Below are 143,036 nucleotides of genomic sequence, written 5' to 3'. Positions count from 1 at the left end.
AATAGTATTAGTGAGATTTCAACAGACCCCTTAAACTCTAACCAATCCAGCAAAACAATTGATTGAAAGATTGTATCGTTATGATATGAAAATCAAGCACAATTCCTTCCGTCAGGGGTTAGTATCATACCATGATAAAATATATGTGTAGAACCAAACCGTTGATTGCCAGCAACTGGTTTTAGAATAACTGTGCTTATTTCCGATGCAAAGACGATGAATCAAAATTAAAACCAAAATATGCTACATTTAATGACATGACAACAGTTTCTCTCAACTAACTCTCTTCTAAATAAATCTGTGTAAATGTTTGGTAAGCGTTTGAGGTGAACGCAGACATTTATATTAGACATTTTTATATGTATGAATGTGTACAGTTATGTGGCTTTTCTTAGACAATAAACAGAGAACCTGGCAACAGGTACCTATATCCATTGGTAATATTGCATAGCGATTTTAATCCTTTGATAATATCGTTTACATAATAACACAATTGATCAATGTGTGTTGTGGTGTTATAAACTCCAATCAGAAAACCAATACAGTCAAATTACATGAATTCAGCCATTTATCGATAACCGTATAGTCTTCAAAAATTAGGAAAACCAATAACGTGAAATCAACTATATAAAACTCCGACACGCTTAAACAATTAGCAAAAGAAATAATTTATATCAGAAACGTTTATATTTAGAAATATTTTGAAACTCAATTTATATTAGGCTGACGGAGTGATAAACACTCATCACACATTGAAACTCTATCAAAAGTTATAAGAATTTAGAATTTTGTGAGTTTATCTGAAAGTTAAACCCATTTCAATTTCCTTGATATTAATACTAGCAATATAAAGATGCAACAGAGTTATTTTCATAAAACATTATATATACTTCTAGGTACTCTTCCGGAACCGGGTGGACCATCACCTCTTATTCCTGGACTGAAACTTTGTCAGGCTGTTATCACTGCACGAGGTAATACTTATAATTCGTATCTATAACGGCAGAGTCAATTAACAAAAAAAACCAGGTATTATGTCTTGCTGCTTTTACCATGTTTGCAATAATCTTCAAAATTAGTTTAGCATCTTCTCAAACTGAACTAATGTCAAATTTTACAACAGTAATAGATATAAAAAAGAAAAAAGTGGTATGACTGCCAATGAGACAACTCTCCACAAGAAACCAACATGACACAGAAATTAACAGGGGACTGTACGGCCTTCAACAATGAGCAAAGTCCATATCACATAGTCAGCTATAAAAGGCCCCGAAATGACAATGTAAAACAAGTCAAACTAGAAAACTTACGGCATTTTTTATGTACAAAAAATGAACGAAAATCAAATAACACATTAACAGACGGCAACCACTATATTACATGCTCCTGACTTGGAATCACCTTTTGTTTCGATTCATAATATCTATTGATTTTTTTTTATCATATTTGAATCAAGTGATGTAAAAATTAATTGCAGCAGTCATTTTCATATCCATTTATAAAGCAACTTTAACTTTTATGGTAAACTGGAGGTAATATGACCATTTTCTTCGAACACTTCATTTTATGAGGGATTTTATTAGGGATTTATAAAAAGAGGTACGACAAGTCTTATATCACATTTGATCACAGTGACTATGGTTTAATATGATGTTTCATTTTCCGACAATCGATTATATTTGCAAGCCAGTTATTAGTAAGTACTCGAAGTTTCTGTAACCGTTAAGTGATAGCCTCCTTAGATTTGCTCCTCCGAGGAGACTGCCTTTAAACGGTTACAGGAACTTAGCGGGGTTTTTAAACAGTCGAGGTTATAAGAAATAAGACATAGAAAAATTATTGCCAAGCACCCAAAATTGTCCAAGATCTTTCCCAATCCCCTTGTCTAAGCTTTTCATGGACCAGTAGGTCTGGAAGACTTATTTGTGAGAGCTGACGTCTCCTCAAATAAAAGCTGTTCAACTCCGGGATGATGTAACAGATGATGTCTGACTTACCAACCGATACTGAATACTCAAACATCTACTTGCCACTCCGCTGGGTATGTGTACACTATATTTTGTAATGTTACTTGTAAGACACAGAATGTTGTTTACCTTCTTCAGTGTCGATGTGGCATGCAGTATGTTGGCGAGATAGAACAGCTATTACACAAACGCATGAATGGTCATCAAAGTGACTACGCCTGCAAGTCCTACCTCACCGTAAGTCGTCATTTGAGATCTCATTGGCACACACTTACAATCACAATCATAGACCACAAAGAGGATTGGTCAAGGTCCGAAAGACTTCCTCGGGAAAAGTTTTTGATAAGAATTCTAAGGACAGTTTCCCCAACGGACATAAATGAAAAAACATAGAATGAGTCTCTCATTTTCCTGACATTACTTGTTTCCAGTAACTCCGGCTACCTTACTTGACTCTTACAGTTTTAAGGAATTATTTTGGAGTTATTCTAAGTTTAAATACCAGGGTTTATTTCAATTGATAGGGATGTACACGTACGCATTCACGTTCAAATTTTTCACCTAAGCCAAAATTATTATTATTTTTCCTTGTTATTATATCAAACTGCTATCTATTTGGGTTGATAAATACGCAGCCTCTGTTAGACAAATTTTACCAGCTCAGATCGATATGTGCTGTTTATTGGGAATGCATTTTCACGCAGTTGTTGTAACAACGTAAATGACACAATTTACGAATTTTAGACTTGTGCCACTTCATGTCTCTAATTAATATTTTTATTTTAAGCATGTGTTTGAGTCAATTTAAAAAAAAATTAAAATTGTACTAGCGTCTCTATATACTGTGGATTCATTTATTTTCGTGGGTACCAATTTTTGTGGATTGCTGAAAACTTGCATATTCGGGGATATGTTAATTCGTTGTTTTGGCAAATTCTGCATACATTCCTTTAGAAAATCTGTATTTCGTTGAACATTTAAATTCGTTGTTTCTCTGTCCCCACGAAATCCACGAAAATTGGTATCCAACGAATATTAATGAATTCACAGTATGATGTTCGGGTGAAACTGTTTCACTTTTTTTCTTGTATATAGAATGAATACAATAGATACAAGAAAAGATGGTATACCGATGATTTACGACGTTTGAACACCGGTATACTACTGTTGCCTGGAATTACTTTTACTTGATTCAGACATTAAAAGTTTATTTTAAACAACACTATTAGGAATATTTGTAACGCGTTTGCCCTTAATTCGAGTACATTTATCACATGCACACGTTGTGATCATTGTAGGAAAGGTTTCAGTCATAGGAGGTAGAAGGAATGGATCTCAATTTCATCCAAGGATATTATTACTATCCGATGGTAACTTAACACCATCTGAATGTGTTATAGGAAATAAAAACCTGGAAGACCTTAATACTACAGAGGAAGTTAAGGAAACAGAGGTAATGATGTTTGTACCGAATATTTCATATTGAAGTAACTTAGATGCAAAATTAGTTAGGCGATGCCAAAATGTCATAAATATATCAGAAAGATAAAAATCAAAATCAAAAATCAAAAACTCAGGGAATCGTCTGAATATAAAGGATTTGAATGAATGCGTCGACAGTGTAAAAGAAAAACGAAAGATAACAAAACACAACATTGAAAACTAAAGAAAAGGCAACGCGGACCATACCAAAAACAATAAGCGTCTCCTTCTATGCATGCACCAACCGCTAGTTACTCAACACTCAGTTCTAATGTCACAATCTTAAAAAGTCGTTATAAATATAAATTTATTTCAGCTATTTTTGTGAAAGGCGCACATACATCTTCAAAGCGTTCGTATAGTGTGAACATCCGCAAGCATAATGTATTAGTTAAGATATGTTTGAACATGTTAAATCATACAATATGATCTGAGGTATGTTACTGCCTAGAAATGGGGAAATGACATTTGCGTTTAAACCTTCATGACTATAATAACTGATAAAACAAAATTAATTATATAAGTAAGATTGCAGAAGACCTTGTATGTCTTTTCTGTGGTCTTACTGTGAAATGTGTAACATTTGCAACATTTGCAGCGCTTATCCCCAATGCAATGTCAACTGCAAAAGCTTAAACGTGATTTACGTTCTTGAGTGTCCTAGATGTGGTCCCCAATATTTTGGGGAATCTTTGCAGCCATTTCACAAACGCATTAATGGCCACAGGAGTGACCTCACAAAAAAAAAGTATATTCCTGTCAGCCAACACTTCAGGTTACCAGATCACAATCTGAAAGATTTGATCACATGAAGATCCTTGTGATCGAACAGGATTGTACATGGCAAAAAATGCAAATAGAGAATCGGGAGAAGTTTTGGCCATTTGTTGAGCCGAAATATTTGCAAGTATTGTATAATTTACATCATTTGTTCAGTTTTTCCATCTTTGTGCGATGATATTCAACAGGTTTTAGTGTTTTGTTTTCCATCTATTTATCGGTATTGTTGCACAATCTTTCAGACTAGTTTACTTGTTGGTAGATTCTTGTAGACTCTCTCTCTCTCTCTCTCTCTCTCTCTCTCTCTACATATATATATATATTACTCGTCTAAACATCAACCCAACAATGTTAGATCTGTAAATTTGCTTTTGCAAATTTTTGGTTCTTCCCTCGCCGGGATTCGAACCCATGCTACTGTGATATCGTGACACCAAATCGCCTGCACTGCAGCCGTCCCGCTAGACCACACGACCACCTGGGCTCTCAAAAAAAGAGCTTTCGGTGGCCATATGTTACCTTTCCACGTCAGTTTTAATCTAGCGGCGTACTACAGTACATGATATATAAGGCATGAAGATGTATATTATATACATAAGTACGTCTGAGTCAGTGACAACCCTACAACAGATGTATCCATCGGATCGCCATCAATGATGGTGATACATGGCTGTGTACATAATGTATATACAACTCGTCTAAACATCAACCCAACAATGTTAGATCTGTAAATTTGCTTTCGCAAATTTTTGGTTCTTCCCTCGCCGGGATTCGAACCCATGCTACTGTGATATCGTGACACCAAATCGCCTGCACTGCAGCCGTCCCGCTAGACCACACGACCACCTGGGCTCTCAAAAAAGAGCTTTCGGTAGTCATATGTTACCTTTCCACGTCAGTTTTAATCTAGTATATACAACTCGTCTAAACATCAACCCAACAATGTTAGATCTGTAAATTTGCTTTCGCAAATTTTTGGTTCTTCCCTCGCCGGGATTCGAACCCATGCTACTGTGATATCGTGACACCAAATCGCCTGCACTGCAGCCGTCCCGCTAGACCACACGACCACCTGGGCTCTCAAAAAAGAGCTTTCGGTGGCCATATGTTACCTTTCCACGTCAGTTTTAATCTAGTATATACAACTCGTCTAAAAATCAACCCAACAATGTTAGATCTGTAAATTTGCTTTCGCAAATTTTTGGTTCTTCCCTCGCCGGGATTCGAACCCATGCTACTGTGATATCGTGACACCAAATCGCCTGCACTGCAGCCGTCCCGCTAGACCACACGACCACCTGGGCTCTCTAAAAAAGAGCTTTCGGTGGGCAGAGCCCAGGTGGTCGTGTGGTCTAGCGGGACGGCTGCAGTGCAGGCGATTTGGTGTCACGATATCACAGTAGCATGGGTTCGAATCCCGGCGAGGGAAGAACCAAAAATTTGCGAAAGCAAATTTACAGATCTAACATTGTTAGGTTGATGTTTAGACGAGTTGTATATACATTATGTACACAGCCATGTATCACCATCATTGATGGCGATCCGATGGATACATCTGTTGTAGAGTTGTCACTGACTCAGACGTACTTATGAATATAATTATTTTCTGTGACTGTATATTACATTAATTTGTAGGATCCTTTACTATAGATAATTTAGCTGATCTGTAACAATAACATCTTCATGCCTTATATATCATGTACTGTAGTACGCCGCTAGATTAAAACTGACGTGGAAAGGTAACATATGCCCACCGAAAGCTCTTTTTTAGAGAGCCCAGGTGGTCGTGTGGTCTAGCGGGACGGCTGCAGTGCAGGCGATTTGGTGTCACGATATCACAGTAGCATGGGTTCGAATCCCGGCGAGGGAAGAACCAAAAATTTGCGAAAGCAAATTTACAGATCTAACATTGTTAGGTTGATGTTTAGACGAGTTGTATATACATTATGTACACAGCCATGTATCACCATCATTGATGGCGATCCGATGGATACATCTGTTGTAGAGTTGTCACTGACTCAGACGTACTTATGAATATAATTATTTTCTGTGACTGTATATTACATTAATTTGTAGGATCCTTTACTATAGATAATTTAGCTGATCTGTAACAATAACATCTTCATGCCTTATATATCATGTACTGTAGTACGCCGCTAGATTAAAACTGACGTGGAAAGGTAACATATGCCCACCGAAAGCTCTTTTTTAGAGAGCCCAGGTGGTCGTGTGGTCTAGCGGGACGGCTGCAGTGCAGGCGATTTGGTGTCACGATATCACAGTAGCATGGGTTCGAATCCCGGCGAGGGAAGAACCAAAAATTTGCGAAAGCAAATTTACAGATCTAACATTGTTAGGTTGATGTTTAGACGAGTTGTATATACATTATGTACACAGCCATGTATCACCATCATTGATGGCGATCCGATGGATACATCTGTTGTAGAGTTGTCACTGACTCAGACGTACTTATGAATATAATTATTTTCTGTGACTGTATATTACATTAATTTGTAGGATCCTTTACTATAGATAATTTAGCTGATCTGTAACAATAACATCTTCATGCCTTATATATCATGTACTGTAGTACGCCGCTAGATTAAAACTGACGTGGAAAGGTAACATATGCCCACCGAAAGCTCTTTTTTAGAGAGCCCAGGTGGTCGTGTGGTCTAGCGGGACGGCTGCAGTGCAGGCGATTTGGTGTCACGATATCACAGTAGCATGGGTTCGAATCCCGGCGAGGGAAGAACCAAAAATTTGCGAAAGCAAATTTACAGATCTAACATTGTTAGGTTGATGTTTAGACGAGTTGTATATACATTATGTACACAGCCATGTATCACCATCATTGATGGCGATCCGATGGATACATCTGTTGTAGAGTTGTCACTGACTCAGACGTACTTATGAATATAATTATTTTCTGTGACTGTATATTACATTAATTTGTAGGATCCTTTACTATAGATAATTTAGCTGATCTGTAACAATAACATCTTCATGCCTTATATATCATGTACTGTAGTACGCCGCTAGATTAAAACTGACGTGGAAAGGTAACATATGCCCACCGAAAGCTCTTTTTTAGAGAGCCCAGGTGGTCGTGTGGTCTAGCGGGACGGCTGCAGTGCAGGCGATTTGGTGTCACGATATCACAGTAGCATGGGTTCGAATCCCGGCGAGGGAAGAACCAAAAATTTGCGAAAGCAAATTTACAGATCTAACATTGTTAGGTTGATGTTTAGACGAGTTGTATATACATTATGTACACAGCCATGTATCACCATCATTGATGGCGATCCGATGGATACATCTGTTGTAGAGTTGTCACTGACTCAGACGTACTTATGAATATAATTATTTTCTGTGACTGTATATTACATTAATTTGTAGGATCCTTTACTATAGATAATTTAGCTGATCTGTAACAATAACATCTTCATGCCTTATATATCATGTACTGTAGTACGCCGCTAGATTAAAACTGACGTGGAAAGGTAACATATGCCCACCGAAAGCTCTTTTTTAGAGAGCCCAGGTGGTCGTGTGGTCTAGCGGGACGGCTGCAGTGCAGGCGATTTGGTGTCACGATATCACAGTAGCATGGGTTCGAATCCCGGCGAGGGAAGAACCAAAAATTTACATTGTTAGGTTGATGTTTAGACGAGTTGTATATACATTATGTACACAGCCATGTATCACCATCATTGATGGCGATCCGATGGATACATCTGTTGTAGAGTTGTCACTGACTCAGACGTACTTATGAATATAATTATTTTCTGTGACTGTATATTACATTAATTTGTAGGATCCTTTACTATAGATAATTTAGCTGATCTGTAACAATAACATCTTCATGCCTTATATATCATGTACTGTAGTACGCCGCTAGATTAAAACTGACGTGGAAAGGTAACATATGCCCACCGAAAGCTCTTTTTTAGAGAGCCCAGGTGGTCGTGTGGTCTAGCGGGACGGCTGCAGTGCAGGCGATTTGGTGTCACGATATCACAGTAGCATGGGTTCGAATCCCGGCGAGGGAAGAACCAAAAATTTGCGAAAGTAAATTTACAGATCTAACATTGTTAGGTTTATGTTTAGACGAGTTGTATATACATTATGTACACAGCCATGTATCACCATCATTGATGGCGATCCGATGGATACATCTGTTGTAGAGTTGTCACTGACTCAGACGTACTTATGAATATAATTATTTTCTGTGACTGTATATTACATTAATTTGTAGGATCCTTTACTATAGATAATTTAGCTGATCTGTAACAATAACATCTTCATGCCTTATATATCATGTACTGTAGTACGCCGCTAGATTAAAACTGACGTGGAAAGGTAACATATGCCCACCGAAAGCTCTTTTTTAGAGAGCCCAGGTGGTCGTGTGGTCTAGCGGGACGGCTGCAGTGCAGGCGATTTGGTGTCACGATATCACAGTAGCATGGGTTCGAATCCCGGCGAGGGAAGAACCAAAAATTTGCGAAAGCAAATTTACAGATCTAACATTGTTAGGTTGATGTTTAGACGAGTTGTATATACATTATGTACACAGCCATGTATCACCATCATTGATGGCGATCCGATGGATACATCTGTTGTAGAGTTGTCACTGACTCAGACGTACTTATGAATATAATTATTTTCTGTGACTGTATATTACATTAATTTGTAGGATCCTTTACTATAGATAATTTAGCTGATCTGTAACAATAACATCTTCATGCCTTATATATCATGTACTGTAGTACGCCGCTAGATTAAAACTGACGTGGAAAGGTAACATATGCCCACCGAAAGCTCTTTTTTAGAGAGCCCAGGTGGTCGTGTGGTCTAGCGGGACGGCTGCAGTGCAGGCGATTTGGTGTCACGATATCACAGTAGCATGGGTTCGAATCCCGGCGAGGGAAGAACCAAAAATTTGCGAAAGCAAATTTACAGATCTAACATTGTTAGGTTGATGTTTAGACGAGTTGTATATACATTATGTACACAGCCATGTATCACCATCATTGATGGCGATCCGATGGATACATCTGTTGTAGAGTTGTCACTGACTCAGACGTACTTATGAATATAATTATTTTCTGTGACTGTATATTACATTAATTTGTAGGATCCTTTACTATAGATAATTTAGCTGATCTGTAACAATAACATCTTCATGCCTTATATATCATGTACTGTAGTACGCCGCTAGATTAAAACTGACGTGGAAAGGTAACATATGCCCACCGAAAGCTCTTTTTTAGAGAGCCCAGGTGGTCGTGTGGTCTAGCGGGACGGCTGCAGTGCAGGCGATTTGGTGTCACGATATCACAGTAGCATGGGTTCGAATCCCGGCGAGGGAAGAACCAAAAATTTGCGAAAGCAAATTTACAGATCTAACATTGTTGGGTTGATGTTTAGACGAGTTGTATATATATATATATATATTTATATAGGTGTGTGTGGGCTTTTGTCTCTGAGTTTTTTTCTCATTTTTTGTAATTCAATCATATTACTTTGACTTCGTCTATACATTTAGGGTTTTGTTTAATGTTAAAGTACATGTAAGATTAAATATCTCAATTTTGTGTATGTATCTTTACATTGTAGATGATTAGTGATCTCTATAATGTATGCAGAGAACTTCGACAGAAAAAGATACAGATAGTATGCATACCTGTAGGCTGTATAAACGAGGTATGAAATCAAATTATGTTGAAGACTATCTCACCAAATCAAATATAGACTCACGGACTTTAGAAACGCAACATGAGATTATTTTCTTTCTTAATTCGATTTTCAAATTTTAATTTGAATGCAAAACTTCATCTTTTTAATAAAGATTCAGTTTGAAAGTTGAATTATTTACTTCATGTTTATTGATCATTCATATGACATGCACTGATTACATGTTTGTATCCTTATTAATAGGTGTATCCACCGTCGAATGCAATAACTGTTTGTAACCAGCATTTAAATGATTGACAGAGAAATTCTAATTAATAATTTTAAATCAAATTTGTTCAAGCTGGTTATACATTTGTCAGGCTCTTTCCTATGTTTTCCCCCATTTATTTGTATTGTAGTCCTGTCATGAAATGTTGTCATTTCAATGTCACAATTAACATTGCCATTAAAGCAGAAGGTTTGGCATGCCACAAAACCAGGTTCAACCTACCATCTCTCTCTTTAAATGTCCTGTACTAAGTCAGGAAAACGCCCATTGTTATATTATAGGTCGTTTCTGTGTGTGTTACTTTTTAATGCTGTGTTTCTGTTGTGTCGTAGTTCTCTTATATTTGATACGTTTCCCTCAGTTTTAGATTGTAACCCTCATTTGGTTTTTTTTCTCTATCGATTAATGAATTTCGAACAGCTGTATAGTACTGTTGCCCTTATTCTTTGCAGTCTGCTATGACAGTAATTCGGTTTAAACTGTATACCTTTAAATGGTTTCCTCCATTGAAATTTGTGGAATTTGAATATATGGGAAAGTTTTGGGGCGTTAACATGCATATTCAAATCTGCAATATTTTTTGGGTTGATTTAGTTTTTTAATGTAGTCTCAACAATATGGACACTGAACACTTTTTTACTGATTTAAATGTTGGTCAGGATTAAAACAAGTATACAAAACACAAAAAGCATGCATGTGTTTGACATGTGCACGACGTTAATAACCCGGTTTGTTCTAATAGCTCATATATGTCAGATATTAAATGTGTTTCATTAGAAATAAATATGGTAAGCATGTACTCCATGAGGTGTTGATGAAGACACTGCACCTACCATTTTGATGCTTACTTTTTTAACACATATAAGGGCGTTTTTCAATAAAAACGTACTTTCTTGTCCTAGCCTCTTTAAAAAAAAATGTGTTTGATCTTTGCAAGTAATTATTTGTGCAGTCAGTACATCGAATTAGATTTAACATTTCAAAGCAAAGAAAAAGTTTATGTTTAAGAGAGATTGATAACATATTGATTCCTGAATGGTTCAAAACAACTAAAATGGCATGTCCCTAGACCGCCTGTTCATCATTCATACTCTAAAATATCGTAAAAAAATGTAGAAATAAATGTTATTTTTACTTAATATAAGTTCTTTAAAAATTCAAAAGTAGGTTTAGAGCCAACATATTTTAATTAACAGCTTTTAACATAGGATTTTTAATTTCAGAAGGTGTGTCCCTGACAAAATGTCCACTATGAAACAAAGTCATTAAAATTTGCTACTAAACAGTTTTATAAAATCAATGTGATTTTTGTTTGCAAGAGATATAAACATTAGGGTCTTTCAAAAGAAGTGATGCGTTTATAACGGCAATTAAATTGTGGTTTAGAAAAATTGAGCACATCAAATGGACCAGAGTGATACCGTATTTTTTTTAATGTCCACTACGAAACGGGTCAAATCTCCTTCAGTATCTGGTTTTAAAATTATGAAAAAAATATCAGTGTACAGATTAATTGTTTATTTTTTATTTTTCTAAGTTGTGTCATTTGTACTATTGTTTGTCTGTTTGTCTTTTTCATTTTTAGCCATGGGGTTGTCAGTTTGTTTTAGATTCACGAGTTTGACTGTCCCTTTGGTATCTTTCGTCCCTCTTTTACTACATGCTTTGATGAATATAATCAGTTACTATTGCAATAAAGGGATTGTTGGGGTAAAATAAAACATGTGAATACGTCCCCTACGAAACGGTCATCTACGTAACAAGTATTGGAGAAAAACGTTTCGAATTGGACACTACCACTACCATGCAGTCTTTTTTTACTCTTTTTTCAACTATATTCGTGCAAAACAAATAAAAAGGACTAGTTACATGTTATTTTTATTATGTTCTTATTAACATAGAATAGCGTTGATGTCGACTACGATTTTTATTTGTCCACAACGAAACGGTTTTGTCAACTACGAAACGCATCAAAATGTCCACTACGTAACACGAGTTGTACCTTCATATGTGAAGTACTGTCTAATCTTTATCGATAAAAAATGGTTCTCCAATTCAGAAAAAATGAGATTTTTCTAGTATATAAAGTAAACAAACTGGAATGTCTATAGGAAACATTTAAAATTGCCAAAAAATATGTGTGTTTAGAATCAGTTTTGTAGGGGACTTTTGAAACAGAAGCAAATTATGAAAATAATATCATTTTAAAGAGTATTAGAGATTGCACTTTTTGTTTAAAAACAGGTCTATAGTAAAGGTATTTAAATAACTCTTGAAATAAATTTTAGACTAGTTGATTTTACATTTTTGTTTTAGGTCTGAAAGTTACGCTTTTATTGCAAAACGCCCATAAATGATTTTCTGTAAACAATTGCCATAGTCGTCCAAGTAACAGGCTAAGGGTCCCAGTTTACAAAATAAAACATCTATCCAGGGGTAATAGAAGGCTAAAAATGTAGTTATGTTTTTAACCTTTGATTTACAATCAGTTCCAAAAATATATCCACATGGTGTTAGAAGCATCTAACACTGCACATTAACTTCAACAGAGTAAGTAATTAATTAACGACTTCAATTTTGTTTTATCGATGATGGATGCCTTCTATTTAAAGGACAAGTTTTAGATTATTATTCAAGTTATGTTTTCAGATATCAATTTATACTGCACTATATAAAAAAGAAGATGTGGTATTATTGCCAATGAGACAACTATCCACTAGTTTTATTTGAGCAGTCAAAATGCGTTGACTGTATATTTCTATGTCATATACAGTCACTGACCCGATATCACTTTTTATCATATACTTAGACTAAATAACATATGATTTTTACTGTATGATAATAGCATTAAATTTACGTAAATTCCATATTTTTCGAATTGGTGCTAAGCGGGCTGATATGAAAAGTTTTTAACATGCTTCGATTGTTATCACATGCCTTTCCATAACGTTATCGCATTGCATTGCGGTGATACTCGGCATATTCCGGAAAATACACCTCAATGCTACGTTTTCAGTGAAAAACATTACAGAGTAAACAATTATTTTGATACTGAAAAGTACATTGTGTAAAATAATAATAAAAAGAAATTTAAATAAATACATTTTTTAAAAGTTTCAAACATTAATTTAGAAAGTTACTTTGAAAAAGTTGACTTTCCAAACAGTATTTATTATGTAAATTGTTGATTTTTTTTTTTGTCGATTTGTCCATTTTAAAATGTTTTTCTTCTTTGTTGAGGCATATGGTAGAAATATTTCATATCGAATTACTAAATTTTTGGTCCGACGTCCGTGAACTTTTTACTATTTAAACATCTATTTGGGAAGCACGTAAAAGGATCATTGTATGAATCTATTATTTTTCTCCATTGTTGAAGCATATGATATAAAGATCATAACATGTCATTTTTCATATTGCATGTATCATCAGACCTCAGTCATTATCAGCCCTCGAGCTATGCGGCTCTTGGGCTGATATTAAACCTAGGGCTGAAAATACATGCGATATGAAAAATGCCATGTAATAATTTGATATTCTCATGAATATTTAGATAGAAGTTGCCGAACTATGTTTTATTATTCATACGACCTCTTCAACCTGTTCGTGTTTCCAATGCAACTCAACCTTGTTTCTTTTGCAATTATTGGAAATACATATTTCATTTGTTAATATTTTTTGTTTGCAACCTATAAATCATTGTTTTATGCTTATGGTTGATATTTTAGTCCATACTCAAATGATTTCGTTCACCATCGAGTGTGGGATTCAACAGGTGAATGTTCATTGCATTGTGTTGTATATTTCTCCGCGAGCATGATATGAGGCCTTTTTTTTAAGGAGATTTCCCTCAAAATTTTAAAAATCAAAATAAATAACCTTACCGCATTAAACAACAGTTAAATTTTTTTTTTAGATTGCAGTATAAAGACAATAATAGTGCATTGACTTGACATATCAACGATATAAGGAGTTGGCCCGAAACGGGGAAATAGTTCGGCAGAGCCTCGCATTTCTCCGTTTCTTAGCCTAATCCTTATATAGTTGATATGTCAAGTCAATGCACTATAATGTTATAGATAATGCTTATTTTAAGGTTTTTCTTGTCGTAGAACACACCGAGGGGTGTCAGGATTGATCAAATGAAAGACCGACCGGAGGGAGGTCTTTCTTTGAACAATCCTGACTCCCCGAGGTGTGTTCTACGACAAAATAAACTTTAGAATATGCATTATCTGACTTATATAACGTAAAAAAAATATCAATTTTATAGAGATTTGTAAAATTAAGTATCCTATTTTACCGGCAACACTAAAGTGGGATATTCCTTTCTAATGCGTTCAGGTTTTTATACGCCCTGCGGCTCATTGTGAAATAAAACTCACTAAATAATTTAGATATAAAAAAAATATTATCCATACACAATAAAATATTACTTTAACTGCATTTAGTAAGATACAAATGTATTGTTACCATCCGATAATGGTGTATGACAAATACAAGACACATTGTAAGTAATTTTTTGTACCACTCAGCTGATGGAAAGGGGAGGGGTATGTTTTTTTCTATTTGTTATGTTATTTTTATTGTGGAAAAGTGGTTATTTTTTAACAATTTTACATGAATCGAAGGAAAAATTAAGAAATATTGTCTTTTGAAAAGCAATACATTTTTATTAAAAGATAGTCAGGATATAATTATATACCCTCCGCACCCGACCCTTTCGTGCGTTACGTTAATGTTATTCAATAGCATATAAGATTATCGTATTAGTTGATCATTTGATAGAGTTAAAGGTATACATAAATTTTAAAAAGTAAAGAACATGCATGAAATATTTGCCACTGGACGTTAAGCAAACAACCAAAAATCAATCATTTTATTCAGTTTGACTCAATAAGATTTTCAAAATCTTACACACCAATATGTTTAATCTTGATTTATTTTATGAAAGTCTACATTAAAAATCATCTGACATAGATGATAATGTTTCTTTATTGTAGCGATAAATTAACAAAACTTAATGTTATTTGTTTCTAAAATTAAAATGCGGGACTACAATGACGGTTTCCTTTACACCTATCATCGATTGAACTTTAAAGATAAATTTCCAAATCGGCAACAAAAAACTATTAGACGAATAAAGATTTGAGGTAAATCATAAATTGCATGTTTATCAAGGAAAATAATGACCTCACACAGGTCATTATTTTATGCCTTGGATCATATATCATTGAAACATGGTATCGTCTGGGTTGATTCTGAAAAAGAATGACCCATCGTTCTGAAAGAAAATAACTCCATATAGGTATATAATGTCGGGAGAGATCCGTTTGCGCCAAAATGCGTCCTTTTGCGCCACAACTTTTTTCTCCAATGCTACGGTTGCGCCACCTGTTTTAAAATTACATGGTATCTTTTGTGCCAAAAATAAAACATACGATTGCGCCAATTAGAAGAAAAATGACTTTCCTCCTCCTTTATTCGGACTTTGAACCGGCATTTCACAAGGCAAATATTTTTTATTCCTGAAACACACTTTCTTCTTGCTGCTATTTCATGGGTATTTCCCAATTTAATGTATCTAGTACCTTGTAACTTTACTTTATTGTTCAGTTCATAATTATTCCATTTCTGGTACGTCTTGCGGTAGACAGTTTCAGTTTATACGGATAGTGGGAACAAAGAACTGTGTCATCAATATATGTGGCTAAAACATAATCACCAAAGCTTCTATTTTCTTCTCTTTTGGCATATCTTGTAATAAATATTCACCAAAGCAATACGTTGTCTTCTCTCTCTGCATGTACATGGACTTTCTAATAAAACTGTGAATGGAAATTGGGAATGTGTCAAAGAGACAACAACCCGACCATAGAAAAAAAAACAACAGCAGAAGGTCACCAACAGGTCTTCAATGTAGCGAGAAATTCCCGCACCCAGAGGCGTCCTTCAGCTGGCCCCTAAACAAATATATACTAGTTCAGTGATAATAAATGCCATACTAATTTCCAAATTGTACACAAGAAACTAAAATTAAAATAATATAAGACTAACAAAGGCCAGAGGCATCTGACTTGGGACAGGCGCAAAAATGTGGCGGGGTTAAACATGTTTGTGAGATCTCAACCCTCCCCCTATACCTCTAGCCAATGTAGAAAAGTAAACGCATAACCATACGCACATTAAAATTCAGTTCAAGAGAAGTCCTAGTCTGATGTCAGAAGATGTAACCAAAGAAATAAAAAAAATGACAATAATACATAAATAACAACAGACTACTAGCAGTTAACTGACATGCCAGCTCCAGACTTCAATTAAACTGACTGAAAGATTATGATTTCATCATATGTACATCAGACACAATCCTTCCCGTTAGGGGTTTAGTATCATACCATCATAACATATATGAGAAGAACATAACCCGTGTCATGCCAACAACTGTTTTTTTTAATAAATGTGTTTAGTTCCGAGGCAAAGACCCTATAAATGAATCAATATTTACGCCAAAATATCCAATTTTTAATGACTTGACAACAGTATCGTAACTATATCCCTTCTTAATAAGTTAATTCAAAGGTTTTGTTAGTTTCTGAGGTGAATACTGACACCTTTGTGCTTTATAAAGAATATTTCCATAAAAAAAATGGATGTGAAATACCTGAACGTATGAGAAGTCTGCATGTTGAGCTATATTTACGAATGATGTCCTTATACCGATGATAAAATTTAGTAAATATTTTGACTAGTTTGTGAAATCGAAAACACTGGTGTAATAATTTTTCAGTAATACAAAACTTTCTCTAGTTAAAATCTAAAACATTGTTACATACACGAGCGAATCGTACAAGTTGAGATATATAAACACCGTAAGATGGTGACAAGGGAACGTCACCTTCTACAAATGGATAATTAACGATAGGAAATGAAAAATCATCTCTTTTATCATAAATTTTAGTATTCAGCTTTCCGTCAGTGATATAGATATCGAGATCGAGGAAAGGGCAGTGGTCATTGTTAGTATTAGCTTTATTTAAAGTAAGTTCAACAGGATATCTAAAAGTATTATTAAATGTGTTTATTGTCTATATCTTGAGGAGCTTCAGGCGTTTCGTTCTATTATATTGAATTATCATTTTCCATAGATAGATATAGGAAGATGTGGTGTGAGTCCATTTAGAATATATGAAAATTTTGTTTAGAAAATTATCCTATTGGAGTTCTCTTAGGCTGTCCTATAATTTTACATAACATCATGTCCGTTTCAACAATACGGTTATGTATTCCTTTGTTTGATATGATAAGTATTTCTTGGAGCTTGTTTAAAATTAACTGTAATGTACTACAACAAAGAAATAGGTGTTGCAAATGTTGTGTTTCCATTTGATATTTCCATTTTTTTTAATCTTTCTTCAATATATGAAATATTGTGCATGCATCTCCATTGAAATTCTTTTACTTTATTTTCAATTTTCAAATGTTTTAATACCGATCACAGGTAAATTTTGTTTCCAAATATTTCCTCCGATTTTATTTTATATTTTTTAGATACATCTCTATTTATTAACATACGAATATATTCAAGTTTTAGGTTTGATGGTTATATTATTTGGTTGTTTAAGTTCATAATGTCAAGATCATTTGACTACCCTACTGTTTTGTGATCAATTTGATTTATCAAATTTTAACCGTTTTCTGTTAGAAGCACCTAGATGTAAACCTGCTGTTTTGTCATAATTTAGAACTAGAACCCGAAGCTTTTTCGTATAAAGAAAACATATAAAAAAGTTAAATCACAAAGATGCTGAACTCCAAGGAAAATTCAAAACGAAAAGTCCGTGATCAAATGGCAAAATCAAATGATAAAACAGATCAAACGAATGGACAAGTGTCATATTCCAGATTAGGTACAGGCATTTTCAAATGTAGAAAATGGTGTATTGAACCATGTTTTATAGCGCTACATCTTTCACTTGTACGACAGTCGCATCATTTGCCATTATTTTGACATTGATGCGTGAGCAAAATATCCCAAATAAGGGTACATAAACGACACGGACCCCACCAAAAACTAGGAGTGATTTCAAAAACATTTTCTTTCGATTTTTCGTATTCTATTTAATAAGCGATGCTAACTAGATGATTAGATGAAATGCCTACCCTAACGTATATGTGATAATTTATTAATTTATTCTGATTGATTGATTGATTGTTGGTTGCTTAACGTCCAGTGGCAAATATTTCATGCATATTCAGGACGAGAACAAGTTCACAATAAATACTATAGGAAGGTATTGAAATAATAGATCCCATCTGGGATGATGGTCGGGGAAATTTGGACTGCCACTGGAAAATGAGGGTATATTGGATAGGGACAGAAATTTTGCCTTGCAACAGGCCACCTACTGACCCCTCGAAAGAGTTGTTGCAAGGGTTCTTAACGTGCAGAGAGCGTGGCACTCTCCTTACACGAGGCATCGGATTTAACGTCCCCAATCTGACCGGACGTGACTGCGAACTTGATACATCCCGTACAGTCAAACGGACGCCCCACTTCGGCAAGCGTTTTACTGACGGTCGGAAGAAGACCAAGTGACAATTTTTCTATTCCCCAGTCACTCTTGGGGGTTGAATTTATTCTGTTTCTCAATTAACAAAATGAGTTGTTTTATATGATTTTTCAGTCTATATAATTGTTTTGTTTTTCCTAGATTAACGGCTTGCGATTGCTCTTTTGTATCAGCAATGTGTTCATATCAACTCTTGTCTTTTGGTTTTTAACAGACGACTTAAAATCCAAATGGCGGTGCAATTATATCTCTTTTAATTTTATAAACCGTTGATAATGTTTGTTAAATCTCTCTATTAATTATTTTTTTAGACTAGATTAACATTTATTGCTGAAACAACCAATGGAAAAGTACTGAATATTGACAAAATGACCACCTTGGGTAATGAACGTATGAAAATGGTAAGAACTATATCATCAAGGATATGTCATATGATGATAGATACATAAAGCCTGTAAAACTTTCATAAATCAAAACAAAAACTTATTAAAGGAGTGCTTTATAAATAAACTTTTAAATATAAAAAGCGTTACTGTACATAATATATTTTGTTTTAAATTTAAATTTATTTTTTTAATTGATCGCGTTTGAAGCGCTTTTACAGGATTGATTTGTATTTAATCAAATTTTATAAACGTTCACACCATATCATCTATAATATCTTGTAAGGGTCCAATGTAAACGTGTAAGTATGTTTAAAATGGCTAATAAACAGCAAAAGCAAAAAGAAAGAACACATTTTCAAAGGAATTCACTAAGTCTTGTCGATAAAATCTGAAATTTTCTATTGGAATCATACAGATTAATGTACAAATTTTAACAAATGAATTTGCGAATTTGTTGCAGCAAATTGTATGTTCTTTCCTCGTGATTTGAGCTCATATTATTGGGATATTCAGACAACAACGCATACACTGTGCCCAGCGCTCTTTACCACCCAGCCACATAGAATGAACTTACATTAATCATTGTTGATTATTAATATGTATTCAGGTACTTGCAAAGGAATTGCAAAGTGGGTCTATGTCTGAAGACTATTTGAAGTCAAAGTTATTATCATTCAACAGCATATCAGCGGATGATTATGTAAGTATTTAGTTGATAAAATCTGATGACAAAATACAACAAATTCGTAAAGCTGTTCGACTAAACACTTGAATACGGTTTTATCAGCAATTTTTTCTATAGCATAAAGTAAAATCACAAAAAGACTGAACTCCGAGGAAAATTCAAAACGGAAAATCCCTAATCAATGGCAAAATCTAAATCTCAAACCTATCAAAGAAATGAATGACAACTGTCATATTCCTGACTTGGTACAGCAATTTTCTTATGTAGAGAATGGTGGATTGAACCTGGTTTCATAGCTAGCTAAACCTCTCACTTGTTTGACAGTTTTTGATCAACTTCCATTGTTTTATATAAGATGGCCTTCAGAAATATTGTTATGGTGTATATTCAACCAGTGAATTTAATCTTATGTAGATTTTAAACCAATATACCCTATAAGTTTATCACAATCTTGCAATTTCGCGACTACTTGATCCGGTAGAGCATAGTTTGTTTTACAAAAATGTGAATGGTAGATCGAAATCCATAGTTTGAAAGTCATGAAAAATCTTACTCTTTGGCAAAACACACTGATTCCAAATACAAATAAGATAACATTTTCAAAATGCTGGAATTTTATACTCGAAAACCTATTGCATGAGCGTGTATGATTGATATTTCAACATACAGTCAATAAATATTAATTGTGCAGTTTTATGTACTCATGTGAAGCAGAATGTATACAAAACCTATCCAAAGACGAAAAGAAAAAGCGTCTTCAAAGTTCTTTACATCTCTATTATCATACATATTAGTGTTGTTCTGTCACTCAATAACCAGCATTTCAGTACGGGCTTGTCTTTCATATATCCATTTAAGCTAGAGAGTTAGGATGCTATATCGATATTTTCCTCGATGTCAACGCTATGTGCGTTTTCAAACTCGAATGCCTGACAAATGTGGTTTCCACTTTCTCATTGTTAACTTCCTATTTCTCAGCAGTAGCACATCATCTTACCCATCTTATGGAGTTTACATGTCTTTTATGTGCTCCATACACAAAAACTGTTCTAAAAGAGAGGCAAATACCAAACAGATATTCAAAATCAAAAGTGGAAAATAAACTGAAAACTCCATATAGCCATAAAAATAAGTAGACCACATGGGTAACTGATAAATGAGTATTACGAACCGAATCAAGACGCGCGTTTCGTCAGATGTGACACTGAGTCCATAAAAGTAAATATGCTAAATAAAGTACGAAGTTTAAGAGAATTGAAACCCCAAAATTTCGAAAATGTAATTTTTCTCCAACGTTTAAAACTTAATTGATGAACCAAGTATAATGTAAAATGTTTTTCAAATATCTCAGGATGACATCAAAGACATGTCAGAAAATCCTGAAAAGTATGGAATAATAAATGAAGAAGGCAGGGATGAAACAGACGAAGATACTGTAGTACGCCTAGATAGGACTGAGTTCTTGACATTTTTATTAGCAGCATTTGGTCTTGTCGATACAGATGATGAAGATGAGAGCTCTCTGTAGAATATAACAGTCTCAAACTATCAATATTCATCATTCTGGTTGCTGGAATAAATATGCATGACTATGCGAAATGGACCAGTAAATGTATTGAAACAGATTTCATTTCAATCGTAATGTTCGTATTAAGTATGAACATAATATATCTTTACATCATATGGAGATAAGTACTATAACATGTATATTACTACATACATGTGAGTTGATGATATGATAATCATATGTTACTCGTCTCAGTGATGGCTTTTAATTGTATTCCAATATAAAAATCCTTGCTAGTATTCTAAATTCACAGTCCCAACAATTATAAAAGAGAAAATCTTTACCTTCATTCCATGCATACAGAAACAACTGCAATCTATCAAATTAAATTTGCGAATTTAGTCTCAGGTTAACAATTTGACGCTGTAGTAAGATCTATGAATATTGTCTTTGTTTATAAATAAAATTAAAACAGAACTAAATGTGTGTTGCTATACAAACATGAACATATATTGGTTTTACATCCTATCGATATTTATATGCTATTAATGAACATTGCAACGCTTTATTCACAATGTGAATTGACGTATTTACACTAATTCCATAGGATACGAAATGATGTTTTTTTTTTCCTCTGAGTGAAACTTGGTTTATTCTGAAGTTGGAAATTTCCTTGAACTAAATATCAGTTATCTGTCACAGTTTATACAAGAGTTACATGTGAGTTAGGCGCTCTCATACAAATAACCCCGCCTCTTATTTAGTAATTGTTAGTGGACAGCGTTGTACAGTGTGGTTCCATCGAGATTCTGCTTAACCATCTGAAGCACCTGAGATCACACCGGTTTCTGTTGCTAGGTATTTTGTTATCTATGTTCTGTTTTTGTACTGTTCGTTGTCTTTTCAACGATTTCGTTTTATCCATGGCATGTCAGTATGTTTTCGCCTAATTTTTTTGAAAGTTTCCTTTGTTATCTCTCGTCTCTCTTTTTCAATTCATTTGCTTCAGAGAAATGGGGTTAGCACCATTAAGACAGCAACACAGTGACTCAAGCAGATATAAACAAGAAAAAATGTTTAGACGCTTATTGCTGCTAACTTACTTTTCAAAGCAGATTTATATCTATTTGGTGTTTACCAGTTATTCAACATTTCTTTGTTAATTTCAAATGATTTTATCGTATAGAATGGCTTATATAGTGAAACATCGAAAACAAAACTCATTTTGTGATAGCCATGTTTGTGATTATGACAAGAACGGTAAACATTTGTGCGAGAGGGAGGATGAAGATAATGCAACAATGCATTTCTGGAATGATATGAGGTAAGCAATTTTGAATTTTCTTTTATTCATGTCGAGGAAATTATTTTTTAAATATTTACCGGCAACCCCTAATTGATACGATATGCCCGTGCTTGCATTTCCTTTCATGATTTCCTTGACAGAGAGTTGATGCTCACACAGAAGCTATTAAACAAAGGGTTCAAAATGGTGTAGTTAAAAGCATCCCTTCGTAAACTTTACGGACGCCATCACGAGTTGGTATAAACATTTCGCAGGTGATATCGGATATGTTCCTTATGTCGTAATTATGTTCAAGACCATATGAGTATTTTGACCGTATACTCGTACAATTGGACCATATGAGTATACACGTATGGTCCAGTACGAGCTGACCATACATGTTATAGGATCATATGGGTTAAATTTAAACAAACATTTATTACAATCTTTATTTTAGTTTTACAAATTGTAATTATTACAATTAGATGGATAAAATAAACAAAAGAACAATAGAAATTAAATATTTGTTTAGTAGTGTATTTGAATCTTATTTTGGTACTCTCGCCCAAGGTGACACTTGCCATCACAAGTAATGTGATATTTTTTTTACATTTACATGGTTGCAGTTCATGTACCTTTGCATTTGAATTTTCTTATAAAGTTGCTATTTAAAAATTCTAAAACAATAGTCCTCCCACGTTACAATGTATGTTTACTTTCGATATCTTCAATTTCAGTAAATGTATACTTCCATGGTATTACCAAGGAGGTTATATTAGAAGGAGAGGGGACGAAAGACGATAATTACACATAAAATGCTACCGACTTTTCTGTAAGTGGGTGTTAATTAGTTGAGATCGACTCTGTCACAGAGGGAGATTTTGTCCTTATTACATACCCGAGTAAGAACGGAAACACCCGAGGTGTCATACACTGACCGGATATACAATTATTGAAATGGAGGTATATAATATGCAAGGTTCCTGATACAGTCACCGTAACTATCACCGTGGTCTGTGCGCATGCGCAAGAAACGCCTACTGAATTTCCTACTTTCATTTTTGAAAAATCTTCTATTTGGAGATAGATTTGTACGCATCTATTTACATTTTATCTGCGAAAGAAAATACACTTGCTCAGTTGCTGAGTGGCTCTCTTTCTCGTCATTAAGAGCACACATAACTTATAATACGTAAAAAAAAAACTATGTGAAAGGTATGAAAAATAATGCATTGTAACAATGAAAACATACATCATCTTTAAATGCAAAATAACATTTCAAAGGAAAGGAGGCTACACCCCCCCCCCCTTTTTCCTTTTCCAACTACAAAATGTGATCTGGTTCAAAAGAGCCGGACAATTAATACTTTTCATGTGTATGTGTCAGGTCAGTGTTCAAATGATTTCTTGGGGAGTCCAGAAAGTTTTAAAAAGATTGTTATGGATCGTGCATGTATGAGGGGGATAGGACCTTTATCGGGACACCAGGATTGGGTGTTTTTAGCTTCAGGATTTTGGGATTGACTATTTAGGTATCCAGGAATTCTATTTTTGAATTTCATGATGTAGGGATTTAAATTTATTTAAATAAGGGATCTCGGGATTTCATGTTTTTAAGCCCAGGATTTTGGGATCATGACCCCTCCTACCCCCCGTCATGTACATGTATGAGGGTGATACTTGTAATCCCCTGGGAATCTTGGTACCCCTGTCTTCACTATTAACCGTTAAAAAAAATTGCCAAATGACAATAGACAATATAGACAATAGACAATATTTTTATTATGACATTTATAACAGTAATTTTTGATCCTTGACGATAAAAAAGTACACATTCCTTTAGGCCATATTAAAATCAATTGTTTTTGACACAGTCAAGAGTGGATAAATATAGTATTGCACAAGATTTGGAGGTGAAATATATTTCTCTGTCTTTTCATGTTGTCACAATGGGAATTTCAGATGAAAGCATGAAAATTTTACGTCATAATCAAATATTGACCAATGAACAACTACAATGTAAGATCAAACTAACCACACCTAGATTAAATGAAAATAATCAACAGGTCGGGAATGCGATATATCGAGTTAAAAAATATTTATAATAAAAACAATATTTATAATAAAAAAATATTTATATTTTTTATCACCAATGTAAACATACATGATATATATTACCATTGTATATATCTATCACCATTGCAAACATCTATCACCACTGTATATATCTATCATCCTACTGTTTTTATATCTCTCACCAATCTATATATCTATCACCTCACTTTATTTATCACTACACTATATCACCAATATATTAAAATCTCCACACTAAATATATCTATCACCACACTATATATTTATCACCACTCTATAAATCTATCAATCCACTGTATATATTTATCACCATTCTGCATTAATCACCACTTTATACAACACTGTATATATCTATCACCATGCTATCTATTTATCACCATTCTGTATCAATCGCCACTTTGTACAACACTCCCGTATATCGTCGCTGTTATGCAAAAACCTCGTATCTCAATTTTTTGCGGAAATCTTTTTATCGATTATTAAGAATTAAATATGTATGTTCCACTGAATGCGAAAATATCTGATCTTCTAACCAATCATTAACCCGAATTCTGACAAGTGACGAAAAAAGTGTAGTCAGATTGGTGAGACATTTTGTTGTGCGAAAATATCATATCTCAAAAGAAAAAAAAAAGATGGCACTAGCAGCTGAGATTATAACAGGTACAGTTTTGTCAATTTTTTGTCTAATATATTATGTATAGCTTAGAAATAATGAAAAGCTTTGAAAATACAATATAGGTGCAGAAATTTTTGCTCGCCTTGGTAATTGATTGGTTAGAAGATACGATATTTTTGCATACATTGGAACATAAATATTTAATTCTAAATAATCGATAAAAAAAAATCAGTTTTTATTGCCTGGTGTAAAATTATGAAAACCTTAGATACGAGGTTTTTGCATAACAGCGACGATATATCTATCACCACACTATATGTTTATCACCACTCTATAAATCTATTAACACACTGTATATATCCAAAACCACTGTATATATTTATCACCATTCTGTATTTATCACCACTTTGTACAATACTGTATATATATCTAACACCAAAGGTGTTTAATTCAGATCTTTCTATATATATTTTCCATTATTTATCACAATATATATCTATCACCATCTACAATATCTATCACTTTATCACTTTATCTCTCTATCACCATACTTTATATATGTACCACTTCAGATATAGATATCCACTAACTCTATATCTATGTCTTTACTATACATCTATCACCTCACTTAATCTATCACTACACTTTTGTATCATCAACATATTTATCCATCACCACTTTTATATTAATATCACCACACTGAATATATATACATGTATTACCACTTTTTAAATCTATTACTGCTTTATAATTCAATCAACACACTGTATATAACTAAAAGCATTATATATAACTATCACTGTTCTGTATAAATACCAATTTGTACAATACTGTATATATTATCACCAAAAGATGTTTATATTTGTATCTCTCTGAATACCTTTTACACCATACTATAGTCATTAACTGCCTCCCTTTATATGTCTATGGCCTCACTGTTTATATTTATCGCCTCACTAGATTTCTTTTAGGTAGCTTCACATTTCTATCCCCACACTTCATATATCCATCACCTAACATTATACACCAATCAATGAATCACCTCACATTTTTCTCTTTCACCACACTATATATATATACATCACCACTCTTTATAAAGCTGTCACCACACTTTATATCTAACACCTCACCTTATTTATCTATCACATCACAGTTTTACCTGTCATCTCTCTTTATATTTATATTAACATATTGAATATATCTATCACCTCTCTTTATATATATATATATATATCGCCACACTAATAATCTATTACTTCTCTATACTTCTATCAATACATTTTTTATATTTATCACCATTCTGTATAAAATCATGACTTTATACAATGTTATACATATTTACCATAAAAGATGTTTATATTTTTATTTAATACCACTCTATGTATATATCTATGACCTCACTGTATATATAGACTATCAACTCTCTAATTATATATCACCATATTAATAAATATATATCACCTCAATAGAAATCTATATCACCTTACTATATATCATCTCTGTACTAAATTTATCTATCACCACACTATTTATCTATCATTACACTTTTTATTCTATCACCAAACTGAATACATCTACATTGTTCAAATCTATCACCACATGTTACATTTCTATCACCACACTTTCTTTATCCATCACCACACTCCCAATAGCTATCATTACTATATGTATTTCTATCACCACATACTGTATATCTATTTTTACACTATTCACACTATGCAATTATCACCACAATCTAAAAAAAAAATTTGTCTTTCCTTGTACTATATAGATCTATTACATATTTTTTTTTATATATTAAAGATTCGTATATCCATATGTTAAAAAGTTAAAAAAACAGCTTTAATATATGTTAACAAGTAAGAATGGGCTTTATATAACAGTTTGTTGATATGGTAGAATGTCTTTTGATTTACTGAATTTGTAATGTTATTTTTTATATGATTTTTTTCAGATTGCTATTCTACAATGGACCTTGATAAATTCTGATGGAAAGGAAGTAATACAACGGTACACATCAAGAAGAAAACTGCTTCTCATTTTGATTATTCATTTTAATCATGCACAACTTGCCAGAATATTCATCATATTTGGAAGAAGAAGAAGCTATGTCATGAAAAAACTGCTTCAAATACAGTTGGTGTATCTAGAGAAAAGAAATGGATTGATTCAGGGTTTTTTTTATTAGCTACCAACTATCCTGATTATATTGGATATCCCCACACTATATATATCAACAACCACACTGTATATATATAACAACACTAATAGTACATATAACTACACTTAACATGTATATCATTCAACACACAATTGATACTTGTCACCCCTATATATCCATCACCACTTTGTTAATATGTCTACCACTACACTGGTTAAACCAATCACCACACTGTTTATATTTGTCACCACACAGTATATATGTATACCTCCACTTTGCTTATATATCATAAGTTATATATAATCGCTATTCTGTATATTCTTCACCGCACTATATTCAAAAATTACAATATATATTCGTCTAAACATCAACCCCACAATGTTATATCTGAAAATTTGCTATATATATATATGTCCTCACTTATCACCACTCTATATCTATGTATTACCACTTTATCATATTTATATTTATAAATTACCACACTATATATCTTTCACCACCTCATCTTGATATATATAATTAAACCCTTAAAAGTAAACAAAACAGTAATGAAGTAATTATTTATAAATATTTTGGTTAACCTTCATCAGTATGATCATAATGTAAAATGAATCACATCAATCTTCTTTCATTAGATTATAACAATTTTGAAATTTATACAATAAAACAGTTAATACCGTATAACTAAGTTGTAAAACTTGTACAATACTAAAATTTAACTTAGGTTATATAGCTTCTTAATTTTTTTAAATTTTAAAACGGTAGAGAAATTCCAACAAATTCTGCTTTTCCATTGATATATGTTTGTATAAGCTTGTAAACCTATAATGACTTCATGTAGGAATTATTATTTATATTTTGATTTTTCTTACAGAGATACAAAACACGATTTTAAAAGGACAAAGATGTAATGGGTGAAAATGGAAGAAAAGAAAAAGGTATATTTAATTTCAAATAAAATAACAAGTATAATTTAATGATTTATAACAAAGAAGCACTCAGCAATTCTGTTTATAGTGATGGTGAAGGGTTTGTTAGAAAATAATTATTAGGAAAACTGCTACAGCATATCACACAATATTTATATCAATGACTTTTCTACATTCTTGTAATCATGCACATGTATTATGTAAATAAAAATAGGAATATGGTATAATAAATGTTGGTCAAACATCCTTATTGAATACATGTATATATCCTTTAGTAACAAATTTATATAGTGATTATTTTAACACATGAAATTTCATTTTTATCATACCACACACTGCATATCTATTGCTACAGTCTCTATATCTATTACCATACTCTCAATATCTATCACTTTAGTCTGTTACTTTATTCAGCCTTTTAAACTTTTTTGGATTCGAGCGTCACTGATGAGTCTTTTGTAGATGAAACATGTGTCTGGCATATATACAAAATTTAGTCCTGGTATCTATGATGAATGTATTTGTATATTACCACATTATAAACACCTATCACCTTACTATCAGCTCATGGTATATATCAATCACCACACTCTATAATTATCATCATACTGTCTTTATCTACCCCTACAGTCTCTATGTGTATCACTACATTATATATACCTATCACCTCACATATCAACCACCACTCCCTATATCTATACCTATACTCTCTATAGCTATCCCAACAGTCTCTTTGTATGTCACCACATAATATACACCTATCACCTAAGTTTAAATACCTATCACCTCAATTAATGTATCAATCATGACACTCTCTATATATATACTTATCTATACCTATACTCTCTATATCTATCCCAAAAGTCTCTATGTATATCTCCTTATTGCCTCATCTATCAACTTACTTAAGATACCTTTAACCTCACATTATACATCAATCACCACACTCTATAATAATCACCATACTCTCTATATATATCCCCACAGTATCTATATATACCACCACATTATATACACCTATTACTTACTTTAAATACCCATCATCTTGCCTTATGTATCAATCACCTCACACAATATATTTATAATCTCACTGTTTATATGTAAACCTCTATTGATATATCTTTGACGTGACTATATATGTAACTCAACAAATAATACATCTAACACATTTCTTTATATATCTGTAACCTTACTTGATACATTTATAACCTTACTTGATACATTTATCACCTTGCTTGATACATTTATCACCTCACTTTATATATTTAGCACTTCACTATAGCTATATATATTAATGTCCTAACGCTCTCTCTCTCTTTATATATATATATATCTCACCTCATTTTATATATCTATCCAATAACTTTATGTATTTATCACCTAACTTTATGCATTTATCACTTTATACATCTGTCACCACACTGTATATCTGTCAACACACTTTGTATTTCTATCAAAACACTTTATATATCTATCACCACACTTTACATATCTATCACCACACCTTATATATCTATCATCACACTTTATATATCTATCACCTCACTATAGCTATATACATCTATCATCTAACTGATCATATGTCACCACAATTTATGTATCTATCACTTCATGTTATGTATCTATCACCATACTATATACATCTATATGTCTGATCATATGTCACCACAATTTATGTATCTATCACTTCATGTTATGTATCTATCACCATACTATATACATCTATCATCACCTTTTATAAATCTATCACCACACTTTATATATCTATAACCACAATTTATATATCTATCACCTATCTTTATATATCTATCACCTAACTTTATACATCTTTCATTTAACTGATCATATATCACCACACTTTATGAATCTATCACCTCACTATACATCTATCACCTAACTGATCATGTGTCACCACACTTTATGTATCTATAACCACACTTTATACATCTATCACCCAAATAATCATAATTCACAACACTTTATGTATCTATCACAACACTTTGTATATCTATCACCTCACTATATACTTCTATCACCTTACTAATCATATGTCACCACATTTTATGTATCTATTACCACACTTTATATATCTATCACCACACTTTATTTATCTATCACCACACTTTATATATATATCACCTAACTCATCATATGTATCCAAACTTTATGTATCTATTACCACACTTTATATATCTATCATTTATCTGATCATATGTCACCACACTTTATGTATCTATCACCACACTTTATATATCTATCACCTAACTAATCATATGTCACCACACTTTATGTATCTATCACCACACTTTATATATCTATCACCACACTTTATATATCTATAACCACACTTTATATATCTATCACCTCAATATATAAATTTATCATCTAACTGACCATATGGGACAATACCCCTAATGCGCCTTGAAATGAGGAACACAAAAGTCACGTGTAAACAAAAAATCTCTGTGTAGTGATATTTGACACATTTCTATGATAAACAAATAACTGAGCTGAACCATTAGTGTTAATTTAGAAAATAAGGGAACACAGAATAAATGTGTAAAAACCATGGAGCTATGAAATGTGTTCAAAGTATTAAAATTTCAAAGAACTTATTGTGTTAAAACTGGGATTTTTTACCATGAGGAGCGACATCACAAAAGGATACTCGGGGTTTGCTAAATTACGGAAAAATGAATCACACTTCGTACCCCGAAAATTTAACCACATATGTAAAAATGTCTCAGCTTCGAAACAAGCCATCATACATATACAAGTTTACGATATGGGCTGGGCAACAGAAGAAAACGTTACCATTACGGCCTATGGAATAACAATTGCGCATATTGCCTCATATGTCACCACACTTTATGTATCTATCACCACACTTTATGTATCTATCACCACACTTAATATATCTATCACCACACTTTACATATCCATCACCACAATTTATATATCTATCACCACACTTTTATATTTCTATAACCTAACTTTATACATCTTTCACAAAACTGATCATATATCACCACACTTTATGTATCTATAACCACACTTTATACATCTATCACCCTACTATTCATATGTCACAACACTTTATGTATCTATCACCACACTTTGTATATATGTCACCTCACTATATACTTCTATCACCTAACTAATCATATGTTACCACACTTTATGTATCTATCACCTAACTCATCATATGTCACAACACTTTATGTATCTATTACCACACTTTGTATATCTATCACCTCCCTTTATACTTCTATCACCTAACTGATCATATGTCACCACACTTTATGTATCTATTACCACACTTTATACATCTATTACCTAACTATTCATATGTCACCACACTTTATGTTTCTATCACCTCACTTTATATATCTATCACCACACTTTATACATCTTAACCCTACTATTCATATGTCACAACACTTTTTGTATCTACTCCCTTACTTTATATATCTATCACCACACTTTATATATCTATCACCACACTTTATACATCTATCACCTCACTATATACATCTATTACCCTACTATTCATATGTCACAACACTTTATGTATCTATCACCACACTTTATATATTTATCAACTCATTATATACATCTATCATCTAACTGATCATATGTCACCACAATTTATGTATCTATCACTTCATGTTATGTATCTATCACCACACTATATACATCTATCATTACCTTTTATAAATCTATCACCTATCTTTATATATCTATAACCACAATTTATATATCTATCACCTATCTTTATATATCTATCACCTAACTTTATACATCTTTCATTTAACTGATCATATATCACCACACTTTATGTATCTATCACCTCACTATACATCTATCACATAAGTGATCATGTGTCACCACACTTTATGTATCTATAACCACACTTTATACATCTATCACCCAAATAATCATAATTCACAACACTTTATGTATCTATCACCACACTTTGTATATCTATCACCTCACTATATACTTCTATCACCTTACTAATCATATGTCACCACACTTTATGTATCTATTACCACACTTTATATATCTATCACCACACTTTATTTATCTATCACCTAACTCATCATATGTATCCAAACTTTATGTATCTATTACCTCACTTTATATATCTATCACCTATCTGATCATATGCCACCACACTTTATGTATCTATCACCACACTTTATATATCTATCACCTAACTAATCATATGTCACCACACTTTATGTATCTATCACCACACTTTATATATCTATCACCACACTTTATATATCTATCACCAAACTTTATATATCTATCACCTCAATATATACATTTATCATCTAACTCATCATATGTCACCACACTTTATGTATCTATCACCCCACTTTATGTATCTATCACCACACTTAATATATCTATCAACACACTTTACATATCTATCACCACAATTTATATATCTATCACCACACTTTTATATTTCTATCACCTAACTTCATACATCTTTCACAAAACTGATCATATATCACCACACTTTATGTATCTATTACCACACTTTATACATCTATTACCACACTTTATATATCTATCACCACACTTTATATATCTATCAACTCATTATATACATCTATTACCTAACTGGTCATATGTCACCACACTTTATGTTTCTATCACCACACTTTATGTATCTATCACCACACTTTATATATCTAACACGTATCTGATCATATGTCACAACACTATGTATATCATAACAGTTTCCATGTATATCTCCGCATTATACAGAAGCTACCCCTTTACTTTATATATCTATCATCACACTTTATATATCTATCAACACACTTTATATATCTTTCACCTCACTATACATCTATCACCTAACTGGTCATAACTATAATTTAAAACCAACCTTTATATATATATATTACCTCACTTTATATATCAATGTCCTCATTTTATTGATGTATCACCTCATTGCTAATATCTTATTGGCCTGACTGTCAATATTTTTCTTCTTTCTCACTTTATATATGTATTCCATCCTCATATGAATCTGTCACCTCTCTGAAAATATCTTGATGACATCATTGTAAATGTTCTTTCCACCAGACACTTATCTATGACCAAACTATTTATATCTATTACCTCACTATTTATCTATAACCAAACTATTTATTTCTCTATTCTTACTATATATCTATTACCTCACTTGTAACATTTATCATCTCACTTTATGTATTTATCACTTCACTATAAGCTATGACCTCACTATATACATGTACATATATATCAATCACATCACTTTATTCATCTATCACCTCACTTTAAACATGTATCACCTCACTTTAAACATGTATCACTGCACTTTATGTATCTATCACCTCACTCTATATATCTATCACCTCAATTTGTATATCTATCTCCTCATTTTATGTAAGTTAGACATCATTTCATATATCTATCACCTTATTTAATATATCTATCACCACACTGTACATATATTACTAAATTTTATATCTCTATCACCTAACTTTATACATATATCACCACACTGTGTATCTGTCACCACAATTTTTATATCTCTCACCTTAATTTATATATCTATCTCCTCATTTTATATATGTATGACCTCCCTGAAAATATCTTTTTGACCTCACTGTTGATTTTTTTTCATCACATATTATATATATTTTTTTATATATGTATCCCCTGCACATATGTATTTATTAACTCACTACACTGTTTAAATCAATCACAACACCATTGATATATGTCACCACACAGTATGTATATATATATCATCCTTTTGTTTATATATCATCACACTGTATATATCATACTACTGTTCTGTGTACACATAACCCAACTATAACTAAGTCCACACTTATCACCAATCTATATCTATTTATCACCATCTTATCATATTCATAGTAACACAAAGATTACATCTATCATCATTCTTTTTCTGTTTTTCACTAGACGATATACTATTGTTGTATCTTCTATAAGTGAGAGAAATGGACTGGTCATTGTATAATTGTTCCCATATTTTGACTATTTTATTGATTGTGACTGTTTATTTAACGCATCATGTAAATGTAACGGAATTTGATGAGACTGTTATTAAAGTGAGAGGGTTAGCGCTATAGAACCAGGTTTAATCCACCATTTTCTACATTTGAAAATGCCTGTACCAAGTCAGGAATATGACAGTTCTTGTCCATTCGTTTTTGATGCGTTTTGTTTTTTGATTTTGCCATGTGATTATGGACTTTCCAAATTGATTTTCCTCTGAGTTCAGTATTTTTGTGATTTTACTTTTTACAGTGGAAGATTATATGCAGATATGCAATGTCCACTGAGATATGTTTGTATAAGATTGTACACTTATCATGTAGCAATTATAAAATTGATTATTTATATTTGTGTTCTTCTGACAGAAATACCAAACAAGATTTTCCAGGGATTTACAGGTCATTGGTGAAAATTGAAGAAAAGATAAATGAAATAACAAAAATAGTTAAATGATTTACAACCAAGCAGCACTCAGCAATAGTGATGATGGTAATGTATTTTTTTTATAAAAAATGATACTCAATAACAGATAAATAGTATGGTGGTTGATAATTTACTCCATTGCTGCAGTCGCTGTATTCATCACCACACTCTCCATATCTATCTCAACAGTCTCAATAGCTATCCCCATACCATGATTATCTATCACTACAATCTTCATAACTATGCCAACAGTCATCATGTATATCATAACAGTTTCCATGTATATCTCCCCATTATACAGAAGCTACCCCCTTACTTTATTTATCAATCACCTCACTTTATATATCAATCACCACACTCTCTATATCTATCCTCATACTATCCTCATACTCTCTATATACACCCCAAATGTCTTTCTGTATATCTCCACTTAATAAACACCTATCACCTTATTTTATTTATCAATCACCTCATTTTATAAATCAATCACCTCACTTTATAAATCATCAATCACCACACACACTCTCTATATCTATCCCCCACTCTCTATATTTGCCCCAAAAGTCTGTATATTTCCACAAAATAAACACCTATCACCTTACTTTATTTATCAATCACCTCACTTTATATATCAATCACCACACTCTTTAATCTATCCCCATAATCTCTATATCTACCCCTTAAGTCTGTCTGTATATCTCCACAAATTAACCACCTATCACCTCACCTTATTTATCAATCACCTCACTTTTATATCAATCACCTCACTTTATATATCAATCACCACACTCTTTATAATTATCCCCATACTCTCTATATCCACCCCGAATGTCTTTTTGTATATCTCCACTTAATAAAAGCCTATCACCTTACTTTATTTATCAATCACCTCATTTTATAAATCAATCACCTCGCTTTATAAATCAATCACCACACACACTCTCTATATATATCCCCCACTCTCTATATTTGCCCCAAAAGTCTGTATATTTCCACAAAATTAACCTATCACCTTACTTTATTTATCAATCACCTCACTTAATATATCAATCACCACACTCTTTAATCTATCCCCATAATCTCTATATCTACCCCTTAAGTCTGTCTGTATATCTCCACAAATTAACCACCTATCACCTCACCTTATTTATCAATCACCTCACTTTTATATCAATCACCTCACTTTATATATCAATCACCACACTCTTTATAATTATCCCCATACTCTCTATATCCACCTCGAATGTCTTTTTGTATATCTCCACTTAATAAAAGCCTATCACCTTACTTTATTTATCAATCACCTCATTTTATAAATCAATCACCTCACTTTATAAATCAATCACCACACACACTCTCTATATATATCCCCCACTCTCTATATTTGCCCCAAAAGTCTGTATATTTCCACAAAATAAACACCTATCACCTTACTTTATTTATCAATCACCTCACTTAATATATCAATCACCACACTCTTTAATCTATCCCCATAATCTCTATATCTACCCCTTAAGTCTGTCTGTATATCTCCACAAATTAACCACCTATCACCTCACCTTATTTATCAATCACCTCACTTTTATATCAATCACCTCACTTTATATATCAATCATCACACTCTTTATAATTATACCCATACTCTCTATACCCTGAATGTCTTTTTGTATATCTCCACTTAATAAAAGCCTCATGACCTCATTTTATAAATCAATCACCACACACACACTCTCTATATCTGCCCTAAAAGTCTCTTTGTATATTTTCTCAAAATAAACACCTATCACCTTACTTAATTTATCAATCACCTCACTTTATATCTCAATCACCACACTCTCTATAATTATCCCATCATCTCTGTGTCTATCACCACATTCTCTATGTCACTCACCACACACTCTTTATCTATGCCCATACTCTAGATATCTTTTCCCCACAGTCTCTAAGTGTATGACCACATTATAAACACCTATCACCTTACCTTATTTATCCATCACCTCACTTTATATATCAATCACCACACAATATCTATATCTATCCTTATACTCTCCATTTCTATCCCAACAGTCTCTGTGTTTATGACCACATTATAAAGACATATCACCTTACTTTACATACTTTCACCTACCATAAATTATCAATGACCACACACTCTCTATATCTACCCCAAAAGTCTCTATGTATATCTCCACATATTAAACACCTATCACCTTACTTTATTATTTAATCACCATACTTTATATATCAATCACCACACCCTCTCTATATATATCCCCATACTCTCGATATCTACCTCAAACTTCTCTATGTATATCTGCACATAATAAACACATATCACCTTACTTTATTTATCAATCACCTCACTTCATATATCAATCACCACACACTCTCTATATCTATCCCCATACTCTCAACATCTCTCCCCACAGTCTCCATGTTTATGACCACATCATAAACACATATCACCTTACTTTTTTTTACCAATCACCTCACTTTATATATCAATCACCACACACATTCTATATATATGCCCATGCTATCCATATCTATCAACACAGTACCTTTATTTATGTCCACATTATAAACACATATCACCTTACTTTACATACTTTCACCTCACATGAATTATCAATGACCACACACTCTCTATATCTATCCCAATTAACCCTATATCTACCCCAAAATTCTCTATGTACATCTCCACACAATATACCCTATCACCTTACTAAAAATACCAATCACCTCTCCTTGCAAATCAATCACCTCATTTTATATGTTTCACCTCACTCAAAATATCTATCACCTTACTCTTTAGATTTTCACCTCAATTGATATATTATGTCTATCACACCACTGGGTATATCTCTCAAAGCCCTGTTTATACCAATTTGAAAGTGGATTAGCATGAAACAATCCTGGTTGAAATGAAATAATTTAAAAGAAATGTTTTTAAAGAATAACTGCTTCAACATATTATGCAATATTATATGTAAATGTCATGTTAGGTGTCTTTTCAATAAAAGCAGCAAATATGGTATACTAACTGTCTGTCAATGATTCTAACATTCATGATGAGTAAACCTAATAAATATATTGTTTCGGTGTTATTGCACATTGTCGACATAATACATCTGCTGGCACACACATAATGTATATACCACCACATATTATGTATCTACTGCCACACATAATATATAATTATGACCACATATAATATATCTATTGCCACACATAATCAATAACCACACTGTATAAATCTGTCCTCACAGTCTGTATATCTATCACCACACTATGTTTGTCTATCACCACACTATTGTCTCTCACCACTCTATGTTTATCTATCACCACACTATGTTTGTCTATCACAACACTTTTTCTTTTAATCATCACAGTTGTAAATCAAAGGAAAGTAATTACCCAAGAAAAAAATGATTTGAACTTTTCATTTAAATGATTGGTCTCACACGTGAATTGAATTTCTGCATTATAAGTTTTACATTTTGATACAATCTTGGGATTCTGCCATTGCAATGGTGAAACATCCTATTTGTCTTTAGATATAAAGTAAATAACAACTGTTTGAAGCTTTTAAATTTTGTATTGTTTTGGAATAATCATTTGGTCAACTGAACCATATTGTTATTTTTTAGGTTAAACAAGATTTAGTGCCTACCACACAGTTAAGAAAGCATGAGATACGAGAATGTCTATAGGACAGAGGAGACTATATTTACTGCACTTAGATTTGTGTTTTAGTTATATTCAATTAGTATTAAAGAGCTACGTACAATAAATCATGTTATATTATGTTCTTAGATACTTTTTGTCATTTTTCCTTCTCATGCTTGGGGTTCTTTGCCAACATGGGATACTCCTAGTAAAGTGAAAAATGCATATCTTTTTTTTCAACCTTTTTTCTAACATGTGTATCTGTAACAACTAGAAATTTCAGAAGCAGTTTTAATATGCCTTTATACTTGATTACCTTTAAACTGAATGTAGCTCCTAGTTAAGTTAGTGTTTAGAATTCATTTTATAGGGGAGTCATAATCAGTGCCAAACAATTATTATTGATGGAGTTATTCCCCTTGGATATATAAATCATATGAAAAATTGCATGGAAAGCTTTTTCAAATCTACATCATTCATAGGATTGCTACGAAATTCATATTGAAGGTTTATCTTAGCAATAATTGGGGTTAGTTTGAAATTCATTTCAATTAATCCACTATTTCTCCATAAGTAATGTCCCTTGGAAATGTAAATTATATAGGAAATTGCCTTACACATGTTTTATATCAAATGCACTTTTGGCAATTACAGAATGATTTTACACCAGACTAAACTGGATTGATTTTAACCTACTCACTTTCTGAATGTGTTGACCCCAAGTTTTCTACACTAATGACATGGCTGGTTTTCTCCTTTGAACTAAATTATACAATATGGTATGTGTTTTGCCATTTTTGAAAGTCTCCATTGGATAGTTATCTTCTTGATAATCATACCACATTTCAAGTGTTTAATTTTTAAGCATGTGTGAAACAATTTTAAGTTGAAAGATTACTTCTAGATTTTCTTCATGTATTAGAATAACACATGATATGGGTATTCTTCCATGACACAAAATAAGAACATGCACAGCAAAAAGAATATGCTTCATTTGTATGAAGTAAAATAACAAAATTACAGAGCTCCTAGGAAAAGCAGAAACGGAAAGTTCCTGATCAAATGGCAAAATCAAATGATAAAATACATCAAATGAATAAACAGCAACTGTTATATTCCTGACTTTGTACCTGCATTCTTAAATGCAAAAAATGGTGGATTTAACCTGGCTTTATAGCGCTTGTATGACTGTCACATCAAATTCCATTTATGTATAACGATGTTTGAAAAAAAACACAGACATATTTGGTATACCACCTGTCTTTTTACTGAAAGGGTACAGACATTTTCTGATGTAGAAACTGGTGGCTTTAACCTGGTTTTATAGCTAGCTTAACCTCTCAGGTGTATAAAATTCCATTATATTGACAACAATGTGTAAACAAACTTACATAAAAGGTGGGTCGTTAATCCACTTAAACCTATATGTATTGCATGTGTTCTTAATGAATTGTCTAATTGTTAGGTACGTTAGTGTGTTTTGTCTGTGGTTCTCCTCACAGTCTGAATGTATTGTCTGTGGTTCTTAAAAGTAATCTGAATGTAAATAGTCTGTGGTTCTAAAAACAGTCTTTGTATTTCGGTGGTTGTAAGATACATCTACAGTTTATTTTTATTGTCTGTGATTCCCATGTACAGTCTGTATATGTTTTGTTTATGGTTATGAGATGGTAAGAGGTATAGGCAGTTGGTATTGTTCTGGAGTCTGGGAATCAGCTTGTATCAGCCGTGATTCTGAGTATTTTGTTTGTTTGTATGTACTGAAACTATTAAAGAGTTGACACAGTTGATTAGCTGAAACTTGTTTGTTACTCAAAAGACGTTATCTCATGATTTTGATAATAGTTGGCAATTTTTTATAAGGTGAAATATCAAATCCCGAAAGACATAAGCCGAAAGAATTGATCTCTTCATATTAGCATTGAGAGAATCAAGTCTTAATTATTCAAAGCAAAAAATATCATGAAGGTACCGGTAGATATTTTTAACGTTTTGTAGTGAATGGAATCTACACGGTCGTTACTATCTTTTGATAATACACTTTTGTTCACAACAACACACGAACAAATCTAAGAACAATGTGGAAAATTTAAAAAAAAAACTACAGTCATGCGTTTTAACTTTATTTGCCAAACATTAATATACAGTTTTCATGGAGAAAATATATAGCTAACATGATATCACCATGGGTCTTTATAAGTATATGTGCCATATTCATCATTTTCCTGACCGAAGAGGACATGCTATTAGTTGCTGATAACAACTGGCTATTTTAAAAAACCTTTAACCTATGAAATAGAAACGAAGTACGCAAATCAAGAAGTCACAACTATCAATCGATTTGAAGGGAACATCCAGGAGATGCAGTTATTTAAAACCTCCAAGAAGTTGAGCTTTAGAGAGGCGATCGATATAAAAGGGACTTACAAACTGAGAAGTCGAAAATAAAGTAACAACATCAGGGATAAAAAAAGAAAAAGACCAAATCACAAACACAAACATCAGCATAAAAAGCACATAAAGACTTAGCAACACAAACCACACAAAAAATCTTCACTAAACATATCTTTTTCCGTGGGTGGTTTAGAATGATTGAAGAAATACTGATATTTGTTAATACTACATACAAGATACAAGATTTGAAGAAGTTTTCGATATATTTTTCTGTTGGTTTGCATTCAGTTATTCAGTAATAATAGAAATGGACGTAGCATTAACACATTTGTTTGACTAAAAACTACTTTAGCGTCTGTCCGATGTTCAGAATTATAACATATTTTACAATGGAATGAAGAAAATATTTTAATTTCTTAAATGTTTCGATGAATGATGATACTTTATAAACTATAACCCGTTGATCTTAAAGTTTGATGTGAAAACACCAGTTAAAATATGATTTACACCTATAATGTTGGACTTTTCAATACCATGTTGAAAAAGTGTTAAGTGCTTTATGGACACTTGATATAACTGTCGCATAATTGATTAAAAGTTACTCCTCAACTTGGACCAAGTTTGTCTGCTATATAAAAAATAAGGAAAACAGTCTGAAACAGCGAATAAAATTGAAGCAACGTCGGTTATTTTTAAGACAATGCCTTTGTTCATTTTTATCAATGCGACTGAGAGAACAGCCTTTCGTGAAATTGTATATTAACTACTAAAAATTTAACCTTATATTTATAAAATAATTAAGATATTTTATAAACAGTGAATACAGGTTCATTTAGAGATTGTTGTATATGTGTTCCCAGTCCTATGACGCATGTTTCGTGTAAAGTGCCCATTCAGTGTATAATATTTAATTGTTATATAGTTTATTGCTGTTGTGTGTTTTAAGAGACTTGCAATTATAAGTGGTCTTTTATCAAAAGATATGTCCTCCTGCATGCATTTTAAATTGTTAATGTTTATAAATCATTTTTATAAAAGAAAATGTGGTTTGAGTAAGATAACTAGAAAAAATTACATCCAAGTTTAACCAGATTAAGTGCATACAGATTTTTTTTCAAGTAATGCCAAAACAAATTTGCCTTAAAGAAAACTACAATTATATTTTGAGCTTGCGTGCCAGTTAATTTCTGGCTTTCCATGGGAATATTACTGTATCTCCAAGTGTAAAGTATACGCTATAACAAATCTGATAAAAAATGGGATGCTAAAAGATTATATGGTTAAGATCATGAGAAAGTTTAATTGATTGTAATATATGGTTTTAGAAAATTAGGTGTAAAATATCATATAATATGGTTAAGATTATAAGAAGGTATAAATCATTGTAATAAAGGATTTTTAGAGTTTGTGGATAAAAATTGGCAAGAATTTGTATAAACCGCAAAATCCTTTTCACTATAAAAATCCTTAACAATATGTATCTGTCAAATAAACCTATTGCAAAATACGTTCATGCTTCGGCAAAGAAACCCACATACAGTTCTGACCCAAAATTCTACTAGCATATAGATTGCACTACAACATTAGAGAGTAAACATTATGCCAAGATTATTACATTTCGGTTAGGAGTTTTGGAGCAGATGGTGATCATTACAATGAGTAAAATAATGAGCAGATATGATGAATCGCATGTACCACAAAAGTAAATACAAAAACAACTTGAAGATAAAGACACAGATAAAGAACTAACGATTTACGTTTTGTGGTGGTGCAAACATAAACGATACGATAGTTTGTGCAGATTCACAAATTCTAACCATAATCTTGCAATTTTTATTATATCAAATGTACACAAAGGATTGTAGGTGTTGTTTCTCGAATTCAAGCACATACTGCCTACTGTATAAATGTACATTGATAGATTTCAATTATACCTAAGTAGCTATATAGCTCCTGAAGTTGGTAAACTCCACAATGTGTACCTTTACAATAAAGGTTGTGGTTATCCTTGTGAAATTGTTTAACATATAATCCCTTATTTTAATGATTTTGTATTATCATTGTGGCATATATCAAACTCATTCGTTTAGTGTATATATTCACGTTTGTGGTAATATGTCCTTTGATTAAGTTAACCCATTTTAATTCATATTTTATAGTGAGGTTTTATATGTTGTGATGTCACACTATCGTTCATTTAAAGGTTAAGCTTGGTACCTTGGTATCAAAACATTTAATTCCACTGCATTTGTTTTTTCGCCTGTCCTAATGAGGTACCTGATGTTCAGTGGTTGTTGTTTGTTGACGTGGTTCATAAGTGTTTCACGTTTTTTCCCATTTAAATAAGATCGTTTGTGGTCCTGTTTAAATGGTTCACACTAATGATTTTGGGTCCCTATATAGCTTGCTGTTCGGTGTGAGCCAAAACTCTGTGTTGAAGACAGAACTTTGATTTATAAAATGTTATAATTGGTTACTTTTACCACTTGTTAATTAGATGGAGAGTTGTCTCATATCACATCTTCTTATATCTATTTATGAAGGATTGTAGATGTTCCTTCTCAAATATCACCACTTACATCCTCCTAATTATAAACAAGAGTGCACACACTGATATATCTCGTCTTCGTTACTAATCATTGGTATTATGTTGATAGTCCTAAGTAAAAAGCTTTATTACAACTGTCACATAAACTTAACATTAATCAAGATAGCTAAACAAAGACCAATGAACCATGAAAATGAGGTCAAGGTCAGATGAACCATGCCAGGCAGACATGTACAGCTAACAATGCTTCCTTATAACAATTATAGTTGACCTATTACTTATAGTTTAAGAAAAATAAAACAAAACACAAAAACTTAACATTGTGCAATGAACCGTCATATTGAGGTCATGGTCTAATAAAACCTGCGGGATTGACGTATAGATCATAATATATTTCCATACACCAAATAAAGTTGACCTTTGGCATATAATATTAGATAAAAAGACCAAAGCTTATAAACTTAACTTTGACCACTGAACCATGAAAATGAGATCAAGGTCAGATGACTTCTGCCCGCTATACCTGTACACCTTACAATCATTCCATACAACAAATATAGTAGACCTATTGCATAAAGTATGAGAAATTAGTTATCAAAACAGACCAAAACACAAAACTTAACTATAACCGCTGAACCATAAAAATGAGTTCAAGGTCAGATGACATCTGCCAGTTGGACATGTACACCTTACAGTCCTTCCATACACCAAATATACTAGCCCTATTGCTTATTATATCTGAGATATGGACTTGACCACCTAACTTAACCTTGTTCACTGATCCATGAAATGAGGTCGAGGTCAAGTGAAAACTGCCTGACAGGCATGAGGACCTTGCAAGGTAAGCACATACCAAATACAGTTATCCTATTATTTATAATAAGAGAGAATTCAACATTACAAAAAATTGGAACTTTTTATTCAAGTGGTCACTGAACCATAAAAATGAGATCAAGGACATTGGACATGTGACTGACGGAAACTTCCTAACATGAGGCATCTATATACAAAGTATGAAGCATCCAGGTCTATCACCTTCTAAAATATAAACCTTTTAAGAAGTTAGCTAACACCGCCGCCGCAGCCGCCGCCGGATCACTATCCCTATGTCGAGCTTTCTGCAACAAAAGTTGCAGGCTCGACAAAAAAGAAGATATGGTATGATTGCCAATGAGACAACTCTCCACAAGAAACCAAATTGACACAGAAATTAACAACTAATGGTCACAGTACGGACTTCAACTATGAGCACAAACCACAGCTTTATAATTTTCCTGGAAATATTTCATATTTCTGTCATTTCTTATATGTCATGCAGTCGGTAAAATACAAAATGTGTATGAAGGATTGTAGATTTTCCCTCTTAAATATCAACACTTGCAGCCTACTGTATAAATGTTCTTGGAAAAAATTCATCCTTACTAATAAACCTATATATCCCTTACAGTTAGTAAATATCAAATGTGTATGAAGCATTGTAGATGTCATCGTAGTTCGACACTTGCAGCTACTGAATAAATTTTCATGGAGAATATCATCCATAATAGTGTACCTATATATATATCTCTCCTGCATTTAGAAAAATACCATAGAACTGTGTATGATGCATTGTTGATGTTCCCGCTCAAATATCAATAATACACCCTACTATGTAAGTGTCTTTTGGATATTTCACCCTGACTAAAGTACCTATGTCTTACAGTCGGTAATATATATAATGTTCATAATAGATTGTAGATGTTCCCTCCGGAATAATCTGAAAAATTTCGGAAACCAATAACTCTATTTCATGAGTTTAATATACAACCATTTCAAGATATTCCAAGTCTCCCTATCATAAGACTGTTTACAATTTCTTATTATCATCCTAGACACAATATTTAGTTCTTGTCAATAAAGTGATGAAGAATTTCATTATATATATAGAAAGCAATCATATAGCAATTGTTGCTGGAAAATAATCACATTGATATTAAGTAAAAGTAATAATAAAATTTTAGAACTTTTTATTTCATGAAAATCAAACCTACATAACATAGAACGAAGGTTTTAGAAAATTAAACATATTGTACAATTCTAAATATTCCAATATATAAATGCATAAACAACGTAAATATATTCTTAACTACACAATACAACTGCTTTGATTTGTATTCAAACAACCAGGAATCTGTTTACTTTCACCTTTCACCTTTCAGATAACATTTTATACATGTAAATAAATTCTGTGTTTGTTACTTTAATGATAACCATTTTCCAGTAGTATAAAGTTCATGCATTTTAAATCATTGTAGGTCTTCAATATATAAGAACACAGTTCAGTTGTCCTCCACATTGCAGATATTTTATCCAAGGACAAATTACAATATCAGTTAATTATAACAAAAACACAAATCTAAGTGCAGTAAAATAGTCTCCCCTATTCTGTAAAGACATTCTTGTTCTTATTCTTTCTTAAGTGTGTGGCCAGCACTAAATCTTGATTAACCTACAAAACAATATATGGTTCAGTTGAATAAATAATTAGTCTAATACAATACAAAATTTAAATGTCTCAAACAGTTGACATTTATTTTCCATCTGAGAGTAAATAGGAGTGTTTCATCAATGCAAAGACAGCAAATAATCCCCAGATTGTATCAAATTGTAAAATTTGTAATGCAGAAATACAATTCATTTGTGAGATCAATCATTTAAATGAAAAGTTCAAATATTTTTTTTCATTAGAAATGCATTTCAAAGAACCATGATTTACCTTTTTTATGAAATGTCAATATAGGGAGAAAACAAGGCTTAATCATAACTATTTCTTTTTATCTAGTATTGGTAATAAGAATGTGTTGGTGAATATGAAAACTGTGATGATTAAAATATAAAGTGTTGTGATAGACAAACATACTAAAGTAATAGACAAACATAGTGTGGTGATAGACAAATAAATAAAAATGAAGATTACCTTTTCCTTTTCTTCTATTTTCTATCTCTCAAATATTTAGTTTCCTTTTTCTGAAAAAAAATAACAATGATAGGTGTCACATTGAGTAATTTTTAGTTTAAAATCTAAAAACACATAAACAGATTTCTGTACAGAAAAGTGGATTATTATTATGCTCATATCCACTTTGAAATTGGTATAAATAGGGTGCTTTGAGAGATATACCCAGTGGTATGATAGACAAATTGAGGTGAAAATATAAACAGTGAGGTGATAGATATTTTGAGTGAGGTGATACATATAAAATGAAATGATTGATTTACAAAGTGAGGTGATTGGTATTTTAACTAAAGGCACAGGTGTATATAGTGTAGTGTGGTGATAGACAAACATAGTGTGGTGATAGAAAAACATAGTGTGGTAATTTATGAACATAGTGTGGTGATAGACAAACATAGTGTGGTGATAGATATATACAGTGTGATGATAGACAAACACAGTGTTGTGATAGACAAACATAGTGTCGTGATAGATATACAGTGTGGTGATAGACAATAGTGAGGTAATAGACAAACAAAGTGTGTCGATTGACAAACATAGTGTGGTGATAGACAAACATAGTGTGGTGATAGATAAACACAGTGTGGTGATAGACATTAGTAAGGTGATAGACAAACATAGTGTGGTGATTGACAAACATAGTGTGGTGATAGACAAACATACTGTAATGATAAATTAACATAGTGTGGTGATAGACAAACATAGTGTGGTGATAGACAAACAAAGTGTGGTGCTATATATACATAGTGTGGTGATAGACAAACATGTTATATACAAACATAGTGTGGTGATAGACAAACACAGTATGGTGATAGACAAACAAAGTGTGGTGATAGACAAACAAAGTGTGGTGATAGACAAACATAGTGTGATGATAGACAATAGTGTGGTGATAGGCAATAGTGAGATGATAGACAAACATAGTGTGGTGATATATAAACACAGTGAGTTGATAGACAAACAGTGTGGTGATCAACAAAATAGTGTGGTGGTTGATTATGTGTGGTGGTAGCTATATTATATGTGGCCATAATTATATCATGTGATGTAGTAGATACATAATATGTGGTGGTATATACATTATGTGTGTTCCAGCAGATGTATTATGTAGACAATGCTACAAGTACAATAACACTGAAGCAATATATTTATAAGGTTTACTCATCTTGAATGTTAGAATCATTGACCCACAGTTAGTATACCATATTTGCGTCTTTTATTGAAAAGTTACCTGACATGATATTAACATAAAATATTGCATGACATTTTGAGCAGTTAATCTTTAAAAAAACATTTTTTTCAATTATTTAATTTCAACCAGGATTGTTTGAATGCTAATTAACTCTTTACATTCATATGTATAATACTATCAATATCAATGAAGATTACCTTTTCCTTTTCTTCTATTTTCTATCTCTCAAATATCTAGTTTCCCTTTTCTGAAAAAAAAATAACAATGATAGGTGTCACATTGAGTAATTTTTAGTTTAAAATCTAAAAACACATAAACAGATATCTGTACAGAAAAGTGGATTATTATTATGCTCATATCCACTTTGAAATTGGTATAAATAGGGCTTTGAGAGATATAACCAGTGGTGTGATAGACATAATATACAAATTGAGGTGAAAATTTAAACAGTGAGGTGATAGATATTTTGAGTGAGGTGATACATATAAAATGAAATGATTGATTTACAAAGTGAGGTGTTTGGTATTTTAACTAAATGCACAGGTGTATATAGTGTAGTGATATACATAGAGATTGTGGGGGATAGATATAGAGAATGTGGTGATTGATATATAAAGTGAGGTGATTGATAAATAAAGTAAGGTGATAGGTTTTTATTATGAACAGATACACATAGAATTTCGGGTACATATAGAATATAGGGATAAACAAAAAAAGTGAGGTGTTTGATAAATAAAGAAAAGTGATAGCTGTTTATAATGTTGTGATATACATAGAAATTGTGGGGGTATATACAAAGATCATGGAGATAGAAATAGAGAATATGGTGATTGATATATAAAGTGAGGTGATTGATAAATAAAGTAAGGTGATAGGTGTTTATTATGTGCAGATAAACATAGACTTTGGGGGTGGATATAAAATATGGGGATAAACAAAGAGGGTGTGGTGATTGATGTATAACATGTTTAAAGTGAGGTGATTGATAAATAAAGTAAAGTGATAGGTAATTATTATGTGCAGATAAACATAGACTTTTAGGGTGGATATAGAATATGGGGATAAACAAAGAGAGTGTGGTGATTGATGTATAACATGTATAAACTGAGGAGATTGATAAATAAAGTAAAGTGATAGGTGTTTATAATGTTGTGATATACATAGAGATTGTGGGGATAGATACAATGATTATGGGGATAATTATAGAGAGTGTGGTGATATATATATTAAGTGAGGTGATTGATAAATAAAGTAAGGTGATAGGTGTTTAATATGTGGAAATATACAGAGAGACATTTGTGGTGGATATAGAGAGTATGTGGATAGATATAGAGAGTGTGTGGTGATTGATATATAAAGTGAGGTGATTGATAAATAAATTAAAGTGAAAGGTATTTAATATGTGGAGATATACATAGAGACTGTTGGTGTAGATATAGAGAGTGGGTGATAGATGCAGAGAGCATGGGGATAGATATAGAGAATGTGGTGATTGATATATAAAGTGAGGTAATAGGTATACAAAATAAGGTGATCAGTGTTTATTATTTGAAAGTATGCATAACTCTGTGGGGATAGAGAGTATGAGGATAGATATAGAGATTGTGTGGTGATTGATATATGTAGTGAGGTGATTGATAAATAAATTAAGGTGATATGTATGTTTATTAAGGTGGTAGATTAAATATCATGTGGCAATAAACATAGAAACTGTGGGAAAGATGTAGAAAGTCTGATGATAATCAAAGAGAGAATGTGATTGATTTATAAAGTAAGATGATTGATTAATAAAGTAATGGAGTAGGTTTTATATAGTGAGGACATATACATAGAGACTGAGGAGAAAGATATAGAGATTGTGGGGATTGATATCAAAAGCATGGGGATAGATATAGAGAGTGTTGGGATAGATATCGAAAGTATGTGGATAGATATATAGAGTTTGTGGTGATTGATATATAAAGTGAGGTGATGGATAAATAAAGTAAGATGATAGGTGTTTATTATGTGGGGATATACATAGAGACTGTTATGATATATATAGATATATATATGAATATGTGGTGTGAGTGCCAATGAGACAACTCTCCATCCAAATAACAATTTAAAAAATTAAACCATTATAGGTCAATGTAGGGCCTTCAACACGGAGACTTGACTCACACTGAACAACAAGCTGTAAAGGGCTCCAAATTACAAGTGTAAAACCATTCAAACAGGAAAACCAACAGTCTAATCTATATAAAAAAAAAGAAACGAGAAACATGTATAAATTACATAAACAAACGACAACTACTGTACATCAGATTCCTGACTTAGGACAGGTGAAAAATTTTGCAGGGGGATTAAAAGTTTTAATGGTACCAAACCTTCTCCCTTTTTCTGAAACAATAGCATGACATCACAACATAGGAAAACGCACAATAAAATATCAATTGGCAGGCTTAACTCAATTAAAAAAAATAGAGGCTATTATGATATAAATACAGACAATTATGATATACATAATGACGACTGTTGGCTTTGGAATGGAGAGTGTAGTGATAGATAATCATAGTATTGGGATAGCTATTGAGAGTGTTGGGATAGATATGGAGAGTGTGGTGATGAATACAGTGACTGTAGCAATAGTGGAATATATCAACCAGCACACTATATATATCTTTTATTGAGTATCATTTTCTAAAAAAAACTTTACCATCACTATTGCTGAGTGAGAATAGTATTAAGATATATACTGGCTGGTGACAAGTATTGATGGTGTTGTAATTGATTTAAACAGTGCAGTGAGGTAATAGATACATATATAAAATGTGGTGAAAAAGTATAAACAGTGAAGTCAATGAGATATTTTCAGCGAGGCCATACATATATAAAATGAGGTGATAGATATATAAAGTGAGATGAAAGATATGCATAGTGTGGTGACAATGCACAGTGGGTGATATTTGTATAAAGTGAGGTGAAAGATATACAAAATTATGTGATAGATATACAAAATGTGATGATAGATACATTAATTAGGTGACATATGAACAGTGTGGTGATAGATGTATATAATTTGGTGATAGATACATAAAGTGTTTTGACATATGAATAATGTGATAGATATATAAAGTGTGGTGATAAAGTGTGGTGATAGATATATAAAGTGTGGTGATAGATATATCAAGTGTGGTGATAGATATATTAAGTATGGTGATAGATATTTAGAGTGTGGTGATAGTTATATAAAGTGTTGTGACATATGAACAGTGTGATGATACATGTATATAGGGTGGTAATAGATATACAAAGTGTGGTGATAGATATATAGTGTTGTGATATATGAACAGTGTGGTGATAGATGTATATAGTGAGGTGATAAATATATTAAGTGTGATGATAGATATATTAAGTGTGATGATAGATATAAAAATCATGGTAATGGATATATAAAATGAGGTGATAAATATACAAAGTGTGGTGAAAGATATACAAGGTGTTGTGATAGATATACATTGTGGTGACAGATGTTTAAAGTTATGTGGAAAATATGTAAAGTTAGGTGATAGATATATAAAGTGAGGTGATAGATATATATATGTATATACAGTGAGGACATCAATATATATAGCTATAGTGAAGTGCTTAATATATATTAATTGAGATGATAAATGTATCAAGTAAGATGATAGATATATGAAGAAAGGTGGAAGATGTATCAATTGTGGTGTTAAATATTTACTCAGGTCATTGATATATCAATTAAGGTTTAGATATAAACAGTATGATGATAATTATAGAGTGAAGTGATTGATATATACCGTGAGCTGGTAGTTAGGTGATAGGTGTTTATAATGTGGTAATACACAAAGGGACGTAGTGATAGATATTGAGAGTATGGTAAAAGATAAAGAGACTGTATATAAAATGTGATGATAGATACATAAAGTTGGTTGACATATGAACAGTGTGGTGATAGATGTATATAATTTAGTGATAGATACATGAAGTGTTTTGACATATGAATAGTGTGGTGATAGATATGCAGTGTGGTGATAAATATGAAAAGTGTGGTGATAGATAAATGAAGTGTGGTGATAGATATATTAAGTGTGGTGATAGATATTTAGAGTGTGGTGATAGATATATAAAGTGTTGTGACATATGAACAGTGTGGTGATAGATGTATATTGGGTGGTGATAGATAAACAAAGTGTGGTGATAGATATATATAGTGAGGTGATAAATATATAAAGTGTGATGATAGATATAAAAAGTGTGTTGATGGATATATAAAGTGAGGTGTGATAGAAAGTGTGGTGAAAGATACATAAAGTGTTATGACATATGAATAGTGTGGTGATATATGTATATAATTTGGTGATAGATACATAAAGTGTTTTGACATATGAATAGTGTGGTGATAGATATATAAAGTGGGGTGATAGATATAAAGTGTGGTGATAGATATATTAAGTGTAGTGATAGATATTTAGAGTGTGGTGATAGTTATATAAAGTGTTGTTACATATGAACAGTGGGGTGATAGATGTATATTGGGTGGTGATAGATAAACAAAGTGTGGTGATAGATATATAGTGTTGTAACATAAGAACAGTGTGGTGGTAGATGTATATAGGGTGGTGATAGATATACAAAGTGTGGTGATAGATACATAAAGTGTTTTGACATATGAATAGTGTGGTGATAGATATATAAAGTGAGGTGATAGATATATAAAGTGTTTTGACATATGAATAGTGTGGTGATAGATATATATAGTGAGGTGATAAATATATAAAGTGTTTTGACATATGAATAGTGTGGTGATAGATATATAAAGTGGGGTGATAGATATAAAGTGTGGTGATAGATATATTAAGTGTAGTGATAGATATTTAGAGTGTGGTGATAGTTATATAAAGTGTTGTTACATATGAACAGTGGGGTGATAGATGTATATTGGGTGGTGATAGATAAACAAAGTGTGGTGATAGATATATAGTGTTGTAACATAAGAACAGTGTGGTGGTAGATGTATATAGGGTGGTGATAGATATACAAAGTGTGGTGATAGATACATAAAGTGTTTTGACATATGAATAGTGTGGTGATAGATATATAAAGTGAGGTGATAGATATATAAAGTGTTTTGACATATGAATAGTGTGGTGATAGATATATATAGTGAGGTGATAAATATATAAAGTGTTTTGACATATGAATAGTGTGGTGATAGATATATAAAGTGGGGTGATAGATATAAAGTGTGGTGATAGATATATTAAGTGTAGTGATAGATATTTAGAGTGTGGTGATAGTTATATAAAGTGTTGTTACATATGAACAGTGGGGTGATAGATGTATATTGGGTGGTGATAGATAAACAAAGTGTGGTGATAGATATATAGTGTTGTAACATAAGAACAGTGTGGTGGTAGATGTATATAGGGTGGTGATAGATATACAAAGTGTGGTGATAGATACATAAAGTGTTTTGACATATGAATAGTGTGGTGATAGATATATAAAGTGAGGTGATAGATATATAAAGTGTTTTGACATATGAATAGTGTGGTGATAGATATATATAGTGAGGTGATAAATATATAAAGTGTTTTGACATATGAATAGTGTGGTGATAGATATATAAAGTGGGGTGATAGATATAAAGTGTGGTGATAGATATATTAAGTGTAGTGATAGATATTTAGAGTGTGGTGATAGTTATATAAAGTGTTGTTACATATGAACAGTGGGGTGATAGATGTTATTGGGTGGTGATAGATAAACAAAGTGTGGTGATAGATATATAGTGTTGTAACATAAGAACAGTGTGGTGGTAGATGTATATAGGGTGGTGATAGATATACAAAGTGTGGTGATAGATACATAAAGTGTTTTGACATATGAATAGTGTGGTGATAGATATATAAAGTGAGGTGATAGATATATAAAGTGTTTTGACATATGAATAGTGTGGTGATAGATATATATAGTGAGGTGATAAATATATAAAGTGTTTTGACATATGAATAGTGTGGTGATAGATATATAAAGTGGGGTGATAGATATAAAGTGTGGTGATAGATATATTAAGTGTAGTGATAGATATTTAGAGTGTGGTGATAGTTATATAAAGTGTTGTTACATATGAACAGTGGGGTGATAGATGTATATTGGGTGGTGATAGATAAACAAAGTGTGGTGATAAATATATAGTGTTGTTACATAAGAACAGTGTGGTGGTAGATGTATATAGGGTGGTGATAGATATACAAAGTGTGGTGATATATGTATTTAGTGAGGTGATAAATATATTAAGTTTAATGATAGATATATTAAGTGTGATGATAGATATAAAAATTGTGTTGATGGATATATTAAGTGTGGTGATAGATATATAAAGTGTGGTGATTGATATATAAAGTGTGGTGAAAGATATGTTAAGTGTAATGATACATATTTAGAGTGTGGTGATAGTTATATAAAGTTTTGTTACATATGAACAGTGTGGTGATAGATGTATATTGGGTGGTGATAGATTAACAAAGTGTGGTGATAGATATATAGTGTTTTGACATAAGAACAGTGTGGTGATAGATGTATATAGGGTGGTGATAGGTATACAAAGTGTGGTGATAGATACATAAAGTGTTTTGACATATGAATAGTGTGGTGATAGATATATAAAGTGGAGTGATAGATATATAAAGTGTGGTGATAGATATATTAAGTGTAGTGATAGATATTCAGAGTGTGGTGATAGTTATATAAAGTGTTGTTTCATATGAACAGTGTGGTGATAGATGTATATTGGGAAGTGATAGATAAACAAATTGTGGTGATAGACATATAGTGTTGGAACATAAGAACAGTGTGGTGGTAAATGTATATAGGGTGGTGATAGATATACAAAGTGTGGTGATAGATACATAAAGTGTTTTGACATATGAATAGTGTGGTGATAGATATATAAAGTGAGGTGATAGATATATAAAGTGTTTTGACATATGAATAGTGTGGTGATAGATATATATAGTGAGGTGATAAATATATTAAGTGTGATGATAGATATAAAAAGTGTGTTGATGGATATATAAAGTGAGGTGTGATAGATATACAAAGTGTGGTGAAAGATACATAAAGTGTTATGACATATGAATAGTGTGGTGATATATGTATATAATTTGGTGATAGATACATAAAGTGTTTTGACATATGAATAGTGTGGTGAAAGATATATAAAGTGGGGTGATAGATATATAAAGTGTGGTGATAGACATATTAAGTGTAGTGATAGATATTTAGAGTGTGGTGATAGTTATATAAAGTGTTGTTACATATGAACAGTGGGGTGATAGATGTATATTGGGTGGTGATAGATAAACAAAGTGTGGTGATAGATATATAGTGTTGAAACATAAGAACAGTGTGGTGATAGATGTATATAGGGTGGTGATAGATATACAAAGTGTGGTGATAGATACATAAAGTGTTTTGACATATGAATAGTGTGGTGATAGATATATTAAGTGGGGTGATAGATATATAAAGTGTGGTGATAGATATATTAAGTGGGGTGACAGATATATAAAGTGTGGTGATAGATATATTAAGTGTAGTGATAGATATTTAGAGTGTGGTGATAGTTATATAAAGTGTTGTTACAAATGGACAGTGGGGTGATAGATGTATATTGGGTGGTGATAGATAAACAAAGTGTGGTGATAGACATATAGTGTTGGAACATAAGAACAGTGTGGTGGTAGATGTATATAGGGTGATGATAGATACACAAAGTGTTTTGACATATGAATAGTGTGGTGATATATATATAAAGTGAGGTGATAGATATATAAAGTGTTTTGACATATGAATAGTGTGGTGATAGATATATAAAGTGAAGTGATAGATATATAAAGTGTTTTGACATATGAATAGTGTGGTGATAGATATATAAAGTGTGGTGATAGATATATTAAGTGTAGTGATAGATATTTAGAGTGTGGTGATAGTTATATAAAGTGTTGTTACATATGAACAGTATGGTGATAGATGTATATTGGGTGGTGATAGATAAACAAAGTGTGGTGATAGATATATAGTGTTGTAACATAAGAAAAGTGTGGTGGTAGATGTATATAGGGTGGTGATAGATATACAAAGTGTGGTGATAGATGTATTTAGTGAGGTGATAAATATATTAAGTTTAATGATAGATATATTAAGTGTGATGATAGATATAAAAATTGTGTTGATGGATATATAAAATGAGGTGACAGATACATAAAATGTTATGACATATGAACAGTGTGGTGATAGATGTATTTAATTTGGTGATAGATACATAAAGTGTTTTGACATATGATTAGTGTGGTGATAGATATATAAAGTGTGGTGATAGATATATAAAGTGTGGTGAAAGATATGTTTAGTGTAGTGATGGATATTTAAAGTGTGGTGATAGTTATATAAAGTGTTGTTACATATGAACAGTGTGGTGGTAGATGTATATTGGGTGGTGATAGATTAACAAAGTGTGGTGATAGATATATAGTGTTTTGACATAAGAACAGTGTGGTGATAGATGTATATAGGGTGGTGATAGGTATACAAAGTGTGGTGATAGATACATAAAGTGTTTTGACATATGAATAGTGTGGTGATAGATATATAAAGTGAGGTGATAGATATATAAAGTGGGGTGATAGATATATAAAGTGTGGTGATAGATATATAGTGTTGTGACATATGAACAGTGTGGTGATAGATGTATATAGTGAGGTGATAAATATATTAAGTGTGATGATAGATATATTAAGTGTGATGATAGATATGAAAATCGTGGTGATGGATATATAAAATGAGGTGATAAATATACAAAGTGTGGTGATAGATATACAAGGTGTGGTGATAGATATACATTGTGGTGACAGATGTTTAAAGTTAAGGGGAAAATATGTAAAGTTAGGTGATAGATATATAAAGTGAGGTGATAGATATATAAAGTGAGGTGATAGATATATAAATAAAGTGATGTGATTGATATACATATGTATATATAGTGAGGATATCAATATCAATATATATAGCTATAGTGAAGTGCTAAATATATAAAGTGAGGTGATAAATGTATCAAGTAAGATAATAGATATATGAAGAAAGGTGAAAGATGTATCAATTGGGGTGTTAAATATTTACTCAGGTCATTGAGATATCAATTAAGTTTTAGATATAAACAGTATGATGATAATTATAGAGTTCAGTGATTGATATATACCATGAGATAGGTGTTTATAATGTGGTAATACACAAAGGGATGTTGTGATAGATATTGAGAGTATGGTAATAGATAAAGAGACTGTAGCAATAGATATGCAGTGTGTGGTATGATAAAAATGAAATTTCATGTGTTAAAATAGTCACTATAAAATGTGTTACTAAAGGATATATACATGTATTCAATAAGGTTGTTTGACCAACATTCATTATACCATATTCCTATTTTCATGTACATAGAACATTTGCATGATTACAAGAAAGTAGAAAAGTCATATATATAGAGAGAGGTGCTAGATATATTCAGTATGGTGATACAAATATAAAGAGAGATGATAGGTAAAACTGTGATGTGATAGATAAATAAAGTGCGGTGCTAGATATAAAGTGTGGTGACAGCTTTATAAAGAGTGGTGATGCATATATATAGTATGGTGAAAGACAACAGTGAGGTGATAGATATATAAAGTGGGGTGATTGGTGTATAATGTTAGGTGATAGATATATGAATTGTGGGAAGAGATATGTGAAGCTACCTAAAAGATATCTAGCAAGGCGATGAATATAAGCAGTGAAGCCATAAACATATAAAGGGAGGCAGTTGAGGTCTATAGTATGGAAAGAAATTCAGAGAGATACAAATATAAACATCTTTTGGTGGTTAATTTATACAGTATTGTACAAATTGATATTTATACAGAACAGTGATAGTTATATACAGTGGTTTTAGTTATATATAGTGTGTTGATTGAATTATAAAGCAGTTATTGATTTATAAAGTGGTGATATATATATATTCAGTGTGGTGATATTAATATAAAGTGGTGATATAGGTGATATAAAGTGTAGTGATAGATTACGTGATGTGATAGATGTATAGTAAGGACATAGATATATAGTTAGTGGATAGTTAGTGGATATATATATATATATATATACAACTCGTCTAAACATCAACCAAACAATGTTAGATCTGTAAATTTGCTTTCGCAAATTATATAAACAAGTCTAAATTGAAAACTACGTTCAAACCTATGATTGTGATGGATAAAAACCACAATTTTTATACGTGTGCATGTAAACATATATATATATATATATATCTGAAGTGGTATATATATTAAGTATGGTGATAGACAGATAAAGTATGGTGATAGAGAGATAAAGTTAGGTGATAGATATTGTAGATGGTGATAGATATATATTGTGCTCAATAATGAAAAATATATACAGAAAGATCTAAATTAAACACTGTTGGTGTTAGGTATATATACAGTGTCGTACAAAGTGGCCATAAATATATACTGTGGTTTTAGATATATACAGTGTGTTGATAGATTTATAGAGTGGTGATAAATATATAGCATGGTGATAGATGTATACAGTGTTGTACAAAGTGGTGATTAATACAGAATGGTGATAAATATATAGCATTGTGATATATATATTGTGTTTTACAAAGTGGTGATTAATACAGAATGATGATTAATACTGAATGGTGATAAATATATACAGTGTGTTGATAGATGAATAGAGTGGTGATTACTGTTATAATTGTCATTTGGCAAATTTTTTTTACGGTTATTCATGAAGACAGAGGTACCAAGATTTCCCGGGATTACAAGTATCGCCCTCATACATGACCGGGGGTAGGAGGAGTCCTGATCCCAAAATCTTGGGCTTAAAAACATGAAATCCTGAATTCCCGAATTTAAATCCTGACATCCCGACATCCCGAAATTCAAAAAAAGAATTCCTGGATCCCTAAATAGTCAATTCCGAAAAACACCTGATCTTGGAGTCCCGATAAAGTGGTTCTCATTGATGTCTAAGTGTGACATGGGATTGCCAATTCATTTGTAAGCATGCCACGTGAAAGTCAAATTATTGTGTCATGAAAACGGGAAGTGAGGTCTTGCGGGACCAGGGAAATGACAAAAAAATGAGAATTGCTTACGTATATAGTGTAAGCAGGATACGAGAATCTGATAAAACAGTAAGCGGGATCCGGGATCGGAACACCCCAATGAGACCCCTGATAAAGGTCCTATCCCCTCATACATGCACTATCCATAACAATCTTTTTAAAACTTTCTGGACTCCCCAAGAAAACATTTCGGCCACCTCCTATGAACACTGACCTGACACATACACATGAAAAGTATTAATTGTCCGGCTCTTTTGAACCAGATCACATTTTGTAGTTGGAAAAGGAAAAAGGGGGGGGGGGGGGGGGGGTGAAGCCTCTTTTCCTTTAAAATGTTATTTTGCATTTAAAGATGATGTATGTTTTCATTGTTACAATGCATTATTTTTCATACCTTTCACATAATTTTTTTTACGTTTTAGAAGTTATGTGTGCTCTTCAGGACGAGAAAGAGAGCCACTTCAGCAACTGAGCAAGTGTATTTTCTTTCGCAGATAAAATGTAAATAGATGCGTACAAATCTATCTCCAAATAGAAGATTTTTCAAAAATGAAAGTAGGAAATTCGGTGGGCGTTTCTTGCGCATGCGCACAAACCACGGTGATAGTTACGGTGATTGTATCAGGAACCGTGTATATTATATACCTCTGAAATGTTAATCAGATTTTTTTGTGATATTTTTTTATTAAGTAATTAAAAATTAAAATTTTATGTTAAAAGTAAACTTATAACCAATAGAAATAAAACGAATATCCGTCCCATTGCCGTCAATCTTTATATCAACAGTCATAACGTTGTTCTCGATAAATTTCTCTATGTTTCACTTGCAAATATTCCTTCCGGTCTTTACCGGTCGCTGTAACTAAAGTACATTGCATATTCGTATATTTTCTATGATTATTACCTGCCAATTCTCATAAGCAGAAATTGACAGGTGAAGCGAAAATCTTTGATTAAAGCAATGTAGTGTCGAATAAAAATTGCTCACTAACTTTCCTTTAAACCCTCACAACTTTGCCATTTCTTTATCTTTTTTCACCGTAGACAGACGATTGATTTTGAAATTGCTCGTCCGATCTTTTTACATATCATAAACACCTATACACTGCATTTTACTGAAAATACACCTGAACTTTAATGACCAGTCACTGATAACAATCACATGACATATGTGATTTATCTAATAGCCCACTCGCGGTAACAGCCCGGTACATCAGAGGGCCATGTCAAGTGGGTGATAAACATGTCGGTTTCTTTATAATTTTATCATTTTTCTCTGATCGAACTGCTATCCTGGGGATGCTAATTTTGTATCAAGCAGAGTGTTCACTCTCCTTCTAATATAACCTCCTTGGTATTACTGATCGACATGCTAAATAAAATATTGAATTGAATTGTGTGTTTAGCATGAATTTTTTTAATAGTTTATATTTCAATTACAATTGAACTTTTTATATTTCTTTGAGATTTAAGTTATGTCAATCTGTTATATGCATTTTTATCTTATAAACTTAACAACCTTCTTAATATTAGTCAAACAGTATATGTACGGTCCAACCGTACAAGTATTTTGAAAAAGTAGGCATACGGTCCAAATACTTGTACTGTCTGCAACAATAACAACACTATCCTTTTACTATGAATGTGAACTACCAAATTAGACTAAAAACCGGGTTTGTAATAACATGAGCAACACGAAGGGTGTCACATATGTGGAGCAGGATCTGTTTACCCTTCTGAGCCAAATGAGATCACCCCCAATTTTGATGGGGTTAGTATTGCTTAGTCTTAAGTTTTCTAAGTTTTCTCTTGTTTACTATTATTTGTCTGTGATGTTCGTTTTCAATCTTCTTGTATCCTGTTTTTATTAAGTTCAATCTGAACTGTAACAATATAGGTTGTAAATGATCAGTATTATTTGTTCTTCTATGTATCTATCAAGTTCGCCCTTGATAAAACTTCAAACATGTGTCGACTTCGACAGTTTTTACAATGTAGATAAAGGAAAGCATTTGTTGGTTTAAAGTGTGTTTTCACATCCATGTTGTTTTCATTAGAAAACATTGTTCCTTTGAAATATCATTCTTTAGATGAAAATTCTAGTGTGTATTTTAGGAATGGATGATAAAAATATGCTAACCCTAATACATCCTTTATTTTCTTCATGTTGCCATGATATATAACATCATTACGATACCTACTTTGTATAAAAGTAACACCTAACATCCATGCAATAAGAGTCTTTAATTGTATGTACTCAAATATCCTTCAGTCTTCAATTGTATGTACTCTAAAAGATTGTAAAATGTCTTTTACTTAAAATAGGTGAGGATTTCACATTTTCAAAAACTAAACTGATTTCCAACAGTTGCCAAACTTTGACAATGAGTTCAAGGATAATGGACATATAACAGGAAACTTCCTAAAATAAAGCATCTGTAAATAAGGTATAGACAAACCAAGTCTTTTACTATTTCAATTATGAAGCTTTATACAAACATAAAATGTGTCTAAGAAGCATCTCTTTGTCTTTAATTCTGCAAAGGAGAAGGTTCACAAAGGGTTAAAATTGGTCTAAATTTTTTATGTTTTTTAAATTGGGCCAAAATACAAAAATATATGTTTTTGGCACCTTCCTTTAAAATTTACAAAGCTATGACCGCTTAAATTATTATTTGTATTTTAAGATCAGTTTTGAGAATTTTTTTCCATCATCTTACTAGTTTTTGGAATAATTAACATCGGCTGCCATCCACAATCCAGCAAGTTTTTATATTGATGAATTCTATACCAAAATTGGAATCTTTTGGTTACAATACATTTTGGATCATAAGTGGAGGCCAAGTTTTTTTAAGGCTTAAGCTTTTAGGTCTAAAAATTGCACGAAATAATCATATTTTGACAAAATGTCCAAAATAGTCATACTCTGGAGAATATTTTGTACTTTTATGAAAAGAATTGTTTTTTTAAACATTAAGGCTTTTGAAATTGACCCATTTACAACTAAATTGTGACCTTTTTGGTGTTTAATGATGAAGTTGATATTTCAGGCCATTTGGTGCCATAAGTGAACCTGGTCCTTTCATCAGAGATGAGTTAAAAAGAGCTTGTAGACAATTCAAAAATGGTTAAATAATTTAATTATAACATATAAATTTCAATATTTATTAACTGGTAAATTTCAATATCACAGATCATTATCATATAGAAAGGACGGAATTGGTATACTACAAAACATTTATAAATTTATTAATAAATATAAATAAAACAAATAAATAAATGCTTTCAGTCTAAAACAAAGCTGTTTGAAAGTGTGAAATAAAACAAAAGAATATAAATATATCACAATAATCATTATCAAATACTTTTTGACAAAAGCTATAATTCTTCTTTTTTAATAGTGAAATTTCACTGAAACCAAACTGAAGGATCTAATCATATCATCATCTCAACAAAAAGATGGAGTGATCAGCTACTTAATGTAATGTCATTGTATCACAACCAAATGTACACATTTTCTCTAGTGTTTTGTTATCATACAATTTATAAGCATTAACACTGTCATTAGGGAAAGTTTGTTATATTTTTCACAATATTTAATTGCTGATTGTTCTGAGATTAGGTGGTGTTTGTGGTAATGGTGGCTGAGCAGGTGGCAGTATGTGGCCACCTTTTCTTGACAACAACATAATCTCTTCCTTCAATGCATCAATCTCCTGTGCTTGTAACTGTACTAGCTGTATCAGTCTCTGTTTCTCATGGACGTCTGCTTTACGAATACCAGAATATTCTTCACCCTGCAATTATAGAAGCATAAAAATTAGATATTTAAAAGTTAACATTTTCAAATGAATATACAAGTCTTTTTCCACCTTTGCTAACAGTCCTAGGCATTTATAAAAATTTCCCTTTTCTTTTAAGATTTGATTGAAAAACATTTGTTAGGGGACAGATAAATATTGAATATTGGAATTAAACTGGCATTTTTTTTACACATTACTATTAGATTATTGAGGATTAATGTAAACATAATTGAGAGGAGTTTTAATATCAAATAGATATAAGAAGAAGTGGTATGAGTACCAATGAGACAAATCTCCATCCAAGTCATAATTTGTAAAAAGTAAACCATTATAGTTCAAAGTACTGCCTTAATTACAGAGCCTTGGCTCACAACAAACAGCAAGCTATAAGGGCCCTAAAAATGAAAAGTGTAGACATTCAAAAAGGAAAACCAACGGCCTAATCTATTTAAAAAAACAAGCAAAGGTGAAACACTTAAGAAATATTAACAAAACAAGTAAACATACACTGAATAAATAAATTTGATCTATGTCACGATGAAAATTCAAATATATATGTCTATAATCATTATTGAATACTTTCATTGTATAAATACAATATGTAAAACAATGTCAAAATGACAAGTTTAACCTGGGACAAAATATAACCTCAAATTTATATAAAAATAACAAGTCCACAGATAATTTTAAATATAATCATTTTGTTGTTGTTGTTGTTCAAAAAACAAGAACAGTAGTAAAAATTTTGTTAATCTGAACTTTTTTCAAAGGTGGTACATATAAAAAAAATGTGAGACGAAATATAACACAAAAATAAGCAAACATCAAATAGCAAAAATGCATAACAAATTGTGTAAACAGGTCAAAACAGGAAAGTATGATTTCAGAGTACTTACTGACAGCTAGTTAAAAGTAAGAAACAATTAATAATAAAAAAAAATCATGCATCAGAGACTAAAATCAATCAAAACACATCCCATGTACTTAGTCTTTTAATGCCAGAAAAAAAGACTTGACTCGTGTAATGCCAATATAAAAGTATCAACAGGAAGTAGAATAGATAGTCAGGATTTAACTTTATAATAAATATGCATATAGATAAAGCAATCTCTAGAAAAAATATGGATGAGTATTAATACTTCCAAAAAAAATCTTTCCACAAGATTACATACATCAACTTCTTTTTAGATCTATAATTTTGCTTTACTTTAAATTTTCAAAAAAATAATCTAATTCTTTCTTTTATAATACAGTTTATCTCTTCAAGAAAACCAAACATCAATCCTACATGCCAAACTATCTTCATAAATCCCCCTTATAAATTTATCTTTCTTTACAATTTTAAAACTGAAGAATTATTTCAATCTCCTTCCTTTCAAAAAAAAGGTCTGTGTAATTGTTTACACAGACCAGACAATGTTGTATGGATTTTGCACATTGTTGATGGTCATATAGAGACATGTAGTTGTTAACTTATCATGTTGTCACTGGTGGTGAGTTGTCTCATTGACAATCATACAACATCTAATCATTGTTATATTTTATCATTGTGGTTATAACTACCTATCTAAGATTCAAGAACCTACCTAGCAAGATAGAGTTAATAATTACTCATTTATTTAGAACATATTAATAATAAGTATCAAACCAATCAATTTCATTAGAATAAATACAAATTCCTCCACATAAATGATTATTTTCATTATTTTTTATAGTAACATACATACCAGGTTTTTCTGTCTAGAATCCAATGATTTCTCGAACTGCTTCTGTTCATTCATAAGAAGATTAAGCTGATCCAATCTGTTTGTATTATCTCGTATCAATAATGTTATTTTATTCTTTTTATCTTTTATTTTCTCCTGAAAGATATAATCAGCAATCAAATGCATGTACTTTTACAAGACCTCGTTATCATCAATTTCAATTATAGACACAGTGTTATTCATAATGGAGTAAATAGTATGTACAGTGATGGAAATAAAACTTCCATTTCGATTCCCTTCCAAATATGTTGATAAATTACAAAACTTTGATTTTTTTTTACATTATCAGATGTATGAATTGGCAGCCACATCCACTTAGAATGGTGAAGTAAAGTATCACACCTTCTATTATAGCACTTCATATTAAAGAACAAATTCAACTAGAGAAGAGGTCCGTTAAGGTTCTTGTTGACCTGTTACAATGCAAATATTCTTCCCCAATCTAATATACCCTGATTTTCAAATGTCAGTCAAATTTTTGACTCAACTCTAATCCAAAAAAACGCACTTATTTTTTGTATTTTTTAAAGTGTTCTTTTTTTCCTGGTCATCCGTTTCTTTTTCCAATCCACAACATTAAAACTCTCAATACTTTCGTTGTCTTTGAACATAAGTATTTTCTTTCAATTCATCAACAACCCTCACCCTAATCCTCAACGTCCCTTTACGATAAACATAAGATACTTACATCCCATTCCGTCACTTCTTCAGAACATTGTATTTCTGTCATTCTCAGCTTCTCCTTTAGCTCCTCTATTGCTCTATTGACTGTGATTGTCTCTAATTTCTCAATATCTACATGTTGACCAAATTTAGCAATCATCATTTCATTTGTCTGTTCTTCCATCTCTCTTATCTTGGCATCAAATACTTTTCTGTCTTTGATTAAAGTCACATGGGTTTTTCTTGCTTCTCTGTTAAAATATAAATTATATTAAATATTTGAAATTTTGTTCTCTTTAACATTTTTATTTTTCAGTACACTTTTGCATTAAACCATCAATAAGAAACAAACCCATTTTAAACACAGGACAGTATTGATGAGGAAAACAAATTTTGAAACTAAGTGTTTGTACAACATGAATAAATGGGTCGGCAGCTATCAAAATCCAAGGCTAATAACTCTTAAAAGTAGGCCATCTTAATTAAAATGTGACCTTGATTAGATTAATGGAAGGACATACTGACAAACTTAATAAAGGATAATGATTACACTATAAACCACTGTCCCTGAATGGTATGAGCATAGACAACATTAATAACAAATAGACAACAAAGTCAACTCAAGATTATCTTGCATGAGCTCCTAAAATAGTCTGATTCAAGTTTCCTTCGGAAAGACACTTTAACAGGTGTTAAATTTGATAGTAATTTTTTTTTAATTTGTTACATCAGATTATATTGATGTGATAACTAAAAGCAAGAATTGGGTTAAAATCTTAAAGACATATTGGGTTCTTGTCAACTCAGGGGCCTCGGTGGCCTCGTTCTCTTAGAAGTCGAACTATGGCACATAGTAGGTGCTTTCAAATCCAATCTTTATTGACTAGGATTTTCAGTTTTCTTTCCAAAGGTTGGTGGTTCTCTTCTGGGAATCCAACTTCCTACAACAATAAAAATTTACTGCCACACAATAGTACAATAGTGCCGTTTAAACACCAATCAATCGATATCCTCAAATCATATCCACAACAACTTACTTCATTTGTTTTTTCTGTAACTGTTTTTCATGTTCTAATTCTTTAATTCTGTGTTGTAACCTGTTGACACCATTGGATTCAAACACCAATGTCTGTGACAAGTCCTGTGGTAATACTGCATTTATCATATACTGTATCTGATGAAGTTTGAGAGTCACAACTACATCTAACTCATTCAACTTTTGCTGTTTCTCTAACTGAAATAAACAAACATTAATATTATAAGCAACAATGCATAAAATCAAATGGACGAACTATTCTGAGCCATGTCTTGAATTGAAAGTTTCCTGTCAGAGATCTAGAAATGCTATATTCATACTTCCTATGGTTTTGTCATGACTTAACTACAAAGTAAGTCAGAACTTGACAGTTAATCAAAAATTGATTCATTAATAACCATTTAAAGATTTCCTATTAAAAGAAGGAATGTACAAAGATCTTTAGATCTATACTGAAATTAAATAGTATATGTGTTTCCCTAAATATACTTTATAAATTTAGTTTAAAGCACATTATCACTTATATCTTAAATGAATGGATCTTTAATAATTGCTGAACAGCGAGAAATAAAGCAAGTATGAAAGCTACAAACCTGGAAGGCCTCTAGATCATTCTGAGCTGTCTTCAATGCATTTATGATGACCTTTAACTTTTTATTCATACTTTCTAATTCTTTCTTTAAAGTTTCATTATTTTTCTTCTCCTCTACTAAAGCTTCCTCAATGTCCAGCCTCTTCTCTCTCATGGCACATGTATTGTCATATAATGTCTGTAAATAGAAAGTAGGGAACCGTTTTAAACAAAGAATCTGGTTGACATATCTTTATTCAAATAAATAAGTGCATCTATTTTTCACTGAACTAGTACACATTTTTGTCAGGATTTTCATTGGTGGGCTAGGGCTGTATTTTGCCCTTTTCTTAAGATGATGTCTCAGACATATTCTCCATTTCCATTTATAATTTCAAAGTGATATGCATGCGTTGTCAGTTTATTTTGGACTCTATGAGTTTGGTTATCCATTTGGTATCTTTCGCCATTCTTACACTGAGCAGTCAAACATTATAATAAAGTACAATTAATCTTATAAACTCAATCAAATCTTCATTCTCATATTACCAATGGCAATTCCAACTTTGTGATCAACATGTCTTATACACAGCAATTCTCGAAATAATCTACTTACAAAATCGTGTAAAATAGGGTAGTTTTATTTGAAGACCAATATCTAGACAACTTACTTGATCACAGCCTGGAGGACAAATGTCAAGGTCATAACCTCCAGCATCATCATCAGATTCATCTTCATCTTCATCCCACTCAGAATCATCATCTGAATCATCATCACTCTCCTCACTTTCATCTACAAAAGAAAAATCATACAATATAAGTCTTCTTAAATATTATAAAATTTTAAAAACATCCTTGTTTCAAAATTTCTTTTGAATCTAAAATTGGCATACCTCAAAGTTCAATCATTTATTTATAAGCATGATCTCAACTATAAACAGAAAACACTCCTTTTGATATGAAATCTTAATTTCATATAAAAAGTTAGAACAATTATTTATTTTAAAATCAGAATGTAATTTGCTTCGATTCAACCTATGTTGAATTTTGTTTCTATTTACCCTTTAAATTTTTCAAAAATTGTACATTGCCACCATAAATCGGTGTTTGCCCCCGAAAAAAAATCTATAATAGTATCAGTATATAAAACCTTAGAGCCATTAATTAGTATGCACAAAATATTTGTCCCATAAGATTGAGCAATTGTCAATCAATCAGCAAACCTAAAAAGTTTAAATTATCAAATATTTTTTGTTTAGAAAATAACAAGAATGTTTACAAAGTACACAGATGACACACTCACACTATCATTTTCTGTGTTCAGTGGACCCTAAAATTGGAGTCAAAACTCTAATTTGGTATTCATCATAATAGGGAACATGTGAATTTCAATCTGAAGTGGGACAGACTGAGGAACAACAGACTAATGAACAAACGCACAGACCACAAAACATAATGCCGACAATTTGGGTATAAAAATCTTTTAAAAACTCATAACCTACCATCCTCTGACACTTTTTTCTTTGCCCTTTTAATCTTTTTCTTATAAACTTTTGTAAGATATTCTGCCCACTGGTTTTTATCCCCTAGTAACACTGAGAACTGTGCTTGTAGTGCTCTGTCTTTCTCTCCCATCTTCTCTATCTCCTTCTTTTTCATTTCTATCTTATTTGTTATTTCTACAATCTGTAAAATAAGTTCATTTTTTATAACTGCACTTTATATGTAACTTATTTTTTAAAGGATTCCAGACAATTAAAAATATACATCGCATGATTTGATATTTTTCTGTTGAGGAGGCAGACGATTTTTATATTTAAAAAGTTAGGTTTTGTAGCTTCTTCAAGCCTTGTGGTAAAAAAACTTTCGAGTTGTTTTTTTTGTACTCATATTCGAAAATCATCCAATCAAAATGTTTGATTTTATGCTTTGAGCATGATTTTTGTGCTATTTTAAAAAGGTATGAAAATCAATCGTGGCTTAAATGGGTTCTTTTCATCTATTTTCGTCTATCCTGTGACATTTAATTAGAACTAATATTGTTTGATTAGTGTTCATCATAGCAAATGAGCAAAAATGGTTGAATTTACAAAAGCACTGAGCATAGTTTTATGACTTCAACCCCAGATGTATAATGTTTTATTCTTTTTAAGATATCAAATCTTAAAACAATGAGGAAACTTTTTAAAGATTAAAATCAAGCTCCACAGCTATGCGGTGACCTATAGTTGTTGACTTCTATGTCATTTAGTCTCTGGTAGGAAATTGTCATTATTAACAATCATACCACATCTTTTTATCTTTATATGCAAATATCAAAATACCATTGCCAAAAAAGGATACCAATTTTTTCTGATTTTCCTACTAATCCACAGTTTTGATGAGTCTAAATTTCAACAGGGTCCAACAAACAATAAAGTATAGCATTAATATTCTGTAGTTCCATAAAAATATTTTAAAAGAGCAAACCTACCTTATTCTGCATATCAATTTTCTCTTGAGCTTTATTTGTGACTTTTTCTGCCAATACATCCTCTCTCTTCTCAAACTCTTTCAGTAATACTAACTCCTCAAACAAAGTTACCTGTCTGTAAAACATTAAAATGTGTCATTGAATATCAACAGATTAAATATGTCGCACAAGCATTAGTTTTCGAAACATTTATTTTTACCCAGCCAAAATTATGCTTTTCCTTCTGAAAAAATTAAAGATTGAGTTTTAAATGTAAAAATCTACTTAAATTTTTGTTATTTTATTCCATATTACTCCCTTACACATGAAGCATAGATAAGTCACTTGAGCAGAAAGTCTTAGCTCTCCAATGCAGCTGAATTTACCCTAAGATTAAGCAGCAGTTCACAGTACTCCATCCAATGTTCTTGATAATATACTGTAAACTACTAATGTATATTGGTCATGGTTTTGCACATCTTTTTATTTACTGTGGATTCATTATTATTCTTTTGATACCAATATTTGTGGATTTCATTTGTATAGGTGAACCATGAAATTAAATGACAAATTTTCTATGAACTTCTATGCAGACTTCGGCAAAACCCAGAATTAGATATCCACTAATATGCTATGCAAGTTTTACTAAATTCACAAAAATTGATACCCTCGAAAATAAACGAATCCACAGTTCTTGTGATTTTTTTTGTCCAGTTTGTATCTTTTTAATGTGCAAAGTTCACATCATTTGATATGAAACGCTAAACTCATGACTAGTACAAAACAATTTCTTAAGCATCACAGGAAACACATACCGTAGATCAGCATTTTTCATCACTATATCCAATTTAAATTTTTCATGTCTGAGAATTCTGAGTTCAGCATCAAAGTTTTGCACTAATTCATTAATTCTGTTTAATAATCTGTCTTGTTCATATAACATTTTAATGTCCTCAGCTTGTTTAAGTTCGATTTCCAAGGGAGTTAACTCAACATCTTCTAATACTTCACTAGATGCTGAATCTGTTTTCACTTTGGATTCACTCATACGTCTTGCTGGAGTTGGTGAGACAGCCTAAACATAGAACAGACAGATAAATATATATTTTATATTGATGTGACTGGTAGGTATGGAAATATATCCTCAATAGAAATATGCACAAGCCAATACATGGACTATCAAGCAAAATATCTGTATACTGTATAGTGTAAACACAAATCTTAAGTTTGTCTCCCATTTAAGGATATAAAACAATTTCCATTAATTTTCTTGTTTTACAATATCTAATATTTGACAATGCAGACAAACTGATTGTTTTGCAAAAACCACACAATTTAAAATTGAAACAACAATGAGATTCTTAGTTTATTATTTTGTTTTACGTTTTAACAAAAAATCTTCCTGTAAAATAATTTCTACATCATCTAGACATTTAAAACCTTTCCAAAATTATGATCAATCTACCATCATAGATATCTAGTGTTCTAAAAATACAACAAGTACCCTTGCTTCATACCTTAGTTTCACCACCAAACCCTCCAAAGCCACCAAAACCTCCAGTTGATGATCCTTTTGATGCTTTCTGTTGTTGTTCATACTCTTTCTTGAACTTAACCAATGTGTCCCTTGTATATTCTAATTTCCTGCAAAAAAAAAAAATTGATAAAAAGAGTATCAAAATGTATGAAATGCATCCAACCTTTTATTGAAGTGTACAACATTTACTTCTTGTAGTAAACTTGAAATACCTGAATTTGCCTCCCTTTTCATTTTTTAAAAGAAAGGTTAAATGTCAAGATCTTTAGACTATTGCTGATATATACATTTGGTTGTGATTTTAACCGTAATGAGATTTTTATTCTTTTATAGACAGAGAGGGAACTAAAAGGGGGCCCCATACAGAAACCAGGCCTGAATATACCTCCTCACAATTTTTTGGAAGGCTGTATTTTACAAAGAAAGGATGAAAGTAAGTTTATACTCAAACATTGAGATGACCAAGCTATATTTTATTCTTTAAAGGGATTTTTGTGGTCAACTTTCCAATAAAAGCATGATAAAGAGAAAAGACAAGACACTCATTATTCAAGTAGGCTTGAGAGCATTTATTTGTAGTGCATTTCTTTAGTGAGGGGGGGGGGGGATCAGACCTGTATCAGGTCTCTGGGATCGTTTTTTTTTTAAGCCCCTGATTTCAGGATCAGAACCCCTCCATCTTTAGTCCAATAAATGGAAATTATTCTAATCTCTATGTTTTCTGAATAGGATTTAAAAAAAAAGGGTATTTTACTTTTAGGATAAAATATATCAATATTATAGAAAAGTTAATTCGCTTTTAAAAACTTAAAATTTTAACAATACTATGTTCAGGGGTTTGACTTAGGGTAACTGCTTCAGCAGTATTTATTATAAACTTTTAGAACTAGAACCAATCACTGGTTTATCTAATAGTCATGACAATTTCTTTTCCCATTTTAGAGTGTAATTGCTATCAGATGCATAAAACATGAAAAAATATGAAAAATATTTCCTGGTAACACACTGTCCTCAATAGGGTCTATATTCCTAGACAACAAATATCAATGAACCATAACTGTGCTCAGGAATCATCATTTTTTTGAGATGTTAAATATAGAAAACATATAAACCATGCAAAAATTTCAACCATCTGAAGACTTAAACTTTCATCTGTTGATAAGAAAATTAACTGAAATAATCAAAGCAAACTTCAGTTTTATAGACTTCAATAACTTTTTTTTTTATATTTATTGAAGATATGGATTTAAATCGCTGTATTGAATGACTTACTTTTCAGGCATTTCACATAACTGCATCTCTGGTACTGGTGGGATGGTTTTACGATTTGTCTCCTCTAACTTTTGATGTACATCTTTTAAGTTACATACAACATCTTTAATCTCTTCAATAATTTGTATCTTTTTGTCTCTTATTGATAGTAGTTTGAGATTGAAGTTATATTTATACTCATGAATCTGTAAAACAGAATGTAAGTTAATGAAATCCACATGTATGAAAAATATTTTTTTTTATTAAATACATTAATCCAACTAATTTTCATGCGCAAGATATTTTTAGTGAGACAAAATATTTTAGGCTTTTATATCTTCAACTAAATAAATTCACTGTATTTTCCCAGAGCAAAAACACAAACTGCTGGATTTTCAACCAGAAAGAAGTATGAAGTTCCAAGGACTTAACTGATATAGATATTTTAAGATCAGCTAAGTGCTTGAGCTAGTATGACCAAATATCGGAAAGAATATCCTATTATGTTAACCTATCAGCAAAATGAAACATAATTCAGTGGTTGTCGTTTGTTTATGTGTTACATATTGCTTTTCGTTAAATAAGGCCGTTTGTTTTCTCGTTTGAATTGTTTTACATTGTCTTATTGGAGTCTTTTATAGCTAACTATGCGGTATTGGCTTTGCTCATTGTTGAAGACCGTACGGTGACCTATAGCTGTTTTAAATATCTGTGTCATTTTGGTCATTTGTGGATAGTTGTCTCATTGGCAATCATACCACATCTTCTTTTTTATATGAATATAACATTAATTGTCATTTGAACAATTACACTTGACAGTTATATAAATCTTAAAGTATAGAAAATTGTTACTTACCAGGTCTTTCAACACAAGTAATCTTCCTCTAGCTTTTTCTACATTCATCCTCAGATGATCTGGTACAATATAATCCTTGGCTGTCTTCAGATTGAAGTATCCCATGTTATCTTTAGCTTCTTTAATAGAAGCCACATCATTGGGATCTTCAAAATCATCTTCTGGTTTGGTACTGTATAAATCATCCCACTGTAAATACAAGTTTGTCATCAAGGTAAACAATGAAAAAGACACATGTGGAAAAATAAAAGCCCATATCAAAATAATGTCGAAATCAAAATGACAACTCCTATTATTAACTTCCTACTTCTGCCATTTACCTTTGACAAAGACAAGATTTTAATTGACTCATCAGGCTAACATGTTAAAAAGTTTATCTGTAAGAAGATAATTTACAAAACTTATCTAAAGTCTTATTTTCTACAATACCCTTAAAGTTTTCTAAGACAATTTTCAATTTATAAATTATTATAAAAATATTTCATCAAATTTGTTAAATCTGACAATTGAAAACTGTAACCATGGTAACTGTTCCTTGTCATTATCACAAAAAAAAAAATTTTGCATACAGAATTTTTTGTTATACAATACATATAACCTAAAAGTAAACACATTATACCTGAGCCCTTCTGTGTGCTCTCTTTTTCTTCTTTTCCTCCACTTTGCCCAGAGCTTTTGTAATCCGTTCCCCCATACTACCTTTCAATGTTGTAGTAGTGGCTATTTTGGCTGTTGCATCATCTTGCTTCCCTCCTGCATCAGTCCCCATCTCAGTCAATCTTGTCTGACCTTCAAAAAATATATGGAATATTATAATATCAACTCAAACTATTTTTTGGTGGTTTTTTTTTAGACATCTGTAAGATAGCTATATATAGTGATGATATTGACTTCATGAATTACATACTTGAAGATCAAATTTAAAAACATGCATTTAGTATTGTGAATATTTTGCAACAGAAAATAATACAAGAGTAATTCAAGTGCACTTATTCTTGAGACGGGTTGCAGCCCTCTTTGAAAGATAAATTTTTAAAACAGTTTAAAAATTGAACAGACAGATATATACTATACACTGACAAAAGTACAGATATAATGAAATATAAGAACCTGTGGAGTAAGACTGTCATATAATCATCTTCAAGTGTCTAAGGTTTCACATTCTAACACGTTTGCAGATGTTAGAAATCAAATGTCTTAGATAAATCTAAATACCTGTCATTAATTCCCTCGTAGGGTCTCTTGTCAGGTCGTCTCTAGTCATGTTAGTTTTCCTCCTCTCAAAATCAGCCTTCATATGGTAGAAATCATCAGATAATTTGGCTGCTCTAAAACTGGCAACCTCGTGACTGGTTTCAAAAGCTTTGACAACTATTCTCTCACATTCTACTACATCTTTGTATCTAAGAAAGAAGGAAATATTGTTTTTGTTATAAATGTAGTTAGTATAATTTCTTAAATAGTCATTTGAAAAGATATTTTTTGAAACATTTAATACAAAATAACAACAATTTTGAAGGAAAGAGTAACTACAATATTTTTTAAAACATATATGCATCTCATTATTACTTTATTAAAATATAACTAGAGGCTCTAAAGAGCCTGTGTCGCTCACCTTGGTCTATGTGCATATTAAACAAAGGACACAAATGGATTCATGACAAAATTGTATTTTGGTGATGGTGATGTGTTTGAAGTTCTTACTTTACTGAACATTCTTGCTTCTTACAATTATATCTATAATGAACCTTGCCCATTAGTAACAGAGAAAAATATTTGGTAAAAATTTACATAAAATTACCGAATTAATGAAAATTGTTAAAAATTGACTATAAAGGGCAATAACTCCTTAAGGGGTCAATTGACCATTTAGGTCATGTTGACTTATTTGTAGATCTTACTTTGCTGAACATTATTGCTGTTTACAGTTTATCTCTATCTATAATAGTATTCAAGATAATAACCAAAAACAGCAAAATTTCTTTAAAAATTACCAATTGGAGGGCAGCAAGCCAACAACCGATTGTCCAATTCATCTGAAAATTTCAGGGCAGATAGATATTGACCTAAAAAACATTTTTATCCCATGTCAAAGTTCCTCAAAATGCTTTGGTTTTTGAGTTATAAGCCAAAAACTGCATTTTACCCCTATGTTCTATTTTTAGCCGTGGCGGCCATCTTGGTTGGTTGACCGGGTCACGCCACACATTTTTTAAACTAAATACCCCAAAGATGATTGTGGCCAAGTTTGGATTAATTTGGCTCAGTAGTTTCAGAGGAGAAGATTTTTGTAAAAGATTACTTAGATTTATGAAAAATGGAAAAAAATCGACTATAAAGGGCAATAACTCCTAAAGGGGTCAACTGACCATTTAGGTCATGTTGACTTATTTGTAAATCTAACTTTGCTGAACATTATTACTGTTTACAGTTTATCTCTATCTATAATAATATTCAAGATAATAACCAAAAACAGCAAAATTTCCTCAAAATTACCAATTCAGGGGCAGCAACCCAACAACAGGTTAAACGATTCATCTGAAAATTTCAGGGCAGATAGATCTTGACCTGATAAACATTTATACCCCATGTCAGATTTCCTCTAAATGCTTTGGTTTTTGAGTTATAAGCCAAAAACTGCATTTTACCCCTATGTTCTATTTTTAGCCGTGGCGGCCATCTTGGTTGGATGACCGGGTCACGCCACACATTTTTTAAACTAGATACCCCAATGATGATTGTGGCCAAGTTTGGTTTGATTTGGCCCAGTAGTTTCAGAGGAGAAGATTTTTGTAAAAGCTAACGCCGGACGACGGACGACGGACGCCGGACGCCGGACGCCGGACGCTGGACGCCAAGTGATGAGAAAAGCTCACTTGGCCCTTTGGGCCAGGTGAGCTAAAAATGACTTACAAAAAAGAAACATAATTTTTGAATTTAACATTTCAAACACAAACCTAAAGTAACAATAACCAACATATTTTAAGATTGACGATTATTGGTTTCTTAATGTCTAGTGGCAAATATTTCATGCATATTTTAAGTTTTCAGTATCAACTTTTAGCTTATAACTATATTACGTTCAGAACAAAATTAGTATCAAACTAAACATTAATATAATATTGTAATCATTGTTATTGAGCCTACCTTTTCCTAAGTTTTTCTAGGGCTATTCTTTGTTTTTCAGATTCCCAAGCTAGTTCTTTTCTCACAATTTCTATTCTTTCATCTCTCTGTTTTTGCAATTCTTCCTTAATTTCTCTGTCCATTTCAAATTCCTGAAAAAAATAATGGCTCTTTAAAACTTAGAGTCTGTTTCTAATTAAGTTTATTAAATATTAAACTAGAGTACTTGAGTAATTGACTGTTAGATATATATATATAAATGTTGCCTAAAGAGAACCTATAGGTAAAAGTTTTTCCACAGCCGTTTGAGTGTAAAATGTAGGTTATGTTTACCCCATGTCTCCCAAAACTGCGATTTTGAAATATCATTAAATGTAATGGAATAAACTCAACAGATTCACGTTATCAAAGTCAATAACAATATTGTCATATTCAGTACGCACTGTAAGACATGCTATTAAAGTGACAAAATACAATACAGATTTCAATACATTAAGGATTAATATACAGATCCCTACCTCCTTTTTAAGTTGTATGTTCATTGGTAAACCTTCGTTTTTCTCTAACAGTCCCTTGAACTGTCTCCTGAACTTAGAAATTTGTCTTCTAACTTCCCTTTTCTTTTCCTCTGCTAGCTTCATCATTTTGTCATACTCAGCTTTCTGTTTGGCATCTTCAATACTGAAAATTCATAAAAATTTCAAATCAGTTTTTTTATATTCAGTATTGAATATATATGTCTTATACTGAGATGGACTCATTGATGAAGGAATTTGTATGATGACCTATAGTCGTTAATTTCTGTGTCATTTGGTTTCATGTGAAGAGTTCTCATTGGCAATCATACCACATCATCTTTTTTTATATAATTTAAAAGAAAGAAAATATAATGAACACAATTTATGTAGATCAATTGAAATAATTATTTGTGAAACAGAAATATTGTAAAGTCTACCTGTAAGCTGAAGGATCATCAATATCATCACCAACTTTGTCGTCATCCTTCTTCTGTAAAATGAGAGAAAAAAAGTTTTTATCTGTTTCTCTTGTCATATTCATTTTTTTTTTAAATAAGAACAGATTGCCAGTTTGTTTGGTTTTTTTTGTTGAAAACTCAAGGATATTTCAGATTGTATCAGTAATCAGAAAATATCAATATAAATGTCTATTTTAGACATAATAGACTTTTCAATAATCAAAAACAATGTCCATAAAAATTGCTTTCAAAATCAGACTCTACATATTTTTCTAAATAAATAAATGATGCTGACCATGTGTTTAATTCTAACTGGATGATAAGCTACTAAATATCTATCAACTTAGTCTTTGATTTTGAAATAACCTTAATTTTACTGAAATTATTTTACTAAAGACAATGAATTATTATTTTAAAAAGACATTAAAAAGGCAAAGGAATAAGACAATATGTGTTTGTCTCTATAAAACCATTGAATGTCATTTAGTAGTTTGCTTGTATTTTAGATCTATAGTTTTAAGAATTTCAACCCATTAAATCGATAAGAAATTAAAATTTTGTTAAATATTGAAATCTTAGTTTATAGAAACCAGAAAAAATGAAAATTGATACCCAGCTTATTTCTAAAAAGTCCAATTAAATGAAGAATAGTTGTTAAGGAACTAACCTTTGCTGATGGTAGTTTAGCTTTTGCTTCTGCTATTTTCTTGTCCAGATTTTCTTGTGTCATCACGTCAAACATAAAGAAGTTTCCATCAGCACCTACTGATATCAAACTCAATGAATCGTAACCTAGTTTAAGACCAGTCAGATGTCCATAGTTATTGTCATGGATATTGAGTTGCCAAAAGAAGTTGAGTGTTGATATATCAAATGCTATGTCTACACTGTGGATTCTAATAGCTCCATCCTCCATACCAAATAATACTTGTTTACCATTATTACTGAAAAATTAAAGGCAACACATCAATCAAATACTGTAGGGTCTTGTAGTCCTAAAGCTGAGATTTTTTTTTGTTTCACCTCAACTCACCTATCCTCTTCATGACAGTATGCATTTAAGGTCCTATTTTTAGTTTACTTGCTTTTAATCAACTAAATGCATGAAAATTTTACAGTATGAAACAAATTGCACTTTAAATATGAAAAAACAATAAAAATTCTAAAGTTTTCTATTTGTTTTCCAATTGATACATCTGTTCCCAACCTATTGTAAGAAATAAAACTGCTTTATCATTGTTTACTTCAACTGTGTGATCTCTAAAATTTAAGTTCAACCTATGAAAATATTTACCTAAATGTAATATTATGTATAGGAACATCATCTGATTCTAAAACTGGGACATATCTGATAGGCTCATCACGAACTTCTTCTGGTAACCCAGCCTTCTCTGCCTCATTCATAAATTTACACTCATACAAGTAACCAGCATCAAACTCTCCCTAAAATTAATATTGGTGTTTTTTAAAAAAAATAGTTCCAAAGAATACCTGGTTGGTGTTTTATTTACAGTTTACATTGAGATATGTAGATTTTAGTGTATATATGTTTTGAGTGGGATAAATTCAACTTTAACTTTATGTTCCGAGTTGTAATTTTCTAGAAATTATTAACCAGAATTGAACCACTGATCTAAGTTTGAAGCTTGAAATTGAAGTTTCTAAAGTATTTATATAAAATCTGGTAAATAAGTTTGCCTTTTATCTCTCTTTCTCATACTAGCTGATTGTTAATGTATTTATTCAGATTTGAACATCAGGTGTTGTATAAGATAAATTTTTCCTGTTAGATTTAATTGAAAAAAAATAAGTATCTCATCTTTAAATTCTAGTATGTAAGAATCCTACTAAATAATGTAAAAACTAATTATCTGACTGAAAAATATACTAAGAATGACATACATCTAGTAGAGGAGCAAACATAAAAACATGCACAATCATCTCAGACAATGATGAAGTTAACTCACCATAGATAGCCAGAATTTGCCTTCCTCACTATAATATCCAGTTAATATAGGACTTGCTTGTTCTGGGATATAGGGGTGCCATTCAGGCTCTTTTTCTTTCTTTCCTTCTAAAATACAGGAAAACAAATTTAGTTCTAAGATCACTATCACATACATACATCATCATCCACCCTCCAATGTAGAAATCATTTATATTCTGGTATGAAATGTTGCTACATGATAAACAAAAGAATTATCAAAACATTCAATTCCTAATAAATGGAAATTACTATTTACTGCATGCATGTCAAAAAATTTATGATGTTTTGTAAAGCTCTGCTTTATATGAGTTGGCTTTTAGCACTTCAAGAAAAAAATACATAACAAGGCTAATAAAGTTATATCGTATATGTTTAACCCCACTAAATTTGTGTGCCTGTCCTAAGTCGGCCTTTTTAAGTCTTCCAAATTTACTTTTTTTAAATTTTGGTCCATTTATATGTTTCAGAGTTAAGTATGACTCCTTTTTCAGTGAACAAGTACACATTTGAGTTTAGAGACCAGCTGAAGCATGCCTTGGGGTACAGGATTTTCTCACAGTGTTGAAGACCCATTGGCGGTCTTGGTCTGTTTTCTGCTCTTTAGTTCAGTTGTTGTCTCTTTGATGCATTCCCCATTTCTATTCTCAATTTTATATCATTAGTATTTTTAGTACCTGGTTCATCTCCTTGCTCAGATTCTGTTTCTAATCCTCTCTCAATCCTTCTTCTTCTATCGTCTTCTTCTTTTTTCTTTCGTGCAGCTTCTTCTATTCTCCTTTTTTCTAAGTCTTCTTCATGCTGTAGACAAGCAGTTAATTTTAAATAAAAACATAAATATCTAATTTTTGTTTACATATAATTATTTAATGTAATTACTGAAAGATAATGACCAATTTGTTTTCAGATACATTTTTTAGGGTGTAGGAGGTGAAAGGTGCCCAATGCACCCCCATCCTAACCTTTACATAAACAAGCATTTTTACAATATATATTTATTGTAATTAGAAATTTTCGACTAATAAATGCTGACTGATATTTTGTATTAATTTTATTCCATATATAATACTTTTTTACTGCAACATTTCTTAAAAGTAACTTGTGGTGCAGTCTATACAGGATGGACAGAAATATTGTGCATATAATCTATAAAATGTGTTGCTATTGATAATCTATACATATCATTATGTAGGTCTATCATTTTTTCTCCTAATGACAAATTTATACTCACTCTAACTTTAGATTTAACACTTTTAAACTGGTACTGTTTCATGGGTAAGCCTGTTATGTGATATGTATGAGAAGTGTCAAACTTAGCTCCCTCTGGTGAGTCAATCTCTACCACATATCCTTCTTCACAAAATACCAATAATGTTGACCTTTTCTGAAAATAAAAGAGGAAAACTAGTAATTTTTTGCTGTAGATATTTTTTAGTTGCAATAGATTCATTCATTATAAAAAATTATATCAAGCATATTAAATGAAAGTTTACATCTTACTAAATAATTTTGAAGGTGAATAATTTTCAATAATGGTAAAAATACAGACCTTCAATAATTCAATGTTCACATAAAATTTAAAAGACATTAGTGCAAAGAATTGACTAGATTTTTCTATGCTTTACATTTTGTTGCAGTATTTTTCAATATTGCACAGCAGAATGATTGATGTTTTGTTTAAGCTTGTAAAATGCTGCTTTAGAATGAAATGAAAAAATTGAGAACATACAAATTTAAATAAATGTATAACTGGAAAACTTACGAATCTACCAGGTGACCATTGCACCTTCCTTACGGGTGCTGGTACTTGTACAAATCCTATTGGTTCATATGATAAACCATTGATATTCATAAAGAATACTGTACCATCCTCACCCTGAAAAATACAATTAACATTACTAATCCTCTAAGAGTGCATACTATACTCCATGATATGATCAAGATATTTTTAAATGTAACTGATATGTTTAATATTTATTTCTTGTTATTAATTTTGTTAAATTGCATCCATAGTCCTAATGTAAACTCTTATAAGGTGATCTTTCTTTTGGGATAAATCGGTTTAAAAAATAAATAAAAATATGAATATGGGGTACAGGTTGCTATTGATACAACATATTTACAAAGTCTTACACCTCAAATATGCCCAGCATGATCTGCATGACTAGTTGCTATAGATACAAAAGATTTATTTTATGTCTTACCCCAGTGGCTAGAATTTCTCCAGCATGATCAGTTGCTATAGATACAAAAGATTTATTTTATGTCTTACCCCAGTGGCTAGAATTTCTCCAGCATGATCACTTGCTATAGATACAAAAGATTTATTTAATGTCTTACCCCAGTGGCTAAAATTTCTCCAGCATGATCAGTTGCTATAGATACAACAGATTTGCTGTGAGGTTTGAAAGCCTGTATAATGTCAAGTTCAACAGAGTTTTTATGTCGTTTGCTATGTACAGAATCTTCATCCAACTGTTTGATGGCCAGAACTCTGACTACTCCATCCTGGAATCCAGCAATCACTGTAGCACATTTAGTATCCACCTGAAATGATTAAATGTTTTACCTTGTTTTATTTATCTTAGAAGTATTTAAATATAAAAGACACATTCATGATTCATTGAGTTATAATAACCCCCACCTCACTCAGGTATGAGACAACAAACTTTAGCTTTTAAATGTGAATGACATATATGTAAAATGTAGGAATATAGTATTCAAAACTATTCCTTTTTTTATACATTAAACTTGAATTGGTTAAAAAAAAAAGGAAAAAAAAACCTGTGACATAAACAGTCATTTTACATTACTGTTCACTCAACAAGAAGCATAATTCACTTTACACTATACAAATACACAAACAAATTATTTGTATACCTTCATTTTCTTATAAACTACTTCTATCTATACTTACAAGCTTAGGTGCCCATAACAATGCTGAACCTTTAGAGGCATACTTCTTCTCACAAATCTGTTTTCTTTGCACATAATCAAACAATCTCACAGTTTCTGAAAAATTAAAAAAAATCTTTTCTTTGTCTTTCATTCTCTGATAATTTGATTAAAAAAAACCACTGTAATATGTACAATTAACTTTGCCTACATTTGCAGTGATTTTGCTAGCGCTCGTCACTTTTGTATTTTATGAAAAGGTTTTCGAAATGACGAAAATATTTCATATCAATTTCTTCACTTAAATTTGGAAAGTGTAAAAATATTTACACATCAAATTACTTGAATTCTACCTGTCTTTATGTTTCTGACAAGTTCATGACCCTCAGGTAATTAACGTTTACCAAAGGTGTTAAGAGTTGTGATGACAAGTGATCCGCCTATCGCAAATCAGATGGGTCACTAATCCCTTAATTATTATTATAAAACCTCATAAATGATCATAATAATCTGTTTAAATTAAATCAGTCAGTCAGCATTTCATTTTTATCATTTCTCACAATTCTGTCGTATTTTCGTCATTTGAACAAAATTGATAATCTTCCCGGACATTTCAACTTTATTTTAATTTTAATATTTCCCTTACGATCATAATTTGCAGTTTGCTTGTCGCAGTTTCGACATTTTAACGTATTTTCGTCATACTTTATATAAATATTCATCAATAACTTTCGACAACTTCGATTAAAAAGAATGAACTTTATTCAAAACGTAAATATTTCCACTTGCAAACAGGTGCTTCCTGTTCTATATATTGCGCATGCGTAAAAGTTCGTAGATGAATCCGGTTTTATTCTGAAATTATTATTCAATTGGCACTTCCCGTTTTCATTTCATTTCGTTTAAAAACCGAAAGTAAACGTGATCTAGTCTACAGTCATTAGAATCGTCACATGTATAGATGCAGATCCTTCTATCCAATATTAAAGAAATTGATTCCAAATAGATATTTAAACGTATTTTCAAGGATATAAATGATTGTGAAGTGAAAAAGTCGTTACAAGTTCATATGTGCAGTGGTTTAAAAAATAGAGGCACCCAACTTTTGTTGATCAGGGGTGTGCCCTGAAAATAACTGAAGTGAAGCTGTAAACCATATTTCCAGATCCCTGTTCTTATCTTCATATCTTAGCATCACATCAGTCAATTCATTCAATGTTGCCAATAACTACCTAAAGTCTCAAAAGATCCTAGACTAGTCCTTGAAGGACTTGGACATACATGTATAGCTAGTTTGATAAACATCCTAGACCCCTTGCTATTATAAAACTAGAGGCTCTAAAAAGCCTGTGTCGCTCACCTTGGTCTATGTGAATATTAAACATTGGACACAGATGGATTCATGACAAAGTTGTGTTTTGGTGATGGTGATGTGTTTGTAGATCTTACTTTACTAAAAATTCTTGCTGCCTACAATTATCTCTATCTATAACAGTAGTTTCTGTGGAAAATGTAAGTGAAAAACTACAAATTTTATGAAAATTGTTAAAAATTGACTATGAAGGGCAATAACTCCTTAGGGGGTCAATTGACTATATTGGTCATGTTGACTTATTTTTAGTTCTTACTTTGCTGTAAATTATTACTGTTTACAGTTTATCTCTATCTATAATAATATTCAAGATAATAACAAAAAACAGCAAAATTTCCTCAAAATTACCAATTCAGGGGCAGCAACCTAACAACTGATGATTCAATTCATCTGAAAATTCCAGGGCTGATAGATCTTCACCTGATTAACAATTTTACTTCCTGTCAGATTTGCTCTTAATGCTTTGGTTTTTGAGTTATAAGCCAAAAACTGCATTTTATCCCCATGTTCTATGTTTAGCCATGGCGGCCATCTTGGTTGGTTGGCAGAGATACCGGATACAATATTTAAACTAGATACCCCTAAGATGGTTATGGCCAAATTTGGTTAAATTTGGCCCAGTAGTTTCAGAGGAGAAGATTTTTCTAAAAGATTACTAAGATTTACAAAAAAAGGTTAAAAATTGACTATAAAGGGCAATAACTCCTAAAGTGGTCAACTGACCATTTTGGTCATATTAACTTATTTGTAGATCTTACTTTGCTGAACATTATTGCTGTTTACAGTTTATCTCTATCTATATAAATATTCAAGATAATAACCAAAAACAGCAAAATTTCCTTAAAATTTCCAATTCAGGGGCAGCAACCTAAACGGAATGTCGGATTAACGTGAAAATTTCAGGGCTGATAGATCTTAACCTGATAAACAATTTTACCCCTGTCAGATTTGCTCTAAATGCTTTGGTTTTTGAGTTATAAGCCAAAAACTGCATTTTACCCCTATGTTCTATTTTTAGCCATGGCGGCCATCTTGGTTGGTAAGCCGGGTCACCAGACACAATTTTTAAACTAGATACCCCAATGATGATTGTGGCCAAGTTTGGTTAAATTTGGCCCAGTAGTTTCAGAGGAGAAGATTTTTGTAAAAGTTAACGCCGGATGCAGGACGACGGACGACGGACGCCAAGTGATGAGAAAAGCTCACTTGGCCCTTAAAATAAGGCTGATTTTTATCACGCGCAAAAAGTGACTTAAGCCCTCAAAATCCTAGCTGAAACCCTGTACATTTGTTTAAGTCTACAAAATTTGAAATACTCTTAAAAGTCGTCTGCAATCCATATTAAGAAATAAATCAGTAACTCATAAATAAAAAATCTGTATGTTTCTAATTTAAATACTTTCTATCGCTTCAATTCAAGAAGCATAGTTAAGTGCATCACCAAAACACTGAACCATGCTTTACACAAAAATGTGTTGAATGCATTCCTTATACAAAATTTCTACATACACTTGACAGAACCAAAAGAAAAGGCACAGGTCTTTTATTGCTGATCTTAATCTAAATCAGGGAGATCTTCAACAAGAAGTACAAGAAAGCATCTCTCTCTATTTTAAATGGCTCCAGGCAGGAGTTTGAAAAGAATTCTTCACTAGTTCTTACGGATGAGAATAAATACAATGAATGATTGTCAAACTTACGATCAACTCCAGTAGAGGCAACCAAGTGACTCTCAGGTGATATGTCACAGCCTAAAATAGCACCAGCATGATAAGTGAACATTTTCTCTGGAGCAGAAGATGTGTGGGAGAACGATAAATCTAACTTCCAGATTCCACCACTAGCATCCTGAAAAACATTTAATTGACAAAAAATAATAATAAATTTATATATATTCCATCCCTTATAGAAGTACATATTTTCCCAAAATATAAACATTACTTAGAAAGCCTTTGATCCAAATCATGATGGTCATGTTTTGAAATTGTTTCATGAAAGTTCTCTATTAAATTAGACTTTTTTTGTCAGGTTGGCTTTAATTTGTCAAAAATTCTAATGTCTACAAAGATTTTTTACATTCTACATGTATACTAACCTGTGCATACCAAACTGTGATCTCATTTTCTGCATCTGTACATTTTAATATTGACTTGAGATTTACATCATGTCCTACTTTCAGTTCATTCATTGGCTCCATTTCAAAAGTTGCTGAGTCATCAGTAGCGTCAGCTGTGTCAATACTCTCAAAATCCCATACCTGAAAAATGTATAAATGCATTACTAATTGACTCTCTTGATAAAATACACTTTTCAAAGTCACGGTTGAATTTTACAACAAATAATCAAAAATAACAACAAAAAAAAGACTTTTGTGATTAAATTTTTTTTTGGATTTTAACATAACACCTTATAGTTAAACAAAACACAGTTAAGTTTTAATGAAAACTGCATGTAGGGAATATTCCTCTATCTAAAAATTCTGACAGTTATTCAGTGATTAAGGATAATAATTGTTTACAGCATAAATAAGATTGTAATTACCCTTATGCATCCATCATTGCCAACAGTAATTAACTCCCCTTCATCCAGTAAGATCTGTTCTATAGGACCTTGGTGACATGGCTTCTTTCCTTTCCTAGTGATCTCTACCTTAATCAGACCACCTTCCCACAGTAACATGTTACCCCATTCTGCACCAGACAAAACCTTCCCATCAGGCAGTTCAACATAACCTTCAATGTCAGTTATCTCTGTCCTACCAAACTTTCCTAACTGTCCTTGTAGTTTGAGACCAGTAAAGGTGTCAGCCATCTTCCAGAACCTGTAAAAAGTTTACCATTATAAATTTTTTTTGTCTTAATTAAGCATTTCAAATTGAATCAGTTTTTACTATGGAGACTAGAATATTTATATTTATATGTATTAAATTTATAATTACTGTAGATTCAAACAGATTAGTGCATGATTTTTATCAAGGTGAATAATGTGACTGGACAAATATTTCAATAATAAATATTCAGATTCTAATATCTGATACACATATCTGTATTCAATATTTTATGAAATTGCAATAATTAATCTCAGTTTTGGTTGATGACGTCAAAATCACAATATCTTCTGAATTTACAGTATTAACAAAGGTATTGTTCATTCTTGCCTTTTGTTTACTTATTTTATGTTTTTTTTTTAAATGCAATACATGTATGTATAATAAGGCTGGTAACTTGTGGTCTGTCCGTGTTAAGTGCTTTGTTTTACTGGATTTAAGTCTGACAGAGCAAAAACAGAACATTACCTAATGTGAGATGTTCCAGCAGTGGTCAGCTGACCCTCCAAGTCTGCAGAGAATGTTACTCTGAAGACATCCTGAGAGAAAGCTTTATATCTAAGTACTGTCTGTTCTTTTTTCCATTCCCATAATGTTAACATAAAATCTGGATCTCCACCTTGTGATGCTAACAGGTTACCATCAGGGCTGAAAATATAAATATAATTCAAATCATTGACAAGAATGAGTAAAGTACTCCTTTTTCAGGTCCAACTTATATAAAACTTTGATAAGGGAAGAGAGATTAAAATAAAAACACACAATATATACAGTTTTCAGAATTGTATGAAAAGCCTGACATGTACTTCCTTACATATTTTTACTATTTATTTGTTCAAAGAGGTTAACATACCAGCCTGAACATGGTAAGAGCTTTATGCTGGTCAGTTTTATTGGTCCAGAAAACCAGACATAATACAGAAAGGTGATCAATCTTATATGGAAAATCAAGGAATAAAGCATCCCTAAAAATACAACTTACTCTTAAGTAACAAAAATATTGGTATCCATGATAATAAATAAATTCACTATATATTATTTTAGTACATCCAAATGGCAAAATTTAGATTTTTACCTAAAATTGAGAGAGGCATATGATTTTTCTGTTCCGCCTCTCAGTATTCTGTATAATTTCAGTGAAGGGTACTCAAAAATGTTTATGTTTGGTGTGTGTCCCTTCTCTCCAACAGCAAAGTATTTCTGACTTGGATGAACCTAAAATAGATATATAGAATTTGTTTAACCAATATTATTATAAATAAGTTCTATGAATGACAACATATAAAATTGTTATTAGATACTGTACATCCAATAATGATTGCTTATATCATTGAAATTTTAGTTGATAGGAAAAGAATGCTAAATTATTTATTGTGATTTGAGGAAAATCCACATACAAATATATGTATGATTTATTTTCTCTAAAAAAAATAATGCTGATGACAGATCTTTTGTTTTAATAATCATATTGCAAATTTTTAACTTGAAAAATAGTCCAGATGCTTGTTTATGGTTGAAATCATTTTTTTTTTTAATTTTCATGATGCTGTCTCATTTACATATATATCCCACATATTATTCCAGGTAAAAGAAAAGCAATTTTTTTATTTCAATATATATCTTACTGTAATGGCACCAATACCACCACCACTGGTACTACGTAAATATTTCTGTTCCTTTGTATTCAAATCTAGTATCTGTACCAGGTTACCAGCAGCAAAACAGACCGTGTGATCATCTAGTAAGTGCAGATTGTTACGCTTAGTACAATCATAACCAAATGAATATCTAGTTACTTGTTAAGGAGTTTAAAAATATATATAAAGTGTTAAAGATTTAATATTGTTAGGCAAAATTAAAAATATGTTTGTTTCCACTCCCCCCACCCGGGTCAAAAATAAGCCCACAGGTCAAAAAATTATTTTCCACAAAAAAATCGAAATTATTTTTTTCCTGAAAATAATTTGTTTCCATTTTTGGAAAGTGCTTAAAAGCAGAAGGATTGATAATCTAAATAAATACACTCCAATTGAGCAAAAACAACTGATAAGTGGCATGGACTGGACAAGTCAAACCATTCATATGACCATGCTATGACAATCACATCCAGTTAAAAAAAAACAAAAAAAAAAAAAAAACCTGTCTGTTTACAAAGGGTAGATGCGGGGGAGGGGAAACATACATTCTTTTTAATGTGGCCTTAGGCCACTCTTTATTGATTTACAATTGTTAAATTTCATATTTGTTCAATTCAAATATTTGTCAAAGGTTATGGTCACAGATTTCAAGGTTTTCAAAATTATCGCTCCATTTTAATGAAATCCACAATTTTCTTTTCAAAATGTCATCCCTAGCACCAGTGGTAAACAATTCACAAGAAATCAATTTCTCACTTTAAAAGTAAGAAAGAAAAAGAAACAAAGTTTGGGCATTGCTTGCTAAATATTCATTTTGAGAAAAAATATACAGATAAATTTATTTCTTACAGTCTAACAAGAATTTAATTTTGAACACGATATAGAAGCAGAAGCAAGTTTATGAATTAAAGGATACTGTAAACTAAGCATATCTTGTGGAAGTCCTGATCCTTCAGATACAGTGGCCTTAGAAACAAAGGTATCATAATCATAGAAGAAATCATCTGCAATGGTTTTTTCATCTTTTTTCTTTTCTTTCTTATGTTCAGATTCATCTGTCTCTTTTTCCTCTGAAAAATAAATTTCATTAAAATAAGGGAAAAGGTAGTATAATATTGGTTAGCATAAATATAAATAGTTCAAAATATTTGAATACATTTCAATGAATACTGATTTCAGTCAATCAGAAGGAATATTGCAGAAGATCAATTTCAATGCTTTTTTTTGTAAAATACAAGTACCAATAGGGTTTTACATTAAAATACATTTGTACATACATGCACATATATTTCATGAAAAGATGTGCGTAGCAAACGAGATAATTATCAGTGTATTTCAGTCATGAGTTGAATATTTTTTTATATTTGAATTCTTTTTTTTTAAAGAAATTAATGTAAAACATGTAAGGAACTTTATCTTTTTTCTATGCATTCACAATTTGTTTTGATCCACCTTTATTGACCTCTTGTTAACGCCTATTGTTGTATGACATCAGAGTGTGAAATTGAACCCCGTTTATTCCACATGTGAAATTATCGTTTTTTATTTAACTGGGAAATCAATGTAATTCATTGCAACCTATGTAATAACATAAAATATATATCTACCATACTGACCTTCGACACCCTCTTTAGCGCTCTGGTTTGTATCACCTTCTCCATCTTTATCTTTTTTGTCATCTCCATCTTCCTCTCCTTCTCCATCTTCTTTCTTTTGTACTTCCTCTTCTTTTTTCTGACCTTCATCTTCTTTCTTTTGTTCACCCTCTTCTGTCTTTTGTTCTACCTCTTCTTTCTTCTGTCCATCCTCTTCAGTCTTTTGTCCTTCATCTTCTTTCTTCGCTTCTTTGTTCTCCCCTTCATCTATTTTTGCTCCTTCAGCTTCTTTTTTCTCACCTTCTGTATCCTCTTTCTTTTCTCCTTCTTGTTCAGTTTTTATTTCCTTCTTCGTTTCAGACTTCTCTGCTTCCTTTTTCTCTCCTTCTGGTTTAGTTTCTTGGGTTGTCTCCTCTGGCTTCTGAACCTCTGGTACTTTTCCTTCATCTGTTGTACCCTCATCAGGTTTAGTTTTTACCGTTTCATCTTTAGGTTGCTCAGTTAGAGCAGTAGTCTCCCCTTCGGTGGGTTTCACTTCCTTTTCCTGGCTTTCTGAATCCTTTGCTACTGTTTCTTTAAAAAAAAAAAGAAACATAATCAGATTATTTGGTTCATCTCTTTTCATCTATGTATATTTGATCGAGAAAAAATGCTTTAAAAGTTTACAAAATATTTATAGGAAAGATGACTTCCATGAGCTATTCTTGAGAAATTAATGATTTTTAGCAAAATTTTGAAGATTAATCTGCCTAGTATGCTGCACAACAATGGTCTTTTTTTTGTAAGTGTGAGGCAAAAGGATTTAAAATATCAGAAAGTACCTCATATCAACTTTAATATTGTGTTTTTCTTTGTTGTGATGTTATACTTTTGTTTCAGAAAAGGGAGAAGGTTTGGTACCATTTAAAAGGTTTGATCCCACTGCATATGTTTGCAACCGTCCTTAGTCAGATATCTGATGTACAGTAGTTGTCATTTGTTTATGTTGTTAATACATGTTTCTCGTTTTTATATAGATAGAACCATTGGTTTTCCCGTTTGAATAGTTTTACATTACTAATTTTTTAGGCCTTTTTATAGCTTGCTGTTCATTGTGTGAGCTAAGGCTCCTTGTTGAAGGCCGTACCTTGACCTATAATGGTTTACTTTTATAAATTGTTATTTGGATGGAGAGTTGTCTCATTGGCACTCATATCCCATCTTTCTATATCTTCCCAAACATTAATTAATTCTCAAATTACATTTTTAATTTTCAAACAACATAATAGAAGCAAAGATTTAGGATTCATGAATGCTCTTCTCAATATAACATTAAGTATTGATCTTTTCTTCTTTTTGAGAAAAAATAATAGTGCTTTTTTACTGTCAGGGATTTCTTTTCATAGGATTATTTCAGCAATTTTGTTTCTATAGATTATGTTACCTTCAACTGGTTTCTCTTCCTGTTTTATCTGGTCTCCTTCAGTTGGTGGTTTATCTTCTGTAGGTTGCTCTGTCTTTGTCTCCTCAGTTTTGCCTGTGGTTTCTGTTGTTTCCTTTTGTGGCTCAGCTGAAGGATAAAGGGAGATAATTTAGTCAAATTAAACTAATTTCAGAACATGAGAATCATACAGATATATACAAAACAAAACAAGAAAATGAATCATTGATGCATAAACAAATGTAAAGTTAAGTAAAACAATTAAATATCATCATAAAATGAGTTGTTGAACAATGATCAATATGGAAACTTTCAAATAATAATCAATTATAATAAAAAAACAAATCTGGAAGCACAAGTAAACCATGAAAAAAGTGTACAAAATGCTAAATAAAAAGATTATAAATATATATATATATCATGCATTCAAAATTGGTTAAAAATTAGATCCGATATGTGTTAATGCACATGTATACAACTATCAGCAATAATCTTTCTTACAAGAGCTATGTTTGAAAATTGAATTTCCAATTTACAATGACAGATGCTTATAACTATCATGACTATTCTTAGAATTCAGGCAAGGGTGCTCATCGATGAATGACCCTCCCCTTCCTTAAAAAAAAACCCCAACAACCCCCAAAATAATTTGTAAAGTTAACTGACTAATATTCTGTGTATTATTGGTACCCATGGTTAACTTTATTGAACAAGTGATCGAATATTATAATGCACAATAAAAATAACTATAGAAATTTATTATTGCTGATCAGTTGTTTGTATAAATATCTCAATGTTAAAAGATAAATTCATTGAAAAATTGTGACACCTTCGACATCAAAGCTGTGATTTTAAAGTGAAAATAACACCAAGGTAACTGTGACCTGAATGTAAACTTAATGCACATAAATCTACAATGTAGAATATAATTGCAATTCATATTTAAAAAGACATAAAATCAGGTGAATGTGTGATTATGCAAAGATTTCATGCCATAATTTCATAAACATCATCAGATACAAAAATGTACAATGCACCATGCTTCCTGTCATGCCTGTGTGTGTATCAAAGTCATGCCTGTGTGTGTATCAAAGTCATGCCTGCAAACAATTGTGTTGTTTTTTGTCAATCCATGCAAAAGTCAATGACAAAACTGCTGATCTAAGCTGAAAATTGAGACTTTTTATAATGATGATTCAAAAGTGAGATTTACATAAGAAATACACAAATCAAATTATTTCAACATGAGAGTTTATTTCATCTACATTTATCTATACAGATATACATATATATGTAGTTTGAAATAGATCATGTTACATTTTGTTCCCAGATAAATAATTTGATTTGTATATTCTTACATCTAGTCAATATGATCATGCTGAATACTATGATATTGCTGCAGTAAGCTGAAATGTGTATCAATAAATTGATTGCGAAGGAATACCATCTTGTATAAAAGGCCTGTTTATATCAAATGTTAATATTTCCTGGGTCTGTGGTTCTTCTATCCTCCTCTTGTCTGGTTTCTCTATTTCTGTAGCAGATTCCTTCCATTCTTCTGTTGGTATTTGTTGATCTGATATATCTTTTTTATAAATAACAGTATTTCTTTCCTCCATATTTGCATTATCAGATTCTGCCTTGTTTGTTCCTTGTTGAGTTTCCTGCAGACTGTTACTGACAAAACCTTTGTTGGTAGACCTCCTTTCGTCATTTTCAGTTTGTAATTTAGTAGAAATATCTCTAGCTTTATTTGACTCAGTTTCTCTTTCTTGTTGTTCAAGCTTAGGTTCAGTTTTATCTAAATTACTGACAGGGTCAGTCTTATTGAGGCTATAATTTTTTTCTTCATATACAATTATCCTTTCCTTTTGCAACACACTTTCTGTAGCTGTTGGGACAACCTGACTAACATTCTGATGCTCCTTATCTTTGCTAGTTACATTTTCTTTGTCCTTGTTTTTTCCAGATTTATCTAAAAGATTCTCGCTCTGAACATGGACAGGTGACTTGGTTCTAGTTTTTGCTTCAAGTGTTTCAACTTGACCAATAGAGGTTTTAAGCTTAATATGTTCAAACTCTGGATTTACATCTCCTGTATATTTTTTGTCTTGTCTAGTATTAACAGTGCCTCCATCTGATAAATAATCATCTGGTTCAATTGGTGGCAAAACTTTCTCCCTGGAAAAAATCTCCCTTCTTTCCTTTGCAGTATTTCCAGATTTCTGATGAACAGGAGACAGAATACTTATGCTTTCATCTGCGTTATAATTTTCACCCTCATTATTTACTGATTTATCTCCCTTTGCTGTCTGAGGTGGTTCATATTCAGGATCATCTTCATGTTTTATTCGATATCGACGTAAAGCCTCAGCACGTAAATGAGATGTTGCATGCTTCAGATTTTTAGATTTTTTGGCCTTCCATAAATCTGCACCTTTGTACACATAAGAAACAATTAATGTCCTTTTCAGATGTGAAAAGTAATATTTATCTCTAAAGAAATCATAGAATTTTCAAACATACTCAGTCATAATGTTAACACTTGAACAATTGTAAAAAAAAAAATATGTAAATATACTAAACTACAGACTACTTAAATCAATTGTAAGGAAGATTATATGATGATCAAAATGTTGTGGTTATATAATGTTCCCATAGTACAACCAAAAACACCCTTGAAGTAATTTAAAAATCTTCTAAACAAATAAAAAAGGGAATGAATTTATATATAGTTATACCAATGTATGTGCAGGGTTCTCGCTAAGGCGAGTCCATGAGTCCTGGACTCATCAAAATCTGTCTGGACTCACCATTTTTAAAACTGGTGAGTCCACAGATGCATCAAGATTGTAAAGTTTTGTATAAACTGAACACAGTTAAACACAAATATCATCATTTTATAGCAAAAGTTTAAAAAGTAATTTGAATTTAATGTCATTTCATTGGTCTGTTAGGCCATGGAGGATAAAATATAACATAATATTGGAATAAAATATATTCTTCTTGCTGTTGGACTCACCATGGCCAAAAATGACGAGTCCCTGGACTCGCCTTCAAAAATCCTTAGCGGGAACCCTGTATGTGTACATACTTAACAAAATAAAACCGTTATAGAACATTAACTAGAAACTGAAATTTGTAATAAAACAATACAATAACATTTATTTTAAAGTTTGGTTGGATCATAATTTAACACGACAACAGCAAAATAAAAAAAAGGTCTCAAAATAATATTCTTTGCATGCCCATACGAAATTATAAGGAGTATTACACCTGGAAATAAGGCGTAAACCAGGCGTAAGTGGTAGTTACGTGTCTAGATCCAAGCGTAAGGGAGCAGGAAACGTAAATTTGTAGCCCTTACGGGCGTAAGAAAAAGCAGTAAACCTGGTGTAAATTGAAATAAGCAAGGCGTAAGTTTTCTTACTGGCGTAAATTTTCTTACAGCGTAAAACTGTTGGTATGGCTTATATAGAAATACCCATAATGCTTTGTTTAAAGGATCATGGGATTTTTTTTCAAAATTTGGCTCTTTGGTTTTAGTTTGCAAGAGACATGGCAGCTTCATATATTCAGGGATAATTTGCTTGTTTTGTGCTTTTTGGAAGAATCTGAAATTGGAAAAACTGAATCAAATAAATTAATGAAAATTGTGAAATAGAAGGAAAGTTACGTAATACATGGTAAATAATAATAATGTGAGTATAATTTAAAGTATTATGTTCTATCAGAGTTTTTGAAATCCCAAAACCTTTATTCTTGGATAATAACATTAAAATCTTTTACTTTAAGTTAAACTGCAGTATTATCATTTATATTTTAGTTCAAAAGACAATAATTTTCAAAAACAACTTTGTTAAAATGCAACTTTTATTTCAAGAAAAAAATAATGGTCATAATTCTTATTTAAACTTAAACTTTATATTTGAGCCATTGTCTGCATAAAATGTATTTATCTTTATATTAGCTTCTTAAATGGTTAATATTTCAAGTTTTATGTCAAACAATAAAAAATAAAAACAACAGTACAGAAGTTTGTATCAAATACACAAAAGTACACAGCTCAGGTTAATACACTGAACTAAAATAAGTGTAGTATTATGTAGGGATTTTACGCCTGGTTTATTTATTGACCAGGTGTACTCATTTGCATATTACGCTTATTTTTTTGTGAACCAGACGTACTCATTTAAATATAACACCTAATTTTATGCCTAGTTTACGCCTTCTTTACGCCAAGTTTACGCCTGGACATGCATTTTGCAAACACTGCAATGCCGCCAGGATAAAGTATGATTTTTACGCCTGGTTTCCGTGTCAAATATATGGGTGTCACAGTTCCTACAGGCTGTTATTGTTAATTTAACATATATTTAATAAATTCAAGTGCAAAACTTGATAATATTTCTATTAACAAATACATGTATGTATGGACATATCATCACAATTGATTATTTATTAAGACTTGGAAACAAATAAATCATCTTGATCATTGCACATATCAATGTGAAATGTTTCCAAACTATTTTTTTTTAATTTCCTTCTATATTTTGCTTGTTTAAAAGTTTTAAATTACATGTCCAAATAATATATACTTATATAAAATTAATAAATTTATTAAGTAAGCTAATTGAGGGGAGTTAGTAAATTACACAAGTATGAGGTCAACTCCCTACTGACACATGTAAAAGGATTTGGATAACAGGCTTCATTTATATTTTCTTTAATATATGTGTTTCTCTTTCCTTTTTTGTCATTCTTTAAATTATAACCCACCATTAATCAGTATTTGTACCAAAAATAGTTTCTGTCCATTTTTCTCTTATATTCTTTTATTTGACCCCCCTTTTTTCCCTTATTTGTATTCTGAAAACACCATGCAGGCTGTGTCTGGTCAAAGGTTTCATTATACTTCATAGCCACAAGATCTACCAAGTGTGGCTCTATCTGATTAGTCTGACAGTGTTGAATTGAAATATAGACCAGTAGACCATCTTATTATACACCTTATCGCTAATCCCGTCTAACCCGGCCACTTGAACTATTGACGTCAACAACAATCATGACAATCACTTTTCCATTGTGGCGTCAGATATTTTGTTGTACATTATTGTATGACGTCAAAATATTACGGGAACCTGTGTGATATCCTGTAATGGCAGACAAATAGCGATAAGGTGTATTGTGTTGTTTTTACATATAACAAAAAAAGACTGTGTCTGTCAGTATAACATAATATGTAAAGGTATCATTTTGTCGAACATTGTGAAAATGTGGGTATGATTGGGCGATGATGAATAATCACGCTGCCTCTAAACTAGCCATCTTTGGGCAGAATATCTGCTTAGCTAAAGATTTTATGCAAAATTGAATTTCATTTGCAAACGGGCACTGACCAATCTAGTTTATTCCAATTCTAAGCTCAATTGTCATGAATTCGTAAAGGCGACATTAAGCATTTGAAGGGTGAGTTTCTGTTTATATCTAATTTACCAATTGAAAATTTAATGTTCTTTATACCTGTTTCTTCGGGTTTTGGCGAAGACTTATCGCCCTCACCGTCCATCTTGAATTTACACCGTTGCTACGTCAAATGCGCATGCTTGCGGGGAAATAACTCTATTTACCCGCGGTTTTCTGAATAATTTTATTTCTAAAAATAGCGTTCTTTAATATATATATTGACTATTAGACTTGTTATACATTTTGTTAATATTAAATGTCTCTGAAAAGGTGTAAATAAGTTACTTTAAGGCTTAGAATCCAAATAATAATAGCTAAAGATTTGCATGACATTTTTTTTTTAAAAGTGGTTATGAAAATGCTAAGATCTCTAAGACTTAGTCCAAGACCGTTTTTTTTAATCGGCAAGTTTTTTTTTTAAAGATTGTTATGTGATGGCTATAATCAATACATATTCACAATCACAAATTAGTTCAAGGTAGTGCATTCATGGGGGAAATATGCATAACGCATACCCGAAAAAAGAACCGTGGCGTGAATCACCGACAGTCATGACAGTATTCTTATAAATGATTTTAACATTCAAATTTGGATTAATTCATTGATTGATTGATTGGTTATTGCTTTACGCTGCATCAGCAAAAAATGCTATATCACGGCGGTTCAATATTGGAACTTAATGTAGAATACTTGAAATGGCACATTCAATAAATTAAAAACAATTTTCTGTTTCTGATAAAATCAATTAAGTATAGACCTAATATGAAATGCTTCTGACCAAAATAAAAAATAATGTATTATTAAAGAGTCAAAGAGTTTCTAAATATATAAAATAGCATAATAATGTGAATACGTATACATTTACTGTGTGCAGCCATTCAAATCATCGTTTTTACATATGTTTAATATTTATTCCAAGTCAATTTTTTTTTTAATTTAACTCTTATTTTTCATGAGAAGAGTATTATTTTTTTTAATGAGGAAATGTTTGCTATTTCGTTTCGGGAAGATTGAGTTTTTTGTTGTTTTTTTTATCAATTTTATACTTCGGATTACTCCTGATTAACATCGTCATGTAAACAGATATGGAAAACAATGAAACTTACAAGATGAAATTCAAAAGTCTGAGATGATCAGTACTACATCTGCATTTACGCCACTGATGGAAAAGAATAAATATCATAAAAGAACAACTTTTTATACATATTGTATCCTAATACAAGACAGTTTGGATGAGGACCACACAATCTCATGAATTTTATTTTCTTCAAAGTGAGTTTTTTAATATTAAAAAAAGTTAGTGTACACTAACAGTTATAATGTTTAATCTTAGTTGTGAACATATAAAAATAGATTGCCCCGAGGGCGATATGTAAGGCCCCCACTATAATTCATCATATTCTGTTTTATATATCATCTTACAAGAATGATGACATTGACAAATGATTAAGACGTTGATTTAATTTATTCAAGAATGTATATTATGGGAAGTGTTGTATGACGTGTTTAAACTAAACAAAAACATCGTTATAAGAATATAAATTTATGTTTGTTTTCCAACAGTTCACAACTGAGATAGACAAATCCCGAGATGAAGCTGATATTGCCCTGTTGCCTATTTGGTAAGTTCTTTTATATCCGGTTTGTTTTGTTCACACATCGTTGTCAATATAATGCGATTTTCTACACAAGAAAATGCATGTACATGTACCAAGTCAGAAATATGACAGTTGAATTGTCCATTCGTTTGCTGTGTTTGAGCTTTTCATATTGGAAATGTATTAGGGAATTTCCAATTTGAATGTTCCCAAGAGCTCGTTATTTTTGTTATTTTTACTTTCAATCATTATTATAAACATAATGATTACTAAAACGGTATCAGCACAAATAAAAGGTATATCAAATTTAAACAACATTGTAAACACTTTAGTGACATATTCCATCGTATGGACTGTGTGTGATATTACTCGTTTATACTCGATTGTCTATCACAAATTCATGTATTTGGTTTTGATGTTATATTTGTTATTCTCGTTGGATATTGTCTGATGCTCGGTCCGTTTCTGTGTGTGTTACATTTTAGTGTTATGTCGTTGTTCTCCTCTTATATTTAATGCGTTTCCCTCGGTTTTAGTTTGTTACCCCGACGATTTTGTTTTTACCACTTTGCCTTTATTTATAGAAAATACTTCAATCGATCATCAACTTGGGATCCAATAACCTGAAACTTTTAGAGGAAACAAACAATGGCTTATACACTCTGATGCCCATATATAGTTGTCCCCTTGGCAATTATATTACCCGTCCTCTTTATTTTTATAAGTTATACACACAATTGTGCATGTACAACCGATTTTGGACAAAACTTCTCAATGCCCCATTATTCATGCAGATTCAAATACAAGCGAATGACATAATAAGTCAGACTCTTTTAAATGATAGCTGCCTTTTGACATGATCTTCACTACTACTATCGTTTGACTGATTTACAAATCATTTGACATTACTTGCCTGTTTTCCAATGTATGTCAAATAATCGTATGTCTCTTTTTAGCGTTATTGGCGCTTAAATGTGTACAAGGATCACCTCGGAAAAACAAAGTCAAGAAAACTGGACCAAGCTGTCCTAGATATCCTACTAGATATGAGGGAGAATCGTTGGTCATTGAGATTGAAAAGGGGGAGTGTGAAATGTAAGTATAATTGAAAGATGGACGGATTTGGTTAAATACACCACTAAACAGATAAAGTCATAATATTCTGAAACGTTATCTTAACCCAAGAAAACTCCGTTTAGTAATGTATTATACGCCCCCTAAAATCAAAATAACTTTGACAAATTGTTTCTGTTAACCATGTTTAAGGCTGTTTCATCGGAACTTTGATGGATAGTTGTCGCATGGCAGCCATATCTCGTCTACTTATTTATACATTTGTTTTGTCTTTATTGATAACCTTTTCTATCCCTTCTGCACTTTTAAATAAAAACAATAAATAAAGCAGAAATTATCAAAACTATACATATTATACGACAGTATACTTGAAATTTCAGGGTCATAGCATCTATGAATATGCACGAACAGAATGTAGATAAAGTGAAGTCTTTTAGAAAACGTGTGAAAGCTGTATTGAGGTAAGTTTTTAACAGCTAAATAACAGATTCATGAAGAAGTATTTGAAGTGATCACAACAGCCAAAACCATGCATATCTCCTTTAGACAGACTGTTTTGAACCAGGTAAGTTAGACGGAGATATCAGAACTGAAAGATGTTAATTAAAAGACTAAAAGCTGGAGTAGGCATAAAACGCTAACTTAGAATAAGACAGCAACTTAAAAGTAGAAATTAAGAACAAATACATTGAGAGATAAAGATATTCATGTAAACAGATAATATATACGGCTTTTCAATATAATTAGTTTGGTTTGTTTTTTTGTCTCCAGAAAAGTCAACATGCCAACTGTTACCTTCCGTTCTTTGATGACTATTTATGAAGAAGGATCCAGTCGAACACCAAGCAATGGAATAAGTAATAATGTGGTACCTGGAAGTCAAGTCAATAATACTTCTCAAATAACAGTCATCAATCCAAACACAGACATAGGATCGCAATATCCAGGACAGGAAGTTGGTAATAAATGTACGAAAACGGACTACAGATTTGTTGGACCTGTTCTAATTATTGACACAGTCCCGGGAGAGTGCCAGATGTAAGTTGGAATAATTGTATCACGACTGTTGTAGCAGGATCTGCTTACCCTTCCGGAGCACCTGATATCGCCCCCAATTGTTGGTGGGGTTCGTGTTGCTTATTCTTTAGTTGTATATGTTGTGTCATGTGTACTATTGTTTGTCTTGGTATTTTCATTTTTAGCCATGGCGTTGTCAGTTTATTTTCCAATAATGAGTTTGACTGTCCCTCTGGTATCTTTTTTTAACTCTTGTTGAAAACTTTAAGATGAAAAACAGCATTGCAAATAAACTCATCATAGATACGAGGACTAAATTTTGTATATACGCCAGACGCGCGTTTCGTCTACAAAAGACTCATCATTAAAGTTATTTTGAATGTGTATCTGTAATATACTTAGGACAACAACACACATAAGTGCAGGGGCGGATGCAGGAATTTTCGAAAGGGGGGTGCTAACCCAGGGCAAAAGAGGGGGGGGGTGCAAAACATATGTCCCGATACAAATGCATTGATCGGCAAAAATAAAGGGGGGTGCGCACCCCCGGAACCCCCCCCCCCCCCCCCCTCTGGATCCGCCACTGCATAAGTGCATATGGTTTCAAACTATTATTTGATTAGTTTGTTCTTGTAATAATATATCAGTATAAAGTTGCTTTTTTAATTTTGCATTTATTTGTATATATATTGTGTCTGCATATCATATATAACGTTACAATGTTTTGTTGAAGAGGTGCTTTTTACGTGTTTAAAACGTAATTCATATTTTTAATTCTATACTTAGGATGATAGTTGCACATGGAGACAGAAAGAATAAAGTGTTTAAACGTCTGAATAAAAAAGGAAAACCAATAAGACCAAGGTAAATATAACAACATTAAATAGTTGCTGGTAATGTAATTGATTGAACTGTCCAGGACAAATATTCACCAAACGGTTTATAGGACAAATATATACCAAACGGTCAACGAGAAAACTATTCACATAACGGTTAGGTAGACAACTATCCATCGAACTGCCAATGAGACAACTATCTACCAAACGGTCAATGAGACAACTATCTACCAAACGTTCAATGGAACAATTGTTCACCAAACGGTCAGTATGACAACTATCCACCAAATGGTTAATATCATGACAACTATCTACAAACGGTCCATATGATAATTGTTCACCAAACGGTCAAGAGGACTAATGTCCCACCAAACGGTCAAAATGACATGTATCCATCAAACGGTTAAGAGGACATCTATACAGTAATTGAGTTAAATTATTTGTTTTTCGTTTGTCATTTTACCTGGACTTCCTTTCATGAACATTTGAAATTGCATGCTTTTGGCCTCGATGGTGATTGCAAAAAGTAAAATCCGCCAAAAAAAAACAAACTCTGAGGAAAATTCAAAACGGAAAGTCTCCAATCAAGTAGCAAAATTAAAAGCTCAAACACATCAAACGAATGGATAACAACTGTCATATTCATTTAACCAAGAAGCCATGCACAAAAGGCACATAGACAACGCACATGAGCAAACATTAGACAAGAATACAAAAAAAACTAGACAAATACAACTCGGGTGTCCATATCAATACAAACAAATCTTTTAAAACATTTGTTACAATTGTGTAAGTTTTAATACAATTAATCAGTAAAACTTTACTTGTTTTGAACTATGGGCTAGATTTTCTTGAACCCATATTTCATGCATGTTTATGCTTATTCCGTCAGTAAGAGAAGTCCAAAAGTAAGTTTTCCCATACTTTAACAGATATTTTTTCACTGAATATTTTGTCTTTTATTTTACAGGAAAAAGATCATGTTTGAATATATCGACGAACAATTTTTCTGAACACCTCAACATAATACTCTATGAAATCCGTTGTAAAAATTTTGTATATGTTTTTGAATAAAATATATAAATGATCAAGTCAAAATATAATTTAGCCCAACCAATCACTCAAGTTCTTGTCCTAGAATGTCTCCCAGAAAACATTTCTATACAGATCTTCATTCAAAAGAGAAAATAGTAAATTGTATACACCAAAAGAAAAGAAAAAGTACCAAAAGAAAAAAAGTACCAAAAGAAAAACAAAGTAAGAAAAAAGCTGAGTACGAAATTTTAGCTTTTAATAAACATAAGTTTTATGCTGTCATTAATTTGTTTCCGAAATAAAAAAAAATAGTAATCTTAATTAAACCTTTTTAAAATTATGTTAAATTCTTTTTTATATATAAATGTACCCATTGCTCTTATCTTGCAACTTTAATGCAGCAAACTCACCTGTGTTATCCTTTCGTTTTAATTATACACATGTCGACATGCAAATTCACGCAAATTCGTGTGCGAATATATATGAGCTGCAAGTTTACACTTTAACATCCTTTGTAAAATAAATTTTGAAGCAAAATATCTTTTGGGTAAAGCTCTTAATCATATGCGAATATTAATAACAATAATTCAAAACGAAGCTTTTGTGGCTGTTTTTTTGTTTTACACTAAACGGTTAAACATGAAACAATAATGTCAATATGTATGGGCAAAATTCAAAATTAAATAAGAAAAATGTACGTCTTATGTTAATTATAAGGGTATTATTTGATAAATTTAGAATACTTTTTTATTTTCTAATTCAAGGGCATAAAAAGTGACCCTTTAATACCTTCTGGTTTTTGGTGACGACAATAAAATCAATGGTTCTTGATTATATTTTTCTTAATTTTAATATGCACTGCACCCGAATATGATTGTACTCTTAACTTTCCATAAAGAATAGTTCGGTGGTATATTACCCAAACGTTTGTCATGCTTTACGTGTACATGTAATGGTATCTTTTGTTGTTTACTTTGTGTTATTCCCACTTTTTGAATATCTTTTATACATGTGTTGACCTGTTTAACCAATATTGGTAGTAGTTCTTTTAAAATATTTCCCATTTTATTACTTTCGTCTGCACTTTTTCCATTGACAACGTTTTTATCCACTTACTTTTTTACCGTGCATTTCAGGTAAGGGTGAAGGTTGGTACCTATTAAAACGTTAAAAGCCGCTGCATTTGTTTGCACCTATCCTAAGTCAGGAACCTGCTGTTCAGTAGTTGTCGTTTGTTGATGTGGTTCATACGTCTTTCTCATTTCTTTTTTTATATATAGATTATACCGTTGTTTTTCCCGTTTGAATGGTTATACACAAGTCATTTCAAGGGCCCAATACGTCCCTCAACAACGAGCAAAGTTCATACTGCATATATAGCCACTAAATACTAACGACCTTAGTAATGTAAAAAAAATATGAACAAAAACATATATATGCAACACAGCAAAACACGAAAACCACTGAACTACAGGTCCTGACTTATGGCAGGCACGTGCATATAAAATCTGACAGAGTTAAACATGTTAGCTGGATCCCAAAATTATTTTAACCTGGGACAGTGATGAACAGTACAACATAAGAACCAACGATATAGAAATTTATATAACAAAATCATACAGTGAACGTGGCCGGGTACTTGTACATCCCAACAACAAAAGGCCACCAAGTACAGATCTCAGAGTACTCGCAGTTACTCTGAGAGAAAAATATGACTCTGTGCAATTCCAAGATACAGAAATCGATAGATTGAAGATACATAAAAGTGTAATAATACTATATAGTTTAATTTATGGATAACACACCAATAAAAACAATATTCAAAGATCTAATGAAAATTTTGAATCGGTAACCTTTTCAAATAAGTTTGTGCAAAGGATCGATAAAGTAAGTCTGTTTTGTGAAATAATTTTTAGAATTTGATTAAAATTCTATCAGCTTTAACAGTTATTAAAGGTACCAGGATTATAATTTAGTACGTCAGACGCGCGTTTCGTCTACATAAGGCTCATCAGTGACGCTCAAATCAAAATATTTATAAAACCAAACAAGTACAAAGTTGAAGAGCATTGAGGACCCAAAATTCCTAAAAGTTGTGCCAAATACGACTAAGGTAATTTATGCCTGGAATAAGAAAATCCTTAGTTTTTCCAAAAAAAAATATCAAAGTTTTGTAAACAGGAAATTTAAAAAAACGACCATATTATTGATATTCATGTCAACACCGAAGTGTTGACTTCATGGCTGGTGATACCCTCGGAGACGAAACATCCACCAGCAGTGGCATTTAAACGTCGAGGGCTAATATAATATAGTATTTTAATAGGCAAGTATGCATAGATGGGATATATTTTAGCCCTGCTCCTTTTATCTAGAATTATTTATTTTTGGTTTAGAATTGCACTTAATCATAATCAATTGCATCTAAAATCCACTTCGGTCTATGATCTACATTTTATGCATATCTACAAGCTAACGGTACAATTGTCGCACTAAATTTGTTTCATCTATTTCGAGGGGGTGGGTTAAACCTTTATTCATAAAACATTAAAGAGAAGATTTGTTTCCGCCAGAATTACTATATCGGGATGTCCACACCAAATTAAATCCACCGGCTGAACGGTACACCTTGAATCAGGGGAGGGCAAAATATGTATTACTAGTACTAGTGTCTCAATTTGCCATCATTTTTTTTCTAAACTTCATTTTCAAATAACATACTCTCACTTTAACACTTTAATGCAGTAAAAACATAGAAAAATATGAAAAAACTTTAAACACTATTATAAACAAGTAACAAAAGTTTCGTATAAAATACTAGGGGTGTTTTCCTAAAAGAAAATCTAAGAATAGCACTACAAAATATAGATTAGTTGTGTTATAGAGCGCCCAAATAACCAAACCCTTTGAATCCCCTAATGACAGGTATATCCTATATACCATAAGAAAGCTAATAAAATAGGGAAAAAAAAGCTATATAGTGAATATGTGGCACAGATGCGATTTAAGGGGTACTGGGGCGCCCGAATATAAAAATGGCATAAATTAAGAAAAAAGCTTCCCCAAGTCCGTTATGATCAAGTTTTAAACCCTTGAATCCCCTAATTACAGGTATATCCTATATACCATAAGAAAGCTAATAAAATAAGGAACAAAAGCTATATATTGAATATGTGGCACAGATGCGATTTAAGGGGTACTGGGGCGCCCGAATTTAAAAATGGCCGAAATTAAGAAAAAAAGCTTCCCATAGTCCGTTACGATCAAGTTTTGAACCCTTGAATCCCCTAATTACAGTTATATTCTATATACCATAAGAAAGCTAATAAAATAAGGAACAAAAGCTATATAATGAATATGTGGCATTCAAGGGTTCAAAACTCGATCGTAATGTTCTTGTTCAAATATTTTTCGTACGATTCGGCCGGTTTTGGTATTCGGGCCCTCCATTTACCCTTAAATCGCATCTGTGCCACATATTCACTATAAAGCTTTTGTTCCTCTTTCTATAAGAATTCTAAGAATATATAGAATATACCCGTAATTAGGGGATTCAAGGGTTCAAAACTCGATCGTAATGTTCTTGTTGAAGTATTTTTCCTTCGATTCGGCCGTTTTTGGTATTCGGGCACTCCATTACCCCTTAAATCGCATCTGTGCCACATATTCACTATATAGCATTTGTTCCTCATTCTATTAGCTTTCTGAGGATATATAGGATATATCCGTAATTAGGGGATTCAAGGGTTCAAAACTCGATCGTAACGTGAGATCTAACGTTCTTGTTGAAGTATTTTCCCTTCGATTCGGCCGTGTTTGATATTCGGGCACTCCATTACCCTTAAATCGCATCTGTACCACATATTCACTATATAGCTTTTGTTCCTCATTCTATTAGCTTTCTGAGGATATATAGGATATACCCGTAATTAGGGGATTCAAGGGTTCAAAACTCGATCGTAATGTTCTTGTTGAAGTATTTTTCCTTCGATTCGGCCGTTTTTGGTATTCGGGCCCTCCTTTTCCCTTAAATCGCATCTGTGCCACATATTCACTATATAGCTTTTGTTCCTCATTCTATTAGATTTTTGAGGATATATAGAATATACCCGTAATTAGGGGATTCAAGGGTTCAAAACTCGATCGTAACGTTCTTGTTGAAGTATTTTTCCTTAGAGTCGGCTCGTTGTTGTTGGTTTTGGTTTTGGTATTTGGGCGTTGTTTAATACAGTTCCCTTTATATTAGTGCTATTATTAGATTTTTCTTGAGAAAAACACCCCTAGTTTTTTATACGAAAAATTCATTACTTGTTTTTTTAACCTCTTATAGACATTCATATTTTTTATATTTTTTATTCATAGTCGTGTAAGTTTTTGAATTTAAAAAGAGTTGTTGGCACTTAAAGACATATTTTTTTCACTCCTCTGACACAAAGTGTACAGTTAAGTCGGTGGATTACATTTAGTGTGAACATCTCGATAGTGAAATGAGTAGGCATCAAAAGCTCACTCAAAATGCTTGATGAATAAAACCCATACCCTAGAAATACATGTAACAAGGAGTGCGACAATTGTACCGTGATCTTCTAGATATGCCTTAGAAGTGGGTTTTAGTTACTTAAAAAATAAATATATCTAGACATTAAAAAAAGTGATAGGCCTAACAAATATTCTTTCTCTTTATACCTTAATACTATATAATACTAAGCCTCAAAGTTTTAAGCTGGTAGTATTTTTTAATCAAAGTATAGCAAAACAAACCAACTTATCGACCCTTAAAAAACATATTCGAAAAGGTAACCAATTCAATGCTGCCATTAATTCTTTGAACTATTGTTGATATTCGTATTAATTTAGTTTTTATCAGCAAATTAATTACTATTGACATTGATCTACAATCTGTCGATTCCTTTATCTTGGCATTGCACAATGTCATGTTTTTATGATCTTATAGACACTTAATCCACGTTGAATGTGCACTGATTGCTAATATAGTCTTTATAGATGCATTATTAGTAAGAATTTGCTATGAAATAGCTGTTAGTTATTGAGAGAACTCTCAGATCTGCCCTAAGTGTTTTTTGTTGTTGGGATGTACAAGTACCCGGCCACGTTCCCTCTATGATTTTGTTTTTTGGATTTCTGTGTGTATGCATCTCATGAGTTAAGCCTTTTGCAACTTTTATTTACATCGCGATGACAGCGAGGACATTTCGATGTATTGTTGCAACAGAGATTTCAACTTTCGTTTTTGACCTCAAACCTATGTACATTATCGTTTGCAAAATAACATTTATTTCATATCGCCTGTCACTAATTCAATTCTTTGATGATAACTCATAAAAAGAAAAGATTTTATTATATAGATTAATAATATGAAAATGTTGAGTCGTTTGAAATATATATATATAGGTAAAAAAGCATTGATATTTTTGCACTCGCTTAGAAGAATAATAACTATACCGTTAGTTTTCTCATTTGAATTCCTTTTATATTTGTGATTATACTGTATGGGGTTTGCACATTGCTAGAGGCTGTATTGTGACATGAAGCTGTTAAGGTCTGTGGCATTGGTTATCATACATCATCTGTTTTCTAATGTTTATATATATAAGTAGATACTACAGTTATTCAATTTAATAAACGTGAATAGTGAATAGTGCAAAAAAAAACCACAGTTTACTATTCATGAATTTTTAATAGTGAAAAGTGAATAGTGAATAGTGAACGGTAAAAAAAAATGAACGAAAAGGAAATATGTAACACATAAACAAAAGACTACCACTGAATTACAGGCTCCTGATGTTACAAAATAACAGACAATACAATGACAGAAAATGTTGCAAAATAACAGACAATACTTTGGCAGTATATGTTACAAAGATAATATCATGTTATCATGATTAATGATATAAAAGGGCAAACAATGCCATATCAGAAGATGTAACAGAATTAAAGACAATAATATGGCAGACAATAGAACAGGTGAGAGGTGATATCAAGACAGAAACTGTTTATGAGAGGTTATATCATGGTATACATTTTACCGAATGAAAGAAAATTAGCAGAATCGTGGTGGAAACTATATCAAAGCAGAAATGTAACAGAATCATGACAGCCAATACCGTGGTAGAAAATTAAATAAAATGAAAGACAATAACATGGCATAACATAATACAGAATCGCAAACAATATCTTTAAAATTGAGAATGGAAATGGGGAATGTGTCAAAGGGAGAAACAACCCGACCATAGAAAAAACAACAGCAGAAGGTCATCAACAGGTCTTCAATGTAGCGAGAAATTCCCGCACCCGGAGGCGTCCTTCTGATGGATCCTAAACAAATATATACAAGTTCAGTGATAATGAACGCCATACTTATTTCCAAATTGTACACAAGAAACTAAAATTAAAATAATACAAGACTAACAAAGGCCAGAGGCTCCTGACTTGGGACAGGCGCAAAAATACGGCGGGGTTAAACATGTTTGTGAGATCTCAACCCTTCCCCTATACCTCTAGCCAATGTAGAAAAGTAAACACATAACAATATGCGCATTAAAAAAATAAGTTCAAAAGAAGTCCGAGTCTGATGTCAGAAGATGTAACCAGAGAAAATAAACAAAATGACAATACTACATAAATAACAAGACTACAAGCAGTTAACTGACATGCCAGCTCACGACTTCAATTAAACTGACGGAAAGATTATGATTTCATCATATGAACATCAAGCACAATCCTTCCCGTTAGAGGTTTAGTATCATACCATCATAACATATATGACAAGATTGCATGTTAATGTTACAAAATAACAGACCATAAGCAGAAAATGTTATAGAATCATGACAGACAATACCGTGGCAGAAAACTAAATAGAATGAAAAAAAAATGTCATGTCATAAAATATTACGGAACCATGACAGACAATACCGGGCGCAGAAAATTGAATAGAATGAAAAACAATATTATGTCATAAAATGTTAAAGAATGAAAGCCAATACCATGACAAAAAATGTTACAGAATGACAGACAATACCATAAGAGAGGTGTAATAGAATGAAAGACAACGCCATGGCAGAAAATGTTACAGAATGACAGACAATACCACAAGAGAGATGTGATAGAATGAAAGACAATGCCATGACAGAAAATGTTACAGAATGACGGACAATACCATAAGAGAGATGTAATAGAATGAAAGACAGAGCCATGGCAGAAAATGTTACAGAATGACGGACAATACCAGAAGAGAGATGTAATAGAATGAAAGCCAATACCATGACAGAAAATGTTACAGAATGACAGACAATACCATAAGAGAGATGTAATAGAATGAAAGACAACGCCATGGCAGAAAATGTTTACAGAATGACGGACAATACCACAAGAGAGATGTAATAGAATGAAAGACAATGCCATGACAGAAAATGTTACAGAATGACGGACCATTCCACAAGAGAGATGTAATAGAATGAAAGACAACGCCATGACAGAAAATGTTACAGAATGACGGACAATACCACAAGAGAGATGTAATAGAATGAAAGACAACGCCATGGCAGAAAAGTTTATAATAAGATAGACCATGCAATTACATATAATGATTATAGAAAGACAAAATTAAAGAATAAACAAACAATGGCAAACAAATTTCACAAGTATTTTCGACAACATCAACACGTTTTACTCGATGTAATAATCATAATAAGCTTATGACAATGGTTTTTAAAGTTACTAAAAATTTCTATATGGATAAAAAAAAAGTAATTATTGTTTACAATTGGTAATTGTCATTTTCATTATATAAATACAAAGTTCAAATATCAATGCACTAAAACTCTCCTTTTATAGACCTGTACATTACTATAGAATATAGAGAAATTTCCGTGGTGTGGCGGAAATCAACATTCATAACACTTAAATAAAATGATGGCAATAGTTTCCTTATTCTCATATTATTTATGTACAAATGGAATTTAATCTGATTTATTGTCATCTTCATCTTTTAATCATCTTGTCATCTTGTTACGGTAAGTTTGTCGTTATTAACAATTACCGTTAACATCGCTTTAGTTATAGTTGATGTCTTATTTTCAAACTTATAGTATAACAACCATGTACTGGTTTTGCTGTCCAATCGTGGTGCATATATTGCTATGACACTCCGTTATTTTTTTTTTATGGAATTGGTTTTGAAACAAAATTTGGTTCTAACGAAATAACGATTTAGGAACTTCATAGGATTTGCGCATATTTTTTTTTATCATATGTTCATTTACTAGTATGTATTTAAAGGAAAAGACAAAAAAAGATCATGCATTTTTAATTAATTTTCAATTTTTGAAGTGTTTAAATCATCCCTTATAAACTGTTGCACACCAAAAATCAATTCCATTTTACACAAAACAAACATGGTTTAGTGTAACGTTATATATAAAAAAAAAGAAGGTGTGGTATGATTGTCAATGAGACAACTCTCCACAAGAGACCACAATGACACAGATATTTTAACAACTGTAAATCACCTTACGGCCATCAACAATGAGCAAAGCATACACACGATTGTACACAATAGCTTCAAGAGTATATTAAGAATTCAGAATACTGTTTATAATGCGGTTCAGATATTTTTTTACAAAACTAGGTTTCCATGACTTTCAATATTATCTCGAATAGGCATGGAATATACATCACTGGACTTTATAAAAGTTATTGCTAATGAGACAATTATCAACACTGGACCACCAGGAGGAGATTATGAATTTCTACCTTTATATCAATAAAAACAAGAAAGCAGCATGTGTCAAAAACAATTTATATGAATTGATGCAACAAGCACATCAAAATTGCTTAGTATCTAACAAAGGCTCCAAAATTACAAATGTAAAACAATTCAAACGAGAACATTTGAGACTTGATTTATGGGCAATAAACAGCGAATACGGCAAGCGCTGAATTACAGGCTCCATACTTGGGACAGAAAAATACAGGATGTGGCACAAACCCTCCCCTAATCGTATACAGTGTAAGTGGTGTTACAGTGCACATCAGAACAAACTATAAACTCAGTTGAATGGGCTTTATTAATCAAAGCGATTCAAAACAGATAGACATCTAACAAAAACACAGATCGATACAAAGCTTGCATGATAAAAACAATAACAAAAACATTAAAGACACTAACTACAGATCTGAGAGTACTGGCAGTTAACCGAAAGCTCTGTCATAGCCAAAACAAACTAATAAGACATGATTAACTATATATCATGTTTGTTAATAAATTACCAATAAAAAAGTTAATCGTATTATTTCTTTAGGTGAACCAATACTGAAAACACTTGGCGAATTCGCTGTCTTAGGGAGGAAATATTCCATTGGATGTAAATTCGAAAATACTTCAACAAGTTTTACATTGGAAAAAGACGGCATCGTAGAGGTTGAGGTAGAAAGAAGAACTTGTAGTGGCACTCATTCTTTTAAGAAGTACCTGCTACAATGTAACGATTCCGGTGACTTCACTATTACCATTAAGGCAAATGATGTAACACATAACTTGAACAATACAAAATGGCGGTGTTCTGATAAGATTTCACAAAGTCAGCCTTTTCTACTCCGTGTGTCCAGTGAGTCATTTTCTGTGTGTATCTTTTATTCATCCGATAAACAAGAAAACAAGTATACACCTATTGACTGGTTGTGAGGGTAATAGCAAGTTTGTTGTCCCTGATATACCAACTATTGCTCGAGACAAAGTTATGCGGATAATAGCAAGTTTGTTGTCCCTGAGATACCAACTATTGCCTAAGGCGAAGTTATGCGGGTTAAAGCACGTTTGTTGTCACCTGAGAAACCAAATATTGGTCGAGGCAAAGTATAGTGCAGTAATTAGTATCACTGAACAACAAACTTGGCGTTACCCTCACAATCAGTTAATAAGTGTATAATTATGGCTGAACTATTTCCACTGCTATCCACTTATATAAATGTGTTTTTTATTACAACTATGCATTGCATATCCTTTATACTCGCTGTTATCATATAGTACTCATAAATGTTTATTTGTGATGAGCTCAGATAACAGTTTGCTGACAAATATCAACATTTAGAAACAATCTTAACAGTCGCTTTATACGTCATGGCATGTTCTGTTACTATCTGTATTAAAGATTTGGGTGTGAATTCGATAATACTTCAACAAGTCTGCTGGTGGAAGTTTCGTCCCCGAGGGTATCACCAGCCCATTAGTCAGCACTTCGAATTCGGTGTTGACATGAATATCAATTAATTGGTTATTTTAAAAAATTTCCTGTTAACAAAACTTTGAATTTTTCAAAAAACTAAGGATTTTCTTATCTCAGGCATAGATTACCTTAGCCGTATTTGGCACAACTTTTCGGAATTTTGGATCCTCAATGCTCTTCAACTTTGTATTTGTTTGGGTTATAACTATTTTGATATGAGCGTCACTGATGAGTCTTATGTAGACGAAACGCGCGTCTGGCGTACTAAATTATAATTCTGGTACCTTTGATAACTATTAGCGTTGTACAATGTAAAGTCAGCCTTTTCTACTCCGTGTGTCCAGTGAGTCATTTTCTGTGTGTATCTTTTATTCATCCGAAAAACTAGAAAACAAGTATTCACCTATTGACTGGTTATTAGGGTTATAGCAATTTTGTTGTCCCTGATATGCCAACTATTGCACGAGAAAAGTTATGCGGATTATAGCAAATTTGTGGTCCCTGAGATACCAACTATTGCATGAGGCCAAGTTATAAGGTAATATCAAGTTTGTTGTCCCTGAGACACCTCATATTACTCGAGTAAAGTAATAATTATCAAATGGACAAAAAATTTGGTGTCACCCTCAAAACCAGTCAATAGGTGTATAATTATGACTGAAGTCTTTCCATTGCTATCCACTCATATAGATGTGTTTTTATTACAACTAAGCAATGACTATCCGTTTTAATTCCTGTTATTATATAGTACTTATTAATGTATAATTACAAATGTTTATTGCATTGGGTTGGTTAAAGTAAAACTAATGTTAGGCTTAAATTATGCATATTGGTCAAATATAAACATGGTAAATACGTAAGGATATAAATTAAAATGACAATAGTAATTAAAGGTGTCAATAAATAAACAATGTATGTTTTCATATTGAAGATAACAGTTTGCTGACAAATATCAACTTTTGAAACAACAAACAACATTACTAGTCACTTTATACATCTGGGGCCTGGTTTTTGAAAGTATCATAAGATATGTCATAAGATATATCTTAAGACATATTTTATGATCATCTTATGCCTATCATATGATATGTCATAGGATGTAAATCAAAGCTGTCTTAAGAGAGTCATAGCAATGATGCTCGTATGACTGTCACAAGTGAACATTATTTTCTATCATTTATCTTAAGTTTACGACACAAGTTATGACATATCTTTCGAAAACATATCTTACGACTATGCCATGTCCTAAGACCATCATAAGACATGTCTTAGTCATAAGATACTTTCGAAAACCAGGCCCAGTATGGCTTTTTCCATCACTAACTTAATTAAGGATTTAGGTGATAAAAACAAACACTTAACCCGTCGAACCCTAACAAGTTGTTTTCGAAATAGATTCACAATGTTTGCTAATTTTACTGATTTTCAACTACATATATCATTTACTAATTACAGCTCCGCCTACCAGTGGACCTATAACATCAATAAAAGGTGGTAATAGACCTTTTAAATTTGGTGATGTTGTAACTCATATTTGTACAGTAATCGGAGGATTTCCCAGACCGAAACTAAGCTGGAACTGTTTGAATCCTTTCGCTTCGAGAAAAGAATATTATGACGACAAAACAAAAAGAAACATACTTGAGATACAAATTAATATTTCAAAGAACGTCCCCGTCTATAACTGTACATGCGTTGCTGGACACGAAACATGGAGTGGACAATTGGATAAGATATCAAAACCTGTGCTCATCCAAAGTAAGTATTTAAAATATATATAATGACAGGTCTTTGAAACGAAAATAAAGTTATTAAGTTACCCAATAGGTGAGAGTTATATGAAAGAAATAACGATGTCCACTACCACTACCCCCTAAACAAATCTAATCATTTTTTTTACCACTTTTAAATATATTTATAGATTCCCGATTGCTTTTCAAACAAACAAAAAAACCCGTTTCTTAGCAACATTCTGATCGAAGGGTCAGTCCTGAGATAAGATGTTGACTATATTGCAAATCTGTTTATAGCTATTTTGTCCATGACGTCGTTTATGTTTTCATTGAAAGCTGCACGTTCAACTTTAATTTCTAATAATTACATTAGATGTATGTTTCATTATAATAATTTATTCTGATTGGCTAACTGTACATCACGAGTTATTCCTTAAGTTATTGCATTACTCAATAGAACTTATCATTCATGATACCAAGAGGTCTCACAATAAAGTGCCGAGGTGAATTAGATAATTTTTTTTTATAGAATTCGTGTTTTGATAATCCTAGCTGAAAAAAATGTAATTATAAGTATTGAATGCTTCTTTTTGTAACTTCATAGGGTTGTAAAAGCGTTGACCGTGCGCACATTTTTAGAATGAGGCGCTTACAAGCTTTATACAAAATTTAATTCGGTCAACGCTTTTAAACGCTTTCAAACCCCAATGAAGTTACAAAAAGAAGCATTAAATTCTTAAATGAAAATTTTCAATGTCAAGCGAATACCATGATATGGAAATGTATCACCAAATGATCATATAGAAAAGTGCACCAGAAGCGATAATGCATATTATCGCTATTTTGTGCATGTTTATTTTTGATCTTTTTTTGTGTTTATTTTTTCATATCATACTTCTCGCTTGAGATGGAAAATTATCGCTAAAAACTTAGGAGGCACGTGGCGTTGCTAATGAAATTGACATAAAATTGACACCGTCGTCATAGGCAAAATAGCGATAAACAGGTACAGTTGGTCATTTATACTCGATTGCTTTTCTCACTTTCGCCGTATCGGCTCAAGCGAGAAAATTAATCTCGTTGAGATGATCAACGATAATCTATAAAGATAGGTGAAATGGTCAAATGATACATAGAAACATAACATAAACAATTTATTCAAAACTATAATGTGAATTCGTTGTTATTGTTTTATAGCCGCCCCACTCGTTGGCCTAAACAACAGAAAAGTGTATTCAGCAGGTCATGGTATGCCTGTTACCATCACAATAGACTTCTACGCATACCCGGGAAACACATCTGCGATTCTGAACAAAAAAGATTACACTACTATTGAAAATATAACTAAAACAATGTATGTAGAGGGAAATGTAGATTTCACCGCTAACGGACAAACATATCACTATGAAGGTGAATCAGTTTATTGGACACTTGGAATTTTCAACGAGAGATACTATGGGCCTTATAAGATAACGCTTATGAATGATGGAGGGGTTACGTATTTCGACTTTAACATAACATCCAGAGGTAAATATGCATAAAAAACTATATCGGCCTATCTATACAGATATTAATGTATGTGGCAAGATTGCCAATGAACCAAACCAGAGCCCATAATGACGTACATATATGTCACCGTATAGCTTTCAACAATGTCATTAATACTTAAAGTATAGTTGTTTATACAATACAACGATATGACAAGTAAACCAATTCAAAAGAGAGAGCGAACAGTCTTATTTGTACAAAAAAAAAACAAATCGAAAAAAAGGAGACATTAATTATATAACCAACATAACAACTGAGTTACATGCTCCTAAGTTCTATATTACTTTTGTATTGGTTGTAGGTCCACCATCAGAACCGTACAATGTGAGTATGAGAGATATTACGAGTTATGGATTTACAGCCACGTTTTCTCCTGGTTACAATGGTGGAAACGAACAGACATTCTGTATCAGTCATTGGCCTTCAAATGATACCAAACGAACGAGAACTGTAAAGTCAAAGAAAGAACCCTTCAAAGTGGATTATATGTTTTCATCGACGGACTATCAATTCATATTGTATGCCGAAAACGATATTGGGAGAAGTTTAGACTCTCAGAAAGACCCTTTGACGATACGGACGACAATAGGCGAAGCTAGGGATGGTATATAATTACTTTAATAATGAACATTTTGGTTAAAACAAATACATGCATGTACGTATGGGTTATCATTTTCACAAATGCACAGTGTTTTTTTCTCTGATACACGACCTCTGTAGCCCAAATATTGAAAACGTGAAACAATCGGAAAAGCAAAACTAGACATTATATTGGATAAAAAGTATCAAGCTCAGGATTGATGCCATTTTTTAAGTCTCCGTAACGTATGTACAAATGCCATCGTCGAATAAAGGTTGATATGAACGGTCAGGGGAAAGGGAATAAAGCAACACAAAATAGAGGCGAAAGATACCAAAAAGTACACAAACTGACAACAACACTATGACAAAAACGAGAAACGACCGAAAAAAACCCATCAGACTGAGTAAACAAAGCTAAAGAATTGAACATCACGATCCCCACAAAAACGGGAGTATCTCAGGTGATCCGGAAGAGTTATATTCTGCTTCAATCATTAATATCATAAACATCAGTAGCCAGTTAAAGACTATTAGTTTTACGATTGAAAAATTAAAGCGGCAAGAATAATAGTAACACAAGATGTTTGACTATAAAATAAGAGGTTAATCGGAAAAAGAAACATTTTTTTAAAGTCAGCATCAAATAACTATAAAGAGATGAAAACTATTAGAAACAAATAAAGAGAAACTAAACAAACGAATCTAGGTTAAAAAAAATAGTTTGTCATTTCTTTTTGTTATGCTAGATAAGTAGTTTACTTTATATATTTAAAGTTTTATTCTTTAATGCAATTCTATCAATGAGAAGGTATATCATTACATACTATCTACTTGTTTTTACTACGCTAGGAAGTCATAAGCTGATCTATATTGTTTATTTTGTTGCCCCGCTGTGTTTACTGCTGATACTGACAGCTTTCATAACAGCAATTGTTTTCTGCTATAAACAACAATCCTTTACACCAGGTAAGCAATACCAAAATTCATCGTAATTTAATTTGAAATTTTCCAATCTTATTATTACATTAGAATGAAATTCAAAACAGTGTGACTGTGGCCATTGATTGACACATTAAATTCATCCATTGACTAGGACAATTTAGGTGAACGTTTGTATGTAACGACAACTGCTCTCTATGCACTTTAAAAGAATCTTATACTATATGGTATTGGGGAGCAGTAAAAGATCAGTAAACCATGGATAACCAACAATACATGGAAAATGGTGGATGAAAGAAAAGAAATTAGAAATAAATTAGAAGGAGTCAGATCGGAAAGATTAAAAGTGAGACTCAATGAAGAATACAAGCAGAAAAATAAAGGGGTTAAGAAAAGTGCCAGAGAGGATAAAAGGAAGTGGTACAATATGATGGCTGAAGATGCAAAAAAAGCAGCAGAAAATGGCAGAAGCAAAGAGCTTTATAACATCACTAAAATACTAACAGGTGAAAGAAAGAGGCAACACACAGGAGTAAAAAGTAAAGAAGGAGAACTGAAAAGTGAAAGAAATGATATATTGAATAGATGGGTAGAACATTTTAGTGAAGTTTTAAATACTAGAGTAGGCAAGATCCTCTTCATCCAATTTCAGAGGAAGATGTAGATATGGCCGAAATTATAATAGAGGAGATCGATCTAGGAGAATGGACAGTAGCTGAAGTTAAAAGATCACTGAAGAAGACACAAAATGGGAAGTCAGCAGGAATAGATAGTGTAACACCAGAGCTTATAAAGGCAGACATCGACCTTACAGCAGAGAAAATGGCAGAAATATTTAACAGCCTATGGGAAGAAGAAAATTGGCCATCAGACTGGAGAAAGGGATTGATTTGTAAGATCTTTAAGAAGGGCGATATGACAGATTGTAACAACTGGAGGGGAGTGACTCTTTTACCTGTTTTCAGTAAAGTTTTCTGCAGAATGCTAATAGAAAGAATAAAAGAAGGAATGGCAAGAGATTGAGGAATGAGCAGGCAGGATTTAGACCAAAAAGAGGAACAACTGAACAGATTTTTATCCTTCGAAACATACTCGAGCAAACAAATGAATGGAGGGCAGCTTTAATAATACTTTTTATAGACTTCGAAAAAGCATTTGACTCAGTCCACCGAGAGAATCTATGGTATATCATGAAGATCTATGGAATACCAGACAAGATCATAAGAACCATAAAGGAGATATATAAAGGATTTAAGTGTTCTATCATCGATCAGGGAGAAACATCAGAATGGTTTGAGATAAAATCAGGAGTGAAACAGGGATGCGTAATTTCAGGTTTTCTTTTCCTTCTAGTCATAGACTGGATCATGCGGAAAACAACTGCAGACAAAGCAAGAGGGATACGATGGAACTTTAATACTGTTCTAGAAGATCTTGACTTTGCGGACGACATCGCACTCCTTTCCTCAAAATTTAGCGACCTTGATGAAAAAACACAGAAATTAACAACTGAAGCTGAAAGAGTTGGAATGAAACTTAACCCCAAAAAGTGTAAAACTCTGAGATCCAAGCAAACAAAGAATAAAGAGTTGATAACGTTATACGACCAGAAAATAGAAGATGTAGACAAGTTTACATACCTTGGAGCAGTCATGGACAAAGAGGGAGGAGGCAGTTGTGACATCAAAAACAGAATACAGAAAGCAAGAGGGACATTCCATCGTCTAAGAAATATATGGTATGCAACAGGAATTGGCCGAAAAAAAAAAATTCATCTTTATAAATCATTAGTAAGACCTGTATTATTGTATGGATGCGAAACATGGAAATTAACAAACATTGAAGAAAAGAAACTTAATACTGTAGAACACCAATACCTAAGAAAGATCCTAAAAATAAGATGGCAGAGTAAAACATCAAACAAAACAGTAAACGAAATAGCTAACACCAGAAACATCAGAAGGAGACGGTGGACATGGATAGGACATACATTAAGACGTGAAAGAGACAACAACAGCTATGTAGCTTTACAATGGGCACCTGAAGGGAAAAGAACAAAGGAAGGCCAAAAACTACATGGAGAGAAAGAAGCCAATAAGGATGGACAAGTTGGAACGTAGCCAGAACAGCGGCAAAATATAAAAAGGGTGGAAAAGCAGCGTGGAGGCCTTATGCGACTTCTGGCGCGGAGAGAATTAAGGTTAAGGTAAGGAAACTATGGGGTCACCAAAGGTTCTCAACACATAAATAAAGTAATTCGAAAAATTAATCAGAAATAACACGATGTTTTGATATCTATCAATTATATCAATCAAAACATAAAGATTATTCCTATTTATTTTTTCGAATTATTTTATATTTAAAGGCGTTTAGAAACCTTTGATGACCCCACAGTTTAAATGTCTATCGTAGGTACGTCGTGAACAGTGGTCGTTACAGACAAACGTTCACGTAAATTGTCCCAATCAATGAATGAATTTAATCTGTCAATCAATAGCCACAGCCACATTGTTTTGAATTTCATTCTATGTTGATATTTTACAGTGTGTTTTTCGAGGTTTTGATGTTATACTATTGTTTCAGAAAAGGGAGAAGGTTAGATACCGTTAAAACGTTTAATCTTTTAATGTTTATGTGGTTCATAGTATTTATCGTTTTTCGATTTTATATAGGTTAGACCGTTGGCTTTCCCGTTTAAATGTTTTTACACTGGTAATGTTTGTGGTCCTTTATTGCTTGTTGTTCGGAGTGAACCAAGGCTCCGTGTTGAAGACCGTACCTTGACCTATATTGGTTTATAATTGCAATTGAATTATCTATAATAATAATTATCATCAAAATAATAAGAACAGCGTTATCAATAATTTTATTGTACCAACATTAGTATTGATAATAATGGGGCCGGGGGGATCAATAATAGTACCAACAATGATAAAATGTTTGCTGTATATTGGCAAGTGTTAAAATCATCATGTTAAAATATTTGCTTACATCAATCTAACTTGGCTGACTTTCATCGTAATAGTCAATCTCAAATAAACTCATCATATATAATGGTCTTAAAAATTTTCACGAAATATTCACAGGTGTCACACAACATGAATACTTGGTCACCCTTCCGAAATACACAAATTCTACTCTGGAAATTAATGAAGGTTTTATTCTGTGTAGTGTTATGTGAACTTTTATTATTGTCTTTGTTACCTGCTAGCAAGACGTCCTCTGTGGTTCTCTGACATTTGAGAGGCCCCTCATGGGGGGGGGGGGGGTCCTAGTAATCACATAATCACCATTTTTTTGCCAATATAATCACATAATCATTAAATATTTGCTTATCTTTAGTAATCAAATAATCATAAACTAAAAATACAGTCCTAGGTAATCAAATAATCATGAAATATTTGGCTTAATAATCAAATAATCATTAAAAAAACGGCCAAGTGATCACATAATCAAAAACCCCATGAGGGCCCTCATTTGAAATCGACCCCCTCAATCTGATATCTTCTTTCAAGTTCAGGCATAATAAACTTCGAATATAAATAAAAATCTTGACAACAGTTCTAGTAACAATTTTTTTTTCAAGTCCAATTTAAACATTGAAATTCGAGGGAGCACCAAAGTGTTATAATGAATGCATTTGTACCATGCTGCGAAATAGAGCGAATTTATCGAACTTTGTTGTAAGAAAAAATATGGTTGTTCTGCTTGACTAAAGTTGGGTGTAAAAATAGCATGTCCAGCAAAAATTATAATGGAATGCTCTACGATTTGGAATTTCTTTGAATTCAAAATTGATTTTAAATGAATAAACAGTAAATAAATCTGCTATAACATTGACAGAAGTACCTCCATACATACCACCAAGAGCAACACTCAATACAGACCGAGCAGTTTACACAGACAGAGCCGTGTTTAGGAGAAGTCAAGGTCTACCTGATTCTGAAACAGTGGATAGAATGACTTCAAGGTGCAAAAGAATCAGACGAGGCAAGTATACAAATCAATGAACTAAGAGATATGCAAAAAAAACTATAAAAAAACCCAACTAAAATCACAAAAATACTGAACTCTGAGAAAAAGTCAAAACGGAATGTCTTTGGCTAATGACAAAATCAATAGCTCAAACAAATCAAACGAATGGATAACAACTGTTATATTCCTGACTTGGTACAGACATTTTCTTATGTAGAAAATTATGGATAAGGGTCTGGATGGAGGGGTCTGTTATTCTGTAAACATTTTATTTTCACCCCTTTTTTCTCTAATCTTCAAAAAATTAACCCCTTGTTTTCAAATCTCCAAAAAATTAGACCACGCATTTCTCTAATCAGTATCTTTTGATTTGCCCGTTATTCCCTTAACTTCATTTTTTAACGGCGTTATTCTTTAATCATTTAACCCCATCCAAACCCTCATGGATTGAACCTTGTTTATGGCTAGCTTAACCTCTCACATGTATTACAGTAGCATCAAATTCCATTATATTGACAACTATGCGTTGACAAAACAAAGACATAATTAAAGGAATGATCTGATACGTTCTGCACATACTTCACCCACAATAACGATAAACTTTACTTAATATCTTAGTTGGTTTCTATTGAGAATCATATATGTTTTATTGTATCGGTTAGAATTAAGGTGCTAGTATTTAAAATCATAATCTATGTTTTCAGCTGGTAACTCGTGCAAACTTTCTAGTTTAAAAAAAAAGACACTTATATTGAGTATTTTGTTTCCAAATAATGTTTTTAGAAATAAGTATACAACATAATTATTGAAAAAAAAACCTAGTAAAATACAAATAAAGTAAACAACTTTTGGATAAAGTCTTACAGTTACCAAAACCTTTACGACTGTTGTGAAGGGAGATGAAGGCCAGGGCAAAATTATTCTGCCTGTGAATAACAACTACCAATCAAGATACGGGTAAGGGAAATAATTTCAAAGACGAACATAAAATATCTCAATTGATAGGGAAGTTATGTCTACTTAGGAAGACATTTTGTTTGTTTGTCTGATTTTTAAGATATACTGTAAATGAGATTTGAATAAGCTCTCGCCACGATATAGCCTTTTTGCGCTCCTGTGGCGCTAAGCAAACACCAATCAGTCAATCAATCAATCAATCAATCAATTAATCGAAATATTGCACCTCACGTTTTATTTTCTTCTTTGCCAGTGCAAACGTATTTCGTCACTTATACGTGTATGTTATGAACAAATTGACGCAATTACATTTTTGTTAAATTTAATTTTTCTATATTCCTTTACAGCAATCAAAGTACCACCAATACTTGCTGTATTTAGAAAATCCAGATATCTACCCGACTGCAACGTTATTTCAGATGTTCATGAGGCTATTTCAAGAAGCACTAGTAACATTCCAAACGGTAGGCACATGCAGTATAAAAATTCCAATCTTTGCAGAACATATGTGCAAAAAAATAAATAAAAGGGCATGAAAAAAGCACATATCTGAGGTTAAGGCTTACTAATTAGACAATAGAAACAGTACATTCTAGTATGGTAATCTAAGGTTAAGGCTTACTAATAAGACAATAGAAACAGTACATTCTAGTATGGTAATCTAAGGTTAAGGCTTACTAATTAGACAATAGAAACAGTACATTCTAGTATGGTAATATAAGGTTAAGTCTTACTAATTAGACAATAGAAACAGTACATTCTAGTATGGTAATCTAAGGTTAAGGCTTACTAATTAGACAATAGAAACAGTACATTCTAGTATGGTAATCTAAGGTTAAGTCTTACTAATTAGACAATAGAAACAGTACATTCTAGTATGGTAATCTAAGGTTAAGGCTTACTAATTAGACAATAGAAACAGTACATTCTAGTATGGTAATCTAAGGTTAAGGCTTACTAATTAGACAATAGAAACAGTACATTCTAGTATGGTAATATAAGGTTAAGTCTTACTAATTAGACAATAGAAACAGTACATTCTAGTATGGTAATCTAAGGTTAAGGCTTACTAATTAGACAATAGAAACAGTACATTCTAGTATGGTAATCTAAGGTTAAGGCTTACTAATTAGACAATAGAAACAGTACATTCTAGTATGGTAATATAAGGTTAAGTCTTACTAATTAGACAATAGAAACAGTACATTCGAGTATGGTAATCTAAGGTTAAGTCTTACTAATTAGACAATAGAAACAGTACATTCTAGTATGGTAATCTAAGGTTAAGTCTTACTAATTAGACAATAGAAACAGTACATTCTAGTATGGTAATCTAAGGTTAAGGCTTACTAATTAGACAATAGAAACAGTACATTCTAGTATGGTAATCTAAGGTTAAGTCTTACTAATTAGACAATAGAAACAGTACATTCTAGTATGGTAATATAAGGTTAAGGCTTACTAATTAGACAATAGAAACAGTACATTCTAGTATGGTAATCTAAGGTTAAGTCTTACTAATTAGACAATAGAAACAGTACATTCTAGTATGGTAATCTAAGGTTAAGGCTTACTAATTAAACAATAGAAACAGTACATTCTAGCATGGTAATCTAAGGTTAAGGCTTACTAATTAGACAATAGAAACAGTACATTATAGTAAGTAAGTAAGTAAGTAAGTAAATTTTTTATTATAGTGACATGTGTAATCACATTTCAGTAAAGTACAATATATTATATACACAATAAAATACACCCGACCCATTGGGTCTATAAGTCACTTTCAAAAATTAAACGCAATTCTTTATCACGGATTTCAAACAAAGTAATGAAAATTAAAATTAGGCTTAATTCAAAATAATTAATTAATAGTGAAAAATAGTGAAGAATTCAAACTTATATAAAAGAAAAGAAAAATAAGTTGTCAGAAGATCGATTTAGTAAATTTCCAGTTGAATGCATAATAAATTAATATTTACAAAAATGTATAATAAAGAAACTGAAAATATTCATATTGACCATGAAGTAACCTTTTTATAATCATCAATAAATTAAAGTTTTTGATAAATAACTAAGCTTGTCCGAATACAACTTGACGTCGTTTCCTAATTGCGTCCACCAGATATTTAGCAGTTTTTCGTGGAAAGTTGATCAAGATATGATAAAGTTTTTCGTCATTGCTCATTTGCAAGAAGTTGACATCTGAAATAATGTCTTTGAAATGTTCATTTCTGAGTTCAGTATAAAGCGAACAGTCAAGAACAAAATGTGATTCATCTTCAATATTGTTTTCGGTACAGAATTTACAGATGCGTTCCTCTCGTTGTTCGCCAATGTACCTTCCAGTCTCTATTCTTAGTGGTAGAATTCCACACCGTAATTGTGCTACGCACGATCGTTGTGATTTGCTGAGATTCAGTTTAATGTATGATTCTTGTTCAACCATTGTTTTCAGTTTAATGTACGTTCTAAGCTTGGAAACTTTAATAATGTCCCTTTTCCACATAGATAGATAGAAGTCTTGTAATCGTAAGTCCAATAACGACATATCGATGATTTCCTTACGTTCAAAATGGCTGACTAAATCAAGCTTAATAAGAATGTCTTTAAAATCAAAGCACCAATTGTTTCGGCATCGCTCATAATCAAATTCGAAAGCAAGTTTTGTAATCCGCTGATCGTCGAACGATATAAGTATATTCCAAAGACGTGCCATGTTAATGTAATGTCGGTAGTGACAAGGTAGCCATCCGATATCACCATAAATCGCCAACAAGGGTGCAAAGCGATGTACTCCTAAGAAATAACGTATTGCTCTATTTTGAATATTCTCCAAAGCTTGGAACTTACGGCATCCCCAAATTCCTGATCCATTGTCTAATATAGGCACTACACAGGCATAAAACAGTTTTTCGTATGATTTAACTCCGAACTCTTTAAACTGGTGAATACTTGATATTATTTTCCCCAATGCTCGTCCTGATCCCTTTGATAATGCTTCAGTATGCGTTGAGAAGTTTCCATTATAAGAAAACACGACTCCTAAGTACTTGTATTCGTTAACATTTTCGAGTTTATTTCGACCAACGCTGAATTCAAAGTTTGTAGGTTTAGCTCTAGATTTTCTAAAATGGACGCATTTCGATTTACTTGTGTTTATTAAAACTCTCCATCGTTTGCACCAGTCCTGAAGTTTGTCTAACATTTGTTGTAAGTCCTTTTCATTTTTCGCCAAAAGCGCAATATCGTCAGCGTAAAGCAAAATAGAGAGATTGCTGTCTTTTAATCCAATTCCAAGATTCTTATCGTTTAACTCCATCACTAGGTCATTAACAAATATCGAAAATAATGTCGGCGATAAATTGTCCCCTTGTTTTACACCCGTTTCGCAACAGAACCAGTCGGTAAGTTTACCGTTTAATCTCACACATGATTCGGAACTCTGGTAAAAGTTTTTTATAGAGTTGTATACCTTTCCATTAATGTTATATCGTAGTAGTTTGTACAGCATCATCTCCCTGTCAATGAAATCAAAGCATTTTTTCAGGTCGATAAAAGCAACGAATAAGTTCTCATTATTTCGGATGGCACTATTGAGGGTGAAAATATGGTCTTCACATGAACGATTCCGTCTAAAGCTGTTTTGTTCGTCCGCTAACAAGTCATTATCTTCTAAATAATTCGTGATTCTTCTATTAATAAGTGCACTGTAAAGTTTACTTATACAAGGCAACAAGCTTATTCCTCTATAGTTCATAGGGTCTCTCGAATCAGTGTTACGATCTTTCAGAATTGGACAAATAATAGATTTCCTCCATATAGATGGTATAATACTTGTGTCGAAAATGAACTGAAACAGATGATGTAGAGTTTCTATAATCAAAGGGAATTTCAAGACAATGTTAGGAATTTGGTCATATCCACATGCGGAACGGTTTCGTGAGTGCATTACAATCTCTGTTATTTCCTCTATAGTTATGTTGTTATTTATCTGATCATTTTGCGAGTATAATGGGTCTTCCATGTTTTGTTCAAGTAACTGTTTGTGTATTATAGCCTGGTCATAATGTTCTTTGTTGAATTCGTCACTATTGCTTCCATTGTAGAGATTCTGGAAATCTAAACGCCATTTCTTAAGGACATCGGATTCCGTTCTGACTGGACTTCCGTTTTCGTTGATTATTTCCATCGGTATTGTGGTATCTTTTGTCGGACCTAGTTTTTTAATTTTCTCCCAGAACTCACTTGGATTTTTTGTTGACATTGTTTCTATATCTACAGCTTTTAATCGTCTGTATTCGCGTTCTGTTTTTCTCAAAGTTTTGTCGAATTTATCCCTTGCTTGTATAAATTCTTGTCGAATAGCCGTTTTTCTGTGTCGATTCCCTGTACACGCAAGAAAATCCTTTTCACGCATGCGCATATCATTCCATAAGTCTTTAAGAGTGTCATTCCAGTAGGGTTTCGTATGCTTATAACGTCTGTTGGATTTATTAGAACTTGTTTTAGGAATTTTCTCATCCATCTCTGCGATAATTAAGTTGCTTAAATCGTCATATATTTTGTCAACGTTTTCTTGAGTTTCTCTACTATGCTCAATTTGACCGATAAGATTCAGTAAAGTTTGTCGCATTAAATCGCTTGACATAAAATCTAACGGAATCCTGTCTAGTCTGTGTCTGGAGCGAGTATTTGATTGGTTTGATGATTCAGTATTGTTGACAAGATTACAATGCGTAATTTTAAATTCGCAGGTGATTACTGAATGGTCCGGTAGCTTTGATTTATCGCCAATTAACCCTTGTAAGTTGTTATTGTCAACAATGTCTTGAGTTGTTAGCACTTTGAAATTTCGGAAGTCATTGAAGGAATCTTGTGGTACACATATGTAGTCTACAACGGCTTTTCCTTTGTGTGATATCGAAGTGAAATTGTCGTTCAATGCAAATCGTCCATTCAAAACACAGAACTTTGCTTCATTTAAAAACTCAACGAATTCATGTCCATGCTGGTTGATACTTTTATCTAAAATATCTCGTTTCGGTACATTGTCTGTTAAGCATAATGTTTCTGATAAAGCACCAATTCTCGAGTTAAAATCCCCAAGTAGTAAGATATTATCACAGTCAGAGTATGTATAAATTTGTGTTAATAGGTGAGCAAAAAAACTTTGTGCATCTCTTCCTCGAGATGAGTTTTCGGGTGGTAGATAACAAACAAAGATGATAAATTTGGTATCAGAAGAGAGGTTTGTAAATTTAATTCCAAAAGCTCCATCAAATGACTTGTCTATTTCCGAAACCTTGAAGTATTTAAAAATCCAATTCTTAATCAGGATTCCAACTCCACCAGAAGCTTTAGGCGCGTTTCGATGAATGTTCGTTCTGTTGTGACCTAACCATGTGTATCCTGATATAGATAGTTCGTCCTGTCCTGCTAAATGAGTTTCACTTATACAAATTAAATCGCATTTAGTAGAATTTAAAATGTTTCTTCTTAATTCACAGTTTCGTAGTGTCCATCCAGATATATTTAAGTGACCAATTTTGATAAACTCGATGGGCCGGGTTTCCTCCTATGCGTGTACACCTGGAAGAATATCGTTCGGTTCGTCTACTTGTTGCTGATTATTTCGTGATTTTATACGACCTGAAGCGTCAACTCGCAGAGCGCGGCCGCCTGGGATATTTCGTAAAACGGCTCTTGCGTTAACTTCTATCAATCGCTCGATTCTTGATTTGCTGCTTTTAATATAGACATTTTTATACGTGTCTGTTTGTTTTAATTTCATTTTATTTCTCAGCACTTTTACTTTTTCATCTAAATTTCTGAAACTTATCTTGACAATAGCTGGTCTATCACTAAACCTCGACGGGAGGCGAGCTGCTGCTGTAACATTTACATTATCTGAAACGTCTTCACCTAGGGCCAGTATCAAGTCATTGACTTTCTCTACTATATTTTCATCATCTGAAAACGGCAAACCGCTTGCTGTAATTGTGATATCGGGATTGTCTAGAGGGTTTTGTGTTTGGTAAAGTGAGTGGGATAATAACGGTACACTGTTTTTTGATGATGTGTCTTGCTCGAGGCTATCTAGTCGAGTTTGTATAGACTGAACTGTGGTTAATAATTGATCTGTTCTATTGGTTTCACGATTTATATCCATCGATATTTCGTCTCTCAATGCTCTAACTTTGTTATCAACATTTGCCATTAAATCCGTTCTTAATTTATCTAATTTTGATTCGAACATACGTTTCATACTGTCTTGGCTTGTTTTTAATTCCTTTATAGAGTTTATAATAGAGTCAAGTTTATTTGATACATCAGGATCGGGATTTTTTTTGGTATTTTTAGATGCCATGTCTCTGTTTTTTATCACTCTTTTTATCAGTGTCTTGCTTAGAATCAACGAAAACAGAACTATCTAGCTCGTCTGAATCATATAACACAGAGTTAGTTTGGTTTAAAATGTCACTCACCGATTGAAGATCGTCTGTTTTGAAGTGTTTCGCATTGTTTACAGAATCTCTAGAGGGGTTATAGTATGGTAATCTAAGGTTAAGGCTTACTAATTAGACAATAGAAACAGTACATTCTAGTATGGTAATATAAGGTTAAGGCTTACTAATTAGACAATAGAAACAGTACATTCTAGTATGGTAATATAAGGTTAAGGCTTACTAATTAGACAATAGAAACAGTACATTCTAGTATGGTAATCTAAGGTTAAGGCTTACTAATTAGACAATAGAAACAGTACATTCTAGTATGGTAATATAAGGTTAAGTCTTACTAATTAGACAATAGAAACAGTACATTCTAGTATGGTAATATAAGGTTAAGGCTTACTAATTAGACAATAGAAACAGTACATTCTAGTATGGTAATCTAAGGTTAAGGCTTACTAATTAGACAATAGAAACAGTACATTCTAGTATGGTAATCTAAGGTTAAGGCTTACTAATTAGACAATAGAAACAGTACATTCTAGTATGGTAATATAAGGTTAAGGCTTACTAATTAGACAATAGAAACAGTACATTCTGGTATGGTAATCTAAGGTTAAGGCTTACTAATTAGACAATAGAAACAGTACATTCTAGTATGGTAATCTAAGGTTAAGGCTTACTAATTAGACAATAGAAACAGTACATTCTAGTATGGTAATCTAAGGTTAAGGCTTACTAATTAGACAATAGAAACAGTACATTCTAGTATGGTAATCTAAGGTTAAGGCTTACTAATTAGACAATAGAAACAGTACATTCTAGTATGGTAATCTAAGGTTAAGGCTTACTAATTAGACAATAGAAACAGTACATTCTAGTATGGTAATATAAGGTTAAGGCTTACTAATTAGACAATAGAAACAGTACATTCTAGTATGGTAATCTAAGGTTAAGTCTTACTAATTAGACAATAGAAACAGTACATTCTAGTATGGTAATATAAGGTTAAGGCTTACTAATTAGACAATAGAAACAGTACATTCTAGTATGGTAATCTAAGGTTAAGTCTTACTAATTAGACAATAGAAACAGTACATTCTAGTATGGTAATCTAAGGTTAAGGCTTACTAATTAGACAATAGAAACAGTACATTCTAGTATGGTAATCTAAGGTTAAGGCTTACTAATTAGACAATAGAAACAGTACATTCTAGTATGGTAATCTAAGGTTAAGGCTTACTAATTAGACAATAGAAACAGTACATTCTAGTATGGTAATCTAAGGTTAAGGCTTACTAATTAGACAATAGAAACAGTACATTCTAGTATGGTAATATAAGGTTAAGGCTTACTAATTAGACAATAGAAACAGTACATTCTGGTATGGTAATCTAAGGTTAAGGCTTACTAATTAGACAATAGAAACAGTACATTCTAGTATGGTAATATAAGGTTAAGGCTTACTAATTAGACAATAGAAACAGTACATTCTAGTATGGTAATCTAAGGTTAAGGCATACTAATTAGACAATAGAAACAGTACATTCTAGTATGGTAATATAAGGTTAAGGCATACTAATTAGACAATAGAAACAGTACATTCTAGTATGGTAATCTAAGGTTAAGGCTTACTAATTAGACAATAGAAACAGTACATTCTAGTATGGTAATATAAGGTTAAGGCTTACTAATTAGACAATAGAAACAGTACATTCGAGTATGGTAATCTAAGGTTAAGTCTTACTAATTAGACAATAGAAACAGTACATTCTAGTATGGTAATCTAAGGTTAAGGCTTACTAATTAGACAATAGAAACAGTACATTCTAGTATGGTAATCTAAGGTTAAGTCTTACTAATTAGACAATAGAAACAGTACATTCTAGTATGGTAATCTAAGGTTAAGGCTTACTAATTAGACAATAGAAACAGTACATTCTAGTATGGTAATCTAAGGTTAAGGCTTACTAATTAGACAATAGAAACAGTACATTCTAGTATGGTAATCTAAGGTTAAGGCTTACTAATTAGACAATAGAAACAGTACATTCTAGTATGGTAATCTAAGGTTAAGGCTTACTAATTAGACAATAGAAACAGTACATTCTAGTATGGTAATATAAGGTTAAGGCTTACTAATTAGACAATAGAAACAGTACATTCTGGTATGGTAATCTAAGGTTAAGGCTTACTAATTAGACAATAGAAACAGTACATTCTAGTATGGTAATATAAGGTTAAGGCTTACTAATTAGACAATAGAAACAGTACATTCTAGTATGGTAATCTAAGGTTAAGGCATACTAATTAGACAATAGAAACAGTACATTCTAGTATGGTAATATAAGGTTAAGGCATACTAATTAGACAATAGAAACAGTACATTCTAGTATGGTAATCTAAGGTTAAGGCTTACTAATTAGACAATAGAAACAGTACATTCTAGTATGGTAATATAAGGTTAAGGCTTACTAATTAGACAATAGAAACAGTACATTCGAGTATGGTAATCTAAGGTTAAGTCTTACTAATTAGACAATAGAAACAGTACATTCTAGTATGGTAATCTAAGGTTAAGGCTTACTAATTAGACAATAGAAACAGTACATTCTAGTATGGTAATCTAAGGTTAAGGCTTACTAATTAGACAATAGAAACAGTACATTCTAGTATGGTAATCTAAGGTTAAGGCTTACTAATTAGACAATAGAAACAGTACATTCTAGTATGGTAATATAAGGTTAAGTCTTACTAATTAGACAATAGAAACAGTACATTCTAGTATGGTAATATAAGGTTAAGTCTTACTAATTAGACAATAGAAACAGTACATTCTAGTATGGTAATCTAAGGTTAAGTCTTACTAATTAGACAATAGAAACAGTACATTATAGTATGGTAATCTAAGGTTAAGGCTTACTAATTAGACAATAGAAACAGTACATTCTAGTATGGTAATCTAAGGTTAAGGCTTACTAATTAGACAATAGAAACAGTACATTCTAGTATGGTAATCTAAGGTTAAGGCTTACTAATTAGACAATAGAAACAGTACATTCTAGTATGGTAATCTAAGGTTAAGGCTTACTAATAAGACAATAGAAACAGTACATTCTAGTATGGTAATATAAGGTTAAGTCTTACTAATTAGACAATAGAAACAGTACATTCTAGTATGGTAATCTAAGGTTAAGGCTTACTAATTAGACAATAGAAACAGTACATTCTAGTATGGTAATCTAAGGTTAAGTCTTACTAATTAGACAATAGAAACAGTACATTCTAGTATGGTAATCTAAGGTTAAGTCTTACTAATTAGACAATAGAAACAGTACATTCGAGTATGGTAATCTAAGGTTAAGTCTTACTAATTAGACAATAGAAACAGTACATTCTAGTATGGTAATCTAAGGTTAAGTCTTACTAATTAGACAATAGAAACAGTACATTCTAGTATGGTAATATAAGGTTAAGGCTTACTAATTAGACAATAGAAACAGTACATTCTAGTATGGTAATATAAGGTTAAGGCTTACTAATTAGACAATAGAAACAGTACATTCTAGTATGGTAATCTAAGGTTAAGGCTTACTAATTAGACAATAGAAACAGTACATTCTAGTATGGTAATCTAAGGTTAAGGCTTACTAATTAGACAATAGAAACAGTACATTCTAGTATGGTAATATAAGGTTAAGGCTTACTAATAAGACAATAGAAACAGTACATTCTAGTATGGTAATATAAGGTTAAGGCTTACTAATTAGACAATAGAAACAGTACATTCTAGTATGGTAATATAAGGTTAAGGCATACTAATTAGACAATAGAAACAGTACATTCTAGTATGGTAATATAAGGTTAAGGCTTACTAATTAGACAATAGAAACAGTACATTCTAGTATGGTAATCTAAGGTTAAGGCTTACTAATTAGACAATAGAAACAGTACATTCTAGTATGGTAATCTAAGGTTAAGTCTTACTAATTAGACAATAGAAACAGTACATTCTAGTATGGTAATATAAGGTTAAGGCTTACTAATTAGACAATAGAAACAGTACATTCTAGTATGGTAATCTAAGGTTAAGGCTTACTAATAAGACAATAGAAACAGTACATTCTAGTATGGTAATCTAAGGTTAAGGCTTACTAATTAGACAATAGAAACAGTACATTCTAGTATGGTAATCTAAGGTTAAGGCTTACTAATTAGACAATAGAAACAGTACATTCTAGTATGGTAATATAAGGTTAAGGCTTACTAATTATACAATAGAAACAGTACATTCTAGTATGGTAATCTAAGGTTAAGGCTTACTAATTAGACAATAGAAACAGTACATTCTAGTATGGTAATCTAAGGTTAAGGCTTACTAATTAGACAATAGAAACAGTACATTCTAGTATGGTAATCTAAGGTTAAGGCTTACTAATTAGACAATAGAAACAGTACATTCGAGTATGGTAATCTAAGGTTAAGTCTTACTAATTAGACAATAGAAACAGTACATTCTAGTATGGTAATATAAGGTTAAGGCTTACTAATTAGACAATAGAAACAGTACATTCTAGTATGGTAATATAAGGTTAAGTCTTACTAATTAGACAATAGAAACAGTACATTCTAGTATGGTAATATAAGGTTAAGGCTTACTAATTAGACAATAGAAACAGTACATTCGAGTATGGTAATCTAAGGTTAAGTCTTACTAATTAGACAATAGAAACAGTACATTCTAGTATGGTAATCTAAGGTTAAGGCTTACTAATTAGACAATAGAAACAGTACATTCTAGTATGGTAATATAAGGTTAAGGCTTACTAATTAGACAATAGAAACAGTACATTCTAGTATGGTAATCTAAGGTTAAGGCTTACTAATTAGACAATAGAAACAGTACATTCTAGTATGGTAATATAAGGTTAAGGCTTACTAATTAGACAATAGAAACAGTACATTCTAGTATGGTAATATAAGGTTAAGGCTTACTAATTAGACAATAGAAACAGTACATTCTAGTATGGTAATATAAGGTTAAGGCTTACTAATTAGACAATAGAAACAGTACATTCTAGTATGGTTATCTAAGGTTAAGGCTTACTAATTAGACAATAGAAACAGTACATTCTAGTATGGTAATCTAAGGTTAAGGCTTACTAATTAGACAATAGAAACAGTACATTCTAGTATGGTAATCTAAGGTTAAGTCTTACTAATTAGACAATAGAAACAGTACATTCTAGTATGGTAATCTAAGGTTAAGGCTTACTAATTAGACAATAGAAACAGTACATTCTAGTATGGTAATCTAAGGTTAAGGCTTACTAATTAGACAATAGAAACAGTACATTCTAGTATGGTAATATAAGGTTAAGGCTTACTAATTAGACAATAGAAACAGTACATTCTAGTATGGTAATATAAGGTTAAGGCATACTAATTAGACAATAGAAACAGTACATTCTAGTATGGTAATATAAGGTTAAGGCTTACTAATTAGACAATAGAAACAGTACATTCTAGTATGGTAATATAAGGTTAAGTCTTACTAATTAGACAATAGAAACAGTACATTCTAGTATGGTAATATAAGGTTAAGTCTTACTAATTAGACAATAGAAACAGTACATTCTAGTATGGTAATATAAGGTTAAGGCTTACTAATTAGACAATAGAAACAGTACATTCTAGTATGGTAATATAAGGTTAAGGCTTACTAATTAGACAATAGAAACAGTACATTCTAGTATGGTAATATAAGGTTAAGGCTTACTAATTAGACAATAGAAACAGTACATTCTAGTATGGTAATCTAAGGTTAAGTCTTACTAATTAGACAATAGAAACAGTACATTCTAGTATGGTAATATAAGGTTAAGGCTTACTAATTAGACAATAGAAACAGTACATTCTAGTATGGTAATATAAGGTTAAGGCTTACTAATTAGACAATAGAAACAGTACATTCTAGTATGGTATTCTAAGGTTAAGTCTTACTAATTAGACAATAGAAACAGTACATTCTAGTATGGTAATATAAGGTTAAGGCTTACTAATTAGACAATAGAAACAGTACATTCTAGTATGGTAATATAAGGTTAAGGCTTACTAATTAGACAATAGAAACAGTACATTCTAGTATGGTAATATAAGGTTAAGGCTTACTAATTAGACAATAGAAACAGTACATTCTAGTATGGTAATCTAAGGTTAAGGCTTACTAATTAGACAATAGAAACAGTACATTCTAGTATGGTAATATAAGGTTAAGTCTTACTAATTAGACAATAGAAACAGTACATTCTAGTATGGTAATATAAGGTTAAGGCTTACTAATTAGACAATAGAAACAGTACATTCTAGTATGGTAATCTAAGGTTAAGGCTTACTAATTAGACAATAGAAACAGTACATTCTAGTATGGTAATCTAAGGTTAAGGCTTACTAATTAGACAATAGAAACAGTACATTCTAGTATGGTAATATAAGGTTAAGGCTTACTAATTAGACAATAGAAACAGTACATTCTGGTATGGTAATCTAAGGTTAAGGCTTACTAATTAGACAATAGAAACAGTACATTCTAGTATGGTAATCTAAGGTTAAGGCTTACTAATTAGACAATAGAAACAGTACATTCTAGTATGGTAATCTAAGGTTAAGGCTTACTAATTAGACAATAGAAACAGTACATTCTAGTATGGTAATCTAAGGTTAAGGCTTACTAATTAGACAATAGAAACAGTACATTCTAGTATGGTAATCTAAGGTTAAGGCTTACTAATTAGACAATAGAAACAGTACATTCTAGTATGGTAATATAAGGTTAAGGCTTACTAATTAGACAATAGAAACAGTACATTCTAGTATGGTAATCTAAGGTTAAGTCTTACTAATTAGACAATAGAAACAGTACATTCTAGTATGGTAATATAAGGTTAAGGCTTACTAATTAGACAATAGAAACAGTACATTCTAGTATGGTAATCTAAGGTTAAGTCTTACTAATTAGACAATAGAAACAGTACATTCTAGTATGGTAATCTAAGGTTAAGGCTTACTAATTAGACAATAGAAACAGTACATTCTAGTATGGTAATCTAAGGTTAAGGCTTACTAATTAGACAATAGAAACAGTACATTCTAGTATGGTAATCTAAGGTTAAGGCTTACTAATTAGACAATAGAAACAGTACATTCTAGTATGGTAATCTAAGGTTAAGGCTTACTAATTAGACAATAGAAACAGTACATTCTAGTATGGTAATATAAGGTTAAGGCTTACTAATTAGACAATAGAAACAGTACATTCTGGTATGGTAATCTAAGGTTAAGGCTTACTAATTAGACAATAGAAACAGTACATTCTAGTATGGTAATATAAGGTTAAGGCTTACTAATTAGACAATAGAAACAGTACATTCTAGTATGGTAATCTAAGGTTAAGGCATACTAATTAGACAATAGAAACAGTACATTCTAGTATGGTAATATAAGGTTAAGGCATACTAATTAGACAATAGAAACAGTACATTCTAGTATGGTAATCTAAGGTTAAGGCTTACTAATTAGACAATAGAAACAGTACATTCTAGTATGGTAATATAAGGTTAAGGCTTACTAATTAGACAATAGAAACAGTACATTCGAGTATGGTAATCTAAGGTTAAGTCTTACTAATTAGACAATAGAAACAGTACATTCTAGTATGGTAATCTAAGGTTAAGGCTTACTAATTAGACAATAGAAACAGTACATTCTAGTATGGTAATCTAAGGTTAAGGCTTACTAATTAGACAATAGAAACAGTACATTCTAGTATGGTAATCTAAGGTTAAGGCTTACTAATTAGACAATAGAAACAGTACATTCTAGTATGGTAATATAAGGTTAAGTCTTACTAATTAGACAATAGAAACAGTACATTCTAGTATGGTAATATAAGGTTAAGTCTTACTAATTAGACAATAGAAACAGTACATTCTAGTATGGTAATCTAAGGTTAAGTCTTACTAATTAGACAATAGAAACAGTACATTATAGTATGGTAATCTAAGGTTAAGGCTTACTAATTAGACAATAGAAACAGTACATTCTAGTATGGTAATCTAAGGTTAAGGCTTACTAATTAGACAATAGAAACAGTACATTCTAGTATGGTAATCTAAGGTTAAGGCTTACTAATTAGACAATAGAAACAGTACATTCTAGTATGGTAATCTAAGGTTAAGGCTTACTAATAAGACAATAGAAACAGTACATTCTAGTATGGTAATATAAGGTTAAGTCTTACTAATTAGACAATAGAAACAGTACATTCTAGTATGGTAATCTAAGGTTAAGGCTTACTAATTAGACAATAGAAACAGTACATTCTAGTATGGTAATCTAAGGTTAAGTCTTACTAATTAGACAATAGAAACAGTACATTCTAGTATGGTAATCTAAGGTTAAGTCTTACTAATTAGACAATAGAAACAGTACATTCGAGTATGGTAATCTAAGGTTAAGTCTTACTAATTAGACAATAGAAACAGTACATTCTAGTATGGTAATCTAAGGTTAAGTCTTACTAATTAGACAATAGAAACAGTACATTCTAGTATGGTAATATAAGGTTAAGGCTTACTAATTAGACAATAGAAACAGTACATTCTAGTATGGTAATATAAGGTTAAGGCTTACTAATTAGACAATAGAAACAGTACATTCTAGTATGGTAATCTAAGGTTAAGGCTTACTAATTAGACAATAGAAACAGTACATTCTAGTATGGTAATCTAAGGTTAAGGCTTACTAATTAGACAATAGAAACAGTACATTCTAGTATGGTAATATAAGGTTAAGGCTTACTAATTAGACAATAGAAACAGTACATTCTAGTATGGTAATATAAGGTTAAGGCTTACTAATTAGACAATAGAAACAGTACATTCTAGTATGGTAATCTAAGGTTAAGGCTTACTAATTAGACAATAGAAACAGTACATTCTAGTATGGTAATCTAAGGTTAAGGCTTACTAATTAGACAATAGAAACAGTACATTCTAGTATGGTAATCTAAGGTTAAGGCTTACTAATTAGACAATAGAAACAGTACATTCTAGTATGGTAATCTAAGGTTAAGTCTTACTAATTAGACAATAGAAACAGTACATTCTAGTATGGTAATCTAAGGTTAAGGCTTACTAATTAGACAATAGAAACAGTACATTCTAGTATGGTAATCTAAGGTTAAGGCTTACTAATTAGACAATAGAAACAGTACATTCTAGTATGGTAATATAAGGTTAAGGCTTACTAATTAGACAATAGAAACAGTACATTCTAGTATGGTAATATAAGGTTAAGGCATACTAATTAGACAATAGAAACAGTACATTCTAGTATGGTAATATAAGGTTAAGGCTTACTAATTAGACAATAGAAACAGTACATTCTAGTATGGTAATATAAGGTTAAGTCTTACTAATTAGACAATAGAAACAGTACATTCTAGTATGGTAATATAAGGTTAAGTCTTACTAATTAGACAATAGAAACAGTACATTCTAGTATGGTAATATAAGGTTAAGGCTTACTAATTAGACAATAGAAACAGTACATTCTAGTATGGTAATATAAGGTTAAGGCTTACTAATTAGACAATAGAAACAGTACATTCTAGTATGGTAATATAAGGTTAAGGCTTACTAATTAGACAATAGAAACAGTACATTCTAGTATGGTAATCTAAGGTTAAGTCTTACTAATTAGACAATAGAAACAGTACATTCTAGTATGGTAATATAAGGTTAAGGCTTACTAATTAGACAATAGAAACAGTACATTCTAGTATGGTAATATAAGGTTAAGGCTTACTAATTAGACAATAGAAACAGTACATTCTAGTATGGTATTCTAAGGTTAAGTCTTACTAATTAGACAATAGAAACAGTACATTCTAGTATGGTAATATAAGGTTAAGGCTTACTAATAAGACAATAGAAACAGTACATTCTAGTATGGTAATATAAGGTTAAGTCTTACTAATTAGACAATAGAAACAGTACATTCTAGTATGGTAATATAAGGTTAAGGCTTACTAATTAGACAATAGAAACAGTACATTCTAGTATGGTAATATAAGGTTAAGGCTTACTAATTAGACAATAGAAACAGTACATTCTAGTATGGTAATCTAAGGTTAAGTCTTACTAATTAGACAATAGAAACAGTACATTCTAGTATGGTAATATAAGGTTAAGGCTTACTAATAAGACAATAGAAACAGTACATTCTAGTATGGTAATCTAAGGTTAAGTCTTACTAATTAGACAATAGAAACAGTACATTCTAGTATGGTAATACAAAGGATATGGACATTACACATGTATATTGCTGTTTTTCCCCCGAAGCATACATAACATAGAATAATATCAATATGTGTATACTTGTAAGATTTTGGACACTCTTCCAATGTACACAAATGAAACAACTTCTAATTTGGTAAATACATTTTCGGTTTCATCTTTGTGAAATGGACAAGAATTAAGAACACCAAACTTTCGATAATTGAAAAGTCATTGCAGTTCCAACTTTGTATGTTGGGAGTCTTTGTTGTTGCAATGCATTTCGGTATCCAAGCGAACGAGATTGTTTGTATACATTCTACAGTACCAAATTGATTATATCTCAGCACAAATAGATGAAAAGACTTTGTAAAAGTTAAAATTGAATCCCAAAGACAATGCATGTCAAATTAGATAACAGAAGTCAATATGAAACTTTGAGATATTTGTATTTTACAGGTAACGGTCAGACAAACAGTCGGGCATCGAATGAACAACAAAATGGTCGTCAGTCTGCAGCCACCTTTGTGAGTTTATTTAGTCTACTCATATTCAACACTGAGTGATAAAAAGGAAACTACGGCCAAAAGACTTCCAATTGAACAAATACTTTTCTTATTCATCCCTTGTCAACATTTTTTTTGTATTTACATTGTATCATAGATCAAATTTATTCGTTCTGTGTATGTTCATTTGTGTTACTACGTCTTTTGTTTGAGTTATATAAAAGAAGATGTGGTATGATTGCCAATGAGACAACATCCACAAAAGACCATAATGACATACACATTAACAACTCTAGGTCACCGTACGGCCTTCAATAATGAGCAAAGCCCATACCGCATAGTCAGCTATAAAAGGCCCCGATAAGACAATGTAAAACAATTCAAACGAGAAAACTAACGGCCTTATTTATGTAAAAAAATGAACGAAAAACAAATATGTAACACATAAACAAACGACAACCACTGAATTACAGGCTCCTGACTTGGGACAGGCACATACATAAACAATGTGGCGGGGTTAAACATGTTAGCGGGATCCCAACCCTCCCCCTAACCTTGGATAGTGGTATAACAGTACAACATAAGAAAGACAACATAAGCTATTTCAATTACTATTTTATAGTATGTCTTTCTATGTTGTGATGTTACACTATTGTTTCAGATAAGGGTGAATGTTTGGTACCATTTAAACGTTCAAACCCGTTGCATTTATTTGCACCTGTCCTAAGTCAGGAATCTGATGTTCAGTAGTTGTTGTTTGTTAATGTGGTTCATAAGTGTTTCTCGTTTCTTGATTTTTTATATAGATTAGACCGTTGGTTTTTCCGTTTGAATGTTTTACACTAGTAAATATTTTGGGCCCTTTATAGCTTGCTGTTCGGTGTGAGCAAAGGCTCCGTGTTGAAGACCGTACTTTGACCTATCATGGTTTATTTTATAAATTGTGACTTAAAAGAGATCATCAAGCTCTACCTACTTTTTATCTCGACCAAAGTTATCAGATAAAAATATAACCAATTGAATTAAAATTAACTAAACAAAACCATAACTTTTTCGATCTTTCTCTCGAAATGTTTTATGTAATTAGTATTCATCTTTAAATGAGCAATATGCATGCTGAATTAATTTTAATATTTTTTCTAGCACTGTTTTAGTAACTTATATATATTAAACACAAACCCTTTCGCAAATAATAATTAAACATTTCATTAATTTAAAATTATGTTCTCAGACTAACTATTACGATATTGTTTCATTAGCCCAGAGAGTTAAACTATCCTCATATTGAAATACGACACCAAGGACCCAGGACTTCGCCAGCCTTGCGCAGACAAAGAACAAATTACAGTCAAATTTACTTTAATGACCGTGTAAGTGTTATCTGTATTCTCCTGATAAAGTGTCTTAACAATTTAACAAAATGTATAAAATTACAAATTTCATATTTGCGAAGAAAACTTCTAACATCACATGTTGTGAGGAAAATGTCGAATACTAGTATCATATTTTGTGAAGTAAACGTCGAATATCACATGTGATGAAAAGGTCTAATTTTTATATGTTGTGAAGAAAATGTCGAATTTCATATTTTGTGATGAAAATGTATAATTTCATATTTTGTGAAGAAAATGTCAAATGTAATATTTTGTGAAGAAAAAGATGAATGTAATATAAAGTTAATAATTTGCGATTAGGCAAGTCAATGACCTGACTTAGTCTGTCCTTGTTCTTTTCAGTCTTAGATTTGCAACAGGTGTACAACCTTCAAATCATTGTGATTTTTAATAACTGTATGGTGTAAATGTTATATTTATATTCTGTACATTAGTTATATTAAATGTGCATTAGGCCCTAATATAAGCAAATAATAGTATTTGTATTTGTTTATTCGTATCAGTATTGCAGCAACATATTTATTTGATGTACAATTCCCTATGTAAATCGGGCAAATCAACATAACTGTATAATATAGTCGTCATATTTTAGACCGATCTTGATGGACATTCTTGATAAGCGCAGGAAAAACACAGAACTTGTCGCATGCGGTCCGCTTTTCGGAAATTAATAATGAATTCGTTTAAGGTGGTAGACCAAGGTTAAGGGAAATAACTCTTAAAATCATCAGAACGTTTGTGTCAGCCATTTTCATGAATACGTTCTAAGCTTCTAGTATATATAGCAATCGGAACAACTCGGCCTTTCTGGTTGCACGAAGAAATAACCTCGTATGCATTAGGCGGAGGAATCATTGTCCGGAAAATTTTCCGATTCGATTCAAAATTATATTTTTTCGACTGGACTGGTACATTTTTTTACCACTACTGATTTAACTTGCTCCTGTCCGGAAAATTTTCCGATCCGATTTAATTTTATATTTTTTCGACTGGAATGATACATTTTTTTTACCATTACTTATTTACTTTGCTTCTTCTTTCGCGCCAAAATATTTGGCAGAGTTAAAGTTCTTGATTACTGTGATATGTAACCAAATTATAGCGCCACCTGGAGGATAGAACTTCTTTGTGTCGCGGATCACTACAATTCCGGCCAACAATTTAAGAAGAATTTCTCCGTAGTGCATACGAGGCTATTGTACTGCGTAGCGAGAATGGCCGAGTAGTTACGATTGGTATATATAGATTATTTTCAACCTGTTTCAGGTAAATGCTTAAAATACATTAATAAAACTTGACTATTACAAACGCATCACTGAATTAAAGAGTTATCTCCCTGGACCAAGGTCTACCCCCTTAAAGAAACGAAGGAAATATGAAATTCTTTTTTTTTGACAAAGCCTAAACATCTCTTACTAATCGATTTGAACAAGTTACAATCTTGTACTGAAGTCAACACAGCACTTCTTACTAAAAAACTAGTATTATATTTATGATAAAGGCTATCCGTGAACATTGAACTCAAATAGTCATTATTTATTATTTTACATGCAAATGAAAATGATTTTAACACTAAACTTTAAAAAGTAAAAAAACTGTTTATAGATTTATAATCCTGGAATAAGAAAGAAAAGGAAGTATTTTTTTTTTTTTTTTTTTTTTTTTTTTTTTTAATTAAAGCATTTTTATATAATCATTAGGTTTCAGCTGTACCAGAAAGTAATGATGTTGAAGAAGACGGAGAGAGCGGTAACTATGGACAGATATTTTTCCAAGCGGCGACGTTACCTCCACGTGCAGCGAAGTGATCTCTGAAGCTGCTCAACTGAATGGTGGATTTTTCAAACTTGACATTAGCAGAGTGCTAAATGTTCCGCCAATAACACAGACAACATAGATTGCAGTATTTACAATTTACCTTGAACAAATGTACCATACTTATAAATAACATATATCTTAATCAGTTTACTTATTGAAGTATGTATACTTGTGTTTTTCACTCTTTGGTCGGGTTGTTGTCTCTTTGACACAATTCCAATTTCCATTTTCAATTGCATTATGTCTATGATAATGAGAAATGTATGCAGTTTACGAATTCATTGTTAAAATATTTTTTTATTTCCTCTAAACGAAAGTTAAACGAATTATGATCATGGGTATTTGAAATTCTTTAAATATAGAATATAATAAGTGAACTTGTGACTTTTTTAATGGTTACATGTAGAAACAATTTTAACCTAAACAATTAAGTGTTTTTCTTTCTAAACTAGCACGTTCATGTCGCTGTTTGAATAAACAACCAATCAGAATTGACCCGTAGTGAGTGACTTCCTTTTTAGTAACTCAGAAGTTGTCTCACTCGGTGCTTTGCATTTCTGCCAAATTACATTTATTTGGGCCAAAAATATAATGTGCTACAAACCCTATTTCAATGCAAAGCGGCCGTTTCACTATCTTCAGTTACAATCTTTGATTTTAGTTGCTAAGACCAATTATTTTTTGTTTACTATTCAAATGTAAGCTGTTTTTGTATTGAAATATCTTGGTCATCAAGATAAACTTAAAATGGTTGTTTTGGTTGCCGTTGGTCATATTTGTTTTCATTTATTGTTATTCAATTACATAAATCAGGACGTTTGCATTTTCGTTTGAAATG

General features: G+C 31.9%; 3 protein-coding genes and 2 long non-coding RNA genes across 5 annotated transcripts; 3 read left to right on the top strand and 2 right to left on the bottom strand.

The window, feature by feature from the left end:
- Positions 1 to 28,204: 28,204 nt before the first annotated feature.
- Positions 28,205 to 38,644, top strand: LOC134723292 (uncharacterized). The gene is made up of 3 exons (XR_010108039.1): positions 28,205 to 28,442; positions 34,871 to 34,994; positions 38,579 to 38,644. It is a non-coding gene; the product is annotated as an uncharacterized LOC134723292 (long non-coding RNA).
- A 6,884-nt stretch (positions 38,645 to 45,528) lies between these two features.
- LOC134723291 (uncharacterized) lies at positions 45,529 to 59,494 on the bottom strand. The gene is made up of 4 exons (XR_010108038.1): positions 59,315 to 59,494; positions 47,924 to 47,973; positions 46,496 to 46,545; positions 45,529 to 46,027 (listed from the first exon to the last, which is right to left on the bottom strand). It is a non-coding gene; the product is annotated as an uncharacterized LOC134723291 (long non-coding RNA).
- Positions 59,495 to 62,220: 2,726 nt separating this feature from the next.
- LOC134721016 (cilia- and flagella-associated protein 44-like) lies at positions 62,221 to 96,308 on the bottom strand. The gene is made up of 35 exons (XM_063583668.1): positions 96,211 to 96,308; positions 90,691 to 90,816; positions 89,289 to 89,840; positions 88,589 to 88,742; positions 87,661 to 87,823; positions 87,111 to 87,250; positions 86,504 to 86,683; positions 85,750 to 86,029; positions 85,304 to 85,465; positions 84,909 to 85,056; positions 81,859 to 81,953; positions 81,282 to 81,488; positions 80,704 to 80,817; positions 80,173 to 80,325; positions 79,619 to 79,742; positions 78,925 to 79,031; positions 78,252 to 78,400; positions 77,625 to 77,901; positions 76,937 to 76,989; positions 76,500 to 76,662; positions 76,003 to 76,133; positions 74,071 to 74,258; positions 73,475 to 73,644; positions 72,856 to 73,044; positions 72,021 to 72,205; positions 70,729 to 70,855; positions 70,027 to 70,286; positions 69,233 to 69,347; positions 68,262 to 68,445; positions 67,431 to 67,552; positions 66,782 to 66,958; positions 66,190 to 66,386; positions 65,178 to 65,403; positions 64,451 to 64,585; positions 62,221 to 62,717 (listed from the first exon to the last, which is right to left on the bottom strand). Exons 1-35 carry the CDS (start codon positions 96,254 to 96,256, stop codon positions 62,517 to 62,519), a joined length of 6,000 nt encoding a protein of 1,999 aa, XP_063439738.1. The 5' UTR covers positions 96,257 to 96,308; the 3' UTR covers positions 62,221 to 62,516.
- A 1,268-nt stretch (positions 96,309 to 97,576) lies between these two features.
- Positions 97,577 to 101,769, top strand: LOC134721015 (uncharacterized). The gene is made up of 6 exons (XM_063583667.1): positions 97,577 to 97,775; positions 98,708 to 98,846; positions 99,206 to 99,286; positions 99,597 to 99,863; positions 100,629 to 100,706; positions 101,649 to 101,769. The coding sequence occupies exons 1-6, from the start codon at positions 97,745 to 97,747 to the stop codon at positions 101,689 to 101,691; spliced, it is 639 nt and encodes a 212-aa protein (XP_063439737.1). The 5' UTR covers positions 97,577 to 97,744; the 3' UTR covers positions 101,692 to 101,769.
- Positions 101,770 to 112,276: 10,507 nt separating this feature from the next.
- On the top strand, positions 112,277 to 142,785 carry LOC134721014 (uncharacterized). Its single transcript, XM_063583665.1, has 9 exons — positions 112,277 to 112,300; positions 113,413 to 113,715; positions 115,540 to 115,842; positions 116,670 to 116,786; positions 120,603 to 120,749; positions 122,039 to 122,155; positions 138,940 to 139,007; positions 140,246 to 140,356; positions 142,081 to 142,785. Exons 3-9 carry the CDS (start codon positions 115,569 to 115,571, stop codon positions 142,186 to 142,188), a joined length of 942 nt encoding a protein of 313 aa, XP_063439735.1. The 5' UTR covers positions 112,277 to 112,300; positions 113,413 to 113,715; positions 115,540 to 115,568; the 3' UTR covers positions 142,189 to 142,785.
- Positions 142,786 to 143,036: the final 251 nt, after the last annotated feature.

This window comes from Mytilus trossulus, chromosome 6 (genome assembly GCF_036588685.1).
Source record: "Mytilus trossulus isolate FHL-02 chromosome 6, PNRI_Mtr1.1.1.hap1, whole genome shotgun sequence".
Classification (NCBI taxonomy): Eukaryota; Metazoa; Mollusca; class Bivalvia; order Mytilida; family Mytilidae; genus Mytilus; species Mytilus trossulus.
This window is presented reverse-complemented; position numbering and strand designations above follow the sequence as displayed.

Bases quoted from the DNA above. Each gene is read 5' to 3' on its own strand.
- LOC134721016 (XM_063583668.1), bottom strand. From the start codon at position 96,256: ATGGACGGTGAGGGCGATAAGTCTTCGCCAAAACCCGAAGAAACAG. The intron at 90,817-96,210 runs GTATAAAGAACA...TTTATCCTTCAG, and splicing joins GCCAAAACCCGAAGAAACAG to CTGAGCCACAAAAGGAAACA. The intron at 67,553-68,261 runs GTAGGTTATGAG...TTTCTTTTGTAG, and splicing joins GAAAAAAGTGTCAGAGGATG to ATGAAAGTGAGGAGAGTGAT.
- LOC134721015 (XM_063583667.1), top strand. From the start codon at position 97,745: ATGAAGCTGATATTGCCCTGTTGCCTATTTG. The intron at 98,847-99,205 runs GTAAGTATAATT...TTGAAATTTCAG, and splicing joins GAAAAGGGGGAGTGTGAAAT to GGTCATAGCATCTATGAATA. The intron at 100,707-101,648 runs GTAAATATAACA...TTTATTTTACAG, and splicing joins GGAAAACCAATAAGACCAAG to GAAAAAGATCATGTTTGAAT.
- LOC134721014 (XM_063583665.1), top strand. From the start codon at position 115,569: ATGAGAGATATTACGAGTTATGGATTTACAGCCACGTTTTCTCCTGGT. The intron at 116,787-120,602 runs GTAAGCAATACC...TAACATTGACAG, and splicing joins ACAACAATCCTTTACACCAG to AAGTACCTCCATACATACCA. The intron at 122,156-138,939 runs GTAGGCACATGC...TGTATTTTACAG, and splicing joins CACTAGTAACATTCCAAACG to GTAACGGTCAGACAAACAGT.